Genomic DNA, 123,086 nt, shown 5'->3' on the forward strand with positions numbered 1-123,086 from the left:
TGTAGCTTCCAAAGCGACAGAGATTAAATATAACTCTTCTTTTGGTCGACCGCTTGAACTTTTCTCTGGCCAGCCAGACCCTGCCGGCACTTTGATGCCCTATCCTAGGCAGGGAGCTGGGCATGCACTGCCGGGCGTTTGGCTGTGCTGAGATGCCCGATGCGTGCAGCGCACGTCACTTGGAAACCTGTATCTGCATAAAGTTATAAACAAAGAAAACAAATTTGTCTTATCGCCCGATTCCTAATGAGATGACAACGAGACAAAATCACTCGGTCGCAACGCGTTGAAAGCGCGAGCTCATTTAAGGAGCGGACAAATACAAATGCACACATTTTAATCACTTTGCTCATTAACAGCACCTGAGTTCGGCTCGACCTGAGCGGGAGTTGCAAGAGTATTTATCAGCATTGATCGGTAGAATTCCTATTGTTCATGCTTACAACTCTTCGAACTACCCACGCCTTGAATTCGAGAGCTGCATAACTCCCAAAGTAATGTAAAAAATATGTAGATAAACCAAACTTATAAGTGACATTTTTCAAACTTACGACTTCACTAACTTAGTCTAAACAAAAGCGAATTCCAAGTAGAATAACTTTGGGGTCATACTGTGTTTCACAAATAAAAAAGTTTTTCCCAATTTTATTTTTAAGCGATTTTAAAAATTAAATTTACCGAAATGTCTTTTTTTAATTGGTTAGCATTTTTTATAAAAAGGAGGTAATCCGTGTACTTACCTGAAAATTCCCACACAGATGCACAATAAGTTTACAATACCTTCCATTAGTAGAGCGAGACGTTCCTTCAAACAAACAAATCATCTGAAAAAAAAAACAAAAGTAGGTTAGAGCGGATTAGACCAATAGCAGTGGAAAAGTTGCGGCACATCGGGAAATTAACTTGGTTAAATTCTCATACAAATACATACCCATATCCACACATATACAAGACATATACATAGTTCCCATTAGTGATCCGTCTTCGCCTCCTTCAGCTCCTAGACTACATTTTTTAGCATGTGAGCCTTGATCCAATTATCATAGAAGGGTCACATTTAGTAGTTCGTTTTTTTTTATTTCCAAAGCAGCGGGAAGTAAACGTCAGCCTAGGTGATGTATATAAAAACATACATACATGCACACTTACACACATACATGCATACGTACATACCCAAATGCACTCATATACAGGACATTTAAACATGTCCTCCTCATGCTGGTTCACCTTCGTTCCCCGCTCTACTCCTCTGCTCCACCGTTTTAGCATGCGAGCCGTACCTACATTTATGAGAATCGCAAAGAAAGGTAACATTTAGTAACACGGTATTATTTAATTTGGAGAGTAGTGATCTTAGCGTATAATAAAATAAAATGTACTTGCATTTATGCATGACTGCATATATAATTACATACATATGTACATAGATCTTCATAAATTCAACATACATGTGTACATACCCTTATCCACACAACTCATCTGGCAAATGATCGTCCTCCTTCTCCTCATACTGCTCCTCTTACTAATCGTTGAACATGCGAGACTTACTTAAATTCATGAGATTTGCATAGAAGGAAAACATTTCGCAGAGTACAGCACCGTTTAAAATAAACTTTTTGTAATTTGCAGTGTGGCGAACATCCTCCTCCTCCAGCTACTACTGATATGCCTCCTTCTGCTAGGCCGCCTCCTCCTGCTAGGCCGCCTCCTCCTGCTAGGCCGCCTCCTCCTGCTAGGCCGCCTCCTCCTGCTAGGCCGCCTCCTCCTGCTGGGCCGCCTCCTCCTGCTGGGCCGCCTCCTCCTGCTGGGTCGCCTCCTCCTGCTGGGTCGCCTCCTCCTGCTGGGTTGCCTCCTCCTGCTGGGCCGCGTCCACCTCAAAGCACGCAAGCCTTACTTAAGCATCGCATGGAAGAGCAACATTAAAAAAAACCAAGTTTTATGATACTTATATGCACACACATACATACATACATACATACATACATACATACATACATACATACATACATACATACATACATACATACATACATACATACATACCTACATACATACATACATACATACATACATACATACATACCTACATACCTACATACCTACATACCTACATACCTACATACCTACATACCTACATACCTACCTTTTCCTCCTCCTGCCCCCTGGCTCCACAGCTTCAAGAGTTGAAGCCCGCCTGCGACTAATTCATAGGTGAAGCCTGCAAGCCTTACTTAAATTTTTGAGAATCGAGGAGGAGGGCAGCATTAATAAATACGTTTTCTTATTTAAATTTGCTTCGCCACAAGACATATTGGGCTGCCATTGGTATAGAAGCCAACTTACACACATACATATATACACACATGCATACATATATACACACACACATGCACTCACACACACACACACATACATACATAAATACATACGTAATAACATACACAGATTGTAATTGTTTTTACCGTCTTTGGAAAAACTTACCTTGATCCGGAATTTTCGCGCATCAAGGGAAAATTGCCAAAACATTTTTCTGCATATATTTTACCCTGAATTTTTAAATTTTAAATTAACGGGTGTAGTTTTCCTAAAACCCTTCAACTATTTTGAACAATAAAGAACTTTAAAAGAAGAATGGAAATCAGGTTTCGTTTTAAATCAATTTGGCAAACCATTCTATGATCCTCTAGGGATTGGCAGGCGGCGGGGTGGTGAGGAGCTGGGCTGATTGTTGGCAGGCACCAAGGGCAGGCAGTTGGGTTGGCAACAATGTTGTCATATTAGTTAACGTAACTAACTTTAGTTATTGCGCGTGTTGCGATTTCGCACTTTTATGGTCCATTTAAGACTATGAGATGGAAATGTTGTGTCGGCTGTGCCAACAGATTTATCACCGGGCCCCCCCGTTGGCGGGTGGTGGCGGCGGTGAGGATCCGAGTTTCAAGCGCCAGGAAGGCAAAGGCAGCCAAGGCTGGGGGCTCGCCAGAGTCCGGGTAAAGTTCATCGATTTCAGCCAACCCAAGCGATAAAAACTGTGCGCACTGATCAACAGAGGAATTGCAAAAGATCTTTCAACATTGTTGCGAGCGCTGAGCAATTTTACTGTAAAACCCAAAGCAACAACACGCGGCAACAAACAGCACAAACACATCCTGAATGTGGCCAAGTGTCCAGCTCCAGCTTCGCCCAGCTGCGACGACGGCGATCGTAAAAATGTTTGACTGCGATTATATGGCGCTCATGAGAGCGCCACTTTGTCAGGGTCTGGGCCTCTGATGTTGATGGACTGGACTCGTTCGGCGCAGGGGCGTGCTAGGACTGGGCTGTGGCCAAAGGGGGTTGCCGCAAATCTTTATGTGAGGCCAGGCCCAGCAACAAATTGTATATCAACAAGCAGACAACAGATTGGCCTGGCCTGGTACACACACATGTGTCAGCATATATGTATAAAGCATAAATGCACGAGCACACACACACACGCGCACACACAGGTGTGCACATGTATTATTTAGGCATAATTTATGAAGCGAGAGGTGAAAATATTTTCAATAGATGGTGATTTAAATTTATTAAAGGAATGCTCACGACCAGCCCGAGCACTAAATTAGAATAAGCCAGAGTCGGAATCGGACTCGGAGTCAGAGCGAGGGGAATGGGGGTGGGCTCATAAAAACTCAAGCAAATTGAAACTGTGTGTATGTGTGTTTGTGTGCGACTGGGCGCACGCTTGCACGGATCAGATTGAGCATCCAGTACTAGTACCATCATCCGATCCGATCCAATCCAATCCAATCCGAAGACGCATCATCAGCCGTTCGCATCTAAGCATCGACAACGACGAGGCAGAGCGCTCTTATCAGATTCGAAATACGTATAAATACGAGTGCACAACATGCTCAACGCGAGGCGACTCATTTAAATCTCGGCCAGAGCCAGAACGGGCCCAAAAGAACTTAACCAAACCCAGTCGCAGGCAGCTTGTGATCCGAACGCGCCGCGTTCGCCTTTTGTTAACACCATAATTTACATTGATTTATGTGCTTAGTTGACTCTGCATTTTTAATCGGTTAGCCAGGGAAACGTCGCCGTCGCCGTCGCCAACCCAAGCCCAGCTCCAGGTGCCAGCCCTTGCCCCCGCACCGTGTCTATGTGGCCGGGCAGGGGATGTGTGTGCGCGGCTTCATTTGGTTATAATTAAAATGTCGATGTTATCAACCAGATTTGGACATATTGGCCATTACACTCGAAATTTAAGCGATTTCTATGCGCGTATTTTTCTCATATTGATTTTCGATTTCATTTACCATTTACCATCTACCATCTCTTTCCCCCTTCAATGTCCGTCCATGTCTGTTTGATTTCTGTTTATGTTTCTATTTCAGTTTCTGTCAGGCGGGCACACAATGAATATTGATTAAATTAATATTTAATAACGTTTTAAGAAGCTTTTGAGTGTTAAATGCTTATTTATGCTCATTGGCTGTGCTTTCTGTAGCTGTCATATATATCTACACCCGTTCCCCCATTTCGTTCGCGTTCGTTATTTGGCTTTGTTGGGAATTGTGCGCCTGGAACAAATAAATTTAAATTAAAATAACGATTTTTTTTCGTATATACTGAGCAATTGTATAAGCGTTTAAGTGTTTCCCAAATGTATTGACATGCTCCAATTAATTTATGTAATTTAGGAGCCTGTTTTTTGTGAATGTAAGCCGACATTCGAAGGTATTCAAAGATATTGCTTTTCTATATCATTATCTTACAATTATTTCTAAATATATATATATATATATATATATATATATATATATATTACCTTGGCTTATATCTTATCTTACCTTAAAGATTTATAGGGCTCACAACTGAAATATAGTAAAAACTGTTGCTGAAAGATTCTTATTGTAGGGCAATTCTTTAATTCTTCAAAGCTTTCACAAGCTGCCCAATTTAACGCTTAAATAATTTACTTTTTTTTAATATTTTTTAATTGTTTTGTTTAATTAATAACATTAATTTATCATTTAAATATCTCTCAAACTAAAGAAACCATTTAAATGTAATTTGCTCAACAGTTTATTATTGCGTCTCTGCCTTTTTTGAGAGACAATATATATAGTTACTTTGAGTTCAGTTAACGCTATATCGGAGTGTATCAATATCAGTTCAAAACGCAACCAAATACAAATGTACACGAAGTACATAGGTGCCTATATACAATTGTCTATATAGACATTGACAGTCACGCGGCACGGGCACACGCGTACGTATCTTTATAAATAATATACATATATATGTATATATATATATATATACATATATGTATATGTGTAGTAGTTATCTGAGCATACATGGCTAAGCTTAAGCCTAGGCTAGGGCTAAGTTACAGATAAATATTGCATACGCTATAGCCTTAAATGGTGATGAGGTAAGCCGGGCACCTGCGAGGCGACCTACGGCCGGCAATGAATAAAAAACTATATAAGTATATAAATTAAATAGTGTGCCATAAGAGAAAAAGTGAGTGAACAAAGTGGAGCAAGTGGTGCATCTAGTAGTACGTATTAGTTACAATTTGAGTTTAATTTTAGGCATGTCCACACACACACACACACACACACACACACACACGCGCACACAGGTAGCTGCCGCATGTTGCAATTACAGCTTGCCGCACAACTTAATACAGCTCGTAGCTGCAGCCCGATCCGCAGCCAAGTGGGTGAGCAGCATTTTAACTTTGGTTTTCGATTTGTTTTTATTTTTTTTTTTACGTTTTTTTTGTCGCCAGCGTCGCCCAGTCTCAAGTTACGGAGCACAACACGAATGTTACCGCCTCCGCCCTGCTGCTAAGGTGGGCGGGGACGGAGCGCGGGGCACTGTCGCTGTCAATCACAAGCGCGCACACAACTCAAGTTTTCAATTAGAATCTACCGACATATCGCTAGCTGGCCCCTACCGGTCATGCTTTAGGAGCTGCAGCGTTGTGGGTGCATCGGAGGATGACAGGCGGCCCACCTTTGCCACTGGCGACTCAATTTCAGCATCGGAGTCGTCGTGCACATTGATTTCCTCATCGGAGTCCGACGACGAATTGTCCACGTTCACCGTGGCACTAGCTGCCGCATTCGCACACTCTCCACCGACATAGTGCATCCGCGAGCGCTGCTCCTCGGCCACGGTCAGGGAGGCGGCGACGGCATACTGACGCGCCAGGCCCAAGGCAAAGGCGGCCGCTGAGGGCGAGCCCACCAGACTGCGGAACGCGCTCCGTTCTCCGCCCATCGACAGACTGGACGTTGGGCTACCACAGACGCCACCCGATGTGGGTGAATGTTGCTGTTGCTGCTGCTGCTGCTGATGGTAGTGACTGAAGAGCTGCAGGGCTGCGGGATGCGTGGGCAAGTGATGGTGGTGACCGGGCGGTCCCGGCGGTAGCGCATGCAGCGGATGCATCATGACGGAGGGCGGCGACTGCGCCGCTCCCAGCGGTGAGTCCGCGCACAGCACCGACGGATGGGCGTGCGGGGTGGTCGGCGCGGAGGCATTGCTGTGCGTGCTGGGCGTAGGGGAACTGTTGGCCGGTCCATCGTTCGACTGCTGCGAGTGTATGGGATTGGCGGGACTGGAGCGCTGCCGCTTGAGCAGATTCATGCGCTGATGGCGACGCCATTTTGCGCGTCGATTCGAGAACCAAACCTGAAGAGCAGGAACCAAAGAGAGACGCGTCCAGGGTTAGGCTTTGCCCCACAGCGGCAGCTGAAAAGTAAGTGGCACTTACCTGCACCCGCGCCTCGCTCAGGCTGGTGCGACTGGAGAGACGCTCCCGGGTGCTCACGCACGGATAGTGGCTCTTGTCGAACTCCTTCTCCAGCTCCTCCAGCTGCTCTGGACTGAAGGTGGTGCGATTGCGTCGAAACTTGGGCTCATCATCGTCATCCAGATAGTCCGAATCGATTTGCCGATTCTCATCTGCCGACTCCAAGGTTTCGTGGCTGCCCGAGCCGGGTGAGATGGCGCGATTCATGGGCGCACCGCCGCCAGCTGGACTGCCCAGCAGATTGGCGCTGCTCAAGCTCAGGCTGCCCGGCGTGGCGCTCCCCGCACTGGGCGGCAGATTGGCCAGCGTGGGCGCAGCCACTGGCCAGAGGGCGGAAGGCGGCGGCGGCACAGGCGAACCGCCGGGCACATTGCCCGGATGCCACGTAAAGCTGCCATACGGATGCGGCGGCGGCGGATACAGCCCATAGGCAGCTGTGCGCGCAAACTCGCTGGCCACACGCTCCGCGGCACGATTGCGCAGGATGCGATTGATGCTGCTCACCGATGGCGCAGTCGCGTTCGTGCAAACACCTGCAAGGCGAGAGGCGAGAGACAAGAGGGTGCAATTAGTAGACAGATGGAATGGCCAGCTTAAAAGCTGCCGCCGCTGCTGATCAATTGGAGATTAGCCAGCCTGGCTTGATTTGCAACTGCAATTACCCGCCATGGACTTACCTTCGGAGATTAAGCGCTCGCGTATCTCCCAGGCGAATATCGTTGGATTCTCGCGCTTGTACTGCTCAATTTTGGAGACGACCGTTGGCGTGGCCACTTTTGGCTTGGAGCCACCAATTAGACCAGGTGGTCGCAGCGAGCCTGTGCAAACGAGACAAAACACAATTGTCAGAGAGGGAGAGAAAATAATAATGAATTATGGGATACGGCTTATGATGGTTAGGTAATCAAGGATGCAACCCACAATCGTCAGTTCGCTTTTGGTTTTCGGTAGTTGGCTTATCGGGCTCAGTTAATAGCTTTATCAGGCAACAACATCAACAACGTGTATCCCCCACAACACGCAGCTCGAAAGAAACACCTCGGCCGGACCCTATCGCCGAACCCGTCTGTCTGGCGATTAGGGCAGCTTTTTTGATTAATGAGCCGCGGCAGCAGCCACCGTCGTTCGAGGCGTTTATGCAATTTTAAGTGCCCAAATTACGCATGGCCAGAGCAGGCCAGAGCAGACCCGAGCCAGACAGGGGCAGGATGTGCACTCGCGTGCATCGTCCAAGGATAATAACATTATAAATAATTGTGTTTATCATTGAAATTGGCAAACAAATCGAAAACAAAGTGGTTACGCGCATAACTTAAACAATTGTGCGGCAGTACGAGTCGAGGGCGCTGGGGAAAAGGGATGGGGGATCGGGGATCAGGAGCAGATTGCTCGTGCGGCTACTTACCTAACAGCTTGGAGACAGCGCCCTGCTGGGTGAGCATGTGTTGGGCTATATCGTAGCCGCGCAGGCCGCCAAAGCGGGAGAACTCCAATAGGCGATGCTGCGACATCAAAGCGCCGAGCGTGCTGCCAGTTGCCGCTGCTGCTGCTGCTGCGGCGGCAGCAGCTGTTGCCGCCGTTGGCCCACCGTTGCCAGCACCGAAACCTGGCGGTATTTGCACAGTTGTTGGCGCGGTTGTTGTCGTTGCCGCTGTTGGTGATGCCGACGCCACTGCAATTGAACGAATTGAATGATAATTGGCCATTGTTATCATTATTCCTAGTAGGCGTTGTTGTTGTTGTTGCTGCTGTTTGTTGTTGTTGCTGCTGCTTGTTGTGGTTTGCTGTTGTTGCCGATTGACACAATGGTTAATTATGATAAATTAACGGTTAATTGTGTTGACGTTGACTAAACTGAGCTAAAGCCGCCGAGTGACTGATGACAGCAGCAGCAGCAGCAGCAACAGCAGCAGCAGCAACAACATCGGCAACAACATTGGCAATGGCGTTGCTCAATTGTCACTGGCTAAAACAAATGCTTGTTTCTTTTTTTCTAGACTAATGTTTGAATGAAACGCAACTTGAACGCTCAACAGATTTAACATTTTCGGGCATAATTTAGCGCTTATAAAAAGCAAATTAAAATTAAAATATTTAATCAGCTGCAGCAGAACCTGTGTGCAGCGTGTGTTGGCTTTAAGGTACACAAAACACATTATCATCTTGGTGCCAATATTAATTGTTTTTATACTTAATGCGTTGCTCGCGTAGAACCCACAACTTTACGAATTTCTGGTAATTCCCTGCCATTGTCAATTAGCCGTAAATTCAAAAACAATTTGCTCCGTTTGTGAAGCGTTTGTTATTCATCTGGCCAAAAACCATTTATGGCATAAATTGTGCAGATCTATTGTGTTAACAAGTTCAAAATATTGGAACACGTGCGAAGTGTAAATATATGCATAAGAAATTTATAAAGACAAACATATTAAGTTTATGTTGCAATTAAATCTTCAAATTAAGAGCAGAATGAAAGTTGTTGATTTTTGAGAAACATTCTATATCCAGTATTGGAACTATGCTGAAATATTTGATAATTTTTTACCTCAAACAAGAACTGAGCACTTTGCATTAGCTATGCTTCTCAGGCTAATGATTAATGTCCTTTCACAATGAATATTTGCTTTTGCTGTCATTTTTTAAATTGCCGTCGGCAACTGCTCTAATTGCAATTGGGAAACTTACCACTGGACGCGTGCGCTGCCAGCGATGGCAATCGTTGGGGATGTGGTTCCATTTTCCAGTGTGCGGTCGCAATGCCAGAACCTGCAGCAGTTAGCGAGCCAAAATCACGGTTCAAGCTCGGCTCAATCAACATGTCAGCAGCGTTTGGTCGCCGGGCTACGAAACGATGCTTTGATGTGCTTGGAACAGTTCGAGAGTTTTCACTACACAGCACTAAGTAGCACAGTCACAGTCACAGTCACGGGCACAGTCACTGGCTCAGTCGCGGAGCAATTATTGATTGTGGAGCAAATCTGTGGGCATGGCAAACAGACAGACTCGGTGGCAAACGGAAACGCAATGCGGCCAATTAAATTCATAACGTGCTCCTCACTGCACCCGCGCACATTGCCCAAACCGAATGATGGCTTCAGAAAATTGCTTTGCTTTGTTGTTAAATCGACGTTGTTCCGTTTGAACGTTGTTCACGTGAAAGCCGCTCTCAGCACACTGAGTGCCAGCCGCAAGTGGCTTGAATTTCACCTGGAACTGGCTGCCGCTGCTGCTGCTGCTGCTGCTGCTGGCGGCGACGGCTCCACTCAGTTCGCGTTTCACTCAACGTTTGAGTGCTTTTCGCCGCGCCAACCGGTTTTTCAACTTCGGCGCACATTCATAATGGCGGCCGTTGTCAGATGAGCCGCTAGCGTGCGAGCGGGACGGCAGCATGTCGTGCACACTGGCGCACACAATCCCAGCAATTACATGCCTCTCCCCCTCACTCCAACAACGGCACGTTACACCGAACGCGCCAAGTAGGCAGTGGCCAACGCGCTCATGACTGCGTCCGAGCGTATAAACAACCAGCCTCAGGAACAGGAAGAGACCTCTGCGCGAAGGGCAAGGGGAAGTGCAATTTATTTATGATAAGGCATTGCTTATGTTCTAACTGCACTAGAATAGTGCATATTAGAATCGCCGAATATTATTACTCAAGGGAAATACACATTTGAAGGCCAAAACGCGACTTTAGTTTTATGTAAAAGGCAGAAATGTATAGTTTGTAAAAGAAGAAGAACCTAGAAGAATGTTTAATAAAATCGGTTAAGCTTGGACTGAAAAACTTACCTATCATTCAGAATGTCATCCAAATATAGCTAGAATTTTTCAGAAATTTCACCCCGGGTTTCTTCTAAATTTGTTGAAATTCTTTAACTTATATTAGAATATCAAGATAAAATATATAATCAACAAAAAGTACCCAACGCATGCACATATTTATCTGTTATCGCCCTTACGAAGGGGATTGAATAGAATTTCAAAAAATTTGACCCGTTGTTTATACTTAATCTGGAAAAAATATTTCATATAAAAGTTAATATAGAATTAACTAACGCATAGACCTAGACAAACAATATATGTCTCCATATATTTAGCACCTAATTCTGTTTATCGTCATGCTATTCATCCAAAAAAGTGGCAGCACCTACTTTGCTGTTTGATTTTTATACCCTGAGCCCATTAAAAATGGGTTTAAGGGTATATTGTATTTGTGCAAAATCGAAATGTATGTAACAGGCAGAAGGAAGCATCTCCGACCCCATAAAGTATATATTCTTGATATAGCCATGTCCGTCCGTCTGTCTGTTCGTCTGTCTGTCTGTATGCATGAACGCAAGGATCTCAGAACCTATAAGAGCTAGAGACTGAAATTTTAGATGTAGGTGCTCCTAGTTCCCGCGCAGATCGAGTTTATTTCCGATAATCGATATCTTACTCCGTTTCCAAGCAATCGATAAAAATCGATATCGATATCCTGTTTTATGGTAAATAATAAGAGCTAGTCACCAAACTTGAGATATAGCTTTTAAAATAGAATATATATGCATTTGATGTTGGAAAAGAGGGTTTAGGGTATCCTCAGTCGGGAGCTCACGACTAGAACCTTTTACTTGTTTTTTATTTGTTTATTATGTTCATTTGTCCGTAGAAAAATATGTTGTTCCTGCTGGCTGTGCAAAGCTACATCTGAAGAAATTTGCTTGTTCACAAGCAAATTTGATGTGTTGCCATAGCACAGAACTTCCGGCAAGTGAAGCCCTCATTCCAAATCGAGCAGTCACACCAGCAACGACTCGCCGGGGGAAAACCACTTCCCCTAACATAGGACTACATTCCAAAGCGTAATCACAAGCAGATCGGGATCAACACTATAAATGTAAAAAATAAATGTAAGTAAATTATTTTAGAAATTCAGAAAAGTATCTATAACTTACCCTTCTTCTGCTTTTAGATGTTGACTGTGTAAAAGTTCGTTAGAAAATGAATACACTTTAAATGTTCCCTGGTATATTTGAAATTTCAACGATTGGTAAATCATAAACAACTTTGATGTACTGCCAACTGTGGCAACAAGCACATACACACACACACACACACACGGACTGCAAGGTGCTCAGATTTGTCTCCTGGCTGGCGTTTTGTAGCTTTTGGTGTGCGTGTTGGATGATTGATGCGCTGCTCGGGCAAGGCGACTCAAAGCTGAATCGAGAGTGCAACTAAGCTACACATGGCGTGATGGGCGAGCCACACAGAATGCCTGCCGGTGGGGGCAATGGCAACCGTGGTGCCTGCACAGAAGCCAAATTGCATCGATGCCTGTGAATTGAGTAGCTGCCGGCGCAATTCGAATGGTTCGAGCTGAAAAGCAATTACCCTGCTGGTTGCCAGTTGCCTGCCAGCCGCCTGGCTTGGACAGAAGAACATGAATCTGTACAGTCCAGAGATCGGGTAGGAAGTGTGGGGAGCATGCTCCAAATGGCCAACAAGTTCTCTCACATTTTTGTAGTAAATGTGCATAAAATGTCACATACATATGCATACGTACATACATACATACAAACATGCATACATCAAATTGTGAAAGGCAAATCATGAATGAACCAACGACGACGACGATGAAAGCTGACGATGACGCTCGAGTGCTTTTATGCCAGAGATCCAGAGCAAACGCAAACAATCGAACAGGAATAATTTACTATGTAAATAAGACGTGAACTGTGGAGCCGGTGCCTGTGCCGGAGTTGGAGTCGGAGTCGGGGGCTGAGGCTGAGGCTCGAGAGTAGCGTGCGCCCTCGCGCCATCGAGTGGCACTTCAACAATCAAGCATTCACACAAGCAGATGGTTCGCAGCCGCCAGCGACCACCTAAACGAAATTTCATTTAGTTTTAGCCTGTCATCACGGCACAATCGCAATCCCGCAGACGTCGCCAGACGTTGCCACTGCCTGACTCGTCCGAATGTAGATATCTATATAGATGGATATGTATACATTATGGAGATGTATGTGTGCATATGCACAACGAACACTCGCTTTATTGAGTGTTTGTTTACCTAATTCGATTACCGATCGCGTCCGTTCGCCATAATCCCCACAAAACACTTGACCATTTGGGTGGCACACCCGTACTGGGAGATAAATATGCATATCTTTGTGCTCCTCGAGCAAGCAATCATTACGAAGTAATAAGGTTGCTGACTTAATTCGAGCGCTCGAAAGTGGAGAAGGGTGTGCTTGGATCGGGGATCGGGGATACTTCTCTGCTCTTGTATCTTAATGCAATTAAATGAATCAATTGAAACAGCTGTGCAGCTTGTTAGTTTGAAGCGCTTAAAAATACACTTTTGAACCTTAAAACCAATTACAAATCATTTCGCTTTGATTAAAAATTCTTCGTGCTTAACTTTATGCTGTATTTTAAAATTGCAAAATCAGCTGAATCAAAGTTAAGCACGTTTTTCATAGATGAAGAGCAATATTAAAAGTAATGAATAGAGAGAGAAAGAATATATAGAAAATATATTTCGATCAATTAGATTGTTGCTGGAAGACGAAAAATAACACCCCACGAGGTACCTTCCTGACTACTCTCTACTTTACACACTCTTTGAACCCCTTAAAAATGTCTACTCACAAATTCTCTTCTCCCTTTTTCCATATTAAGCACCTGTTACAAGCACCTGTTTGAATATGGTTTCAAGTACAATTCATTTTTAAATTCGTTTTGGCGCCATAACACATTTGAGTTTTCAGTTCTCTACCATCTCTAAAACTCAACGAAACTATCGTCAAAAAAACATCGATGAGGCCATGCATCGAACTTGTCGAAACAGCCCAAAATTATCGATAGTTATATATCATCAACATTAAAGTCAGGCCAGAACTGCTACAATTTTGTATTGTTAGAAAAACTAAAAAGAATATAATGCGCACCGTGCTTTTGAGCAAATCCGATGAGCTCTATCTGGAAAAGTGCGCCCAAGAGCACAGTTTCTCGTACGGCATTATCGTTGGTCACGTAAGTACAAGTATGCTCCTGCTCCGGCCACCGCCACGTAGGTTTATTTTGTTGACTGAGTACTCTTCTTTTATTTATATTCTACCACACCTTAAATTCCAGCAAGCAGATTTAACCAAAAGCATTGTGGTTCATCTGGCACGCAACAGCGAGGAGGATGCGGACTTGGAAGACTTGACCGATGTCCGGCTGGGCATAAGTGACATCAACTCGCATGCGTTGGCCTCCCAATGGCTGAGCGCCAGCAAAATGTGTCCCGGCTCCTTTGATGTCATAGGTGGGCACTGAGATAGGCATGGAACCAAACTCCAATTCACATGGCCTTACTCTATTTTAGGTATATTCGTTGCCTCTGTGCGCCCGGAGATGGCCAATGAGCAGAGCGAGCAATTCAGGAACGCCAAGAAACTCTTCTCCGATGTCTACGAGTGAGTGTCCGAGTTAAGAAGGGATGTCAAAGCAATTCTAATGTCTCACTTTTGTTGCAGCGTGTTGCTCAAGAGCAATAGCTCCTTTGGGGTATACACCACAGACATGGCACAGACAGACTATGTGTTCCTCTCCTACTCCCTGGCCGACAAAAGTTTGCTGTGCAAAAACTATACGTACGGAAAGTAAGTGAGGTCCTTTGTAGAACTAACTAACAATTGTTGAGTATTTGGGTCGGGATCAAGCCGAATCTACACCGTTGACTTATGTATCTTTTCTTTATCAATTATCTTGTTGGCCACATGCTTAAAATAGACATTGCAAAAAAACGTATTTTACGGCAAACATTAAATGCATCATATGGTAAATAACATGTTGAAAATCAAGTACTTACACCTTTGAATGTTTTACGACCATTACGGCGTATATTTTCTTATGTAAAAGTTAATTTTCGTAGCTGTTCTTACGACTTATTTATGGATTGCATTTTACGATTTATCTCTAGATACATATGTATGTTGTATTTATCAAAGCAAAATTCTTTTTGTAGAGCTTTGCCAATCGTCTCCATGAACTTTTTAATTAATATATATTTGTTTTCTTAACCCCCGACAGTGGCGGCACATTCTCCTCCATGGACTACCGCTTCGTGGAGAAGCCGTTCGAGTGGATACAATTGGAGTGCAATTACGACTTGGATGATGTCATACCCATAGTCGATACAACCAGACGCATCAACATTGAAGAACAGTTTCAAAATATTATAGTCACGATCCGTAAATACCTCATTGCCAGCGAGGTATTCCTCCAGAACGAAATGGTCGAGGACACAATGGATTTGCAGAGCTACATCAAAAAGAAAAAGCTTAAGGACGACAAGCTTAAGGAGACAACGACCAATGCCACCGCAGCTGCTGCCAGCTCGCCGACATCTGCGGCTGCCTCTACATTGCATCTACTATCCCCCATTGACAATTCCAATGGCTGCGTGATACGGGCCAGCATCGTGATGCCCGTCAAGTGCCAGCTGAACAATCCAAACGACATCAAGGTGCGCGAGTTTAGCGGCACTTTACGCATGAGCGGGATGATCTTCTCACGAATTTACTGCAACTCGCGGAACAGCTTGGCAGACGTGAAGCGCTTCTTGCGCGACGACGTGTTGCGATCGTTGATAACGCGGATCCAGGTCTACTGCGATGGTCTAACCGATCCGCACGTCACCAACGAGGCGGTCTACATAAGCGAACCTCCCCGACGTGTGTTCTTCGGCCTACCCGCGGAATGTGGCAACTGTTTGCCTTGTAGCTCGGTTCAGTTCTCCGAATATTTGTTCCGCGGCGAAGCACCCACCGTGGCCGTAGCCCAAGCCAAGCAGGTACTTGACATCGAGCTCGATCCGGAGGCGATTGACTTGGACGCCGAGGCCCTACCAGATGACGGCAACTTCAACCATTTTCACGCAGACAGAGACGCAGTTGGAGACGACAGTCGCAGGATGAGCAGCTCGATGCCCAAGCGAGAACTGTCCCGCAGTCTGTACATGATCGGCATTGCGGTGGCTCTGCTGGTGCTGCTCGCCTCGGTGGCCCTCCACTATACAATGGCCGTGTAGTAGACAGCCGGATGCTGCATGACTATTGGTTGCTTATTCGACTAACCATAACACACAATATACGCAACCCAATCCGAATACATTGATTGCATACATGTGCATACACATAAATCTTGTGATGGTTTTCTTTTTAAATTATGAACCAAGGTGTACTCTTATTGGTAGTAGAAGAAATGTAAAAAGGTCCCGTTATATAGTTGTATTATTAAAGCCTCAACGGGCAGCATTTAACACTAATGTAATAAACTTAAACATTGCAAAATTTATTTTGTGCGGGAACCCTTTTTTTGGGTCTGTTTGCATATTTATACTCGAATTTTGTGAAAGGGGTATGAGGGTATCTCATAGGGTATATATATTCTTGATCAGCATCAACAACCGACTCGATATAGTCTGTCTGTCAGTCTGCTTCTATGGAAACGAGTCTCACAGTTTTAACTACGTAGTCCATCTTTTTGGACTGGGTTTTCTTGTCTTGTCCCAGCAAAATCTTATCGAAATCGAAATACTATATCTATGTTATATAGTCGGAAATAAATCGTTTGCATTAAAACACTTAGCCTTGTCTACAAGGCAATACAATATTCGGCACGCCGAAGATAGTTTAAATTATTTAAAGCTTCCTTTTTTATATGTAACTTAAGACCCTGCTAATCAACCCGAGACTTGTTATAAATATTCCTTATTTCTTTCGAATTTCACTATTAAAATAATCCGAATATTTGTGGCAAAAGGCAAGAATGTGTAAAACTAGAAGTGTGGATAAGCAATAGCTGCAACTGTTTTTATAATTAATTTAAACGAATCCGATATTAAACAGACCTTATTCTAGAATGTATTTTCCTGTAAGCAAGCATTCGCTGCGCATGTGAAATATTTGCGAGCAGAATTTCTCTTGGTTTTTATAAATTTTAAGATAAGTTTCCGAGCAAATCAGAGCTGCAAATTCCCCCGGAACATGCAGCTCAGCTGTGCTCTCAGGTAATAAATAATTTATATTTAGCCGGCAAAGAAAGAATTCCGCGAAAGAACTCGTATGTACATAATGAGTACTTAGGCAAGTATGTGTTGTATTTACAGGATGAGTTGCCCAGATGTGGGCCTCCAGGTGATTAAAAGTAAATAAGTATCTCACAGCCTCTGAAACATAACGACTTACCAGCTACGAACTATATCTATGATACCTTAGCATTTGGCCCAGATCGCTGCCAACTGGACGCCATAAGCTGCTAGTGCAATTTGCAGTTGCCGTTGCAATTGACCACCGACCAGACCCAATCCACGTAGTTGGGCACCTTGGCATAGATGCCGAACTTATTGCGCTTGGCGCAGCCATCGCCAAACGAGGTGATGCCAAAAATGGTCCACGGATGATTGGCTTTGGTGGTGTCGCGACAAAGCAGCGGCCCGCCCGAGTCGCCGGCGCATGTATCGATGCGGCCACGGCGATGCCCAGCGCAGAACATGTTCTGCAAATAATCCAAGTTTGTAAAATGAAAGTATTTACTATTAGAAGCACGCACCTTCGTTATGGTATAATCGTGGTAGACACTGCGACAGTTCTCCATGGGTATGATGGGCACGTCTGCCTGGTGCAGGACGCTGGTGCCGACCACGTCCCGGTTGCGCCGCTTGCCCCAGCCGATGACCGTGCAGTCCATGTTCTTGGGCAGCGGCTGGTAGGGGCGCGGCAGGCACGAGTAGCCAATCCAGCTGGTGGCATTGACCGGCTTGGGTAGCCTTTAATAAAATGACAAACATTTATATACGTAAAATAGATGAAAGGTCAAGATGTGCTCACCGCAGCAACGCGACGTCGCTGTCCACGGTGCGCTTATCGAAATTGGGATGCTTGTAGCTCTTGAGCACGCGCAGCTGCACCTCGGTGCCGTCCTCATAGTCCAGATTGTGCTCCCCGAAGCGCACGTACAGAACCTTGCGCACACAGTGAGCGGCGGTCAGGACCCAGAGCGGAGCGATTAATGTGCCACCGCAAAAGGCCTCCTTGAACCGATTGAAGATGGCCACCTGCCAGGGCCACTCGCCCTTGCGGGCCGCCTTGCCGCCAATAATCTTCAGCATGTTGTACATGCTCCGGTGTCCACTGCGCGGCAGGCCGCAGTGCAGCTTCAGCGGCGAGTATTCGGGTCCCCGATAGCCCTTGCCGCTCATGATGACATTGACATCATTTCTGCTCAGCGCTCCAGCTGCAGCTGCCGGCTCCGTGTGCATGCGTCGCATGGCCGTCACCGGGCCGGGTCTGGACTCATAGGCGGGCACCTTCTGCACCTGGGTCTGCAGCCACTGCTGGCAGAAGCTGCCCTCGGTGTAGCAGTAGGCGATCTCGCGCAGCACTTCGCGACCACACTGCTCGCTGATGCGGCACTTTCTGAGGAGGGAAGAGCTTGAAGAGCATGAGAAGTTTGGAGCAAGTGGCAGCCACTTACTTGTAGCGCCGTGTGGTGCATTTCGGTGAGCACTTGCTCCAGCGGCTCCACTTGGAGTAGAGGCGTCGATGGCGGGGCAGCAGCCCGTCTGGTGTATTCCGCTCCTTAGCTGGCGGCAAGAAAGTCATGTTACGCACATCCGTATACTCCTCCGAGTCCGTGTATTGGCTATCTGGCTCGAAATCGAAATCCTCGTACTGAAAGACATCTCCTTCCAGGCCAGCATTATCAACGCTGCCCAAGGAACGCTGCCTAAGGGATTTGCGCTCGAAGTAATCCTCAAAATCATCATCAAGGTAATCGAATTTGGGCTTTTGCCTAATTCTGTACTCGGAGCTGTGCCTTGATCCTTGCCTGAAGCTGTGCTCCGAACTGTGCCTTGAGCCTTGCCTGGAGCTGTGCCGTGGTCTCTGCCTGCGTCGGTATCGTTTCAGCACAAAAAAGTCGCCCTGATCGACATGGAAGGGGGGCTCATCTTCTACAGCTTCATCCTCTTCATCATCATCCTGCTCTACACTAGATTCAATTGGGGGCCAATGTGGCGGCCTTCTGTGCACTACCTCAACAGAGTCCACGTCGGGATGGGGATGCGATTCGGTTGGATGCGGCTGAAAGGGTGGCCCACTCGCAGCAGCTGCCGCCGCGTTTATAACGATCGCCGGCAAATGGGAATTGTGGTGCGGCAAGTTGGCTGGTGGCAAGCTGCTCGTTGCATGCCACTTGACTGCCGGATGACAACTGCACGACAGCATAAATATGAGTGATATTTTTATTTCGCTTTTTATCAGCCACAATTTGGCACTCACTGCGAGCACTTGCGCTGCTCCACGTGCTTGGTGTGTCCACACTTTCGCTTGGCCTTGCAGAAGCGCTCCCGTCGCCGAATGCACTCCTCATCACAGGCCGTCCACTGTGTCCAGCGGCTGAAGGGATGCTGATGATTAATCAAGCGCCGCCGGCCGCTCCATCTCTGGTGAGCGTGCGGCATGCGCAGCCGATGCACACGTTGCCCGTGGTGCCAATGGGAGCCATAGTAGCTTGGATGGCCCAGGGCGTCGCCAAGCTCGGCGCGTAAGTGACGCTTGGCTTCCTGCACGTGGCCACTCTGAAAAGAAGAAAAGGGCGTTCAAAAGACAAATTAGCGAAAGCCTGGTAAACACAGCCAATAAATATGTCTGTCCACATGGCATCCCGAATCAAACATTAGAAACGGTCGCCAACATTTCAATGTCTGCCCAGGCGCAAAGACGCGCCAACGCAGACCCCGTCACAGCGGATAAGTCAGACCGTGGCCCGTGTCCATATATACTTGTGTGTGCATATATATGCATGTGGTGCAGGGGCTGCGTTTCATTTGAGGTGTCATTGCTCTCGTCTGCCGCTCGGCGGAGTGGTGCCTGCCTGCCTCCGCCCAGACTGATGCAGTTATGCTTCCAGTCGATGTCGAAGACTTGGCTGCCTCAATGCTAAAAATAACATAAATTTTGCTGGCATATCCCTTCTTCCTGTCTCGTTCCTATCCAAAATAGGTCTCAGCGACTTCCCACCACCAGCACCGCCTCCACCAAGACCAAGACCAAGACGATTGGCTCAGCAGCAGCTCCTTCTGCCGTAAATCGCCACTGGAACCAGCTGTTGCGTGTTTATTGCTAGCCATTATATATTATGGCACAGAACTTGGACAATTCAGAGAACCATACCAACTATCATGCTCCAAGTAGTTCCATAGAAAAGGAATGAAAATCCTGACCTGTTCATCTCACATTGACAAATCAAAACCTAGCTGCAGGAATATGCAAAAAAGGGGTTCTCGAAAGGCGAGGCATTGAGTTGAACCATGACCCACACCGCTGACCTTTTCCAGGTGTGCTTCAGTCAGGGTTAAGCCATATGCTCCCATGTTCAACAAGAGGTTCCGTCATAAGTCACGGCGGAGTTGCCCAAAGTGGCCAATTTTGGGCATTTAAGTACGGGCTAGCCGTAACATTCATGAGTGCATTCATGCGGAAATACGAACTGCTCGAAACTGATACAAAGGCATTTTTACCGTTTCGTTGCCGGGGTCATATCAAGCGCTACGGAAAAGGTCACAATGCCTGCTGACTTAATTTGGATATAGATAATTGTTGTAGTCTGCTTAAACAAATTTGTTAATTATGCACAGTCACAGCCAATCGTCAAATTGTCGAGCCAATTGTTGGCGATTGACATCATGAGCTTGTGTCAAGTGGGCGAGGCAAAGCATGTATAATTCGCACGCTCGAGCAATTGTTGAATTGTTCAACTCACCTGACTTCGGGCCAGCAGCTGTAAAAGTGCCAGCCATTTGAGAAAGCTGCAAATCAGACGCATTCTAGTATATCAGGGATATTTCCGTAGACGATGAGAGTTAGAGATTCCAGGATTCCAAGTCGAAAAGAGCTCTAGATTTTTAAGAAAAAAACCATTAACCATATAAGAAATGATTTTGACAAAAAAATTATAAGCTATATGCAAAATTCCTGAGCCGATTGCAAGGATCTTAGGCTTGTAGAAATAAATGTGAATTATAATATTATTATTAATCTCAATCTTAATTATTTATCTTAATTAATCTTAAGTCTATTTATTAGCTTGTGAGAAACTAATGACAATAAAGAAATGAATATCATAATAATAAAAAAATAATAATGACAATATATAAAATGTACTTTAATAATGGCCTAAGCCGGATTACACAATATTCGCAATGAGATATTTTGAAAAGCTTATTTGCGAATCTGGCGCAGTCACATATGAAATCGGCCAATGAATTTTAGAGGCAATTAACTTGTTTAATTTAGCCCAACTAATCGACTCGTTTGCGTCAAAGTACATCAGAAGTACATTCATTGCGGGCCATGTCTCTGCTCTACGCACAATTCAACAACAAATCCGAATCTGTTTTTTGATTTTATGCCTATTATTTTAGTATTTTTCTTTCTTTTTGTAGAGCTGACTGACGCAGTTGCGACCAGGGCTATCTTTGGCAACTACAAAGCAAATATTTGAACTTGTAAGAGACCTTAAAGCACGGCGATCAAAAGCGTGGGCAGAACGCACAAAAATACACACACAAAAAACAAAAAGGAAAAACAGAATAAAAGTGATATTAATTAGCTACATGCTCATGTACAATGTAATTACAAACAGAAGACGAGCAAAAATTAAAAACATAAAGTTAAATTATTTTTGAAATTCAGTTCATCTGTTCGGCGGGCGGCTTTGTGCGGCTGCCTTTGACGAGTCATGCTGCGTCCAGGGACCGGACCTGGGCACAAAGTTCGCCATTAAAATCAACTTTGAGTTACACTGTGGAATTTAAAGTGGCAACAGAAGCACTCGGTAGATGCCAAAAAACAATGTATATTTTTTTTTTGTTTGTTAAAATCAAGTACAATCGATCTTACGTCAATACCGAATGCTGAATGCCGGACCAAATTCAGTTGCCCATACTCAATCACACGCATGCACATGCAATCGTCTACTCGATCTTACAGACTCTCGTACAAATATGGTCACGGGTCGCTTTGGCCCTTTATGGACGCACGTGTATCTAAATGGCACTTGGGACAGACCAGCCAGCTTGGCTGGCTAAAACAATCGTGGGTTGGCTGACTGACTCGCTGGCTGGCTGGCTGGCTGGCTGGCTGCTTCACAGTTCTGGTTTTTCCCATTCCCTATAATGACCATAAAATCCATGAACGACCCATTCATATGTCAATACTCGGGCGCTAATGCAATCGATAGATAGATGGCGGCTAAATCGGCATAGTATATTTCAGTTTCAGTTGAACAATAGAAAAATGTGAGCGTGTTGTATATGAAATTCCATAAATTGGGCGTTAAGCTACTTTATCATTTATCACATTCTCCAAATGTATCTCACAGATATATTTCCTGTTTTCTGCGCTTTGTGAACTTGATTAATCAAATTTGAACTTCAACAAAAATGCAATTCTAAAGATATATGATTGTTTCAAGGATTTTGAAAGTTTCTTTAATTTAAAATCAATTCAAATGCTAGACCCTCTATAATTCCGTAATATCTATATATGGTCTATATTCATAGAAATCGTATAGAAGTGAGATATATACCCTTTATCTCTCTCTTTCTCTATCTATCTATCTATCTTTCTAATATATAGATACTATTTATCTATCTCTGCCTCTCTTTCTTTCTCTCTTTCTTTCTCTCTCTCTTTCTCTCTCTCTTTCTCTCTCTCTTTCTCTCTCTCTCTCTCTCTCTCTTTCTCTCTCTCTCTCTCCCCCTCTCTTTTTTTATTCTTTCTCTTTCCTCTCTATCCATCTATCTATCTCTCTCTGTCCATCTCTTTCTTCAACTTGACATCTCACTTATTCTGTTTATTATTAAGCTTGTAAAAAATCGCCGTTCTATGCGATTTTCATATATGCAAATAATGCCCAAAAGTCTCGATGCCCAACACTTGTATTTCCTAATTAAATTTTCAAGTATGTGCATAAATTTTCTACATGCGTTGGTGTGAAAATGTTTGCAAAATGAATGGGCAATAAATATCAGAACATACTTTACGGGTTACCCTCTGCCGGAGGCCTGAACGTGCTTATCTGTCAGTCCGCCGATCTCATATGCAACGCCAACCTAATAATTTAAGGTTGAGTAACTGCCGTGCTCTGGATTGTGCTGTGAGGAATATTTAGCATTATCAGAAAACAAACCACTAGAAACTATTCTTAAACACCTGACGACATGCGTGCGTATGTATGTGTCCATATATACATACGTGTGTGTGTGTTTGTACACATATATGTATGCACATAAAAAACGGCGCTTCTTTATTTAGAACGCAGCGCGACCGCAAATCACCCACAGCAGCAGCCACAGCAGCAGCCACAGCAGCAGCCGCAGCCGCCGCAGCAGCAGCCGCTGTCGACGCGAACGCGGATGCGTCGTGCCGTCGAGGCGTCGTGTAAACAAACCGTTCGTCATATCCAACGGCAGCCCCCACCTGCTAATACCCCACCCAGACTAAGTGGGATTAAAATGTTAGGTTTTTGCGCGATTAAACATGATAAACACATGCCAAAATTCCTTGACATGTCATCATCAGGCTTTGAATACAACATTCCGGACAGTTTGAGAGCACCTGGCTTGAGTTTTGCTTAGTTCTCTTAAAGGTGAAGGGTAGCTAGGGCTATGGCAGCTGGTAGGGGAACACTCGTAACAGTTGTTTAACTATATTCAATTGATAAGTTTGGCTTATAATTATTGTTATACTATAGTGTATATATAAAAATAGCCCTGCTTGACATTTGTTGCAACTCTAAGTAAAGCGCATCTGCTAGTCGAATACGCCCGACTAGAGCACACTAACTTGAATGGGCACTCATGAATGAAAAATTTACGCAAAAACAAAAACAAAAAACGAAAAATAAAAACAACAAAAAGCAGTAGCAACGCGTTAGTTAAACGCTCGATAGTCATCCGCCGATTGGCCGCAGCACCTGCCACTGCCAGAGGCAGCAGCCGCAGCCGCAAAGTCTGGCACGGCCGGCCAGTCGACGTTTGGCGGGGGCGCACAGCGGGGCGCCAGTTCAACGAAATGCAATTTTAATGACGCTTACGAAAAATCGGAAAATCAAAAAAAAAAGAGATAGAAAAAAACTGAATCGCCGCTACTGTGTGGCATTTGTTGTGTGGGCTTTTGTTGTTGTTTATGTCTCAAGTGGGCAGCGGCAGTGCTTGTGGGCAGTTCAAGTCTTACTAAACGTGTAAACACACACACACACACACACACACACACACACACACATACACACACACACATGTGCACATGCTACTCATGTGCAGATGGGGCAGCCGCCGCAACGGAAGTTGAAAAGTTGTCAAGTTGTGCGTCTGGACTTCGGTTTTATTTATTTATTAGCCTTGTGTTTGTGGAAATAAAATCAATTTCGACTTCGATTTGCTGTTCTTGAAAAATGCACTAGACACTGGTGACACTTTATATGCACTCACACAGCCACAGACACATATGTGTGCGTATATGTGACGGATATTGTTGGCCATAAATCATGATTCGGCGGAGATGCGCATGCCACCCCCCTAAAAGCCACCCAGGCGCCATATTTATAACACATGCGCTTAATGCATTTCATATGAATGCATGCACATGTGTGTGTTTGTGTGTGTGTGTGTGTGTATTTGCATAATGTTTTCATGAATGAAACTGTTGTTGCATTCATAACTGTCGCATTGGCGCGGCAGTCAGCTGCACTGGGAACACATGCACACATGCGCATGCATACATGCATGCATGCATGCATATATATGTATAGTTATGTACATATGTATGTATATGTATATCCGTCAACTCAATGAAATGGAATGACGACATCTATTTAAGGCCGCATCATTATAATCATTTTTGTTGCTGCGCTTTTTTTTTGTATTTTATCGCCATTCAATTGAACAATTTCGAGTGCGCGAATGTTTAATGATTTATTATTGTTGCTGTTATTTGCATGTTAACCAAATGAAAGGCACCTATCAATTAGAGGCTGAGGCTGCCGGTTACCTGGCAAATGCCTGCGTACAGGGTGCGCCAGAAGCTTGCAAACTTTTCTTCCTTCCTTTTTTTTTAACGACTAATTTTTGCTAGTTTTGGCTTACGTTTTTGAATATGTTTTGTTTCGAAAATTAGTATATTTATTTTTACATTGGGTACTGTTTTCATATATATGGAGACGGAAACGGAGACGGAGACCGAGAAACTCGCAGCTTCAGAGGCTCGCGCTGTCGACGACAAGCACCCAAAAATAAACAACCGCACAACCGATCGCGGCGCTGTCTTCTCGAGAACTGAACGCCAACGCCGAGCGCTCGATGCTGCCAGCGACTATTTTCCTCACACACACACAAGCACAGAGAAACACACACAGACACACACTAATACACATGCATTTAGCGCTCGCACAGTGGGCCGCAGACGCAGAGACATTTGGGAATACTGCGCAAAAAGTGTGAAAACCCGCGAGCGTGAAATGGCTTTGAGCGCGACCTGGTTCCGCGGCCAGTCCCTAAATATGGCCATGGTCGTAAAGCAGACTCTGCTAAGCCTGGCCAATTAAAAAGCTGAGCATATCAATTTAATATTAGGTACAAGCATTATAATCGAATGGAAAACTAGAAATTTTGGAACTATACTTGAGCTGCGGACATTGCTGAGAAATCAATCGCAGGAGGCAAGGAGTTGGTTGATGGAGCTAGTGATAGCAGTGCCAGGTGGCCACGCGCTCATTGAGTGGTGCATCCCGAAGCAGACGCATTTGCTCCATGCCCGATTCGGTGGCACTGGCATCGCCGCCGCCGACCAGCACCGTGCCCAGCACAAGTTTCTTGCCCATTTTCAGCTTGGTCGCCAGCGTAATGCGAATCACAATGTTCTCCAGCTGCTCCCGACTGCGCAACGGCACACATATGGTAGCCTCGTCGCCGCCAGCTCCATCCCATTTGGTGGATAACGATGGATAGAAAATGGGCGACTTCCAGGCGTCTACATAGATGCCATGCTCGAAGACCGTGGTCTTGACGTAGACGCCCGCGCTGGCCGTCGCCTCCAGCTCATCCTTGACCTTGTTGGAGCAGCGCATGCGCGCCGTGGTTACGCGGAGCACGAGTGTGCCGCCCAAGACATTCGTAACATTGCTGATGCCCATTTTGCGCTTCACCTCGGCTGTCATGCGTTGCCAGTTGTTCGCTCCGGCGGCGGCTGGCTCGTCCTTTGGCTCCGGCTGCGCTTCTTCAGGTGGTTCGTTCTCGCTCAGATCGCGCAGCTCCAGCGCCAGCTCGACAACACCTTTGGGCGCATTGGTGAGCTGTAAAACAAAGGGGTCAAGGGTCAAACTGTTTATTCATGCTCCGCTTTGCCTGCCGTCTGTTTATTTGTCTTGTGTTACGCAGTCTTCAAGCTTGTCGCAATTTACTTTTGGCCAACTTTCTCTAGCTCCAAATTAAATGCACATCTTAATTTCATTTTCAAGTTATGAACTTGCACTCAACACTCAAAACTCGGCTTATAACATTTGGTTAAGTCACTTTGGGCCAAATGTGGCCTGTCAAGTTGTCGTCAGTTTTGTCTGTTTTGATTGCTTACGTTGTTGCCATTAGTGTTGTTGTTGTTGTTGCTGGGCATCGTCTTGAGCACTGTGGTGGTTATATCTTTAATGGGCAGCCAGAGCTCCTCAGTCGCATAGCATCCGGTGCGAGCGTTGCGCTTAAAAAGCTTCGGCTCCAGGTAGCAGGTGACGGAGCCTGAAGAAGACACAAAACCCTTAAATTAGCAGCCTTTCGACATTCTTCTCGGCACACATGTATGTTACAAGGATCAGTCTTTCAATCAGCCTATTTTTCAGTATAATCAATCAATTCCAATCCTAACTATGAATATAAACTACATACAAATTTGTATGTGATCCCATAAAGTATATATACCCTGATAACAGCTGGGTCGATATAGCCAACTCCTTCGGTCTGTTTCTATGATAAGCCCCTTTAACCTTACCCTTGATATATGACAAAAATCTTTTCAATAACGAACCACTATATCATATAACTCTATTTAAAGAATCCATCGAATAAGGTTTTCATTTGGAAAACTTTTCTATTTTTCCAAAATATCATGTCCAAACTCTTCATTATTCTCCCAACATGTATAAAATCTTTAAATATTATTATTATATAATACCATATTATGTTTTCCAATACTTACCTATATTTCTCCGGGATTCGCTTATTGTCAATGGTGGCATGGCATCCCTTGGATTCTCTGTCGTCTTTTTATTCTTCCCATTCTTTTGTGCTGACCCATTTTCAGTCTGGGTTTCACCCGCGGAAAGCCGCTGCACAAAACTCGAGCTCTTATCTTTCAGGGAGCGATACGTCTTGTTGAATCGATTGAAACTCTAAAAGACATTATTTGTTTAACCTACTTAGATATATATTAGACAAAAGTGCACTTACTGCAGCAGGCAGCTCGAGTAAGGCATAAACGGTAAAGACCACAAATTGGCCGGCAAAAAGTTCGTCGGGCGCGGAGAAGTCGCCGGCTGTGCGGCTCTGCACCTGGCGTCTGGAGGAAAAGGCGGAGCCGTGCTTTAAGGATGGTCTATTTGAAGATGAAGTAGAATGTTACTTTGAGAATAATATTAGCTGAAGATATACCTACTTAATATCGGGCACCAAGGGAAACTTGAAGTTTTCATTAAACTTTGGCCAGGTGTTGGTCTGAATGCTGCTGTCCAAACGTTTTGTGCCCGGAAACAGTTTGACCTGTTCGAAACATATTCAATAAAATATATAAAAATGTATTTATTTAAAGATCTGTGAATTACCTTTATCAGATATCCCTGTACGATCTTGAATCCGAACAGGGAGGGCAGATGCCGCGCCGCAATGAGATGCACATTCAGCTCGGGCATGGGAGACGAGCCGTTGGCTGCCGTAAAGCTTTGTTGATTGTCCTCCTTTTGGTCGTGCATCTCGATGGTGATCTGGAAGCCAATCTCCGGCTCGAGGGTGACCGAATGGCGGGCAGAGTCTTTGGCATGTTGGCCCGGCAACCAGGTCCGCAGCTTGTTCATGTTGATCCACTTAGAGACGCTGCTCCACTACGCCTATGCACCGCTCCGCACTGAGGTTTTTCCATACGAATGTGCGAAAGAGAAAAAGGTGATAATTTATATAAATGATTTCAGAGTTCTTATCTGCGACTCGTACTCCGGTATTGATAAAACGCCGCCACTTCGACGGCTCATGCTCAATTAGCCCTCTCTCTCTCTCTCACTCCCTCTCAATTAAAACTGAAGTACACACACACACATATATATGTACATACATAGTTCCAGTGCGCTTTCCACTTAGCGCAAGCCAGTTAAAAGCTGCGTTTGGTTAAGCTCACTTACAAACAGCTGTTCGGCGCAAAGCTTTCGCCTCGCTCCAAATGCTCGCAGTCCGATTGCGCTCTCTTGGAGTAGGCTGAGAACAGCCGCTAGTGGCGTGTTAGTGCCCAGTAGCGAATTCGCTGCGCACTTGCAGTTAGCAGGTTGCTTTGCTTACATACGTACATATATACACACATGCATTCCTTTAATATATTGACAAACGAGTAAATGATGCATGCATATGAATATAATCTTTATAATCTGAGCTGATTGTCAGTGGCTGCTGTTGGCCAAAAAGTCTTTGACCCCATAAAATAAGTACAGGCACAGCTGATGACTAACAAGCCAAATATTGCGCATACTCCCCGTATGCCGGCTGAGCGCAGCGCGCGTGGCCCTTGTCGCACTTACACTTTATCGATACGAATACTAATGCAAACACAATGTGGCCGCGTGAAAGTCATGAACTGTGTCAAAGAGTTCTTCACAGTTCCAAGAAGACCTCGTTTTGTTTCTAAAGTCTGTCTATGTTCTACAATTGCTCAATGCCCGGCAGCTGATGTCGACATGTGCAAGCCCGGGCCGCAAAGCGAAACACTTAGCACGGTCACAATTAACAACTCGAGATGAGAATGCGCCACGATCAACGATCCACGATCAGCGTTCCACGATTAACGCTCCACGTTCGACGCTCGCGTTCTCCAGCTGATCCAACGCTCAACTGAAATGTAAACTTGGAAATTATTTCGTATGCGGTCATAATAATAAAGCGTACACAATCATAATGCCGACACATATTCTCGCCAGCCTGTACACATAGAAGAAGTACATTCACATACACGCACACATGTCCATAAACAAGCACACACACACATATGAACTTTACGCTTTCGTACCTCGAGCTTTGATTGTCGTCGCTTTCTTGCTCAAAAATGCAATAAGATTCTCTCAGGGACGTCGACGTCGACGTCGACGTCGTTGTTGTCGTCTTTGTCTGTGTCACCGTTATCGCGTTGCAACAACAATTATGGGCACAACAAAAGTTCTCAGCGCTTGTGATTATGCGACTCTTTAATACGCTACCACGTTATGAGTTGACTTGGAAGATTTTCTAAACTTTTTAACTCAACTCTGAAAAGCTCGGCAAAACTACATCTATTCTAATTAGAATCAATGAGAATTGTTATTGGAGTGCACATTTTACTCCGTTTAACTTCCCAAAACTTATGCTTAACTTTTGCAGTTAAGAAGCCATTAAAACTAAACCGATTTTTATTACTCTTGCCGTTATTAATTATTTTTGAAAACTAAAGTTACAATTTAAAAGAATTAAATTGAATTTAGCTTATTGAATTTTAATTTTTTTTTTATTTGCGTCACAAAAAAAGTTCAAAAATATCAAAATAATTTCCCAAATTTAGAATTTTGTTATAAAGTTTCTAGCAACAATTTTGAAGACAAGCGAACGTTTCTCAAAAACAATTTTCATGCTTATCATTTTTCTATCTAAAAACCATGAAAAATAACTAAAAAAAATATTAACTTGTAAAGCTCAAACTGTCATAACTCGGGCAAATCTAAACCGATTTCTATGATTGATCACTTTTTGAACATGATTTGTTTTCCATATAAAGCATCTAAAATTTTTAAGCTTGTATTTCGTTAGGTCTTCAAACTACAAGAAATGTTGTCAAAATTAAAACAAGTTTCAAGTTTGATGACATTTCGGTCACGATTTCTGCTATATATATGTCTGTTTAATCTAAATTGTTTTTATTTATTTATCAATGCTATTAGCGCTTTGAATATGTATAGAAAATGTATTTATTTGCATTTGTCAATAAAATGTTCTTGGAATACAAACGTGGGTACATACCTTTGTTATAGTCTGGAATCTGAAAGAAACACGAGGTCTCTATTAAAAATGTATGAAGAGAAAGAAAGCAAACAAAACGTGGAGCATTTGAACAAGAATGTATATGGTATATATATATTTAAATAGCATACATGCAACCGCGCGTGGGTCTGCATGGATGGGATATATAGCTAGAACAACTTCAACTACAACTTCAGTTTCCGGTACCTGTATCCGTGCCAAATTAGATGTTGCAGCCCGGGCCGTCAAATAATTGTAGATTTTTATAATTTAAGGTTTAAGGCAATTTTTGTGTGTGTTTGTTTGTTGTCAATTGTCTCAATGGTATTCTGACCTAGCCTAGCTTAGCCTAAAGCCCGAGCGGACACCTAGTCCACCTCCAGTTTCCTAAAGCTGCCCACAATGCCGGCATCGATGTCGCCAATGTCATTGCCCGCAAACTTGGCCGCCTCCTTGGTGATCTCGATGTGCATGTCGTCCAGGGCGAGTATTGCGGCGCGGCGCTGCTGCAGCTTGGCCTTGAACTCCCGGATCATTTCGGCAATGGGCATGGTGCCGCCGTACTCCTTGGGCAGAATGGCGGGATTTATCTTCGACTTCAGCCCATCCACGTTCTTGTGCACCTGTATATTGAAGGAGACGCTGAAGTTAACACAGTGTTTAGAGGTAGTCCTGGCAGGATTCACTTACAATGATGCGCTTCTTGAGCTTGTCGCTGAGCATGGAGACGCCCAGTTCAATGATGCGGTTGGCATAGTGGGGTATATTCACAAAGTGCGTCTCCTTGTGGCGCATGGGCGTCGAGTTCTGAATGCATTTCATAATGCTACGCAGATCCGTGAGCGACCAGAGGCTGACGAAGCCCATGTTCATGCCGCTCTCGTCGTTCACATAGACATAGCCGGACACCTGAGAGTCCTCGTCGTCCAGCAGCGATTCACAGATCAGGCTATGCACGCGCGCCATCTGCACCGAGGTGAACTTGTAGGGATCAAACTTGCCGGCCACCGAGAAAATCACCTGACGCCCGCTGGCATCGCGCTGCGGCAACGGCACCAGGTAGCCCGCCTCGAATATCTCATCGATGGCCGGATCATTGATGTCCAAATGCTGGAACCACTGCGGGAACAGCTGGCGTATGGTCAAATAGCGCTCGAGCATCTCGCAGGCGGCGGGCACCGAGAACTTCTTGGTGCGCAGAAAGCGCAGCAGGAATATCGCATCCGTGCGGCACTTCTTGATGTGCGGATGCTTGGCAATCCATTCGCGGAACTGAGCCAACGCCTGCCGCCGTATATTGTCGTCCTCGTGCAGCTCGTCCTTGGCCAGCAGCTTCATGTCCGCACTCAGCGAGCACACATACGGATCGTAGTCCTTGTCACTGGACGCCGGCCCATCGAGCTTGGGTTGTTGCCGCACCTCAGTTTCCAGCACTGCAAGCCAAAGCATAAAGGAATTCAATAAGCACACTCAACAAGTCAATTAAGCCCCGTTAGCCGTGCTAGCCATTTAATGGGTATGCAAACACTCAAAACCATTTATTACGTATACGCAACGTGTACAGAGCACAGATTTCGGCGCAGATATTGCTAATTGTGTGGTTGGCCTTCGTCCAGTGGCTGACGCTGAGGCCAAAATGTTAACATTCATCGAACTCTGGGAGTTAACTACTGTTTGCTGACCTACATTAACCAGCGCGCACACACACACACACACAGAGACATTTATTTGTACGTGTGATTAAAGCCCACCTGCAGCCAAATTTGGTTTTTGTGCATTGTGGTCTTGGGTCATTGGCTTTGAACTTAAGTTCGTGGCAGCTGGCGTTGCGTGGGTCCAGCTGCTGGCCATTAGTCAGTGTACGAATACATATAGGCGACAGTGTAAGAGTTGGCAAATTAAAGCAAAAACAAAATGAACAACAACGAAAAGAAGATTACAAATAGAGCTGACTGCATATTTGAATGTGGCCAAAATTGCCACAGCCAAGTGATTAGCTGCTGTTGGCCGCTTTTGTTAACTTACCGGTCCATTGACCATGACCCAAAATAAAGGGACAGTTTGTTTTGCATATGAACAACGACTCGGGCATATCGTACGATCGCTTTTATTTAAATTTCTACACGATCAAAAAGCCCATTTAACTCGAACTCGAAGGTCAGCCGTATATTAAAATAAAGGCAGAAGATTATATCACTGCAGACGGCGGCGGCAATGGTGGCTGCCAACTGCTGGCAGTCACTGTCAACGCTGCTTAACGTGGCCAATTGCACTCAGATATATGCCCCAAAGTGTATAATAATGGCCATATTAATTGGCTCTGCGTAGCGCGTAGAGGGAGAGAGAGAGAAGGAAAACACGAACCGTTTTTTGGTCAACAAACTGTTTATGAGCATAAACCGCCCATACCTATGGCCATAACAGCTGCCCGCTGGACGTAAAATCAAGTTTTATTTTTTTTTCACTTTCATGGCCTTCACACAGATTTCAAAGAGCGCGCTGCGAAGGGAGGGGTGGGGAAAGGAGAGGGGAACTGCTCAAAAATGAAATTCATAACATGCCCTGCTTTGACCATGCCCAGCCTACAAGCCCATGTAAGTGTGTGTGTGTGTGTGCGTGCATGTGTGTCTGTGTGAGTAATTATTGACGATTGCGTTTTTGGGTCATATGGCCATATCCAATGGCGTGCAGGAGACAGCAGCAGCAGCAGCAGCGACGGCAGCAGCAGGAGAGCAAGGAGAGCGCACTTCAAGCTGTGCTTTGCGACGTGCAATTTGTGTTTTCTTTTGCTCGCTCTTTCTCTGCATCCGCTCTGCCAATTAGCCGCTTGGTTACATCATAGCATAAGATCTGACAAAAACCAAAAGTACAGCAAACAAAGCACCAACAACAAAAACATACATATCAGAAAAGGAGAGTGAGTGCGAGAGAGTGCCAGAGCGGAAGCAGGCGCAAAGAAAACACTCGAAACAAGTTTGGGGCCCAAGCAAAGCTTTCAACTCCTGATGTTGTCACTCACTCAAAATGTAACTCAAATCTTATGTGCCGGATATTGATGTAAGACTCGATTATGCCGCCCACTTAACTGAACTATTGCGCTTAAGCTAATGACAAATATTTGTGACTCAATATTGAATGAAAACTAATAATTAAAGTTTTTTTTACAGAATCGTCCACGTGATCTTTCGGATAACATGCGCTCATCTTTAGAATGTAAGTGAATAGAGCAATATGTAATATAATTAGGAAAAGACCAGAAAGCTAAGCCGAACGGTTAATTATGGAGTCTGGGCACGTTTAGCGGAAAGTGGACAGGTGTACGAATACAAGAGTACGAATTCGTAACACTAATTGATTAACGTAGCTCTATAAAAAACCCCTAGAAACACTTATGTATGTATAATTTGATATATTTGGGGCTATATTCAAATGGTGTTCGCAGCGAGGTCACAATGGTGTGACCGTTAATGCAATTGCTAAATTGTGATCGCTTGTGAATATTAATGCTAAGCACATATGTGTGTACATATGTACATATTCATAACTGGAGATTCACAGCGACACACACACACGCACACTGATTGCACAGCACATTGTAGGTACGTTTTTTATTTACTTTGTTTTTTTTATGGCATTAGCCAACTTCGGCGGACGAGACCTTGCCGCCGGGCCTTTGGCTTAACATTCAACGTATTAACTCAACGTATAACGTATTACCTACTAGCGCATAATTTTAATTAACTCGTTGCCCAATACCAGATATACTACAGAATTTCAAAATAGATTTCCATAATTTGGTGGGGCCTTGCAGAAAGTGAAACCCAAGAACTCAAGTACACATACAGACACACACACACACACATGCATACACAGTAGCTGAGATCTTGGCTCTGCTTTATCTAATGGCTAATATGCAGCATCAATATGGCTATAAATAAATCAAATTAAGACCAGTTGCGTATCGAGAAAAGCTCAGGCCTGGCGACAAGCGGCGCTTCGGTGAAAGCGAAAGTTTTTCTTCGGCTCCAGGCAGCGACTTGAACTCGCTTTGAGTATTTTCTTCTCTTATTGCTGTGTAGGTGTTTTTTTTTTTTTTTTTGTATTTCCATATCCTTTCCCCATTATGTAATCGTTTAATATGAACTCACTTTTTTAAATCCGTTTTCTGTTTCTTTCTTATATCTCTACACACTTCAATTTCACAACTCGCAAAACTTATATAAATTGGGTTTACTTGTACGACGCGTCGTTGCAATGGGCCAGGTTAACAAATTTTTGGCTATTATTTCCGCAGCCGTTTTCAAAGCCCAGCACTGCCGACGACGACGACGAACGTTGTGAACGTGGAGACGCTTTGAGCGGAACTGACTATTTTTTGGTTACTGAAAACCTATTTAAGCCGCGCTCAACGCATTTCCACTCAATTGGCTTTTGAGCGCAGCTGCCAACGCTTTGAGTCGACTCAAGTTGAGTTTGTTTTGGTTTGGTTTTGCGGCACCGTGGGCCATGCTTGCGGCCGCATTAAAATTGTCACCTTTTTATATTCCAGATTTACGACTGGGTATATGGTCACGTGTAGTTGGGGCATTTAAAGGTCTTTCATCCGGCAATCATTTTAATTTCCAGCCAGGTTGGACATCAGAGGTCAAATTAACCATATGCCCTTACGCGCGCGAGTGCGAGCTTAAATCTAACTGGAATCTATTTACGTATGCATACATTATGTTAGGCAGCACGCACTTGAAGACTATTCTAATAAGAAATTTGACTTATTATGAGTTCATTTCAACGATAATAGCATGAGGTTAAAATAGTTAGATGGCATTTGTTTAAAATATGCATTACGCTCGTATTCCAAGCTTTTAGCTGAGTGTACATATAAACATTTTATACTTACCCAAAACTTCACATCTACGCGAACAATTAGTTTATTGTCATCTATTGGTAGGTGGAAGTGTGTTGGGTATACAAATCACTGAAAAAGCAGATGCGAAAAAAAGTAAGAGCATAACAAAAAAGCGAGAAGTAAAATTAGGGTGGAAGATAGAGGGAGAGCGATATAGAGTGAGAGGGGGAGGGAGTGAAAGAGTTTGAAGTATACGCGGTATACATATATATAGACGTACATAATCAAACATACATACATGCATAAATAAATAAATTAGATTGCACCCACTCCTCCTCATAATCGTCCTCCTCCTCCTCCTTCAGCTGCGAATCTTACTTTAAATAATGAGAATCACATAGTAAGGCGGCAATCGCATCGTAAAGTGCAATTAATAATAAGGAACTTACACACATTCACAACACACATATATACCGATTTGATAGACCTTCAAAATCAAGTTTAACCCGATGGGATGAATTACAGTAAAACTGTTTTAGAGTAAATTACCTAATGAGGCACATCAAAGGTCATCTCCATTAACCCTTCTTGCAACCTCTAACTCGGGGCGTTGAAAGCTGCATTAAAGAGCATTAATGTGAATTAGTTGCTCAACACGCCGAGGTTTAAGACTTTTTTAATCAAACCAGGGACGCCGAAGTCTTCTTCTCTTACATATTTGATTAACTAGGGATATATACATTATGGATATCTAGCAAAGGGGACTTTTTCGGTCTGGTAATAAGGAAATATAACGATTTGTATAATTATTTTAAATACTTCAAATAATCGCCAAATAATTGGTCAAATAGGTCGATTAGTGTCATTGTCTTTTTAAGTACAACATAAAAACATTTTCATGCATCATTTCGGCTCTACTGGCGCAACTAATCGATGCCACAACAAATTTATCTGATCTTTAAATTTATAATAGAACATTTTGATAAATTACTGGAGATGCAAGTGCTCCCCACTTGGTCGTACGTATTCATTACGGCTATCAAACTCTCGTTATCTTTTCCCAATCGAGAAGAATCTTTTTCAGCATCAATGAATAAGTATCAATAATTAGAGGACAAGTCTCTTAAATAACTATATATAACAAAATCGGGTATATATGGATCATAAAAAAATGATCGGATTAAAATTCTGAATTCTAGGGAAAACTTTTTAACATTACTTTGCGATCACATTTATTAAGTTTCGTATTTGAATATTTTCTCACAATTTTACATATTACACAATTCACTTGTTTTTCAGTTTGTTTTGTCGTTTTCCATCACGAGAGTAACACAAAAAATCTCTTAAACGAATTCAATAATGTTACAAGCGAAATTGAAATAAGTATAGAGTACGATATATATAATACGTTTCAAAAGTGAACAACTTAAATTAACATAATGAATTAAATCGTCCATATGCATATGCAACATATGCAACTGCAGCATATCTAATTAGGAGTATACATCTCATATATATCTATATATCATTAAACTACAACTCTTGTGCATGTACTAGAGCGCCATGGTTAAGTTAAGTTAATATATGACATAGTATATCATTCTAAATGAAATGAAAAGTAACATGCGAGAGCTGCGCTTAATTCATACATGTCGTCCGTATAACGATAATATTGTTGCATATGCATATGCCACATGTATGCATGTATGCATGTATGTATGTACGTATGTATATCCGCGGATCGATTATACAAAATTTATGTTTAAAACTAAATGAGTTTCTTTTAAAAACAATTACAGCTTTAATAAATTAGTACGTTGACATTGCGTGGGCTGGTTTCAAAACATTTCTCACAAAACAGTTTAATCCTCTAAGCTGTATGAGTTTTAAACATGTGTGTATGTGTAAGTGAGTGTGAGTGTGTGTGTGTGTGTATGTATATAATTTATATGTATATATGAAAAATATATGTTTGTATGTATGCAATATATAGTTAAACTAATCTGTAACTAGGGCTCATTTGATGAATATTTTCTCAGTTGATTTTCGTAAAGGTTTTCTTTTGTTTGAAATTAACCGTTAGACAACATCTATAACTATAATTAACTTTTTTTTGATGTTTATAATTTTCTCTATTTTGTATACATATATATATATATATATAGATATATATAGATGTATGTGTATATATAATTTGACCAAATACACGCTTCATTCTTCAACTTCTTGATAATATGTATATTAATTTTGGAAGATTGAGAGAGAAATTAAACAAAACAATTTTCAACGATTTTCGAAACATGGTTTCATCTAGCGCTTAAATGCCTTAACACACAAAAATAATAATCAATTTTTTTTTATAATCATAATAATAATAAACAGAACTTTTCTTTTTGATAATTTAGTTGAATTCATTTCGCGTTGTTGACTGATCGCTTCAACGAAATTGTTTTCTTCTTTCTTGATGTTGGTTTTCTTTGTTTTTCTTTTTGTTGTTTTTGAGTAAATTTAAGTTACGACATAATTTCATTTACTTAATTTACTAATTACTCTAATCAACGCGGCGTTCTCCTCCTTCAGGCGGTCATTGTCCGACTTGTAGGCATCAAGTTGCTGGTTTTTGTTTTTGGTTGGATGGCAGCAAATGCAGCAAAAGTAAAAGAAAATTAAATAAAATTAGTAAAAACTTACAAAACATAATGAATACAACTAGCGCAACAGCACATTGAATTATAGACTCTAATCAGATTGAGGGGATATACATATAAGTATATATATATATATGCATATATATTATAAATTGTATTTTGGAACAAAGAATTCATGCGGATTAGTTGGGTTGCGGCTCTCTGAAAGCAACTCAGCAGCATCAGCAACAACAAGAACAACAACAAACGATTAATTATAACATAATCTCTGGAGAATCTCGTATCTCTGAACTGAACACGCCCTAAAAACAGACCAAAACAACATGCACAGCCCACCAAGAAAAGAATCCGAAATAAATTGGTTTCAATTGCAAACACATGAACTCTGCGCCAAATACTTAAGATAAAAGATATATGGTTTCTTATGACACAACGGACGATAAGCGAAATATACTCGATATATGATGCTCAGTTCCTGATGCTGAATGCGAAATGTAGAACTCAGATCCACAAGGATATCGAGAACAACAAAAAAATGGACAACAAACAGCTTGAAAAGGAAATACAATGGGTAAACTTTTATTAGATAACTCAGATAAAACTGATATATAGATATAGATAAGGGTGAGAAAAACACACAAGAGTATAAATTTGGGCCAAAAAACTTGTAACAATATTAACAACACGAGGAAACAGTTTGGCAAATATGGTACATATAGTTATAGATTTTACAGATTATACATTAAATAGATATATACAGTCAAGTGTTTCAAAAAAGTGAATAAAATTTTAACTTCGTTTTCTTTTTCTAATTCAAAGTTGATTTCAACAACTTTTACGGGCACAAAATTAATTGAAACACTCGCACATAAAACAATTATAACTAAGTTTGCTTAGAAGATTTAGTTTGTTTTTTTTTTTTTAATATATATATATATATAGATTATTATTGGTATTGTGCAACAACAAAACAACAGCCAGCTCATATATGATGCAGGTTCTTCGCATTTGGTGGGGAACATTTACCGTAAAGCTCACTGCATATAAGAAACAAGTTAATAGATCTGTGCTGATGATGATCTTGGTGCTCGTGCCACGACCGAGTTGCTGCAATTGTTGTTGTTGTTGTTGTTGTTGTAGTGGGTGGGCAGCATAGTTGAGCATTTGGGCATATCCTTATGTTGCGTTGAGTTACGATTTACGATTTTTGATGTAGTTTTTGATTTTGATTAAACGTATGTATACGATATTTATGTGTATGTATATATAGTTGTTGCCTTATGTTGTGCTATATCTTGTAACGTTATATTCTGTATTATTTCGTATAACTCCAATACAATATGTGTGTATGTGTTATATAATTTTGCTCTGGGCTAATAGTACAGCGGTGCAAAAATAGAAATTTGCCTGCTAAGTGCTCGTTGCCCCCAAAAGTTATAAACTTAATTTAACTACGATACATTTAATTATTGTTACACGTTGCGCTCAATATAATAATGCAAATTGTTATTGTTGTTGTTTGTCTCATAATAATAATAATGATAATGATAATAAACAATATCGATAATAGAAGAATCTTTAAAGTTGTTCATCAAAATGGTGTCTGAATATCTCTAGGCTAGACGATGGGTGTACGATATCTAAGAATTTAACTAGGTATGCGTGTACGTATGTAAATATATGTATGCAGCTCGAGTATTTAAAGAAACGATAACGATAACGATTACGATAGCGGTTTGCGTTTGCGATTACGATTACGATATTCGATTATGCTGTTTTTTCAATATTTTTAGATATTCTATTTTTTTTTGCTTGTTTGTTTATTTCTTTTGCTTGTTAAATTGTTGCCTATTTGCTTTTGGCCAGCTGACTCTGTGCCGAGGTGGTCAACTTAGAGACGACACGCGTGAGGGCTCGATTCTCGGCACGCAGGCGGTCGTTCTCAGTCTTTAGCTTCTGCAATAGCTAAAACGACACAACAACACAGCGATAAAGAAGAAAATACAAAACAAAGCGTATGTTGCGATACATATGCATAGCATTTGTTGTATGTTGTATATATATGTTTTGGTATTTGTTTGGTTTTTCAATACATTTCGTTTCGTTTCGATTCGAGTCGATTCGATGGATGAGGCGCGCGTGGGAAGAGAGAGAGAAAAGAAAAACAAAATTTAAGTGAGCTTTTTTTGTTTGTTTTTTGTTTGAAATGAGCGCAATGCGTTAAGATTAAAGAGAACGGCGCACCAAAGTGCAGGCCAAATGAATAACGTAAAACGTATAACGGTAAACGTGTAACGCATGGGTAGTGTGACCAAATCATAACAACAAATGACTGACAATGTGATTGACGAAGGCGATTGAGAATAAGACGATGGACAAATGGACAATGAGACAGACAAGTAGATGAAGATGATTCGTTTGATTGAAGATGATTGTTCTATGTGTGACAATGTTTATACAGATGACAGTTTTTGGATATCGGTTGGGTTCACGAAAAAAAGAATCAATCAAAGCAGCAGCTTATGTGCAGCTATCGCAAGTAAAAATATAAGTTTAATCAATAATAAGCAATCGCAACTGTGCCGTAAAACGCATACACAGAGCAATTGATAAAGTGGCCAAAAAGATAAAGCGAGGCAATGAAAATATAATGAATATACGATATACGATATACGATCTGTAACAGCTGTACGTGGCGCTTTAACTGGGTGCGAGGCTGTGGAAATCGGAACGGAGTGCATCTATAAAAGATTTGCTATAAAACTATGTTAAGGTGGGAAGTTAAACAATAGGGTTAGGATAATATGTAAAGGAAACAAAGCAGAGGTATTATAGTAAGAGGTGCCGGCGGTCCAGCTAACTCCTCCAGCATGCGGCAGGTATTCATAACAAAAGTTTAATATCGTAAATGAACAAATCTCGGCCAAATTATAAAACAAAAAGCAAAAATCAGAAATCATACGGGCTCGAAGTACTGATGGCATCTAACGAATTGGGTTGCGATACCTGGGACCCATTAACAAAAAGGTAGAAAAATAAGTGAAATAAAAAAACACAAACAGCATACAGGCAGGAGACGTTCACCGTTATGGAAAACGGGGCGTTGGGGGTAGGGTGTTGGTGTTGGGAACACATTTGTAATTACCTTGAGCTCTTCTTCCAATTCGGAAAGCTTGCGTTCCATAGCTCTTCTTTCACGTTTCTCAATCTCAGAGAGTGAATTTTTAGTGGTCTGCGAATGTGAAATGGAACAAATTTTGGCGTTTGCTTTGCATTTCTATATATAGTATGTGGGATAACGGTATCGTGTCATACTGTTACTGTTGTTCAGTTGTAGTGTTGTATTTTTATTTTTTGGGTACAGAAACAGAGAGCGAGAGCGAAAGGTTACAGAGCGCGGGCGGCAAGCGGGCATAAATTTTGATTAGAGCCATGTTAAATATGAGCTCAGGAGTGTTTTTTTTTTCTTATTTGTTTGTTTTCGTGTCTATTTGTTGGGTTTGGAGGCGGTGTTTACGGTATTCTTTGAGTTGTGCAAGTATGCGTGAAATGGCGAAAGAGAGCATGGCCTGGCCACAACAGACGCTGATAGAGTTAAAGCGAGACAGAGAGAGAGAGGGAGAAATTGAACTGTGGTTTTTGTTTGTGCGTTGTTGTTTTTTTGTTTTGTTACTGCTGAGAGAGTTTTGCTTTTGGTTGGTATTTTTTTTTAATACAGTTTTGGTATTTTTTTAGTATTAGTGGGCGTGGCATGTTAGTAACTGTCTACTTACGGCATTGGCGAAGCGCTCGAGCGTCGCACGCGTCTGCACAGCTTCGTCGTCCTTCTGCTTGAGCATTTGCTTGAGCTTATCGTTCTCCAGTCTAAGTGAGAGACAAGAGAGTTTTTATATAGAAGAACAAAGAGTTTTATCATGCAGAAAGTTGGATTACAAATTACTAATAGGATGGCTAATGACTAATTGGATGGCTAATGACTACATGAAGCTTGGTTTTACTCATCATTTTATTAACTTTTTCATTACTCATGCTTAGTATCATTAAGCCTCTCTCTGCTAATTCTCCAGTTACCTTTCCTAAGAATCCTGTTTAATTTTGGATGTACTCTCTAGACAAAACAATTGTCACTTGGCCATATGGAACTGGACTAGGACTTCCACTCTACTCCATTATCTGTTGAGTTACTCAACGCTAACTAATAAAGTATTCTATCTGATTAACCTCCTAACTGGCTTTTGACCTGACCCATTCTAACTTCGGGTACACTCACTGGGCATTCCACTTTCTGCACTCGGGTAATCCTCCCGTGATTTGCCATATAATTAACCTTTGCTGCACTTTCTACTTACTTGGCCGCTTCCCAGAGCGCCTTGTAGTCGATGCCATCGCCGTTTTCCGCTTTGTCGTTGCTGCTGGAACTCTTTGAATCGCTGCCGGTGCTCGCTGTCGCTGTGCTCGCGGTGCGAGAGCGGGAGGTGCGTTCACTGCCGCTCTGTAAAGGAGAATTCAATGGATTAAACCACAAGCTAAATATGCAGACATACACTCCAAATCTATATCAATCTTAAATCGGACTTATTTTGCTGCCTACAACAACATAGCAGCACATTTTAACCAATTGCTTACTTCGTAGCCCTCGCTCTTCTCCGAGGAGGCACTGATCGAACGCTGAGCAGCGCTGCGGGAACGTGTGCGATTGCGCGATTTGCGCTCCTGTTCCCGCAGCGAGTTGCTGCGCGTGGCCGCAATGGCCGCCACGGTGGCGCCGGCGCTGGTTGGCGCATTGAGGCTGCTGTTGGATGTGGACAAGGACTTGGTCTTGAGCAGGCGCGCACTGGCCGAGCCCTTAAACGAATTGGAGACGCTCAGACCCGGCGACTTGAAGCTGAGCGAGGCGGTGGTCACACCGTTGTCATAGCTGCTGGAGTAGGGACTGACATAGCGATGGTCGCTGCCGTAGCTGGACGTCGAGGTGCTCGGATAGCCGTAGCGAGAACTGTCATAGCCGCCAGCGGCTGTGTGGGCATTGGATGAGTTGGTGGTGGCGGTGGTGGTGCAAGTGGAGTTGGAAAGAGCAGATGCTTTAGATTGGCCATAACTATTGCTGCCGTGATGCTGATGCTGCTTGCTAACAACGATGCGGTAGTGATTCTGATGATTGCCTGAGGAAGCCTGCAACTGGTGCAGTTGGTAGTAGCTGCCGTTTCTATGATTGCTTTTAGTGCTGGAGGCGGCGGAGGCGCTGCCTCCAGATGAGCATGTGGAAGCGGATGAGCAGCTGCCAGCTGGCTGCTGATAATGCTGATAAGGCTGATGCTGATGATATTTGCTGTAGTCATAGCGATTGCTTGCATTACCATTCGAATAGTACGACCCTGCCGAGCCACGCCCACCAACACTGGTGCTCCCCCCGCCTCCATATAGGCTCTCCCTGGAGCTGTAGATGCTGGTGTAGGGGCTCTGATAGCCGCCATTTCCACTGCCAGCGCCCCCGCTGCTGCTGCTGCTGCTCGGATAGTAGCCCGTGCTCAGGGGCCTGGCATTGTAGCTGCTACTGCCGCCGTTGTAGTTGTAGCCGCCAGCGGAGGCGGAGCTGCTGCCTCCAGCTCCTGTGGCGCCCATGCGCGAGCTGGAGGAGAGCGAACGCCGTCGACTGGCGAGCGGCGCCTGTGTGCGCGGTCTTGAGCGAAAGGACATGATACGATCTCCCTCTCTCTCTTACGCTCTTTCCCTGTCTATTACTCCACAAAGGCTATAAAGAAATCGATCTTTAGTATACATTTTGGGGGCCATATATCAATCGATGCCGCCAAATTGCAATTACACTTGAAACAACTTGCCAGGTCAGAGAAATCGAACAGAACTTTTGCCATTTGCCATTTTTGAAATGTTTGTGAATTTATATGTGGTTTTTCTTCTTCTTCGGCATAAACAAAAGTGGAAAAACAAACAAATTTTCTGTACAAAGTGAAACGTTGTTTAAATGTGAAAAGGAAAACGCAATATTGACATGTGGCTCTCAGCCGTGGTCCCCCACACACGCTCCCTCTCCACGGAATCAAGCAATCGAGCCACAAAATGACGTCAAGACATAAATTTTGACATTCTGTTCTAAATTTTCCGCAATGCGGTAGAAAAGCGTTTCCCTAGGTGCGTTTGAATGTGTGATATGTATGTGTGCGGGCGCGTTTGGGGAGGTCTTTTTGTTCTACATATGTTTAATAATAATATTGAAAACACATGCAAGAAGCACTACTAATCTATGTTTGGGACGACTCCATGGCGTGTTCTATTTATTTATTTACTGTGCGGTGTTAATGTCTTAAGTTGATGCTTCACCCACGCGAGAGTCAAGCAGCAGACATGAACAGGCAGAACAACAGGCTAATTTAATGCATGCTAAGCACTGAACGACTAAGACATACCCTTCAATAAAAGATGTAAACAAAATAGCAGTCGATTCTGGTGCTATAATTGAGTATATTGTATATTGATAAATTACTTAATCAATTTATTTATCTAAGGATCTATCCAACATATTCCAAAACTTTTATAACTTTTCAATGTTGTCAATATACCCTACCATCTGCTGGCACAGGGCACAAAAACGTTTCATTGTCGAGTGCATTTAATTTATGACTCGTCCATTTCTCATCTAATGAGCTATCTATATCTATAAAGATCTTGCCCATGAATGAAGCCTCTATGCCAGACACTAAAAAAAGTTTTACTGTTTCGGCTATTGCAACAATATATTTCATTTTCCACAATTTAACTTGGCTAATTTCAGATAAAACATTTAAAAAATCAGCTTGTTTCTTATTGCTGTTGTGCCATGACAGCAACAAATTGATGCCAAGATCAGGGAGCAAGTTTTATGGGATTATGAAATGGTAGATAAAAGTGAATTTATAAATACATAAAGAAAATGTTTAGACGAAAATTAAATTGCTCAATTGAAATCAAGATCAACAGATAATAATTAGAAAATCAATTCAAGTAGTCGGCAGACAAAAAGTGCTGATGGAAAGGATTTTGCACATTTATTAAATGTTTGCTTCAATGCAATTTGTTGAACTTTAACCTTACACACGCGCACGAACGAAATCAAATTAAAAACTGATCAAAATATTTGACCATATAAAGAGCCCCAAAGCCAAAAAAAAAAAAAAAAACAAAAACTTGAAATGCCCAAAAAAAAAAAAAGTAATAATAATAAAACAAAATTGTGCGCAATACTCTAAATATGGCAACGGCACGTTCAATACAAAACCAACACACGAGCACACATCCAAGTTTTCCCCCCTTGTGGAGACTCTCAAGAGTCTTGAATCGCAGATCTCGGATCTCTGGTAAACTGATAGCGAAAATTGCAAATTTTTGACACGTTTGACAGCTGTTGTGGTTTTTGTCAATGCACTATTCGATTGTGATTTACTTGGAAATAATAAAATGAATTTGAATTTGATTTGCGTTAGTTGCTGCCTCTTGTGGTTGTTGCTTGATCTGCGGAATCTGTTGATCCGTTGCGTTAGCCGTATAAAACTCAACTGTGCGATCCAAGCAAAGTATCCAAATGTTTTATTCGAACAAACGAAAAACTTGGCGCACGATCAGAAATAGTCATCAAACACAAGAGAGAGAGCAAAAAGACGCCAGAGTTAAGAGAGAAAAGCAGTTGTCTTAAGAGAAGCAAACGCGTATGAAATGAAAAGCCGGAAAAACGCGCTGGCAAAACTGAAGAAGAATCTGATTATTATAAACTGCGTCTATAAAATATGAAAACAAAGAGTTGCAGCTGCTGGGAGGGGGGGTAAAAGCCTTGGCAGCAATGGACTTTTTCACTTGAATTGCGCACACAAAAGGTGTGTGTGTGTGTGAGTGTGTGTTTATATATATATTTCACCTGTGTGTTGCCAGCTAAATTTAGTAATTCGCACACTTATTTGGCCCAATGTCCGAGACGCAAATGTGCAAACTATGCTGGGGTCAGCTGAGGCAGCCCCTGGCAGCAACTGGGCCAAAAGGCGAAACAGTCAACGACACGTGACACATGTCAGAGAGCAAGAGCAAGGGGGAGACAGAGAGGGACAGAATGAGAGAATGGAATCAAGTGGAGAGTGGAGCACTTGCAGCTAAATTTACATATGAAGTTGCAACCGTTTGCTACCCTAAAAGTACACAATCATAACTAGGCCAAAAAGTTTAGTATAGTCTCTGTCTAAATATAGCACATGACGGAGGCAGCATCAGAACATCATTGCCCCCAGCTGCTGCTACCTCCTCCCCGAGCAAAGTGCAGCCGGCAGGGAATGAGGAAACAAATGCTTAAACGCAAAACTACAAAATGCAAAAATTACAAAATGTATAAATTTAGCGACAAATGCGGCGCAAATGTTGTACATTTCTATGCTCTGCCTCTGTGGCAGGGGCAGCAGCAAGGCAAGGGATGCGGCATGACACGGGAAAACAAAGTTCAATGTACGTGTGAGCGATCTGTATAAATTGTTGCTGTTCTTGTTGTTGTTGTTGTTCTTTGGGGCGTGCGGCACTTCTAAGTGGGCAATTTGTTGTGTGAAAAGCGCATTGTGAAAGTGTTTAATAGCTTTAGCCGCAACTCGTACTGTATCGTATTTATGTGCACACATATGCCGAAAAGCACAAACACTTGACACAGTCAATCAGCCCCAAATGGTTGACACGATTAGACGCAAGCATATATAGCAAAGACTAGGGTTGCATTCAAACATAATGCCTAAAACATAGTATCTTGCAATTCATATTATCCTCAAATTTTGGATAAAGAAGCGTACTCTGCACAAGTATTGAGGCTCCAAATCGCAGGTCCCTATATTAACAATTTCGTTTCTTATCAGAACGTTAAGAATAAGGTAACATGATCTTTTTTAATCTGATAGCAGCTTTATGCCCGCTTTTAACGTTTCAGCATGACTGATATCGATACAGTTGCTAATGACATAGTTTTTGATTTGCACATAAGCAAAATAGACGATTGTCAAAAAACTTGCTTTTCAGACAACTATATTTTAGCAGTTTATATAGATTAGATAATAGTATATATATAGAATGAATAATATATATATTTTTGATCTGAAGAGTATACTAACTGATAATTTTTATTTGAAACAAAGTGGTCTTTCAACATTATTTTGCTTCTATTAAAGAAGGATATGAATTGAATTTTGTACGTAAAAGTATTAGAAACATCTTTAAGAGTCAGTTTCATAAGAACATGTGAATATATAGATGATATTGGAAAGTAAGTATACTGTATCATACCATTTATAGAGTTGCCTTTCATCACCACATCTTTTATATCAAAACATTTTTTAGATAATACGAATTGATTTGTGTGCTTATAATTTTTGACTTTTAAATCTTGTTTATAATATACATATATATAAAACTGTTTGCGCTGACTGACTGACTAAGAGACAACGCACAACCTTAACCGTAAGAGATAAGAAGCAGCAATTTTCACTGTTGTTACCTTATGTGATGATGCTGCACGTTAAGACGGGGATTCCGGCAATTCCACCCGCATGAGTTTCGCACTTTTTGGTACATACATGTATGCATGTTTGTTTTGGATATATGCAAGCATGCATGCATGCATGAGCGGATGCATGCATGCATGCATGCATGCATGCATGCATACATACATACATACATACATACATACATACATACATACATACATACATACATACATACATACATACATACATACATACATACATACATACATACATACATACATACATACATACATACATACATACATACATACATACATACATACATACATACATACATACATACAAAAATATATGTACACACAAAAAAAAATTACACAAAAAAACACCAAAAGAAAAACACTGCACTACTAGCTTAGCATGGAAAACTGCAGAGCCTACTAGAATTCTTGAGAATCGAGGAGTAGAGCACTTGGCAGAAATTCGTTTTATTTAAATTTGCAGCAAAGCGAAAAATAAGCTTGGCCGGCGTTTGGTTTTACAAAAGAAACATTTATGCATACATATGTATATTCATAAATACATATATTCAGTGACACACACTCGCCCTCACACACGCACACATATATACTCACACACACACACATATATATATATATATAATGCTTAGATGCCTCATAAATCGATGCCTCATTTGATGCTTATCCAGAATGTATATAGGTTATGGGTTCGGGAATGCTTCCTTCTGCCTGTTACATACATTTGCACAAAACCAACATACCCTACTTTTAATTTTCAATGGATACAGGGTATAATAAGTTTGGCTGTTGCTTTTTCTTAATAAGTAAGTAATCGAATATTAGCAAAATATACGAAATTGAATCAACTTTCTATATTTTGCCACATCTATTTCGCGAACGAAAATCAGAATGACTTAAAGACAGATGAGCAGACAAACTGTCTACTGAATTATATAGTTTTATATATAGTCGAGTCGTGTACGTAGCGAAAATGCCAAAAATGCATTTAGAAAATGTGACAGTTTTATAAATGGCCAACAACAGCAACTGGTCAAATGCTTGAATAAATTGTTAACAGGTTCGTTGAAAGTCAAAATTCTAAAATATTGTCACAAATTGGATGCGCACTAATAGTTTTGACCTCGGCCATGAAAGGATTTGCAATGCAGCTTGCAATGTGAATATGCCCCAATACACTTATTATCATTCACAATTGGAGCAATGGCATTCACAATGCCACGTGCATGCACGTTCAGCTTCTTCTTGCGCATCTTCTAATGGCAATCATAATTTCTGTTTTCGCACAAATGGGTCGCTCACTAATTGGAACAGACAAGAGTCCCCCCTCCGGGCGGACCAGCAGCTACTTTGAAGGACGCACGGGACTGTCTAAAGTATGACAAGGTGTGACAGGTGTGCAGAGGGTTGTGCAAGTATGTGTGTGTATGAGTGTGCGTGTCAGGTGCAGTATTGACTACGCAATTAGACGGAAGACAGGCAGCTGTTGAAGCAAACGAAAGCAACCGCCGGGCCAGCTACATTTTGAGCCCAATTTTTGCGCCAAGGTGTGAAAATATTTATGTACTAAATATACGATTGTTGCTTGTTGTTGTAGGTATAGCAAAATAATTAAAAATATATATTATTAGCCGTGTTCCGAATTGCGATTTCGTTTGAAAATGCTTGAAAACGAATTGAAAAGTTTTTAACGTATTCTGAGAATTGTTCAAATTGTTTAAGGTTTTCAATTTTTTCAATTTTCGACATATGTAGACTATTTTTAAAATGATTTTACTTTTAATTTAATTACTTTAAAAGTTCCTCAAGAGCATTTTGTTTCAAATGTGAATAAAGTTAAATTTCGCTCTAGAAAACTAGTTTCTATTTGAACTTTTACAAAATTCAAAACTTATTCGGAACAGGCTTTTAAAATATGTGTATATTACAATTATAGTTATAGTTCAGCTCACCTCCTTATCCTTATCCTCATTGTCATTGTTAGCCGTTTCGTGTTGACGCTCCGGATCAATTTCCTAGATAAGCAAAGAAATTAAGACACATTAGTTAAACTAATTAGCATTTGGTCTTAATATTAATTTTTATATCTAGAGCTAGAGATCCACTTACATCCATATCGATGTGCACCACACCCGTGGATCTGCGCTTGGGCTTGCGACGGCGCTGTATAACAGTCTGTGTACGATTATCGTTCTCCTTGTCGTTATCTGTGAATGGATTGGACAATAGCTGGACGTTGAGTATGTGCATGGGCCATGTTAGACGGTTCGAATTACCCTTATCATCATGGCCGGGCGTGGAGCTAGTCGCCGTTCCATGGTTGGCACTGGATGCAGACGCGGAGTTGGTGGCTGTCGTGGCAGTTGTTGTGGCTGTTGTCGATGCAGCTGTCCCCAGCGTGGATGTCTCATATCTACGCGCCGGCGGCGTCATATATGCGCTGTTATTGATGCTCTCGCTGGGCGCTGAGACAGGACGACCCACTGAGTTGAGCGATTGATTGGAAGCGTTAACTGCAAGCAATTTTCAATTGTAAACAAAGGTTTTCCTTAACTGTTTCGAGTGAACTTACGCGCATTGGGTCCACTGCTGATGCGACGCGGGTTGCCCGTTGTGCTGGCCAAATTAACCGCGGCCATCACGGCCGGTGCGCTGGGTATGATGGTGCTCTGATTGGGCGGGTAGGTGCCACCGCTGGTGATGTCCTCCAGCTTGAACTGCGCAAGAAAAACATATTAATTGTGGCTCCTTCAGGTTAGTCTCTATATAGTTTCTTTTTGAATATGTAGCCCCTCTTAGAAATCTTCTTGTTTTTATTGTTTGTGTGCATGTGTTTGTTTTTTTGGTATTGTAAAAAGCTATGCTGGTAATGTATTGTTTTATTTGTTGTACATTAATTCAATATATTGTTTTTAGTCAAGGCGCATTTACTGGAATTAGCAACGATTTTATGTTGTTTTTAGTAAATATTTTTAGTAGACAATACGCCAGACATCATTAAATTTTTTATAGGATATTACCAAGACTTGAACCCTTTTAGCCTAAAACTTTTTGTTAACATTCTAAAATAGTATTTTTTGTAAATTAATAAGACAAATCAGCTTCGTTCTGTTAAGTTTGTTTAAATACCATAATATTATTTTCCCTTTAAACCTTATAGCTATCAAAGAAGTTTTAATACGTTGAAAAGAACATGGAAGATATAGAGCTTCGATTCCAAATAATTAAGTTCATTACAAATTTTATACATTTTCTATGTAATTCGCTGCTAATTTAGCTCAGAAACCCCGTATTTGTTAATAAATATATATATTATAATAGATTTTAATCCTCCCTTTCAGTTACTAGATCGTTGTCTGTATATAGCATCATTAAATATTAATAAGAAATAAAATATAATATATAAATACTTAGTCAAACAATAAGCAAGCCAGACATAGCAAAAAGTTAATAAGCGTTAATTAATGAATAATATGCATATGTATATGTATACTATATACAATAATGTTCATGTGCGATATCATGTTTCCGAGAATATAAGTATACGTAATGGCATATTGTTTAGAGTGTACTACAATTAAACAAATACATAAATACATACATATATATATATTTATACATAGGATAGTTATTAACATCTAAATGCAGATGCAGAGCAATTTGAGACAGGCGTTCAAAATGAGCAAAAACATTTAAAAAAGAAGAAGAAAAATATAGTACTTAAGAAAAATAAAAATAAAACAATGTTTAAGAGCTACAATTAAAATATGCTTTACAAATTCATTCAATGCGATACCCTTGCAAATTTGTTAAAGTTTATTCCCAGAAATTGCCTTAATGAATGGCATGTCTTCATTGTATGAGATCCTTTTGTAAGGGTATACGCACGCAACTTCGGCGCACCGAAGCTAGTTGAATTTGCACGCTTTAAACATTTAAATACTCTAAAGCTGAGAAAAAAAGAACATGCTACACTTAAAGTTTAACAAAAACTGTTTTTGAAAGCCAGTCGAAATAGTTTTCGCACCAAACGTTTGTTGTTCAGGTCATGGTTCGATTAAAGGTCAGTTGAGTAGTTGAGTTGTTTGTTGTTGTTGGTTGTTTTTTTGTTGGTTGTTGTTGTTGTTTGCATACCTTTGAGCCCGCATCAAACTTGAGACGCCAAGACGGACGCCGCTCGGCTGCTGATGTGGATGTGCTTGAAGACGACGACGTCGATGGCGCAACATTTGCGCCTCCAGCGCCAGCAGCAGCAGCAACAACTGCACCACCCACACCACCGCTCTCCAGAGTACGACGTGCATACAAGCTGAGCAAAGAGTCGCGCGCATTGAAATCCGCGTGTGCGCCCACCGGCGAGGCCGTATCCGACTTGGTATCCGTTTCTTGAGAAGATCCTCCTCCTCCTACACCTCCCCCAGTAGCATTACTGCTCAGGCTGCGCTTGTCCCGCAGTCTTACCGGACTCTCCAGCGCGCTGGGCGTTGTGGCAGGTGTCGTCGTCGATGCTGGTTTGCTTTCGGCTGGCGCTGTTGCTGCCAGCGCCAGTTCTGTGGGTCTGGCTTGCATTGCCTTGGACTCGCCGCCAGTTTCGGGGTCCAACATGTGCGCTTGCTTGGCAACTGGATCAGTCTTTAGTTGTTTGTGGCTGCTCGACTCCGCCGCCGACTCGACGGGCTTCTCTCGCCTCGAGACTATCGTGTAGCTGGCGCTGACCGCCGTCTGCTGTTCATCCTCAGCATCGCTTTCAGGAACATCAACAAATTCAGCATGGTCGCCATTGCCACCATGTGATATGCGTGTGGCTGGTGCTGCCAGCGTGAAGCTAGCGGTGGTATCCGCATTATCCTCAACCGCCGCTGGCGCCAGTGTGGCAACCACAGCCTCAACTATCTCCAAATCATCCGCTGTGGTCGTTGTCCTCGGTATTATGGCTGGTGGCGGACTTGTTGGCGGTGGCGGTGGCTGCGCTTCCTGTTGTTGCAGGCTGCTGCTGCTGCTCTCAATGTTGCTGTCGTCGCTGCTGCTGCTGATTGCTGTTGCAGTTGCAGTTGTTGTGCTTGGAGTTTCTGTTGCTGTTGCTGTAGTTGATGTTGTTGTTGTTGTTGTGGTGCTTGATGTGGAGCTTGTTTCATTCTGTTAATAATATTAGTTGTGGAACAAATAATAAAAAACAGTTGACCTGAGCGTGTCTCCAAAAACAAAAATCAAATGGCGTTTCTGGATGAGTTTTAGGGAGGGTGGATAAAGAGAGAGGTAAGGGGCCCCCCGTTAACGTTTAAAATAAGTATAGTAACGATATACGGCATACGATAAAAAAAAAACATATAAATACGACATACGTAGAGTGCCCCGGCACTTTGATATACTTGTAGAGAAACTCTAGACGCATGCAAATTCGCACATGCACAAATACATAAATATGGTTTATATATAGTAGAATTTTAAAATCGGAGCAATCAGTTCTATACATATATAAAATAAAATTAACTTAAAATACATACAATTAATTACGCTATTCTCGCTTTGTTGCGCTGATGAAATCATAAAATAAATCTTATAGAACAAAAATACTCCACATGAATGAAAATTTTGATATTATGAGAACCGTTGCGAGTTTCGAACGCGGCATTGGCGGCTGCGGCGGGCGGCGGTGAGGCGGGGCACTTGCTTTCGATTTGATCAGTGGCGCAATAATAAAAATAATTTTAAAAGAAAGAAAAAACTCGGATGCAGACGAAATCTCAAACGCAATCGCAGTAAAACTCAATTTGATTGGCGCTCGGTTGTGATTGTTAAAAATTGCAGCTGAACACGCAGGCTAAATGAGTGCGCTGATTGATTGATCGACTGATTTGATTGATGGGCACGCTGATTGAATACATGATCAACTAGACTACATTTTGGGATTTGACTGTGTTCCGCACACACTATGCAACCAGGCAAGGTACTTGGTGAATTACTCTGGAGACGTTTGTTATTAAATAAATAATGTTGGCTTATAGTTCTTTAATGGGAAGGGGAGTTTATGACTGACAATATTATTATTAATCCAAGAAACGAGCTACTTTATAAAGTGGCTCAAAAATTAAAGCTTTTGAAACGTTGAATTCTGTTTAGAAACAAATTTAGGCTAAGAATCAAATTTTAATCTAAAGCATATCTTAAACCTGGTTTAGATTCAACGTTTTTCTTTAAAATATTTTCCCATATTTTAAGCAAACTTTCCTTTTGTTGCATAGTGTCTGGGTAAACGAATTGGAGTTAACTAAGTGCTACCATAAAGCTTACTTTGTTAAAAACTAGGCTTAACAAACGTGCTTACACACACACGCACACACACACACACGCATTTGATGTGGGAGAGATACATATAGAAATGAGAACGACAAACACCAAACACCAACAAAAAACGACTGCAATGGCATGAGAGAGAGAGAGAGACAGATTTGGACAAGATAAAGGTGCGTAACGTTTGCAGGGTTGCAATCGCGGCACATACACATACGTACACATGGGCGTTGTTTTAAGGGGGGAGGAGGGAGAACGACACAACAGATACATTAATGGGAATACCATAACCATAAGCAGTTGTTGTTGTTGTTGCTGTAGTTGTTGTTGTTGTTGGTGTACATGTGTTGTGAACTCTTCTCACTACAAATCACAATACTATATATATAACGTCTAGTAGATATATATATATATATCGATATGCTGGATGATGATGTGCGTATGGCTGATCTGGCTGATCTACGATTCGCTAACGAACTCTTTTTACTGATTTTAATGTGTGTGGAATTGTTGGATGGATTCTGTTTCTCTAGATGTTTCATTTGGTTTAGCGCTTGAGCTTGGCCACACAAACTACTTACGCTGCTGCTGTTGTTGTTGTTATTGTTGTTGTTGTTGTTCATGCCCAAGTTCTTCTTCTTGACCAGCTCCTCGGCACTCTTGATCTCCTCGAGCGTAACGCCCTGTGTGGAGCGACGCGTCTCACGGACTCGCTTCGCGTGCGCCTTGCGCTGCGTTTCGCTCTCCTCGTCACGCACTGGCGGCACAAAGGATCTACAGATGGGGTAGATGGATACTAATTAGTAAGCTTGCAACATATTGGGGCACAAAAGAAACAAAGAGAGAGCGCGGCACATGCTATACAATAAAATAAAGGTGACTTTATTTTTGTCTTGGGCGGGGCTGTGGAGTGTTAGCAGCTAGCACAGTTTTAACGGCCTTCGGGTTAGCGCATAACAACAGTTAGCCAATTAACAATTACGATTCACAATCATGATTACTTGAAAAAGTTCTTGAATATATTGCCCGCCGATTGCTTGGGTTTTGGTTGGGTCTCCACGTCAATTGCACTGGCGCTCGCCGTAGAGCTGGCATTGTTGTTGTTGTTGTTGTTGTTGGCAGGATTGCTAACGGGCGTACATAGGCATATATACATATATATAATAAACCGATGATATAACTCAAAAATAAGTTATTTAATTTAATTGATCGATTTAAATTAATCGATGGATTGAAAGTAACTAACAAAAGGTTTGCGTCTTCTAATCAAGCAACATTATTTTTGGTCAAAATTCATGTCAAAATGGTACCCTCAAATATCCTATATAGACATGGGCCAATATTTCCCACCCCCATAACTCGGTCAAAACTCAACCGATTTTCAAAAGGTTTGGCTTTTTGTTCATGGTTTGGCCTCTATATCAATTCTGCATCCAAATCTGGCAACATTATTTTTGGTCAAAATTCATGTCAAAATGGTACCCTCAAATATCCTATATAGACATGGGTCAATATTTCCCACCCCCATAACTCGGTCAAAACTCAACCAATTTTCAAAAGGTTTGGCTTTTTGTTCATGATTTGGCCTCTTTATCAATTCTGCATCCAAATCTGGCAACATTATTTTTGGTCATAATTCATGTCAAAATTATGCCCTTAAATATCCTATATAGACATGGGTCAATATTTCCCACCTCCATAACTCGGTCAAAACTCAACCGAATTTCAAAAGGTTTGGCTTTTTGTTCATGGTTTGGCCTCTATATCAATTCTGCATCCAAATCTGGCAACATTATTTTTGGTCAAAATTCATGTCAAAATGGTACCCTCAAATATCCTATATAGACATGGATCAATATTTCCCACCCCCATAACTCAGTCAAAACTCAACCGATTTTCAAAAGGATTGGCTTTTTGTTCATGGTTTGGCCTCTATATCAATTCTGCATCCAAATCTGGCAACATTATTTTTGGTCAAAATTCATGTCAAAATGGTACCCTCAAATATCCTATATAGACATGGGTCAATATTTCCCACCCCCATAACTCGGTCAAAACTCAATCGATTGTCAAAAGGTTTGGCTTCCTGTTCATGGTTTGGCCTCTATATCAATTCTGCATCCAAATCTGGCAACATTATTTTTGGTCAAAATTTATGTCAAAATGGTACCCTCAAATATCCTATACAGACATGGGTCAATATTTCCCACCCCCATAACTCGGTCAAAACTAAACCGATTTTCAAAAGGTTTGGCTTTTTGTTCATGGTTTGGCCTCTATATCAATTCTGCATCCAAATCTGGCAACATTATTTTTGGTCATAATTCATGTCAAAATGATGCCCTTAAATATCCTATATAGACATGGGTCAATATTTCCCACCCCCATAACTCGGATTGGCTTTTTGTTCATGGTTTGGCCTCTATATCAATTCTGCATCCAAATCTGGCAACATTATTTTTGGTCAAAATTCATGTCAAAATGGTACCCTCAAATATCCTATATAGACATGGGTCAATATTTCCCACCCCCATAACTCGGTCAAAACTCAATCGATTGTCAAAAGGTTTGGCTTCCTGTTCATGGTTTGGCCTCTATATCAATTCTGCATCCAAATCTGGCAACATTATTTTTGGTCAAAATTTATGTCAAAATGGTACCCTCAAATATCCTATACAGACATGGGTCAATATTTCCCACCCCCATAACTCGGTCAAAACTAAACCGATTTTCAAAAGGTTTGGCTTTTTGTTCATGGTTTGGCCTCTATATCAATTCTGTATCAAAATCTGGCAACATTATTTTTGGCCAAAATTCATGTCAAAATGGTACCCTCAAATATCCTATATAGACATGGGTCAATATTTCCCACCCCCATAACTCGGTCAAAACTCAACCGATTTTCAAAAGGTTTGGCTTTTTGTTCATGGTTTGGCCTCTATATCAATTCTGTATCAAAATCTGGCAACATTATTTTTGGCCAAAATTCATGTCAAAATGGTACCCTCAAATATCCTATATAGACATGGGTCAATATTTCCCACCCCCATAACTCGGTCAAAACTCAACCGAATTTCAAAAGGTTTGGCTTTTTGTTCATGGTTTGGCCTCTATACCAATTCTGCATCCAAATCTGGCAACATTATTTTTGGTCATAATTCATGTCAAAATGATATCCTATATAGACATGGGTCAATATTTCCCACCCCCATAACTCGGTCAAAACTCAACCAATTTTCAAAAGGTTTGGCTTTTTGTTCATGATTTGGCCTCTTTATCAATTCTGCATCCAAATCTGGCAACATTATTTTGGGTCATAATTCATGTCAAAATGATGCCCTTAAATATCCTATATAGACATGGGTCAATATTTCCCACCCCCATAACTCGGTCAAAACTCAACCGATTTTCAAAAGGTTTGGCTTTCTGTTCATGGTTTGGCCTCTATATCAATTCTGCATCAAAATCTGGCAACATTATTTTTGGTCATAATTCATGTCAAAATGATGCCCTCAAATATCCTATATAGACATGGGTCAATATTTCCCACCCCCATAACTCGGTCAAAACTCAACCAATTTTCAAAAGGTTTGGCTTTTTGTTCATGATTTGGCCTCTTTATCAATTCTGTACCAAATCTGGCAACATTATTTTTGGTCATAATTCATGTCAAAATGATGCCCTCAAATATCCTATATAGACATGGGTCAATATTTCCCACCCCCATAACTCGGTCAAAACTCAACCGATTTTCAAAAGGTTTGGCTTTTTGTTCATGGTTTGGCCTCTATATCAATTCTGCATCCAAATCTGGCAACATTATTTTTGGTCATAATTCATGTCAAAATGATGCCCTCAAATATCCTATATAGACATGGGTCAATATTTCCCACCCCCATAACTCGGTCAAAACTCAACCAATTTTCAAAAGGTTTGGCTTTTTGTTCATGATTTGGCCTCTTTATCAATTCTGCATCCAAATCTGGCAACATTATTTTTGGTCATAATTCATGTCAAAATGATGCCCTTAAATATCCTATATAGACATGGGTCAATATTTCCCACCCCCATAACTCGGTCAAAACTCAACCGAATTTCAAAAGAATTGGCTTTTTGTTCATGGTTTGGCCTCTATATCAATTCTGCATCCAAATCTGGCAACATTATTTTTGGTCAAAATTCATGTCAAAATGGTACCCTCAAATATCCTATATAGACATGGGTCAATATTTCCCACCCCCATAACTCGGTCAAAACTCAACCGATTTTCAAAAGGTTTGGCTTTTTGTTCATGGTTTGGCCTCTATATCAATTCTGCATCCAAATCTGGCAACATTATTTTTGGTCATAATTCATGTCAAAATGATGCCCTCAAATATCCTATATAGACATGGGTCAATATTTCCCACCCCCATAACTCGGTCAAAACTCAACCGAATTTCAAAAGAATTGGCTTTTTGTTCATGGTTTGGCCTCTATATCAATTCTGCATCCAAATCTGGCAACATTATTTTTGGTCAAAATTCATGTCAAAATGGTACCCTCAAATATCCTATATAGACATGGGTCAATATTTCCCACCCCCATAACTCAGTCAAAACTCAACCGATTTTCAAAAGGTTTGGCTTTTTGTCCATGGTTTGGCCTCTATATCAATTCTGCATCCAAATCTGGCAACATTATTTTTGGTCAAAATTCATGTCAAAATGGTACCCTCAAATATCCTATATAGACATGGATCAATATTTCCCACCCCCATAACTCGGTCAAAACTCAACCGATTTTCAAAAGGATTGGCTTTTTGTTCATGGTTTGGCCTCTATATCAATTCTGCATCCAAATCTGGCAACATTATTTTTGGTCAAAATTCATGTCAAAATGGTACCCTCAAATATCCTATATAGACATGGGTCAATATTTCCCACCCCCATAACTCGGTCAAAACTCAACCGAATTTCAAAAGAATTGGCTTTTTGTTCATGGTTTGGCCTCTATATCAATTCTGCATCCAAATCTGGCAACATTATTTTTGGTCAAAATTCATGTCAAAATGGTACCCTCAAATATCCTATATAGACATGGGTCAATATTTCCCACCCCCATAACTCAGTCAAAACTCAACCGATTTTCAAAAGGTTTGGCTTTTTGTCCATGGTTTGGCCTCTATATCAATTCTGCATCCAAATCTGGCAACATTATTTTTGGTCAAAATTCATGTCAAAATGGTACCCTCAAATATCCTATATAGACATGGATCAATATTTCCCACCCCCATAACTCGGTCAAAACTCAACCGATTTTCAAAAGGATTGGCTTTTTGTTCATGGTTTGGCCTCTATATCAATTCTGCATCCAAATCTGGCAACATTATTTTTGGTCAAAATTCATGTCAAAATGGTACCCTCAAATATCCTATATAGACATGGGTCAATATTTCCCACCCCCATAACTCGGTCAAAACTAAACCGATTTTCAAAAGGTTTGGCTTTTTGTTCATGGTTTGGCCTCTATTTCAATTCTGCATCCAAATCTGGCAACATTATTTTTGGTCATAATTCATGTCAAAATGATGCCCTTAAATATCCTATATAGACATGGGTCAATATTTCCCACCCCCATAACTCGGTCAAAACTCAACCGATTTTCAAAAGGTTTGGCTTTTTGTTCATGGTTTGGCCTCTATATCAATTCTGTATCAAAATCTGGCAACATTATTTTTGGCCAAAATTCATGTCAAAATGGTACCCTCAAATATCCTATATAGACATGGGTCAATATTTCCCACCCCCATAACTCGGTCAAAACTCAACCGAATTTCAAAAGGTTTGGCTTTTTGTTCATGGTTTGGCCTCTATACCAATTCTGCATCCAAATCTGGCAACATTATTTTTGGTCATAATTCATGTCAAAATGATGCCCTCAAATATCCTATATAGACATGGGTCAATATTTCCCACCCCCATAACTCGGTCAAAACTCAACCAATTTTCAAAAGGTTTGGCTTTTTGTTCATGATTTGGCCTCTTTATCAATTCTGCATCCAAATCTGGCAACATTATTTTGGGTCATAATTCATGTCAAAATGATGCCCTTAAATATCCTATATAGACATGGGTCAATATTTCCCACCCCCATAACTCGGTCAAAACTCAACAGATTTTCAAAAGGTTTGGCTTTTTGTTCATGGTTTGGCCTCTATATCAATTCTGTATCAAAATCTGGCAACATTATTTTTGGCCAAAATTCATGTCAAAATGGTACCCTCAAATATCCTATATAGACATGGGTCAATATTTCCCACCCCCATAACTCGGTCAAAACTCAACCGAATTTCAAAAGGTTTGGCTTTTTGTTCATGGTTTGGCTTCTATACCAATTCTGCATCCAAATCTGGCAACATTATTTTTGGTCATAATTCATGTCAAAATGATGCCCTCAAATATCCTATATAGACATGGGTCAATATTTCCCACCCCCATAACTCGGTCAAAACTCAACCAATTTTCAAAAGGTTTGGCTTTTTGTTCATGATTTGGCCTCTTTATCAATTCTGCATCCAAATCTGGCAACATTATTTTGGGTCATAATTCATGTCAAAATGATGCCCTTAAATATCCTATATAGACATGGGTCAATATTTCCCACCCCCATAACTCGGTCAAAACTCAACCGATTTTCAAAAGGTTTGGCTTTCTGTTCATGGTTTGGCCTCTATATCAATTCTGCATCCAAATCTGGCAACATTATTTTTGGTCATAATTCATGTCAAAATGATGCCCTCAAATATCCTATATAGACATGGGTCAATATTTCCCACCCCCATAACTCGGTCAAAACTCAACCAATTTTCAAAAGGTTTGGCTTTTTGTTCATGATTTGGCCTCTTTATCAATTCTGCATCCAAATCTGGCAACATTATTTTTGGTCATAATTCATGTCAAAATGATGCCCTTAAATATCCTATATAGACATGGGTCAATATTTCCCACCCCCATAACTCGGTCAAAACTCAACCGAATTTCAAAAGAATTGGCTTTTTGTTCATGGTTTGGCCTCTATATCAATTCTGCATCCAAATCTGGCAACATTATTTTTGGTCAAAATTCATGTCAAAATGGTACCCTCAAATATCCTATATAGACATGGGTCAATATTTCCCACCCCCATAACTCGGTCAAAACTCAACCGATTTTCAAAAGGTTTGGCTTTTTGTTCATGGTTTGGCCTCTATATCAATTCTGCATCCAAATCTGGCAACATTATTTTTGGTCATAATTCATGTCAAAATGATGCCCTTAAATATCCTATATAGACATGGGTCAATATTTCCCACCCCCATAACTCGGTCAAAACTCAACCAATTTTCAAAAGGTTTGGCTTTTTGTTCATGATTTGGCCTCTTTATCAATTCTGCATCCAAATCTGGCAACATTATTTTTGGTCATAATTCATGTCAAAATGATGCCCTTAAATATCCTATATAGACATGGGTCAATATTTCCCACCCCCATAACTCGGTCAAAACTCAACCGAATTTCAAAAGAATTGGCTTTTTGTTCATGGTTTGGCCTCTATATCAATTCTGCATCCAAATCTGGCAACATTATTTTTGGTCAAAATTCATGTCAAAATGGTACCCTCAAATATCCTATATAGACATGGGTCAATATTTCCCACCCCCATAACTCGGTCAAAACTCAACCGATTTTCAAAAGGTTTGGCTTTTTGTTCATGGTTTGGCCTCTATATCAATTCTGCATCCAAATCTGGCAACATTATTTTTGGTCATAATTCATGTCAAAATGATGCCCTCAAATATCCTATATAGACATGGGTCAATATTTCCCACCCCCATAACTCGGTCAAAACTCAACCAATTTTCAAAAGGTTTGGCTTTTTGTTCATGATTTGGCCTCTTTATCAATTCTGCATCCAAATCTGGCAACATTATTTTTGGTCATAATTCATGTCAAAATGATGCCCTTAAATATCCTATATAGACATGGGTCAATATTTCCCACCCCCATAACTCGGTCAAAACTCAACCGAATTTCAAAAGAATTGGCTTTTTGTTCATGGTTTGGCCTCTATATCAATTCTGCATCCAAATCTGGCAACATTATTTTTGGTCAAAATTCATGTCAAAATGGTACCCTCAAATATCCTATATAGACATGGGTCAATATTTCCCACCCCCATAACTCGGTCAAAACTCAACCGAATTTCAAAAGAATTGGCTTTTTGTTCATGGTTTGGCCTCTATATCAATTCTGCATCCAAATCTGGCAACATTATTTTTGGTCAAAATTCATGTCAAAATGGTACCCTCAAATATCCTATATAGACATGGGTCAATATTTCCCACCCCCATAACTCGGTCAAAACTCAACCGATTTTCAAAAGGTTTGGCTTTTTGTTCATGGTTTGGCCTCTATATCAATTCTGCATCCAAATCTGGCAACATTATTTTTGGTCATAATTCATGTCAAAATGATGCCCTCAAATATCCTATATAGACATGGGTCAATATTTCCCACCCCCATAACTCGGTCAAAACTCAACCAATTTTCAAAAGGTTTGGCTTTTTGTTCATGATTTGGCCTCTTTATCAATTCTGCATCCAAATCTGGCAACATTATTTTTGGTCATAATTCATGTCAAAATGATGCCCTTAAATATCCTATATAGACATGGGTCAATATTTCCCACCCCCATAACTCGGTCAAAACTCAACCGAATTTCAAAAGAATTGGCTTTTTGTTCATGGTTTGGCCTCTATATCAATTCTGCATCCAAATCTGGCAACATTATTTTTGGTCAAAATTCATGTCAAAATGGTACCCTCAAATATCCTATATAGACATGGGTCAATATTTCCCACCCCCATAACTCGGTCAAAACTCAACCGATTTTCAAAAGGTTTGGCTTTCTGTTCATGGTTTGGCCTCTATATCAATTCTGCATCCAAATCTGGCAACATTATTTTTGGTCATAATTCATGTCAAAATGATGCCCTCAAATATCCTATATAGACATGGGTCAATATTTCCCACCCCCATAACTCGGTCAAAACTCAACCGAATTTCAAAAGGTTTGGCTCTCTGTTCATGGTTTGGCCTCTATATCAATTCTGCATCCAAATCTGGCAACATTATTTTTGGTCAAAATTCATGTCAAAATGGTACCCTCAAATATCCTATATAGACATGGGTCAGTATTTCCCACCCCCATAACTCGGTCAAAACTCAACCGATTTTCAAAAGGTTTGGCTTTTTGTTCATGGTTTGGCCTCTATATCAATTCTGCATCCAAATCTGGCAACATTATTTTTGGTCATAATTCATGTCAAAATGATGCCCTCAAATATCCTATATAGACATGGGTCAATATTTCCCACCCCCATAACTCGGTCAAAACTCAACCAATTTTCAAAAGGTTTGGCTTTTTGTTCATGATTTGGCCTCTTTATCAATTCTGCATCCAAATCTGGCAACATTATTTTTGGTCATAATTCATGTCAAAATGATGCCCTTAAATATCCTATATAGACATGGGTCAATATTTCCCACCCCCATAACTCGGTCAAAACTCAACCGAATTACAAAAGAATTGGCTTTTTGTTCATGGTTTGGCCTCTATATCAATTCTGCATCCAAATCTGGCAACATTATTTTTGGTCAAAATTCATGTCAAAATGGTACCCTCAAATATCCTATATAGACATAGGTCAATATTTCCCACCCCCATAACTCGGTCAAAACTCAACCGAATTTCAAAAGAATTGGCTTTTTGTTCATGGTTTGGCCTCTATATCAATTCTGCATCCAAATCTGGCAACATTATTTTTGGTCATAATTCATGTCAAAATGATGCCCTCAAATATCCTATATATTTCCCACCCCCATAACTCGGTCAAAACTCAACCAATTTTCAAAAGGTTTGGCTTTTTGTTCATGATTTGGCCTCTTTATCAATTCTGCATCCAAATCTGGCAACATTATTTTTGGTCATAATTCATGTCAAAATGATGCCCTTAAATATCCTATATAGACATGGGTCAATATTTCCCACCCCCACAACTCGGTCAAAACTCAACCGAATTTCAAAAGGTTTGGCTTTTTGTTCATGGTTTGGCCTCTTTATCAATTCTGCATCCAAATCTGGCAACATTATTTTTGGTCATAATTCATGTCAAAATGATGCCCTTAAATATTCTATATAGACATGGGTCAATATTTCCCACCCCCATAACTCGGTCAAAACTCAACCGATTTTCAAAAGGTTTGGCTTTTTGTTCATGGTTTGGCCTCTATATCAATTCTGCATCCAAATCTGGCAACATTATTTTTTTTTATATATTATTAATTAGCGTTGACATATTTTTCCTTTTAACTGAATACCCTTTATAAAAATTGTAAATAATAATCGATATTCAATCACCAAAAGCTATTTCTATAACAATCGATTCGTTTCTTTAGGTTTATCGTAAATCACATGAATATCGTAATACTGAATACCGTAAGTAAAGAATTCAAAAAGAATCGCTCATACGCCCCATAATCCATACAAAACAACTATCAATAAATTTTCAAAGCCTCAGCCTTTAACTTGTAAGTTCCTTGCTTTTCATTTTTGATAACAAACTGCCATTTCTTATCCCCAAGTTTAAAACTACTTAAGTACTACCAAATATTAACTTATAACGAGAGAAAACTAATCTTTAAATAAACTTTCTTTCTACTCTGTGGTTGAAACTCACCTGCGTATAGGTGGGGTGAGCACAGTTGTTGATGGTGAGCTGAGCGTCGTTGATGTTGTTGTAGTCGTTGTTGTCGCTGCTGTCAGCATCGTAGCTGGAGCGATTGGTTTCCTGTGTGAGCAGCAGACGAAGATTGAGAGAGCGAGAGAGAGAGTGGAAGAGATAAAAGAGAGAGAGAGAGAGAGAGAGCAAAACATTAAAGAGAGTCGCTACATTAGATTAAACAGCACATCTAAGAGAGGTAGACGACATTGTGCGCACTGCCTAAATAAATGTTAAGAAGACTTTGTTGTTGGTGCAATGAGAATTTGTCGGGGATATAGATACACGATATAGATACACTATATATATGTATGCATAGAGAAGCTAAGCAAAAGCAATAATTATAAAGTTACAGTTTAGAATTAACAGTTTACAGTTCTATTAATTGTTATCAATTACTTGCTAGTTAGTTACAGTTAGTTAGGTGTTATGACTAGGAGTTGCGAGTTTTTCTATTGGCACAAAACAAACCTGAAATATACTGAGTTATCTTTGAGGGAGGCCGATCTTTGTACGCTATAAATTTGACTTGGATTTGCTGTAGTAGCTGCTGCTGTTGCAGTTGTTGTTGTTGTGTTGTTGGTGTATGTGTTGAATGTTGTTGTTGTTGTTGTGGTGGTTGTTGTGTTGTTGTAGTTGTTGCTGCTGCACCCGCTGCTGCTGCTGACGCTGGTTGTGCTCACAGTTTTTCCCAACAGCAGCGCGCTCTTATTGTTATTGTTGTTGTTGTTATTGTTATTATTGTTGTTATTGCTACTTTGGTTATTGTTGTTATTTGCATTGCCGGGCAGAGCATTTGCCGTCGTCGCTGGCAGTATGGGACATGAGTTCGCCTTTATGCGTGCCCGCAGCTCATTGTACTTTTGATAGAATCTGCACGGATCAGGGCGGGCAGATGGGCATATAGGCAGTTGGGCGGATGGGCAGAGCACAGGCAGGCGGGGCGAACGGGTTGTGGCAGGCGGGCGGGCGGGTTAGAATTGGATTTTTGATAAGCGTTTGATGAATTGGTGCGATTTGGTGAATTGTTGTTGTTGTTGTAGTAGTTGTTGTTGCACATAAGAAAAAGAACACACAAAAAAAATAGCAAAACAAAACAAATTTTAAATAAAATGTAAAAAACGTTCGTAAGGTTTTTCTTTTGTTTACAGTTTGTGCTTCACAATTTGCCGCTGCGCCGCAGCTGAGACCCGAATACTCTCTATAGAATTTGAACACTAAGCGCTGCCCCTTTATACAAATATATATACTTCTTGAAATTTTTATCTGATTCATTAGCTCTTTCGAGTGGAGACAACAGTTGAACAGTTGAGAGTGTGGCTAATTTTAAAAGTTCGATAATGGCCAATTCAATGAGTACGTTTGTCTGTGTCTGTATAATGAGGTGTTGGGGTGTAGTGGTGTGTGTGTATGTGTGTAAGCTGCGTGAGGTGTTTATTGATAAGCGGCGCGCAATCAGCAAAAGTGAAACACAAACGGCAAATTTAACCGAAAATGTTGTGCGATTCGTGACACATTAAATATACAATTTGTTAAAATATTAAATGCGGGTTAATTTGTGTGTTTGTCGTGGAGTGAACATGTGTGTGTGTGTGTGTGGCACGCATTTGTGTCTAGTTAAGCTAGGTGTGCGCCTGTGTGTGTGTGTGTGTGTGTGCGGCTCAACTTACTTTTGATCATTCTCAAAGCTTTGCGTGCGCCGCAGGATGACATCGTTGGCGCTCTCATTGGCACTTTTGCCGCTCAGCTCTTTATCAGGAACTTCTGCAAAGGAATATAAAGATCAAATTATTAACTGTTTAGCATTAGGGGATATATTGCTTACGATTCTTAGTGGGACTGTCGTTGGGCGTGCGCAGGGTTTTGCGTCGCCAGGGCGCCTCCTCCTCAGCAGAATGCTCGCCAGCGTGTATATGCTGATTGGGTTTAACATTTTCAGCTGTAAAAGCAAAATATAGACACATATTAGATAATGACATACAGAATGAGTTTCGGTTTAAATCGGTTAGTCTTGGCTTAATGCAGGCTTTAAGCACATTGAGGGGTGGGCGAATAACTGAGGATCTCAACAAATTAGCGACTACCTTCGCTCTCGGATAGACTTGTGCTGTGTGAGCTCTCTGTCGAATCGCTCAGCTCTGAATCGCTTTCAACATCAACATCAACATCATCATTATCATCAACATCATTATGATCCTGGGCAGCAGTAACAACTGTGGCAGCAACATCATCATCATTGAGCGCAACTTGATCGCTGGCGTTAAGCGAACCGCTCGCAGCTGCAGTGTGCGGTGTGGACAAAGACAAGACACAAATAGAGCAGAGAGAAAGAGAACAAGAGGATAATGGTAGCAGGCAGAGAAAGTGGGGAGGGATAGAGATAGATTGAGAGAGAGAATTACACAAACTGTTGACTGGACGTTGAGTTTGATGGCATTGATGATAATAAAGATGAGACGCAAAACATGAAAAGTGGCAGCTGGAGATGAGGTGAGACGTGGACATGGGCGTGAACAAGGCTGTGGCAAAGTTTGTTTTGTAATAAATGCTTGAAACTGCGTTTTAACGCGCATGTGAGCCTAATTGAGTGGCACGAGTGTACAAAAACAAAGACACGCACAAAGTTTGGCATAGAAATTAAAGAAAACTTTTTTTTTATAAAAAATATGCAAATAAGCAGCTGCGCTCGGAAAGGCATTGAGGGAAGGTCTTTGAAAGTTATCTGGAATTGGTTGTACGCACCATCCTTAGCGGCATCAGTTCTCACTTCGACGCGTACGAGTTTCATTCGTGCTTTGTCCACATGATTTTCAATCGCATCTGAGATTCTGCTGCAAATAAAATGATTTGTAATTAATCTTGTGATTCGATTCTGATGGCCACTCACCTGATTTGACTAGATGGACGCCGTTTGTTGCGCTTGTTGGCGCGCAGCTCTTCAAGGAATTTGACCATTTTGCGATCGGCCACATCGATGCAGGTTTGGCCAGCATAATTGGGTATATCCATATCGGCCAGGGCCTCCACCAGCATTTCAGCTGTCTCCTTTTGGCCCCAGTGTGCGGCAGCATGCAATGGTGTCCAGCCATCGTTATCCTGCCTATCAACATTGCAGTCACGGGCCAGCAATAGACGTAGCACTTTCGTATAGCCCTTGGCGGCGGCCACATGCAACGCCGTTGCACCAGTTTTTGGATGCGGCTGATCCACTTCGGCCGCATCGCTGCGCTTGGCATCTTTCAGCATGGCCTGCTCCTCGGCCCTACGTGCCTGATCCACATCAATATTCAGCTCCTGCACCACCTTTTCCATATAGTTAATCATGGGCATGTGCTGCACATCGATAGCCAAGTCCAGCGCCAGATCGCCATCGCTATTCACGGCAGCCACATCGGCGTTGTGCTCCACCAGATAGCATGCTATGCTGACAAAGCTGTAAGTGAGACTGCGATAAAAAGCTGTGGAGGATAGGAGGCAGTATGTGTTTACTTACCCGCAGGAGGCGGTTGCATGCAGCGGCGTCCAGCCCTCGTTGTCTTGCCGATTGATATCGGCGCCGTGCTCTATTAAAAACTCAACCATGTCGAGTTTGTCATCGATGCAGGCCTGTAAGACAATGTTGAGGCTTAGATTAATCAAACTTAACAAGAGTGTATAAGAGTATAAAATGGCTTTAAGCTGTGACACCCGTTTAAGTAGCATTAACAAATATTTAAAGTTAAGGTGTTACGATCCGAAAACTGTGCTACATAAAAATGATAAGAAATTCATTTGTACACGCGTTTGATAAAGTGCATTCATTTAAATGTCTAGAAGGAATTGGGCTACTAAACTTCTCATTTCAAATCAATTCATTTCGAGGAAAGGCACTTGAATAACTTAACAATTGACTGAAGGCTTTTTTAAACCAATTTGCACTTTTTGTTCACAGTTGATAAATTGATGCCCTTGTTTACTGTTTGCCAATTGCTTGTTTTATAGATTTACTAAATACATTGCAATATAAATCTATTGTGGGAATTTTCTTTTCATCTTCGGGTTCAACTGCCGTTCATAGACTCTTATACTCGCTTGCTTGTTTTTGTATAAGTAACTGTGCCATGTTTTAATAGCTCTGCTACATTTTCTGTTTATCTTGCTAAAAACGCTAAAGTAAACAGACGCACACAGATATACAGACATATATTCGCTGCGACTGGAACTGAGCGCGGCACATGGACAACATTGTTTATGCGGATTTCCGTTGAAGCGAAGACATCGCCGTTCGCTCGTATGCACAATGAAGACGACAACAACAACAACAATAACAACGACGACGACGACAACCGATGATGGCGATGATATCATCATGAGCAACTCCGGCGACAGCGGCTTCTATGCGCCGCTATCTAGCGACAAAACCCGCCCAATGGCAACAACGACAACAATGCGACGCTTAGCAGGCAGTGAAATGGCGATAAGAATTCTTAACAATAAGAAATAAAGAACACAGAAGTGCTTCATTCTGTAGAGTCCGACTCAGAGATACTCTGAACTGCCTTTACAAACATTCTAGCTTTCTTCTATACAAGAAGGAAGGAAGGAAGGAAGGAAGTTTTTGGGAGCTTAAATATGACAGACAAATGTCTGTATAAAGTGAGATACTTTTAATCCTTATATGCTACACATACTATAAGAGAACTTAAATACCAAGTCTAGTTTCTATATCGATCGAGTTATGTTTAAAGAAACATGTCTCGGAATGGAAAGACAGGCTCAGCTCAACATTTTGACCATTATGCTCTTAGATATAGCTGCTTTTAGCTGTTACACACATTTGGCTGGAGCCAATATACCCTCTCACCCATTTTCGATGGGTATAAAGCACAAAAGAGCAACAACTTCAGGCCTCAATACCAATACCAATACCAATGCGAATGCCCAGTCGACCAATTGTTGCTTTTGATAAGCATGTGGAGTATTTAAATTCAAATGTTCTTTAGTTCTTTGTATGTTTTTTGATTGTTTTATAGTCGCCACATGTTAATTTAGTTGTTTTTTTTTTTTTTGTTTTAATTTAAAAGGGTCTGCTGGTTTGGAAATGCAAAAGCAAATTCCATTTCGCAGTAAAAACGCATAAAAGGCGCGCGGAGCACAAGGCACGGGCGGAGGCAATACAAAAACCAAACGGTGGCAGCGACTGTGAGCAATTTGTAAATCTGGAACGCAGCCAATTAATTAATTATGAGCAATTTTGATAAACTGACCAACTGACGACGACGACGACGACGATGGGCGGACCGCCCACGCGTGACCATCCCGACAACAACAACAATTGTGGCATGCAAAATTTGACATGAGCTATTTGGCTGACAATTTGTGACTTTTGATTTCTGGTCTGGTGTTAATGTCAGCCACATCTACATGCACAGCAACAGCAGCACAGCAGCAATAGCCACAGCGAATTCTGTGCTATTTTCATTGCATTGAAAGCGAATTTTTTCTTGGCCAGCGAGAAAGGCGCTCTACGAATTGCATGCTAAGTTTAGCCTTTTGTTTTTGGCACGCCATTGAGCGGCATTTTGCCCGCTGCCTCTCCTTCTATCTCTATCTCTATGCCTCCCTCTCTGCCTTTGTGCGAAATGTTATTCACCCCGCCGCATTACGTATACGCCGCATATTGCTGCAATCAGCAGCAACTTGTTGAGACGGCTTTGCGGCAGCAACAAGCCGCTTAGCTACAAAACCCAGCGCCCACTTTGTACACTAAGCTGCATATCAACTTGGGCAGCATCCTTTCCAACTCTCTTCTGTTGGGAGTGTGGTTCAGAAGAGCATACTCTACGCTACAGTGTGCTAATAACCTTTCGAGGCGCCTTTCATTACGCAATTCCTCTTTGCATCTATTCCTTAATTGTTGCTCTAGAAGCTGACATTTACAAGACTATTAATATTATGTTATATTACTATTAAGAAATTTGTTAATTCATTTCATTATCATATGATTTCGCTATTCCTCTTTGCGCCTCATTCTTAATCGTTGGACCAGACCAATTGGTAACTCCTCTTTGCATATCATCCTTAATCGTTGCACTAGAAGTTGACATTTACTTGGCTATTGATATAAGGTTATACTACTATTAAATATATTTAGTTTGAAAACCAACAAATTAATCTACATTAGTCTGACTTTTCAATGCAAATGGGTTATATTTATTAGATTCGAATGCCTACAGAAATTGATTTATCTATAATACTAATTAATTGCTTAAGCAAATGCTCATTACCAGTTGAGCAATAGCTGGCAAAGCGAACCATTCGCTTGTATAGATTTTTGAAAACAATTTGAATTAGCAGCGGAAGCCTCAAGGCACTTGTCCAATATTCAATGCGACTCGACTATATATAATATATACAAAAAGATTCGCATTTTGGATACACAATGGCCGGGCACATGGCAAAATGTTCTTATGTCTTATGGCAAGTCTTCATAATTTCAAATAATTTTAGTTTCTTTTTTTTTTTTTTTTGAGGGAAAGTTCTCGTGTATTTTATGCCACTTGAATGCCTCGCCCTCGCCTAGCTGCCAAAAAAAAATCTATTAAAGAGAATGAAAGAAAAAAGGCGGCGCCAACTGCGAAGCGGCTTCTATTAATTTCGCTCGGTTCGTTTTTTGCTCAGCCGCGCTATTTCTGTTACGTGTACTAAAAGATTTTTGGCCGTGGCCAAATCAAAAGACTGGAGCAGAGCCACCTGTGCCTAGAGATTCAAAAGGAACACAGTAAATGCCTAGACATGATTAACAAGCGAGGTATGCATAAAATGGGCAATATAAACAGAATTGTTATATTATAAAAAAAAATAATCAAACAATATATGCATGGCAAATTCTCGTAGCATTTGTTTATGATAATTCTGATTATGTAGATTATGCAAAATGTTTGGAATGTGCGAGTGGGCCACATTACTCAGCACAAATCGGCCAGATTTATGTATATATAATGTTATCAATATATATGCGAATCATTAATTTCTACAAGATAAATATAGTACAGACAATTTCAAACCTGGCTTAAATGTGCTCAAAATACAGCTTCTTAGCTTTTGGCATTTATAATATCTCAAACAAGCTCTGCTATTACGAAGTTCTAGAGTTAATTGACAAGTATATAATATAATATAACAAACGGCTGGCATCGCAATTTTATGATAAGAAAATTACTACGAATTCAAACAGAAGTGCTTTTGACCTGTTTTTCGTATGAACTTTATTGATTTCAACTGAACTTTGGCCAAAACCTTTAAAAATTCGCTTTAGGATTTTTGGACTCGCACATTTCCGCATTTAGTTGCGACATATAAATAAAATATTCACAAAAATACGCTGCCGGTCGATCCACCCACCCTTAATATACAGATCATATACATGAAAAACTATTTTTGTGCATATTTCGTCATAGATTTTGCAAAGAAAAACAAGTCGGCGGGATGTGCCAGGCTAGGAGATACCCTGAATGGAAACTCTAGCTTGTTGGAAAGGGTTTTTTTTCGCAGGTGCTGTTCTCGCTTCTTCTTGCATTCTTCATAAAAATCGATGCCTGTAGTCCGATCTTAAACATACAAGTTTCTAGCTTCTGTTGTCTACGATATCTCGTCATGTTGACCAGGCCTATATATACTAGCTGTACTAGGACATATTGCCTCTCTGTCCGTGCATAACCAATATACCCTGCCTTACCCCTTTTCAATGGGTTCGGGCTATACAAATTTCATTCTGTGTTATAAATCTGTGTATTTATTCGCCTTAAAAGCAACAACAATTTTCCATTTTTTTCTTCTTGTTTTTCAAAAGTTTTCCCCAGCCTCACAGCCATGTTTGTGTGTGTGAGTGTGTGTGTGAGCTATAAAATCAGCTCAAATAATACAATCAGATAGAGAACTGGGAGCCAGCGGCAGTTGTAAAATGTACAACAATTTAATGGCAATATGTGCATTTTGCAGTTGTTGTTGTTGTTATTTTCGATTTTGCTCGAAATGGTATTATGCAATGCACTCTTTACACACACACACACACACTCGAACACGCTGCAGACACATTAGATCGCATCGCATAGAATGATTTTTCAGTTAGCTCAATTCGCAAGATTTTCAGCATCGTTTGTTATTTTGGGTGTAAAACACCAAACGAGAAATAAATCAAATCAAATGTAGCCACAGCCGCAGCAGCCATTTATATGCCCCAAACATATATATAAGCACATCAATATACAGATAGATATATACATATTTATACATACGCATGCAACACGCGCTGTGAATTCTTGAGGATGTTTGATTTGTATCTGTTGCTGTTGCTGTTGTGTATATCGCATATCTGTGTCTGTGCGTTTTGGATCCGTGCGTCTGTCCGTCTGCCCCGCTGCTGAGAGCGCAGAGATAGAACCGGGCCAAGGTTACAAAACACGTCAGTAAAGCGCGTTAACAATAACAACAGCAACAAAACAATATTGTTTTATTATTATTGTTGCTTTTGGAAAAACTCACGCAACGCAACGCAACGCAACTGAAAAACTGCTCCGCGATTTCCGAGACAGGACTTTGGCGAGAGATCAGATCAGATTGGAGCAGAGCAGAGCAGAGCACACATCGAATATCGATTTGGGGTCACGTCGTCTAAACGATCACGATTCATGACTTGCTGCCATTATTCTGTTAATATATTATGCATTCGTGTGGAGATATCGCTCAATTTGCAAAACTTGACAAAATAATTAGCTAATTTATGCGACAATTTAACCGGGGCCTCTGTCTGGGCCAATTGTCAATTGCAAATTGAAGCCCAAACTAATTGGCCAGCATTTAAGATAAGCACGCATTCAAATTATGATAAATTATATTCAAGGCTTTTATTCTTAATACGTAATACGCGCACATGTCACTCAAATCTTAAAGACATCTTAATTATAATGTGTCCAAAAACTGTTTCAAGTGTTGTTCAAACGCGTGTTCTTATAATCCCACAATCAAAATGAGCAGCGAAAAAAACAACCAGAAAGAAATTCTATACGCAGTCTGAATACCCTTGCAGACATAAGGCTTTATAGTCGACATTATATCATTAAGTAGAACGATTTTAGATCGTTTTGCAGATGTTCTTGTCAAGATATCTGAAGAAACTCAGACTTTGTTCGATAAGCTGCATAGGTAAAACTTTTGTTAAGCTAAAGCTTTTTCTTACAAGAACTTAGTTTTAATATCTGATAAAACTAGATCTAGGCAAACAGCTGGACATAGCTATATAGACTTCTGTTTTAAGTCTAGATATGCTTTATAGGCTCGGGAAGACTTCTCCTTCTATACATTACAATCTACATGACAAACTGAGAATACCTGTAAAGCTGCTTCAGCGGAAGACAAAATGGAATTAAGAGATTATGTTTAGAGGATATGAATCAAGCTTTAAAGCTGAAAACAAGGTTTCGAGCAGCGGCAACAAAAACTGCTGTCAATATTATAAATGCAGATAATTAAAAAGTGTTTGCATTTAGCCTAAGCCAAGTTGATTAGCTGAAAACACAATTAGATATTTAAAGCTGAGCCTAGAATGTACTTGCAAAGAATTGGTTTATTTAAGATTTGTATTTTGGCGTATTGCGTATTTGTTTTGCAGCTAAGTTTAATTATAGCACTCAGAGATATAATAAATGTAGATGGCCATGCGGCATATTTATAAAAATCGCATTATCCTTGAACTATGCACGAAATAACATTGAAATATGGAACATATAGTATATATAGAAAATATACCAACTGTATGTGAAACATGTGTAAACAACACAAACATTTGTAATTTATTGCAATTTGCTTAAAACATTTTGCAGTCGTCGTAACACGAAGACCCCACCCCACCTCTCCGGCCTCCCTGGCGAGTTGAATGTCAACGCACTGCGACGGACGCAGCTCCGACCTCCAACAAAACACCCCCTGCCCAAAGACTGTGCCTCGTCATCATCATCATCATCATGATCATGATCATGATCATCATTCATAGCCGAAGGTGGCAGCCGTTTTGGTTTGCCATTGAATACGGCCGAGGCAGGTGTTTTGGCTTCAGGTGTTTGTTGTTGTTTATGAATGAAAGCCGAAACAAACAATTTTCACTTGTAAAAAGAAAGCAGCAGAAAAAAAACCAACACACACGCACACACACACAAGCGGAGCCTTCGCGTTAAGACTTTGATCATCAAAATCAGCGATGAATTAATTAATTATAATACTTACAGCATATAAGAAAATGCAATAGAAATTCAGTTTGCGGTTTAACAACAACAACAACAACAACAGCCGCAGGTAATTCAAGACTTTGCACAGTTCCCCCCATTGTTATTTGTTTGCTGTAATTATAGTTGCCCCCACCCCGCTCCCTCCCCTTCCCACTCATCCGGCACCACCTGTCAGACAGGCTGCTCCATATCTGATGATTATGTAGATATTAGCATCTGGTTAACAAGTGCGCCGCGGCTAAACGGTGAAAATCTCTTGGCTCTTAGCGGGCGCAGCATAATTCAAATCAATTAACTGCATTCAAAAGACAGTTGCTGCTAAAAGTCGACACACATATTGAATTTAACTGTGACTGTGATATAGGAATGCAAATTGACTGCAAAATATAGGCTGACATATAGGAATTATTACCATTTGTGGGCCTGAACAATGTAAATCTTCAAGTTATGCTTGAAAAAGCATGTCTCAAAATTGCAATTGATAGTTATTTTGATTATTGTATTTAGCCTTTTTTATACCCTTGCAGAGGGTATTATAATTTTGTTGTGAATTGTGTAACGCATAGAAGGAGACAGCTCTCTGATCAATAACAACAGCCAAGTCGCTCAGTATTAAAGCTATCTTAATACAACTTTGCAGAAGTCCCACTTTCCACCTGGATCGGACCACTATATCATATACGTAGCTATCATAGTGATCGGTCGAAAAGTAGATATCTTGACCGAACTCTCAACATTTATCAATTTTACTCATTTCCTCATGTATATGCAAATTCCTATCAACATCGGGCCAATATATCATATAGCTTCCATATGAACTATCAGTCGAAAATTAAGTTGTTGTATGGAAAACTTTTTGGCCTTTCAAGATATTTTGATCAAACACGGCATTTAGAGACTTCACTATGCTCCTTTAATTTTTGCAAAATCCTATTTACATCCGACCACTATAACATATAGCTGCCATAGGAACTATCGGTCGAAAAGTAAGTTCTTGTATAAGAAACTTTTTAAGACATTAACCATTTTCGCTGTGCTTCTTAGATACGGGCATTATGAAGAGGTTGCCTCTGCAAGGGTATTAAATCTTCGGCGTGGCGAAGATAGCCTTTGTTTCTCGTTTTCCAATAAATTCAGTTATCGACTATCTTTTGATATTTTCACTAACTTGCCATGAGGAATTGTATACATTTTTAGCTGAAACACATGATAATTGTCCTTCTTTGCAGCTTTTGTGTTTGCATTGAAAAGCGCCACATGAAATAAATTTCTACACAGATTTTCAATTTGGTTTTTCCTATTTTTTTTTTTTCTTTTTTAAGTATACTATATTTTTCATGCGAAGGCTTAAAGAACAAACGAACGAAATCGAAAGAAAAATGAAAATGATTTTGCGAAAATCTTTTCTATATACAAAACGAGCATTTGTCTATGTGTGTGTGTGTGCGAGTGTGTGTGTGCATTGTATATTTTTCTTGGCATTTAAAAATAGAAAATTTTTTGTATTTTTCTTATTTAATGCTCGCGCCGTTTTGCCGTTTGTTGCTATTGTTGTTGTTGTTGTTTGTTGTTTGTTGTTTGTTGTTTTTGTTTTTGTTGTTGTTGTTGTTGTTGCTTCGGGCATTCGACTTGTAAATCGTCGGCTTGCATTAGAAATGTATTTGTTAATGTTTTAGTGGTTTTTGCGGTGCTTTGGAAACCGCAGCGAGAGCACGAAATACGCCGTAACGAAATAAACCGCAAAGTTACCGACGAAGACATACTCTGTAAACAGTTGAAGGCGTGAGAATATACCCAAAACTTTTAGAACTTGGGCGGGAGAAAACACGATTTCTGATTCTGTACTAGAAACAACATATATACGAGATTCATATACGATGTACGATATACGATATTCGTTTTATGATTATCATTTATCTAAGCTGGTTATCGATATTCGTCAATATCGTAAGAACTATTAAAGTTATAGATAGTTTTAAGTGAACCTGATATATATATATATATACAAAATTTAAAGAGGTGAATCTGAGACAGGTGTCACTCTACATGGAGACCTACATATCCAGGTGAACTCGACTCTTATTGACCAACAAGAACATACGATATGCGATGGTATATGCCTCTCTGCTGCTTACATACATTTGCATAAAAACCCATTAAACCCCTTTGCAATAGATGCAGGGTATACAAATATGTAGCATGAGTCGACGCCAACGGCGACGTCGACGCCAGCTGCGACGCTGACATCGCTGCTCGGTTGGGCGCAATAGTTTCGAAATTGCCCCCACCCCCTTCTTTCCGCCTGCTGCTAGCACTCCTGCCTGGGTCGCGTGTTCGCAATCTCTCACGTAATGTGCTCCATTTATACATTTCACAGCTTATCGATACACATGCGAGTGCGGTGGGGGTGGTGAGGGGGGGGGGGGGGGGGGGGGGGGGGGGGGGAGTTAGTAAGCGGGTCAGGTAGTTAGTATACGCACCTGATGCAAAGCGGTGAGGCCATCCACATTGGCCGTGTTAATGTCGGCGCCCTGATTGAGCAGCTGGACGACCTCCTCCTTGTCGCCGGAGAGGCAGGCGGCGAGAAAAACGCAGCCGGAGCTAAACTTGATGCTGCGGCAGTCCTCGCGACGGGGCGTGGGGGCGGCGCGATTTGTGTCCGACTCCTCCCAGCGCTTCAGCTGCTCGGCACGCTTCATCATGGCCGAGTTGTTGCGCACCTCCATTGTTGACATTTTGACGGATTTGCGGTATTAAATAACGGCGCTTGAGGCGCCAACAGTTGCAGTTTGAAAATCTAATGTGCGATTTGTTATTGTTGTTGCTTTTGTTATTGTATTTGTAGTTGTTTTTGCATTTGTTTTTGTTGCTGTGTGTGATCGATACAAATTTGGCCGCTGCACCGAGAATTTTGATTTGCACTATTTATGGGAAAAGTTGCACGATTTGATATTTTAATTTTTCATTTACGTTTTTTTTTTCTTTTTTTTTTTAGCACTGATCACTTACAAATCGCCTGTGTGAATGCTGCTGCTGCTTCTTCTAGCTAATTATTAATTTTCTATTTTCACTCGTTTCGTGCCTACTGCTTTGTGTGTGTTGTTGTTGTTGTACTTTTTTTCTATACGCTTTATCAGCTAAAACGGGCGCAACTGCTTGGCGTGTTGTTTTTTTTTTTATCGTGTTTCTTTTGCACTTCACTGCACACATACACACACACACTTACACGCTCCCGGGAGCACAGCCACAGCCAGACAAGCACAAGCACAAGAACACGAACACGCACACGCACACACACACACAGAGGCGCGCATGCAGGCTGACGCGTTCTCTCTGCCGTTTTTCTTAGACGCTTGCAAAACAATTTTCGTGTTAGCATTTATCACACTTCTTTTTTGATTCTTAGTTTTCGCTTAGCATTAAAAACAAACATTGTATCCATTTGAGCGCTGCTGCTGCTGCTGCTGCTGCTTCTGCTGCTACTGACTGCAAAGAAAAGATTAAGGCAAAAGTTGCGCGTAAATTATTTTGACATAAAACACAACACTGCCGCCTGGGCTCTGCCGATGTTGACGCCGACAGCGACGCTAGGGCGCTGCTGGCATTTTGAATGCAGTTTAAGCACAGGGTTGTCGCACTGCGTTTTTATTTTAGCACACAATACACGCACAGTGTCATAGAAGAACGTATTATTGTGAGCATTAAATAGAAAAGAAAGAAGAAACATTTGTTGCTGCTGTTTTTTACACTTTGTTTATCATTGCAAGTATGTTCGCGCGCTCGCTTATTCTCTCTGCCTTAGCCAAGCGCGCGCTCTCTCTCGCTTACTCGCTCTTCAACACACACATACGCAATATGCAACACTGTGTGTGTGTGTGTGTGTGTTACCAATTTGACATAAATTCAACAGCCGCGACGCTGACGTCGGTACGCGGGTAAATAGAACGAAGAACGCAACTAAAGATGGAAACCGATATTTTTCACTCAATCTTTTCGCCTTTTTTTATATAATGGGATATGTAGTCGAATTGTAATGCCTAGATATACAGCGCGTAATTATGTAAAGGCATTTAACACGCACACACACTTGCAAACGCGCAGCACACAAACACGCATATGCAAACGTAGAGAAAAATGTATAAATTGCAGTAAAAACTTTTTCACAGCACAACGGCATCGAAACCGAAACGCACACAGACGCACGCACTTACTTTGCTTCTCGGCACGCGCAAATTGTGGGCACTGTTTCGGGCTCAGTCGCTTAGATAGTGCAATGCACAATAATTCAATTTATTGTGCATATTTCGGATAAAATTGATATTTAATTTCGTTCACCAATCCGTGCCATTCCGTGCGGCCACGACAAAGGTTAAAATGAAACTGATGAAAGAGAGGGACAGAGCAAACAGAGAGAAGAGAGCGACCCTGTCAGTGTGACATGTTGCTGCATTTGGTGAATGCTGGCAGCTGTCAACGTAAACTGTGACTGTCGCCACATGTTGCCTCAACATGTTCGCTCGATAGTCTTTCGGTGCGACGTTGCTATGCAACAGTGTGTACACATGGCAGAAAGTAAACAGCTTGGGCAACACTGCACCAGGGCTGCATGTCATCAATTCAAAAATATCGCTTTGCCGCCCTACTCCAACTTCGTAACGGTTTTGTACTTTCACAATTCAACCAATGAGTAAGAGAAATCTTGTAGAACTTTCGACTGCACCCCTGTTAGATCTGCTCTCGCCCGCTCTGGCCAGCTACCCCTTGCAGCGCACACTCCCCAAACCCACCACCGCCCAAAAATATTGCGCAGTTCTCTGGCCACAACTGTAGCTCGTTCCATCCCGCTGCGTCCATAGAAAGCAAAACAAAACTATGCAATAACAACACCTTTGGGCACGGGGCATGGAAAATGGGCTAGGCTAGCCGCACAATTTATAGCGCTAGTCGCATCGTGACACTCAGACCCAACGGTCGCAAAAACATTTTGCTGCATTACAAATTTCTAATTAACAAATTGTTCACTTATCAAGTGCCAAAAAAAAGAATAACAAATTTTTTAGATAAGCGAAAGCTTTGTGAGCTTGCGTAATTTTTCCAAAATAATTTTCCCTGATAAGATGCTATCATATCAGCCAGAATGAAGTCGGTGAGTGCGTAGTATAAGCTGTGCGTGTGTGTGTGTGTCTGTGTGTGTGTGTGTGTGTAGGAGTGGGTGCCATTTAAGAGGATATTCGCATTTGGGGGGTGGTTCGCCTCTTCATTCATGCAGGCCAAAAACGCACGCAAAACCGTATTTCTCAATTTCATGCAATCTCCCACCCCAACCTCCCTCTCCCTCCCCCTCTCCCTCTCTCCCTTCTCTCTCTTGCTCTCTGTCTATTGCCATCCCGCTTTGTCACATCTATTTGCGTAATATTATCTTGCATTACATTGCATTTACATGACGAAACGCTCTGCGAGATGCTGAGCTCATTTCATTCATGCCGCCTCGCCAGCACCTGCCCCCCGCCCTCTGGCCCTGCCCCTGGCCCTGCCCACGCCATGGTGCTTGACTGACAGCAGCCCACCCCAAGCGCCCCCCCCCCCCTGTCATCCCTTGCAGCTGCCGTGCACGCAAAGTATTTTCTGGTTTCGTTTAGAATTTTCCAATTTTTAATTACCGCCCAATGTCACATTGATTTGTAAGTTTATTGTTGTTTTTGTTGTTATTGTTGTTGTTGTTGCTGTAACACAGGTTTCTAATGGCAATTCCATCTGTTTGTTTTAGTCGTATAATCAGCTGTTAGCTCATGCTTTTAGTTAAAAGTCTATTTACTATCTTGTCTAAAAAGCTTACACAAGCTATCTGGGCGGAATTCCTACACAATGAGAAAAACTTTGGCATGTTAATAAATAAATTGGAATTCAATAAATTTCGATTGCAAAATATTTGTTTGTTTCTTTCGACATTTATATAGAATGTAGCTTTTATGGCCTGCTTATTTAGCGCATTTGCTGCAAGCAGCTTGTTTTTTATCTTATCAACAATATGAGATAAGATGTGAATCATAATATATATTATTCCAGCTGCTTTGGCAAGCATTTAAGCTGATAAATTATGCTAAAATGACACTGGGTGCCAAAAGTGCCAGCAAATACAGCTGTACATTAATAATACTGCATAAGCATGTGCATAGTTGGTATTAAATACAGCAGCTGGTATTAAGACAAGCAATGCAAGCAGTTGCTTAAGCAGTGACTCAAGCAGTTGGGCAAGCAGTGTCACGATCGCAAGTGGGTGCTTACGTGCATTGTTTTTGTTTGTTTGTGTTGACGTGTGAGTGCGAGCGTGTGTGTGTATCTGTGTGAGTTGTTTCTTTGTGTGCGTGAGCATTGATCGTCAGCCTGATGCCAAAGGAGCCTGCATCCTGCGCAGCCAGTCGGCAGCTGGCGAACGTCTTATGCCCCGTTCCTGGAACGCGCACACAATAAGCATATTTCCGAATAGGCAACAGAAACCGGGCCTGGCAACAGCTGCGCCGGCTGCGCACCTTTTGATCCTTTTTGTGACAGCGGACAGCTGCTGGCACACGTCCTTAGGTCCTGCTCTGATTGAGGCAGGTAATTACTCAAGCTGCATAAAGGGAGCACAGCAGATGTTGTAATAAAGGCAATCTAATCAAGTCTTATCGTTGTTGTTGTTGTTGTTGTTTCGCAATGAGCAAATGCAAAAATAAAGAGAAATAATAAAATACAAAACTGGTTTCGCTACATTTGGTTGTCAATTAAAAATAATAAAAAAAAATTTACAAAATTACTAAACACACCTGAGCGCATGCGCGCTGCGTTTGTATTTGTTGGTGACTAACAACAACAACAACTGCAGCAACAACAACAAAAGCGAGTGCAACAACTTTAAAAGGCCTTGCAAGGCCGTTTTTATAGTAACATTTACCACAAGTTGCCACAAGCTCGACTGTTGCGATTTCTGTGCTCTCTGTGCTTGAATCCAATCTGCAAATTATGAAAATTGAAGCTGTTTCCAGTCCACAAATAGAATATATGTATGTGCATACATATATAAAATTTACAAGGCTTGTCAAAAGGCGTCTAGACGCTGCCTCTCGTTTTGTTTTTGGAAAATGCGTCGCGACGTCTCGCCTGATAATTTTAGATGTATTTATTTATAAAGAGTTCAAATACACAAACGATGTCGATGCAGCTGAATGCTAAGCACACATATCTACACACACATATATACAACTTTTATCAGCATACATGTATATATATATATATATTAAATTGCAATCGTCTATCAAGCACTACGTGCTGGTATTTCCTTTCATTGACGTACACATGTTTATACTTAGAAAAACCCGCAATTTTTAATTATTTTTGATAAGATTTTACGCAGAAAGATTATTGGTAAGAGTTCTTATCAACATTTTAACAACCGTTTCCGCTTTTACCTGTAGTAAGCTTGTTCATAACTTTTTTACTGTGAAAATTTACTAGAAACAAATATACAAATGATTTAACGTTTTACACTGCTTCATTCAAAAGATTACGTTAAATTGTGACGTAACGTATATCGATAAAAGTAATCGTAATCGATTTGCGCGCTTTATGTTATGTTTACATGTGTATGTACACACATATACATATGTATGTTATATATGTATGTACTTAGTTTCCATCCTAAACATACATATGTATGTACATCTCTATCTCTTCTCTATCAGCTGCTGATATCGAAATTAAAATAAAAATGGGCCTGGAATGCCTTCGGCCAGGTTGATTCGTGCCTAACTTCTATCGCGTTATTGATAGTATTTGCAGCTGCCAATGTACAAAACAGAAATGTACACAATTTAAGCCAGGCCCAGACAGGTAAGCGAGCGCAGTGGAGCATATGTGCATACATAACGCATATGTACATAAATACATACATACATACATACATACATATACAAAAAAGCAGCTGCTGTCGACGCGCTGCCAGCGTCGGCGTCGGCGTCGGCATCGGCTTTGGCGTCTGCGTCTGGAAGGTGTGCGCGTCAATTATGGGCTGCAACGACGTGTCGTGACGGTGCATTGACACGCGCCAGAAGTCAAAAGTGGACGAGCCTGATGAATTTGCCAGGCGCATGCTCTGGCCGTGGCAAAAATCAATGATCCTGCGACTGTTGCAGCTGCAGCCGAGGCACCTAGCGCACGGCGCTGCTGGTTGGAAAAGGATAACCGTAGTGCAGAGTTTCCGTGTACGGTTGTACGATACGCCATCTTGCGTACTAATACTGGCCGTAGTAGAAGTTGTACGTGGTGTATTGGGGGCGTCATTGTGATGCCAGCTCGTCGTGGGCAAAGCGAGCCTGGCTGGCAACCCGCTAATTGCATGTATGCAATACATAACATACATATGTATGCATGTATGCATGTACATCTGTTTTTATGTTTATACACTCTGATGCCAGCCACATAATGGGCAGCAATAGTTTTTACTGAAATATCACTTAAATGTTTTTGCTCTTTTACAAATTAACAAAATTGCAAGTTCCAAGAAGTGCAACCAAAAACATGCATACAAAAAATTCCAAGTACCATCTGTACGTATGTGCGTGTGTATGAACATATGTATGCTTCCTCGCTCTCTCTATCCCTGGCGCGACGTATGCTCGCTCCGGGTTGCTCCCGACGCTGCTCGCTCGTATCGTCTGGCTGGCTTGTGTGTGTGTGTGTGTGGGCTTGTGTATGCGCTCGTTCGGCTGTCGCCGCTTCGTCGTTTTCAGTTCGCTCACGAAGCTCGAATAGTAAAGAAGCCATGGATACGCAAGCGCTACAATTTTAAGCACTTAATTTATGCATTTAAAAAACTACAAAAAGAAAAGTGTTTTGATTTCGGTATTGCGGTCTCCAAACTAAATTGTGATATTGGTAGTATTTTAAAAGCAACAACAACAATAAAAGCAACAAATTTAAAATAAATACAGAAACATCTGCTTCTCTGTGTTTGTGTGTTTTCCGTCAACGTCAACTCGTCGCTCGGAAAAGAAAAATCAATACTGTGAAAAGAAATATACATTTGTCTCGAATCCAAATAGAACTTAATAGATCAAAAACACAAAGAAGTGTCAGGGGAACTTGAGTTTTTCAACAAAAAGAGAAAAATTGTCAAGGTGAGCAGAAGTTGTGTTTATAAGGCATAATATTAAATCAACTTGAATTTAGATATAACCCCAAAAATATAACGAAAACGTGACATCACAAAGCTAAAGCTGTTTTTTTTTTCATCTATGTATGTATGTATGTTGTTTGCCTGCACAATGTACATTAATTAAAGCTACAGCTTACAAACACACACACACATATAAAACCCCACTCGCGCACACACAGTCAAGCGAATGTTGTCGAGTATTTTGTTGTGCACATGACAAAACTTACAAAATCATTTTGCCCAATAGATCAAAATTGATTATATAATCTTTTTAGGCCTGCAATTAATAATGTCTATATATATGCAATGTTATATAATTTAAGTGTTAAAATCATAAAAATTATATGCCAAAGAAAATTTGCAGTATGTGTATGCAGCGCAAACCGCTTTCGACAATTTTGCCGGCTGTGCTCTGCTGTTCCCGTTTTGGGTCTCTCGCTCTCGCACATTCGTTCAACAGCCAAGAGGCAAGAGGTCGTATTCGTAAAAAGATGGCGGCTGCAGAGTTGCTAAATACTGCTGCTGTTGATTATTTAAAAGTTTGTTTACTAAATTTCTGTTTTTATTATTACGAATTGCTCTTTGTGCAATTTGTTTACCATTAAAATTAACCAAAACATGACACACATTGTTTACGTTGGCTTTTGAGTTGCTTCAAGCAAACATTTTTAAACTATGACAACCCTAGCAAGCTCTCATTGTGAATGATATCAGCGCTGCTGGCGGCGCTTAAATCAACATATTCGCAGTACTATGGAAGAGAGTGTGTGAGTAATTGAGAGAGGGGCTGGGTGCGGGTTCTGAAATATACACAATGTCAGACTTATTTGTTTTCGTCGGAATTTTCGACTACGCCATTTTTGGTGTTGTTATCTATATATTTATATATTTAACCGATGACTATAGTATGCAAAACAATGTTGCCCAATTTTTTTTTGCAGGCTAGAAGGTCAACTTGTATGACACACACGCTCGCTCAGCTGTAAATCTTGTTCTAATTAAATTAATTGTGCTGCGTATTTATACTGCTGCCTGTGTAGTAGTTTTTGTCTATATCTCTCTTTCTGCTAGCTTAGATCATCATTCATCATAATAAACAAAGTTTGTGAGTTGATGACGCGTTGTTTCTGCTGGCTCCACTATTTACTACATCCGATGAGTGCGCATACATACATATGTATACATATGCATACATACATATGTATACATATGCATACATACATACTTCCTTTACGCATACACATAATCCCTATGGCCAGACCGAGCATATGTATTTGAGTAATTTTTTGTTTGCTTTGTTTGTAATTTCCGCTCGGAACGGAAGTGGTGCACTCATGCGTACGCCGCGTTTCACTCTGCAGCAACACACATAAGCCATGGCCAAGGCGGCCAGTCTGCCTCTCGCTGCATTGTTGCCACTTTTCACAAAAGACTTTTGCAGTTTTATGCTTCATTGCTTTGAACTCTTGCGCTCGATTCGCAGAAAGAAGCAGAAGAAGCAAAATACAGCAACAAAGAGAAAGTATCAACTCGAGCTTTTTCAGCTCAACTTGAGCAACTCTTGATTGTTATTGTTATTGCTGCAACAACAACAAAAGCAACAACAACAATAAGAAAAACACCCGCACCCAGTCGACAGCGACGCCTACACACAGAGCACCGTAGGAGGAGGAGGAGGGGAGGGGCCTACTCTGGTGGTCGTCCTCGTGGTGGTGGTGGTGGCTGGTAGAACAACGCCTACGTTTATTTATCCAACTGAATGCTGAGTAGATTTTCCACGCTTTTCACCAATAAAACGATAGATAACTCGCTTAATAAACAGTTCTCACGCAGAGCCCAAAACTCGAAAAGAAATCTTCTCTAAAGTAGGTTTTTTTTTTTCTTTCTAAAGATTTCGTATTGTCTTTTGTTGTCCCTTTGCTATCGCCAAGAGACGTGACGGCAATCAGCATGAATGGACCTGGACCGAGGCGCGGCGGCCCTTGAAAGAGATATAAATGAGAGGAAGAAGAAGAAGCAGCAGCAGATGAAGTTTAAGAACAAATGGCAGCAGAGATGTAGGAAAATTACTTTGGAATTCCCGGAATTTTCTGGGCTGAATCATCTCGAATGCGAGACGACCTTTGAGTCTTGGCCGCGTGAAAAACGACCTTTCATCCATTCCACACACTAACGAGGCGCATTTAATGCGTGTGTGTGTGTGTGTGTGCTTGTGTTTTCCATGAGAGCGTACCCGCATTCCAAGTCTCATAGATGCTGGCAGCCAGATAGGAGTAGAGATGCCACAGTACACAGCACGACTTGACTTTGGGTTTAAGAACAATTTTCTTTCTTTGGAAACGGCGAAGGGTCTTTGAACTGAGCCGCCGTTACGATTTTGGGCAATCGATCAATGTGCGAGAGGGAGAGCGATAGAGAGAGATAGAGAGGGAGAGAGCGGGTGCCAAGCTGCGCTTTAATGCATTCCTCAGCGGCTTGCAGTCGGCTCAATCGCATTTATTATGATTACGGATGATATTGCCCTTTGTTGGGCATTCTTTAAGTACACGGCCAACCAGGCAGCCAGCCAGTCAGCCAGCATCTTGTGTATTTTATTATTATTATCGACGGCGTCGTCGGCGGTCGCTTCGTTCTTGTTCTTGTTTTTGTTTTAGTTGTTGTTGTTGTTATTGTTGGCTGCTGCATTTCTTGGAAGGACACCGCACATACACGCACACATCATATTCTTTGTGAGCGTGTGTGTGTGTGTGTGTGCGTGTTGGCGTCGGTCTCTGCATCATCTCCCCCCATGTCCTCCACTTCGCTACTTCAAGTTCTGCGTGACGACGACTCATGCTTGTGTGTCCCCCTCCCCCACCTCCTTCCTCTCTCTCTCCTTCGCTCGCTCTTTTGCCTGCTGCTGCTGGTGCTCATGTTGCTCCACTCGTTCGTATCTGGTATCACCGCATTCCAATCTCAGTTTAGAAGACAACAACAACAAGAGCCAAGAAAAAAGAATGGTAGTGTTTATAATAGTTTCCCACAGTCTGAGGTTACACTCACACACACTCGCACACAAACATACACGCAAGCATTCACACATACAGAGTAGAGACCTTTGCTGGCTGGCTGGCGGTTACCTTCACTTACAAGACAGCATTGAAACTCCAATCCAAAGCCCAGCTTTATAGTGTTTAGCTTGGTTTCCAATCAGAAAACCAGCCGCGGCAGCCCAACTCCAGTTGTTTTTGTTGTTGTTTTGCGCAGAGTTTGTAGAAAAGTTGTTCGACTGCATTCCAATGCGCGCGCCTCGTTGGGTTCTCGTTCGGTTTGCTTGTTGCATGGGGCGCACTGGTCCTCTCTCTATGTGTGTGTGTGTGTGTGTGTGTATTTCTCTGTTTGTTGCCTTGCCTCCTGGGCTGTTGCTGTCTGGCCTTTGATTATGATTTTTCTTTGCTTTACACTCTTTCCATGTGTGCGTGTGTGTGTGTGTGTCATTCCACTTTGGTATTTTCTGGGTTCTCATGTCATTCATGCGCCCGGGAGGCCCTTTTCCTATAGCTGCTTCTACGTTGTCAGTTCTCATTTGTTGCTCTGCTCAGGCGCATTCACGGCATATGCTTAGTTATTTTAGATTATTTTTTAACTTCGCTTATATAAACTTAATACTTGCAAGTTTTCAATTGTGTTGTTTCGTTGAGTTTCGTTAAAATAGAGTGCACACTAATGCAGCCCTGGTAAGTGTTTTCATATGTGACAAATGCAAATGCTTGACATATTGCAACACTATCGAGCTGATTGCATTGAACTTTTCCTTGAATTTCCTGCTAAAAGCAATGCATTTCAAAAAAGAAAGAAACAAAATGCCAAAGCGTTTACATTACAATTGTTAATGGGCATGCATTCCGCAGCAATAAAAGCAACAGCAACAACAACAAACAGCTATAATTGCAAGCTTCTGCACTTTGTACTTGGCAAAAAGAATCATCAACAGCAGCAACAACAACGGTGCATTTGCAATTGAAGCAGCAACACACACAACAACAACTGCAGCATACAGCCAGCAGCATCTCGAAGCTAACATCTTTGTCTGCGTGTGTGTGTGTGTGTGTTGCTCAAGCTGATGCTGCTGCGCTGCTGCTGCTGCTGCTGCCCGTCGTTGTTCCACTTCAAAAACAATGCGCAATCTCTGCCGAGCGCGCAGCAACCCTAGCAGCAGCGCAGCGTCGGGCATTTGTAATTTACAATTGTGCTTTTGTTTTTGTTTTATGCTTTTATTTATTTTGCATTTGGTGTGTGCGCATTTGTTTCTTTTTTTTGCACTCTTTCTTTGCACCCAAGCGGTGCATTCGTGTGGAGCCTGCTTGTGTGTGTGTGTGTGTGTGCGCGTGCGTGTGTGTACGTGCATAGTTGTTTTTCCATTGATGGTTTTGGGTGCCTATTGCTATCCCAGTCTCGCACGCTGCTCGCCAATGCAGCGCACTCGTCACTGCATTTATGCTGCACTGCTTTTTTTATGCTGTGGGGCGCTGCTTGCGGCTGCCGCCATCGAGTCGTTTGACTGCATTCCATTAAAACTTTCTCACAGTCGGCTACGGCTACGGCTACGAGAGCTGCTTGCTGCACGACGAGTGCTTGGCACTGCCAGCCCCAGCTCCAGCTTCAGTCTCAGCTCCAACCCAACCGAGCAACCACCCAGTCGTCCCTCTCCGCTTCCCCCCTTTGCCTCAGCAGCAGTCGTTGCCCCGTCGTGCTGCAATTGTTTGGCGTGTTTGGCTGGTTTGCGGCTTGGCTTGGCGTGGCTTGGCTTTAAATTTGGACTTTGTACAAAGTCCCGACACGGCGTTCGTGCTTGCTGCTGGGCCTCCTCCCCGCCTTGCCCGCTTTCCCCTTCGCCATGCCTCCTGGCTGAATCGCCTGCCGTGAAGTAAATGTCGAAAAACGGCTTACAATCTCTTTAACTACATGAAAAAAGACCACCAAAACAGTTCAACGCCGATGGCATAAGTAAAGCTATCGTTTATACATATCTATATATGTATTTATATGCATACGTATGTGTGTGTAAATACGTGTGCACACACTTGCATTAATCGATTGAATCGCACGCGTTATCGTTCGAATGCGCCTCACAACACTGAACTGATTATTATTTTTAATTGCTTTCAAAAGTCCAAAGGTGAAATTTTAGAAATTGAAATATACGAATTTCAATTGAAATTCTTCAATTAGATTAAATAAATAAAAAAAAAAAAAGTTGTATTATATTTATGAAGTATAGCATATTCTCTTTAAGTACTTGAATAATAGGGCATATATTACAAATTGCAATTTCCGAGAAATAAGTAAGCATTTTCTTCAATAATGCAATACTCTTTAGATTATGACTATTGTACAATGCTTCATACAATTGCCATATAATATATATATCAATTTCTATTATATTGCTGTGGCACTTGATCTTCTGTTCTGTTCGCTTTGTTTCAAGCTAACGCTTTTCATTATCAGCTTGTTGTGTTGACAATTATTTTAACTATTATTTATTTACGATGTTCGTATATCGTATTCTTTGGCATTTTGCTGCCTTTGTTGTCGCCGGCTCTTCATACACTCAGCACACATTTAGTCCAAAGTACTATCTATCTTTTAAACGACCCGACCAGCTGTGGATGATGCCCATCGCCCATCGCCCATCCATTGCAGATTCGCATCGGCGCAGTTGCAGCAACAACTCGCGGTTGTAAGATTGCGTACGATACGCTACGTTCGCGAGGATTTCAGGATACAAACCCAGAAACCACCCTTGTCAATGACTCGTCACAGGTGCGAGCGAGAGAACGATATGCTACACAGTGCTTAGGGGTGCGTTAAAGTTAAAGTTCGTTGATGTGGCCTCAGCCTCAGCCTCAGTCTCAGTCTCAGTTGCTTGAACTGCGTTTCAGTTTTTCAACTTTGTCAGTGCAAAGTACTTTTAGACGTGGCCAAATTTAATGAAAGGTATTCATGATAAATGAATATATAGCGATTTTAAAGCCTAAAGATAGAGCTTTCTTATCAAGAAAGTTTCTGGCACATTCGCGTGGCTGTTTTAACCTGCGGTTGACATTATTGCATAGTATATTTTACAATCGAGCGAGTTGTACACAGTTTTTTATTATATACACCTCGAAGTTGTTTGTGTGCTTCAGTTATGATATCGCGCTGGTGGCGTTAAGCTCGCTTGGCGAGAGAAGAGAAAACGAGCTGGCGCAGAGCCAAGGAGAGGGGAACTCAAGTAATTAACACGCGAGACGCACCTGATTTGCAGAGAGACTTCTCGCCTCTGCTCCTATCCGACCGATAGCATTATCTAGCTTTGAGTCTATACTAATGTGGCGTTTGTTTTCTGTTCTTTGCAGTGGGAATTAAATCAACAAAGCATAGCTACAGTAACCAGCACATCAAGATGGCAAATGTAGCAAGTCCGCCAAGGTTCATACCTTATGGATCCGTGACAACGGCAACAACAACAACGACAGCAACAGCAACAACATTGGATCAGGTGGACAACAGCACGACAGCCACGCAGCTGTTGAAGGCGTTCGTTAACAGAATGAATGACAAATACAATCGGGAGGACGAGCGCTTGAGGACATTCGATAACTGGCCCTTGTCCTGGCTGGATAAGCACGCATTGGCACAGACGGGCATGTTCTTCACCAACGAGGACGACAAGGTCAAGTGCTTTTTCTGTGAGGTGGAAATCGGTCGCTGGGAGCGCGAAGATCATCCCGTTCAGGAGCATCTGCGCTGGTCGCCCAACTGCCCGCTGCTGCGACGCCGCAACACCAACAATGTGCCCATCAATGCGGATGCACTGGACCGCATACTGCCGCCCGTCAGCTATGATGTGTGCGGATCCAACGATACAGCCGGCCTGGATGTGCGCGAGAACGCCTACTCCGAGGGCCGTCAGTCGATACAGTCGACGGGCGTGAATACCTCGCCGCCGTTGCGACTCGGCGGTGTCGGCTCGCCCATGGGCATGCAGGAGCCATGCAGCCGGCCAGCAGGCAACGGCAATGGTGGCAATTATTTTCCCGAGTATCCAGAATATGCCATCGAGTCGGCGCGTCTGCGCAGCTTCGAGGATTGGCCGCGCAACATGAAGCAGAAGCCACAGCAGCTCGCCGAGGCGGGTTTCTTTTACACTGGCGTCGGGGATCGCGTGCGCTGCTTCAGCTGCGGCGGCGGGCTCAAGGACTGGGACGACAACGACGAGCCCTGGGAGCAGCATGCGCTCTGGCTGAGCCAGTGCCGTTTCGTCAAGCTCATCAAGGGTCGTCTGTACATCGATGCGGTTGCCGCGGCAGCGCAGGCCGCCAAGCCAGCAGCCGGACAAGCAGCAGACGACGAGAAGCAGCAGCAGCCAGCGTCGTCGCCGTCGCCGCCGGCGAGCCAGCACAGTTCAAGTCCAAGCGTCGATTCCCTGAGCAGTGCTCCGGTTCCAGATGCTCTGGCTGCACCCTCTGCAAGTACAGCAACAGTTGTCGCTGCTGCCGCAGCCGCCTCAGGTGGCGACGATGTGGCGCCCACGTGTGCTGCACGCATCTACGACAAAATACTGGCACAGGGGTGCCCAGAAGGTGCCGCCCTGGCCAGTGCAGCCGGCGGCGTGACCGTGCCCGAAGAGAAGCTCTGCAAGATCTGCTATGCGGCCGAGTACAATACGGCATTTCTGCCCTGCGGCCATGTGGTGGCATGCGCCAAGTGCGCCTCATCCGTAACCAAGTGCCCGCTCTGCCGAAAACCCTTCACCGATGTCATGCGTGTATATTTTTCTTAAATGGCATTGACTCCATCCTAACCACTGTGCGTCTGCAACACACCACCAACACCACCACCAGCGCGGCCCAACCCGGCCGCTGTAATATACGAACACACAAGCCCAAAAGTGGGTAACGGCCAGCTGGATTGTCAGCTCCAATTTAGCTGGCCGTTGCACAACAAACACAACAAACACACACACGACACGCGCATATAAAATGTAAAGAATAGAATATAAATAAATATAAAATATATATATATATAACTAATAAAGTTGGATATCCATTATGCTTTAAGTAACAACAACGCGTTCACATGTATCGTTGTACATTGGAGTATATAAAATTAAATTTTATAATATAACACAAATAAAAATACATTGAAAAAATGCACACTGTACGTTTGCTTGTTCTCTATACCCCTATTAATATTATAAATTCTATGATATAATACAGTATTTATGTGTAAACAATTAACATATTATAGAGCTCTTTACTTCAGATGGAAACAAAACAAAACCCGTTGTTTTTATTAACGTTCCGCTCGCGTATCCAATTAAAGAAACAGGGAAAAAAAACCCAACAAAGGGGCCGACGCGTCGCCCACATGGCCAAAAGCCTGGGCAAGACTGGCTGGGAACGCGTGGAGGCGTCTAACAGGCCCCGTCTGCCCGCAAGCCAACATGTAGATCAGATTCGTATTAAGCGAGAATTGATTGGCATAGAGGTCTGGATCTGAGGAACGTTAGCTGTGAGTTGCCCAGATACTAGAACCTAGGCGTTCGATCTCTACCTATTACAATCGACTGCCGTAGAAGTCTAGAACCGAGAAGAGATTCAATACATGCATTGCCTAACACATTCGATAGCCATTCCCAGCGGTTCGAGTATTACTTGAGTATTGGCAGAAATCTAGATCTGAGCATAGATAGTTGTGCGTTGTTCAGCTTCAAGATTTAATAGTTGCATTGGGTAAGCTATTCGATAGGCCCCTCGCGGGTTCAACCCCTGCGGCTTGTCTACGTATAAAACGATGCTTAGCCACACATAAACCTTGTTTTATACGATCAAGTCTATAAATGGTTTATTATTTAAAAAAAAGTCGTTATGTTTACCACTGGATATTGACTCAGTAAGACCACAAAATTGTTACTCATACGGTAGATGCTCAGGTTTCTCCTATAATGTATCTAAGGTATTATGACTAGAAGGCATAATAGTTCAACTTAACTATCAGAGCTCAGAATTCCAATTAATTTTTTTTACTAGAAACATTAGAGCCAAGCATTTGCCTTAAAAGCAGCCGAAACCAAACCCGAAACTAAGCGAAAATGTTCATATTTGAACCAGTTGCAAAGTTCAACAAATATGTAGCCCAATTGTTGCACGTGTCTAACAATATTTGCTAGATGCACAATTTTGGCTAACTTTCTAATCTAGCCCGCATTTTATATGTGAAAATATTGAAAGCTTGCAATATTCTCAGAACAACGGGCAGTTGTGCAAAAAAACTTTAAAAAGAAATGACAAGCCAGGGTTTGAACCAGAGCCGCAGCCGGAAAGTTGCTGGTTCGAACCGTGCAGCGAACAAGCAAATCGTTTATTTCCTTTCTTCACCAATTACCAGCAAAGTGAGTAACATTTAAAGCGAGTTGTAACTGGCTTGTTGCGTTTATTCAGTTAACAAAGCAACTGACGTTTCTCAATTAGCAGACGTTTCTCTGTGTAAGCTGTTATCAGCTGGCCGTGTTTAATCGCTGCACTCGCCCCAAATGCAAAGTTCATTCAACTGCAGCAACAAGCCAAGCCAGGCGAGTGCATTGCAGTTGAATGTTGTGGGGCGAAAAGTGTTTTGGCATTTCAAGAAAGAATCTCGACATTTTCCACATCATAGACATAAGTTTGCGGCGCATTTCAATTAGTTGGCTGCATTCATATTTAGCCAGATCCGGTTGCGGCTCTTGGCCAAGTTAGTTGGCCTACCAGTCTGTTGCCAACCCAACTGTTGCGCTACAACAGCTGGGCACTTGAGCAATCGCAGCCCGTTTGTCATCCTAGCAGTTGCATCATGGCACATTGCGCGTGGGCTGTATCAGCAATTAATAATGGAATCAGAAGCGGATGACTCAAATGCTTTTAAATGGATTTGGTGACTAGTTCTATTATTTGCCTGTGGCCATGTTTAAAGAGAATGAAGCCCAAAGCAGGTGAAACGCAATCAATCGATGCGGCACCTTGGACATATGCATTGACTATATGTTAATCAATGCTCCACTTTTGCTTTACTTATATAAACACAATGTTGACCTTAGTCTGTGTGCGACTTTTAATTAACCATTAAACGAGTATCTGGGAGCTGCACATGCCAAGCTGAAGGTCTTGAAGGAGCCGGATGGCATTTAAGAAATATGTACAAATAAATTTAAAGAAATTTCCAGACAGTTTTTATCAGTGTAAAATTATAGGCCAAGTTCTATCAAAACTTTGTCTATATGTGCTCCAAACTAAATCTATCTTTTATTGTTTTCGTTTTTCGTGATCGTATATTAATGCCCTCTCGAATGCATTCGCTATATTTAGCTCGTTTTTTTTATTGTCACGCAAATGAGATTCGGGTGACGAATTACGTATACGTGAAAATATTTGTATAAACAGCTGTAGCTACTTTATTATGAAAATATATTTAAATACATATATTTTCTGCGCTCCAGTGATGCCCTTTTAGCATTATTGGCAACAGATGGGCAGCACTTTTGAGCGGCTGCAGCAAATGTCCTATTTTAGGGCTATTTTAATATCTTTCGCATTTATTTATGTTTTTCTTGAGCAATCTCTTAAAATAATACGTTGTGGCATTTTCCTATTGAGTGGCGCCTTTATGCGCTTCTTATGAAATATAATGAAATACATATATTTTCTGCGGTCCAGTGATGCCCTTTTAGCATTATTTGCAACAGATGGGCAGCACTTTTGAGTGGCTGCAGCAAATGTCCTATTTTAGGGCTATTTTTAATATCATTCGCATTTATTTATGTTTTTCTTGAGCAATCTCTTAAAATAAAACGCTGTGACATTTTCCTATTTAAAGGCGCCTTTACGTGTTTCTTATGAAATGTAATGAAGCATGGTTATAATCAATTTTAAGTAGAAAATAGTTTAGAATTCACTTTATTTTCTGCGAATTTGGTATCTAGCGTTGTTGCTATGTCTATTGTTAGCTCATTGAGTAAACAGAAATTGCACAATCGAAAGCTCGCTGCGAAATAGCTTAATTGCATAGCTTTACAGTGCATACCTTTGAGATGATTTCATGGAGTTCAATTTATTTAAAAACTTTTGAGATGTGCAATTCTCTTTTTAACAAGTGGGAGTGCACCAGTCGGCAGTGCCCGACTAGGTGATACCCTGAACCTACTGCGACCAACACCAAATGCAGCTTGCGCTAGGAGGAATTAAATATACTTGATAAATCTAAAAAAGCAGGATTTCGATATCTAGTTTTATCGATTGCTTGGGGAATAGGACATTTTCGATCATCACCTTAAACTATGCAGGCACCTTGGAGGACCTGTGTTCAAAATTTCCTTCTGTAGCTTTTATAGGTTCTGAGAACGACGCGTTCATACATACGACAGTCGCACAAACGGACGGACAGACAGACGGACAGACAGACGGACAAACAGACGGAGAGATAGACGGACGGGCAAACTAATCAAGGACATATATATATACTTAATGGGGTCGCAGATGCTTACTTCACAAAACAATATACCTTATTTACCAATTTCCATTGGGCTTAGGGTATGCATGGTTCCTGGTATTTGTATTTATCACGTTTTTTACTAATGTTGGAAAACTATCAAAATCATCCACTTATATTTGTGTGCACTTTTTTCCACAATGCGTGAACTGCTTTATTCGAATACTATTAAACTGCTTGCGGGTACACTGCTCGTCCAACTGCTTGGTGTGTGCACTGGCTAAGCGCAACGCGTTGCCAGCTATATGTAAATTTGTGAGCTATATTTGTTGCCGCCGCTACGAATGTTTTAAAAAATGGTCTGTTAATATTAAAGGGATTTCTATATATATATATATATATATATATATATGTATATCGCTCTACCGTGGAGTGAGTATTTGCATATTGACAAATCTGTCGTTGGCCGCCAAGAAGGCCTTGTGTGTATTCACTTGGATGGCCACATCGACCAGGTTGGTATTGCTGAAGTAGTCCATGGCCACGACATTGGCATTGAGGCCCCACGGGCCGTTTAGCCATTGATTTACCTTTGGATTGATGAGTGCGGCGCGCTCCTTGGCCGTTTGCAGCTTGTGCGCATTGAGCGCCTGCTCGATGCTCTTCACAGCATGAAAGATCCAGCCGTCGTCTTGCACGGGCGACTCCGGCTTCCGGCTGAACAACAGACGCATGTAGTCCAGTGTCTGGGAGATGTTCATGTAGCTGGTGCTGAAGCGCTGCCAGGGTGTGCACAGCAGCACCGATTCTGCAAAGAAACTAGGATAACTATCTGTAAGATATATTAAAAGTCTCTCCTTACCATTCTCCGGATGCGGCAGCTCCTGTGTGGGAAACAGCAGCAACACCTGCCGCCCCCCGTTTCGCATATCATCAAAGCTGCGATCCGCACAGTGCTCATTGATGCTGACATTCCGCTCGTAGACCACTTCGCCCAGCTCCTGGCGTATGAGATGGTAGAGGCTGCTGTAGATCTCCGGATGCTTGTAGAAGCCAATGGGAAACGAGCTAAAGTCCAGCACGACCACCTCGTTCGAGAGCTGGACAAAGCGGCGCACGTCGCGAATGACATCGATTAAGGGATTTATGAACATGTTCTCATTAACCACCCAGAAGTTGTCCGCTTCTCTGCTGCTGTCCACGTTGCGATAGCTGCAATTGCAGTTCCATTGAGTTTCACATACTGGGAGCACATCTCAAAGCTTACCCCACGCTCAGATCCAAGTAGCGTATGCCAAAGACCAGCTGCGACCAGACATCGAAATGCTGTGCCACAAGATAATCCTTGACCAGCAGCGACTTGGTCTTGCTGTAGTTGGTTATGTAGGCGCCGGAGGCGTGTGTGCCCGGCAGAAAGAGACGCTTGAGCGGCATGCTGGCCGCATCCTTCAGATGGGCCAGCCAATTGGGCTGAATCTTGAGGCAGTCGATGGTCAGCAGCTCGGTGCCATTGTAGCTGGCCACATAGTACGGCAGGCACTTGCCCTTTGGATACCTGGTCGCCGTCTTCTGCTCGTCGACGGGCCGATCCCAGCCGCCCGGAAAGTGCAGCTTGCCCAGCTTAATGGGCGTCAGGCGCTTGCCCGTCCGATTGCGTATGCCGTCGATGCGCAGCTCCGGCTGAAAGTTCGACACGGACGGATCCTGCCGATAGATGCCCACCCATTCGGGCGGCGCAAAGCAGTCGGGTCCCCAGTTGACCTCCAGGCAGGCCTCGGTCAGCGTTTTGCCCGCCAGCGAAATGGTCAAGAATATGGGACAGCTGGCTGTGCAGCTGGATTAGCATACCGATCAGCATACCTGGATGCCCCAGGCCGGGCACTGGCCCACTCACCTGCGAGCGGTGCCACCAGCAGGTGGCATTGCAGCAAAAATAAACCAATTTTCCACATTCCTCCCATCAAGCTGACACTTAATTTTCTACTCTCGACGTTGGCGTGCTGATTGCTCGACTTCTGGCGCTCAATTGAAACGAGCCACAAATTTGTTGCTGCCTTTGTGGCTCAATTTGCACCGCCGCACCACACGAATTGCGCCCCCCATGCCCCAGGCGGAGCGAATTCTCGGAATCTCGACTTTCGTGAGCTTAGCCCGTGGCTGTGGCACTTGCCGCATTCAATTAAGTCCAATGAATCAAGAGCTGCTCGGCGAGAGCTTTTCGAATGTCAAGATGGGCAAATGTTCTCTAATAATTAAACTAAACTTGAATTTACGTTCGGTTCATGAACTAGTTCGCGTTAAGTTTCGGTTTATTTTCTAAAGTAATTTCGAATGCGAACTAATTTCAAAATATAAAAATCAAGAACATTTTAAAATCGAATTTATGTTTGGTTCATGAACTAGTTTACGTTCAGGATTCAGTTCATGCTCAAAAATACTTTCGTATTTCGAATGCGAACTATTTAAAATTGACTTTGTGCCGTTCATGATCGAGTTTGTGTTAAGATTCGGCTGAATTCGGAACGGAATTCAAAATATTAAAAACCAAAATTTTTAAAATATGTTTTTACGTTCGGCTTATGAACTAGTTTTGGTTCATGTTCAATTCGAAACACAATTTAATTGCTAAGAAAAAATTAAATAAAAATATTTTCGTATTTATTTGTTGTTGGTTTTGATTTTTTCCAATTGGTTTTTCTTGATTTTTCTTGGTTTTCCTTCTCTTGCTGGAAATTGTAACAATGTAATTTTCGCTCTTGACTTTTCTTCTTCTTTTCCTCTGTTTTTTTTTTTGTTTTTGTTTGTTTTTAAAATCGAACTTAGGCATATTTTAAGCACAACAATCCTTAGACTAAACTTTAACCGGTTCTGTACAGGCTAATTAATAATATTTGATTACATTTATTCAACTAAAGCTTAAATAATAATAATAATAATAATAATAATATTCGAGTTGTTCGGTTTGCCAGTAAATTGCGTAAATTGCAATTGAATTGAATTTGTTGCATTTTTTTTAAGTACAATTATTATTTTGAACGGAATGCGTGCATTTAGCATAACTACAACAACAACAAAAATTGTTGCTAATTTACATAAATAAATAATGTTAAGTATTTGATATTTGATTTATATTTGCACAGGTACAAAATGCAATACGCTATTCAAGGCAGCTGTCTAATAATTTCTCATCGTTTTGCTTGAGGTAGGTAATTTGTAATTTGTAATTTGTAATTTGTAATTTGTTAATAATAATTTATATATTTGCATAAAAAAAAAAACAGACAAACATCAAACTTGGCATTCGGGCAATTGAAAAAGTCTAGACGCTCTGCAAAACAGCTCCTGTCTTAAGCTTAACGAGCTAATTATAAATAAATTATGTATTTTAAGTATTTAATTAATTACAAAAAAAATATATTTATATATATAAACTATATATGTATATAGAAAACATAAAAAACAGTCTTGTGGTTGCATTTGTGTTAGTTTCTCGTTGCGCAGAAATGAATGCGAATGAATAAATACGAATACGAATACGAATACGAATACGAGTATGTGTGTATGCGTATGAGTGTGTTGTGTGTGCGTGTGTGTGCGTGTGTGTGCGTGTGTTTATATATATAAATAAATTCTGCTTAATAACTGGGTACTATGCGCATGTCTTTTGCTTGATTTAGGAATTGGAATAGCTCCGATAATATATATATAAATTTGTATATATATATATGTGTGTGTGTGTTTATATGCATGTATGTACAATGTGAGGGTCGGCTATACAGTCTATGGCTATATCTATATACAGGCCAACTATTTACAGTATTTCAGCTCTACCGTTTCAGCTCACCTGCTGCGTCAGCAGGTTGACCAGCTCGGTGCGCTCCATGTTGTTCAGCGTGTGCATATCGACGCCGAGTGCGGCGGCGACGGCCTCGATGTCCAGGCCGAAGGAGGTGAGCAGCTCGAGAAAGCGCATCTCCTCGCCGGTCAGCGGATTGGTCAGCGTCGGGCACGAGTGGTTGCACTGCGGCCAGCTGCAACGCTCCAGCAGACGCAGGCCGCACTTTTCCGGCACGCGCGGCACACGCTGCCGCAGCGGATTCGGATTCGGCTTCGGCTTCGGCTTCGGCTTGGAGGCGCTGTTCGAGGCGCGACGCTTTTGCGGCTCGCTCGGCTGTTGCTCCTGCTGCAGCTCCGGTTGCTGCTGCTGCTGCTGCTGCAGCTTGCGTCGCTGCTGGCGTTGCTGCTTGCGCTGCAGCTGCTGCTCTGCGCTTAGTTGTTGGCGGCGTCGCTGCTTTCGCTGCTCGTTGTTGTTGTTGTTGTTGTTGCTCTTGCTGCTGTTGGCGTCCGCCTGGCTTTCGCGCTTGCGCTGCAGCTGCTGCTGCTGTTGGCGGCGTCGCTGCTTGCGCCGCTGTCGCTCCTGACGGCGACGCTTGCGCTCCTCGCGCTGCTCCTTGCTGAGATGATTGCGCTTGCGCTGCGGCTGCGCCACATTGTTCAGCTTCTGTGCCCGCTGGCGATGTCGCTGATGTCTTTGGCTGTTGGCATTAGGGTGTGGCAGCAGCTGCTGCTCCTGCAGCGCCATCGTCGTCGCCTCCGTGGAGCGCTTCAGCTTGTCGTGGCGCTTGCGTCGCGGCCGCGTCGAGTGCTCCCAGCAGCGCAGCGCCGCAGGCAGCGAGATGTCGTCGATCTTGATGTTCACCCAGTCGCGCTTGGAGAGCACCGCATGCCCAATGCAGCTGGGCGCAAACACGGCGCTCACATTGTCCAGCGAGGAGCGCAGCGCGCCGCCCATTTCGTGTATATAATTCCATTGCTGGGGCGTAACGGGCGCGCCCACATTGTCGGCGCGCATTTGGGCCTCATCGAAGAGCCACTGGAACACAAACAGTGGAGCTGGAGGGGATCGGTTAGTTAGCACCGGCACAAAGGGAAAATTCACTTTCACAACTCACTTTTTAGCGTGGGATACAGTCGATAGCCGAAGTAGCAGCGCCAGGGCTCGGTGGGATGCGCCTTGACGCAGTCCTCGGGCAGCAGGCCCTGCCACAGCTTCCAGCCTTGACGCACCGCCTCGCTGGATGCCACTGCGGATGGGGTGTAAGGCTCGCGGTCCAGAAACCAACCCGAGTCGCTGACGCCACGCACCGTCACCTGCAGCTTGCGTTCGTTGACCAGGAAGTCGCGCACACGATCCAAGTTGAGCATGACACCCAGGCCTCCGGCGGAGGAGCCCACCAGCAGCAGCTCGCCGCCGGCTACGCGACCCAGACCCAGCGGTATCAGATCGGCAATCACCTGACGCAGTATCAGGGCGCCCATGAAGCGCCAGTTGTTCTCGCGATCGCGTGTGTCCGGCTCGGTGCGTGTGCCCGACCAGGAGTCGCTGCTGCAGTAGGGCACCAGCACATGATTGGCATTGTGCCAGTAGGGATTCTCCTCGGCGTGCGGCGACAGTATGCCACCAACTGTAGGCGAGTGGGCAGAGGCATTAGCTTGGGCTGTAAGCAACAGGGATTCGTTGCGGAAACTCACCATCTCGTGTCTCTGGCCACTGCGAGGAGGTCATCAGGTGGCGCAGTCGCAGCCAACGCGCCCGGCACGACCGATTGTCAAAGCAGTGCCAGCCGCCCTCGAGGAACACAATCCATTTCTTCGAGTTGGGCTGCTTGCGCAGGTAGAAGCCCGCGTGGGTGCCATCGTTGCAGGTGATGCTCGTGTTGGTCAGCGAGGCGCGCTTCAGCGAGCGGCTGTGATCGCTGTGGTCGCTGTGCTCGCCAGCAGCGCTGCCTGCGGCCGCTGCACCCGCCGGATGCATGACCATATAGTTGCGCTGTATCATGTTCAGCGAATTGCCATGCCCATCCGCCTGCTCCTGCTCCAGTTCCAGTGGCGCTTTGGCCACGCCAAATGTCTGCATGTTGTCGTTGTTGTTGCTGCTGCTGTTAATGCTGCTGTTAATGCTGTTGCAGCTGGCGTGCGGCAAGACGCTGAGCGCAATCAGCGGCAACAACAGCGTCAGCTGGCAACGCAATTGCGTTGTCGTCGACGTCGTCGTTGTCTGCAAGAGATCAAATCCAAAATTGAACTTACAAATCTTCAAACACATTATTTGCCAGCCACACAGAGTAGAGGTTACGCTCACGCAATCACAAAGAGGTTTATGCTAGAACTTGAGCTTGCTCAGCCTAGCTTCAATAAAGCTTTCGATGATTCTTAACTTGCACACCCACATAAAACGCACTTCACATGGAGTAGCAATTGCTCTCAAGCGCTCCTCTGACTTAAGCTCGCTGTGCCTAGCTTTCTATTTATTACTCAATCCGTTATTGATACGCCTCCAAACACATTCATTAAATGCTTGCCACATAGAGTATCAATTGCTCTCACACTGCCACATTTAGGTTTATCCTCCAACTTAAGCTCGCTCAGCTAAAGCTTTCGTTAATGCTCAATTGTCTTATAAACAAACACTGGCAATAGCTTTTACGCCAGCACGTAACGTGCTGTGCTGAGAGCGTGCTTTAAAGCTGCACTTGCACACCGCGCCACTCACTACCCACCGCCCACCGCTCCCACTCTCTCTCTCTCTCTCTCTCTCTCTCTCTCTCTCTCTCTCTCTCGCTGTTTGCGTGTGTCAACTCACAACTCATTCACAACTTTTTGTTATTGTCGTCGTAATAACCGCGTGCGCGCACTCTCTCGCTCTCGCTCTCCCTCTCTCTGTCCTTGTCTACCTTGCTGTGGCTCTCTCAGTTTTGCCATGCTGCGGCCGCCTGTTGCTCTTATGGTTTTCTGTTGTTGTTGTTGCCTTTGTATTTTGGCGGAAAAATTGCTTTGATCAAAATGCGAGCAAGAAGCTTTGCGATAAGATCAAAGATATTTTTGCCGCGCATTTCGTTACGTTTTTGTTGTTATTGTTTTACGTTGTGCACTGTTTGTTGTTGTTTGCTCTTCGCATTAGCTACATGGCAGAGCAGAGCAGAGAGTGCGCGCGAGAGGGAGAATGAGAGCGGGAGGGTGGGGATCGGAGAGAGACAGTTACGTCTAGTATTTAGTCAAACATAGAGAACTTTTCTGTTATTACATACACAAATAATTTATATTGTTCATACGCCTCGTGGGCTCTGGCTCACACACACAGACACACGGATTTCACATTGTCATGGCCGCTGACGCGTGGTAATCAGCGTCGTTGGCGTCGACGTCGACGTCGACGGCGACTTCGACGTCTGTTTCTGTTTCAGTTTCGGCTTTTTGCTGTTGTTGTTGTTGCTGTTCTTGGCTTTGAACTTAAGGTCGGTTGTGCACATCAATCAAATGAGCAGCGGCGATTTGTGGCTGCTGTTATTGTTGTTTTGATTTTACGCTATTTTCCAGCAATTTGTAAATGATACAAAAACAACTAAATGCCAACAACAAAACGCGTGCCGCCAACAACAGAACAACAACAACAAGTCAAAGGCAACGATTTTAGTGTCTCAGTGTGTCAGTCTGTCAATTGTGTCCGCCTGTCTGCGCCGCTGTCTCTGCATAAATAACCATTCAGAAATCGTAAAGAAATCTTCAATCAATGTTTATTTTGGCTTTGAAGTTGTGCCGCTGCGCGCCGCAGTCGCTGCCTCTAGCAACGACAATTTGCAGACAAAATGCAAATGACACGGACAATTTGAGCGGAGGCCTACAAACGGCCAGAACAATTATGGGCACACACACATCAGACTTGGCCAGTTGTTCAAGAAGTTCGAACTTGACCAGCGGCAGTGCGAGTAACGGTAACGAATTGAGCTTTAAGCTAGAAGCCAAAGCTTTAAGTCGATAATTTTGAGCTTTAAAGTAGACGCGAAAGCTGATCTCTCTGCTCCTGTGCTCCTGCTGTTACCGTTACACACAAATTGAGCGACTTTTCTTCAATCAGTTTTCCGTTTTCAGTTTTGCTATCGCTGCCGTTTTGATTGCTGCCTGTCAAAGCGCGTCTGTTATGGGGCCTTCCCCCGCTGCCAACAAAACTCAAGAAACCGAAAAAAGACGAAAAACAAAAAAAAAACTCTCTGATGTTTGCCGCTTAACAAATTGACAAGAATTCTAACGCTAGCAGCGAACTCTGCGAGAGCTGTTCAATAAGTTAGCAGTTGTTTGAGAAGGTTGAATAATCGAATAGAAATCAATAACTGATTTAAACAGTTAAACTAATTTCTGGAAGTTTATAATAGACCCATAAATGCGATGAATATATTTGGAATTATTTTCATGCTGGCTTTGATGACCTTTCCTTTTTTGTATTTATTGGGAAATTAATTTATAATTTTTCTAACTAATAGTCTTTAGGCAAGAGCACAAGCTCAAGTTGAATATTGTGCATCAATTTAGGTTAATATGAACACAATTTGAAAAAAAAAAATAAATAATTTTATAAATTTTTTTGTGTCTTTTACCAAGAATCAGCGAGCTATTTTGGCTTTAACAAGACAGATATGCTTTATAGAGTGGAATTTTATGTTGGAGTTGTTTGTTTTTGACTTGCCAGCTATTTGGCTTACTTTACAAGCGACCCTCGTTTATAGCAATGCTTGACGATTTGGCTTGGGGGCTGCGCCTACGATCTTCTAATGTTAACCACGACCCACAAAATAAAATTAAAAAAAAAAAGAAGTAACAAAATTACGTGTGTGCGCGGATTTACGCTTGAGTAAACAAAGCGCGTGCCCACATTGACAAACACACGCACGCACACACACTCGTAAGCAACACACAGATACAAATGTAGGCACTGAGATAGAGATACTTAGTTTCGAGCGTACGTTGCACTTGTTGTTTACCTGTTAAGAGAAAAAACGGCAGCGCCGACAGCGCGACAACAACAGCAACAACAACAAGAGCAGCGGCAGCTGCTCTGTCGCCGTCGTCGTCGTCGTCGTCGTCGTCGGCTCCGGCAAAGGAAAAAATGTTCACAAGCGCCGCTTAATTACCCTATATAGCGTCTTAAGTTGCGCTATTAATTGCGGGCACTGCTTATTAATATTTTGCTTTTGGCTTGTAGCGACTCTTTTCTGCTTTTTGTTGTTGTTGTTGTCTTTCTTTCCAGTTGCCCGTATTCCGATTTCTTGCGGCCAGCAACGCCGACAAAGGCGCCTAGCCCCGCCCCAGCCCCTCTATCTGCCTCTAGTCGGGCAGTTTGAGTTTAGGCGGCAGCTCTGTCTGGGGGCTGGCTGGCAGCCAACTACTTGTCGCGGCGATTAAATTGTCAGTTTTTATTAATTGCTGCAAATAGTCAAGTGGCGCTGTCTCCCTCTCTCTTCCCCTCTCTCGCTCTCTCTCTCTCTGCCTACGCGTCTCTGGCTCAGTCGCTGCTAATAGTCATTCGCGCTGGCGCTAAGCGTTTAGTTTTTCTTATTTATTCATTTTTTATTCAACATTAAGCATACGCCCCGTGCTGACTTGAATAAATTTGATTTGCTTGTGACTACAGCGGCTGCTACTGTGTGTGAGTGTGCGAGTGTGTGTAAGTGTGTGTGTGTGTGTGTTAATTTCAATGCAATTAGGCCTTTACAGGTTATACTACTATTAAATGTCATATGCTAAGTGAATTAAACTATTTACAATTTGAAAATTTGCCAACTTTTTCTGGCATATGATTATTTATAATCTTTAGCTTTTTCATAAATATATACATATGTTGATTTATATATAAAAATATGGTTTAGATAGATAGATAGACAGATATTCGATACAAGATTGGTCAGTAAAGGGGAGAGTATAAATATATAATATATATATATATCATGATGAAGATAGTCCTAATCGTTTGCAGCATGACTTATAATTTGCTTAGCGTATTCAAAATGTTTGGCTTTTGCTTTGCTGCACTAGTTTTCCCTCGCCATTTACAAATTACACACACATACCAGCACACACACTCACACACGCACGTGCGAGCAGTAAAAAATGCAACATAATCAATAACGACCTTGTCAAATCAAAGGAGCCGAGCGGCGCGCGCACTCGGCCTGTAACTGCGCCGCCGACGGGCGAAGGGGAGGGAAGTGAAGTGTTGCGGTGCGGCATTTATTTTTTTTTATTTTTATTTATGATTTGCCTTTGCGGCTGCTTTTGCTCCTTATGCAGCCCCTTCTACCTCTCGCGCGCTGCATCAACTCATTAGCAAGAGCACTTGCTGCTACAGCAGCAACAACTAAACAATTCTCTCGCTCTCTCTCGCTCTCTCTCTCTCTGTCTCCCGCTCACGCACACACGCTCTTTTATCTCTGTCACACGCGGCTTATCGCATACGCTTAAATAAATAGCGGGCCAGGCATAAATAAACTTCCGTTGCCGTTGTTTTTGGTTGTTGTTTATTGTTTGTCATATTGTTGTTGCCAGTTTGTTTGAGTTGCGTGCGTCGACGGCGACGTCGCTGCCAGCAAAAAAAAAAAAAGCAGAAGACAACAAGAAAAACGCGCGCAAAATGCAAAAACCAGTCGAAGCAGCCGTTGAATTTGAAGGGAAGCTGCGCAGGCTCAGTGTATTATCAGCTAAGGGGTTGGCATTTCTTCTAAGTAGATCGTCAAATGGTTATCAAAAGCAGTTCAACCTGTTCATAAATACCTTTTGCTGCCAGTTTAATTGACACACGTTTGGAAATTGTGAGCAAAGGTTCGAGGGGATGGAAACGCTTACAAACTAAAGCAAAGGCTAGAGGAGAGGGGAAAACTATTTAGAAATGCTTGTAAACTATAAGCAAAAGCTAGAGAAGATGGGTAAACTATCTGCAGGTGGTTTTTATACCAAGTCAAAGCTTAGGTATACTGTAGGTATCTTTAATAGGCAATTAAAAAACTGTTAACAAGCTTTAGTTATTAAATTAAGCTTTTGCTGAGATAAACTAGACACTCGTCAATTTTATAACCATATGATATTTTAAATAACACTCTATACTATCCTTTCCGTCTGGGTCAGACAACTCATCTACTGCATCATATAGATTTATAACACCTTTCTAGCTAAATAGAAAATACCCTTTTCTCTAGCGGAAAATCCCAAATTCGGCTCGCATCTGAACTGACCTCAACGTCTTTTTGGGCTTAGAATTTGCACCTTTAGCATACGGCGGCTAGGCAACATAATTGCAACTGCGCGCCGCACCGTGATCAACAACTGACCTCCCTGCCCTGCCCTGCCCTGCTCTGCCTACAGCTGGCTGTCTACATGAAGCCTGTGGCCAAGTGCCTGATGCGGAGGCATTCATAAAATACACCTGTTTGCAGCAATTTAATACTTTTTATGGCATGGAAATAACGCAACGGCTGCTGCTGCCTCTGCCGCTGCCGCTGTCGCTGCTGTGGCAACTGCACTGCCACGCAGGTAATTCGGAAGCAGCCTCAAATGAAGCCGCAAGCAGCGACAGCGGCAACAACAACAACAACAACAAAAGCCAAAGCCGCGGCCTAAAACATGTAGCCAAGTGCCAGGCAGCGTTATTAGACCGGCCCCGGCTACAGCCGTGTGTGTGTGTGTGCGTGCGTGTGTGTGTGTGTGCTTGTATCTTTGTATCTGTGGGATGTGCGCACGTCTGCCGAGCGGCAACGCTGATCGCTTTTTACTCTGAGCGCGCTAAACCCGTGCCGTTTTCGGCTTTGTACTTTGCCGCCCCGATGGCCCGATGGCCCGATGGCCAATGCCGCTTTGCGGCATGTTGCAAAGCAGATCTCCAACCAGTTCGGGCCAGGCCTACGAATAACGTACGAACAACGTACGAGCGAGCGAGCGTCTACCCAAAGGCAGTCGTCGCACTCATTGATCTTAACTCTGAAAACAGTAGCCAACTACTCTATACGCTATATGGAGGCTATATATGTATATGGGGGACCGCGAGCTGAAAGCTGCGGCTCTTCGCGAGCTGGGGATGTGGTTGTTGTGGCTTCAAGCGAACTGGAGTGCACGAAAGCGGCCTGCACTTTGTTGTTGTTGTTGTTGTTGTTGTTGTTGCCGTTGTTGTTGTTGTTGTTGTTGCTGATGAGGGTTTTTGGTTAGCTATACTTAAAAGGTGCCTGGCAGTGAGCTGCGTTCTGTCGGCCTTTTGGCTTTTGTTTTATTTTTGGTAAATTTTATTTTTTTTATTTTTGGCTTTTTGCGCACGCAGGCAAATTTTTTAAGCTCATTTTTAATGCCCTTGCAAAGGATTTTCAAATTGATTTCGTTTTCTGCGTTATGCTAATGTCGTAAATAAAGCTGTAGAGGGTTTCCCTTGCTGTTCTTGTTGTTGTTGTTGTTGTTGTTGTTGCAGTTGTGGTTTTTGTCGGTCAACTCGATTGGGGCGGCTTAAGTCGGAAGCTATTAATTTTAATTGACGTGCTACTGTTTTTTCGTGTCTGATTTTTGTTGTTTTTGGCCTGTTTTTTTTTTCTGTCTTTTTCGAGCGGCTACTTTTGATATTTGCGGCCCTCTTTCATAAGTTGCTGCTCTCGTTGTTGTTGTTGTTGTTGTTGCGGAGGCTACCGTATGGCTTAGCCAATAAATTCAGTGGTTAAACTCACCTGCTTATGTGTGTTGTTGTTGTTGCTGTTGCTGTTGCTGCTGCTGCTGCTGCTGCTATTGTATTTAATCCATTTATTTGCGGCGACTGGCATATTTTGTAGCCGAACAACTGCCATGGCTCATATAGGATGATAATGATAAACGATTATGATTGTGGCCTTTAATTAGTTGCGGCAAATGCTTTGCTCAGTTAACAAGTTGTTCAGCACTGTTTAAGATCAATGCACATTTTGTAGCACTGCATGTTTATTGCTGCACATTCTGACAAAAATAAAATATTTAACAATATTTTGCAATTTATGCACTCGATAAGAGCCTTTCATTCGATACACATGTATTTGTGATTATTTGAATTATTTTTTTCAAACACTTTTAACGCCCGTTTCACGACTGCGTGAGCGAGTTGAGACTGGGAAGACACTTGATGGTACACGTCCGCACACGTCGAATGCTCGAAACGGAATGAAATTTTTACCTTGCCTGGTTGTCGCTCTTTGCTAGCGTCGCAGTCGCCGTCGCCGTCACCGTTGCCGTCGGCGTCGTCGTCGTTGCCGGCGGCGGCAGTCAACGTTTGCGTCGCTGCCAACTGCGACTCACGTGTGCGCTCTCTTGCGCTATCGTACGCTGGCGCACTCTCTCGCTCTCTCGCTCACCCGACCGCCCGCGTGCTCGGCGTGGTCTTCGTTTTTGTTTAGAATACGCAAAATAATAACAAAACTAATAATAAACTGCAAGGCAATGCAATTTGAAAGAATTATGCGCGTCGCGTCGCCCAGCGCAGCGCAGCGCAACGCTCTCTCGCTCGCTCGCCGTCGACGTCGGCGCTGGCGTGGGCAGCGACGCTGCCGTTGACGTCGGCTACTTGTTAATAATCGACTTACGATTATGGTCGCTTTTATCAGCGCCTTTGATCTGCTTAATCGAAAGCCGAAATGGCTTCTGGTTTTCGTTTCGGTTTTGGTTTTTTTCTGTTATTTTTTTTCGGATTTCAGTTTTTGGTTTTCGATTTGCCATCTTTTTCGCTGGACGAGTTCGTTGCCTAAGTCTTTTGTTTTATTGCCTTTTTTTTGTCGCACTTTAATGCATATTTAATGCTAATTTAGTGTAATTGCAATTTTGAATGCAGTTACGTTTTATGCTGCGCTCGGGATCGTGTCGCCTGCAGATCGCCGCCAGCTCAAATAATTCGCTCATCGCATATATTTTCTTTTTATGTTTTTTAATGCGCCGCATTTTTGTGTTTTATGATCGCGCGGCATTTCTTGGAAATAGCCCGGCTCAGCGTGGCCCTGGGACATATTGTGGAATATGTGGGACGGCGGCTTAAACACATAAAATCTCAATAAAGTAGTCAGTCGAGCGACTTTATCTAATTGTAAATCTACAAAAATACGTTTAATTCCCATACGAAATTGCTGCCGAAATGCGGGAGAAATCATTTTTTTTTCGACAGGGACTCCGCGGCCCTTTGCCACGCATTTTCATTTCCATTTCTATACGAAATTCAATTAATGACCGATCATTAAAAACAAAAATATCTTTGGCTTTGATATAGCGCCGTTGCCGTTGCCGAAATCGAAATCGAAATATTTCAATCTTTTACGATCTTTCAACGCCGCATACTTGATTTTAACTGCCCATGGAATTGGTAGCCATAAAATTGTATTTTGCAAATGTTTTTTCTTCTTCTTAATTTATTTTTTTATCGCAGACAGAAATAATTTTATTTGCCAGCGTGGATCGTTTGTTTAATAGAGAAATTTGTAGGCCTAAGGAGAAAAATAAAATAAAACAGAAATAAAAAAAAAACAACTTGTCGGCAACTTGAAAGTGAGAATTGGAAAGGCGCTGCAATAATTTTGCATTAAGTACGAGTCCGCGTACGCAATTATTATGCGGCGACATCTCTGGAGATTATTGGATGCTCGCATTGCTCATACGCACCGTGTGGCACTTGCTGCTGCTGCTGCTGTTGCGGCTGCTGCTGCATTGGGGGCAATTAAAACGCCGCCGAACAGCACGCGATGAATGCCCATAAACATTTAACGCGCAATCAGCAGGGAGCCCGGCACTGAGCAGAGCAACAGGAAGGCAAGAGGGTGGAGCGGGGCATGGGCTGTAACTCGGCTGCAACAATTACAAGAGTCGCACACGACTTGCACACAATTTGAAAGCGGAGCATAATGATGTCTTCTGCTCGAGAGGATGATCATGATGAAGACGAGTGCTACTTTTGCTCAACAGCAACAACAACAGCAACAGCAGGAGAAACAGATGATCGTTGCCGTTGCGTTGCGTTGGCCCCTCGCTGATGCGGGACATGGACATTCATTTCGCTTAAGCGCACTAACCGGTCGGTGTCTTTGATCCTGGCATTCTATTGTTCCGTTTCAAAGGCCACTATTATGTAAACAATCGGCAGCTTTGATCTTGGCCGCATCAAAGTGTTGCCGCCACCTTTCATCTTTTGCCGCGCTGCCCAGCGACGCCAGCATCAGCAGCGGCAGCGGCAGCAGCAGCAGCAGCGGCAGCGACAGCAGCTGATGATGATCATCAACATGCTGCTGCTCATGATGTGCTTGAAGAAGCAGCCACTGCGTAGTTAAAGCTGCTGCTGCTGCTGCCGCTGCTGCCACTGAGCCATATAATTTCGCATGCTAGGCCAGAACACCTGGAGCCGTGTAGTTGCCGCTGCCGCTGCTGCTGTTGCTGCCACTTCTGCTGCTGCTGCCGCTGCTGCTGCTATCATCATAACTTTCGGCATAATCTTCAAAGTCGCAGTTGCCGCAGTCGCAGCGCTTGACATCAATCGTGGCACAAACTGAGCACAGTCAGATTTATCCCGCTCCGCTCCCCTCCCCTTCCTCCCTCCCTCTCTCTCACTGGCTGTTTCTATTTCGTCTTCGATCCCTTTCTCTAGCCTCTCAACAGATGTGCACAGGTCGCGCTCGATAAGCAATTAAAATTTCAGTTAATACGCACAACTTTATTAACGGATCATACTCAGATTGGGAGTTACGGTAACTGCCTTTGATCCTTTGCTGCTTGCAACAGTTGCTGCCGCTGTTGCTGTTGCTGTTGCAGCTGCCGATTTGCAAACTGCAACAATGTGTGGGAAAAGCAACAGGTGCTACACACAACGACCACAGACGTACCTACAGCAGTCAGCTATGCAGCCATGCAGCCATGCAGCTCTTCAGCTCTAATTTAAACAGATTATCATCATAATTGCATTGCTCTCGACTACATTTTGAGCTGTTGCCACATGCAACTGAGAATAGGAGCGTTTATTTAAAGGAGAGTCAAAGAGAATGAACCATCTGGGAATATTTCTTGATGTCCACAATTTATGAAAGATTAAAGTCAAAAAAGGGGTTGGATTTATGAATAGATGGAGAAATAATTGCGGGGAAAAACCGGTCCCAATATGTACAGAAGCATGGAAATATGTTTGGTTATGAAATAGTCTGACAGTTCAGAATGGAAGGGCTTCGAAAATACATTTTGATGGAGTAAAAAGAGGAAAGAGTATTAAAATACTAATTCTTTCATCCAATTTGTGACTCTATACGTTAAGAGAATTCTTAATATAAAATGCAGAACTTATCTAGAGAACAACAAAGAGAGAGTGAGAGAGAAAGAGAGAGAGAGTGAGAAAAGAAATAGGAAAAGGGTCACCAAGCATAAAAATTTGTAAAATTTTCACAAATTTTGTATGATCAATACTTATAAAAGAAACTTACTAAGAATACCTCGAAAATGTGCAAGGGTTAAGTATTATAACTAAAAATAGAAAATTTTGAAGCAAGCTGGTGAAAAAATCATAGGCAAAATAAAAATCGATTCAATTTTGACAAACTTATGAAAGTTTGGCGAATCGATGCCAAATAAAATCTAGCAGGGATTTCGGCACTTGCAAGTTTTTCTTTCCGTGCCAAAATGAGTTTTTTACCTGGTCAAATAACGTGAAATAAGTAACGGCAAAATTGAGCAGAATCTGGCCTGGGAACTGGGATTATTTGGAAGTTGAGTGGATTTCATTCTCCCTCTCCCTCTCGCTCTCTCTGCCACTTTGTCTCTCTTGCGAATGCTCTCCACGCTCCACGCTCGCTGCGGCTCACTTGGCGGCAAATTGCTGTTGCATGCCCGACGAACGACGACGACGACGACGACGTCGCTGGCGTCGGCAAAACAACAAAGCGGAATCTCTGCATTGGGCACACGCCATTCCCAACATCAAAGCGCGCCGACAGAGGCACAGATTTCTGAGGCTGCCGCCACCGTTGGGGCAACAACAACAACAACAACAACAGTTGCTGCTGCTGCTGCTGCTGCTGCTGCTCATTTGTGTTTTGAGGCGCATTGTGCGACGCGCGTGTTAAGTGGACTGTGAATATGAAAGGAAAGTTCGAAGAGAAAAAAAAAACAACTTTTGCCGCCAAATAAATGCAGACGAGCAGACAAGGCAGCTCCTGCAGCCTTCTACTTACTGTCCAGTGTGTATGTGTGTGTGTCAGCTCTCCTCCTGCGTCTCTGGTTCTTAATCAAGAAACGCATCGGCGGCGTATCACAGTAGCACTTTAAACGTAAATTGCTTTTAACATGGTTATTACAATCTTAACGTTTGTCTGGCCACGAAGCACTTCAGGCAGCAGCAACCTGTTGTTGTAGGTTGTTGTTGCTGCCTGTTGCTGCTGCCTGTTGCTGCTGCTTGCAGTTGCCCCGACAGCAATAGAAGTCAATGTTGGCTGGCTGGCTCTGTAGGTTGCGTTTGTGCCCGTTAGGTTGGCCACAGTTGGCCAGTCGCCAGCCGCTTCGAATATCATCGGTCTTTGTCTTGGTCTCGGTCTTGGTCTGAGGCTGCGTTTCATTTGGTAGATTGTTGTAATTATGATTGCGCGATTATGATTGGATTAGTTGTCGGTAGCTTTTTGCTTTAAGTTTGCCTTAATCGAAATTGTTTTGTGGCGGAAATGAGCCGAATGCCAGTCCAGCTGCTAATTAGTTAACGCTCCAAACCAGGCCCCGGGCTGACCAGCCTGCAGAAGCAGATCAAAAGGGCAGGCCGCAGGATTAAGTCAGCGAGCCTTTTGTTGCCAACAGTTGCCGCTGTTGCCGCTGCTGCCTGCTGCCGTTTGCCTGTTGGCCGATAATCTTGCATTTAAATATTTCGCAGGAAAACACGCAAATCCGCTGACTTGTCACACCTTGTGGCCAGGTAAGTTCCCACAACAACTGCAACTGCAACTGAAACTGAAACTGCGGCAACAAGCGGCGGCCTTGTGTGTGTGTGTATGTGTGTCTCAGGTGATCAAAGTGCGTGCCGCTGATTAAAAAGGGGGAATTTGTCGCCCTTTTGTTGCCCTGTAAACATAATATGCACAAACTGGGTATGTGCAACTAAGGGAAATGTGCTCGACAGACAGCTAAAGGCCCACTTCCAGTTCCGGGTAATAGGGTACTTATGAGAGGTTATTATGAGAGTTAAAGATACGTGTCTAGAGCGTCTGCATGTTAAGCTATCCGTCATAAGCAATTACCTCCCTTTTTTACTCACTCCTCTGCCATTTGCAGGGTATCAACCTGGGTGGCAATGCCGACTGTGACTTGTAGCTGCAGCGTAAGTATTTAATTTCAGGTAAATTTGTAAGATAAATAATTGTCGCTTACCTGACGCGCCGCGCTTCAAAGAACTTCATTGTGTTTTGCATATGCAGCGCATCAAGCATTGCGGGTGTGTGTGCGAGTTCGAGAACTTTGGCCAAAAGGACCTTCAAAAGGACCGACTCCGGCCAAGTGTGTGTGTGCGTGTGTAGATTATGGACAACTGCAGCGGCGACAACGAGCGGCATTGTTACCATCACTGGGCCTTTTGTAATGTCTCACGCTGGGAGCGGATCACAACAGCGGGACATGGACGATCAATAACGCTCAGCCGCACACTTTTGAAGTTGACTGTGATCGTCGTCGTCGCCTGGGCTTGTGCTGCATCAAATTTAGGTGGAACTGGCAACTGCATGCGTGTGTGCGTGTGTGCCGTATGTGTGTCATGCTGTCAAAACACTCAGAATGCGCCACACACGGCGCACATCAGTGTTCTTTTATTTTATATTTTAGTTTTTTATATATATTTCGGAGCAGATTGAAACTTCACTCGTCGCATGATGACGAATCGGAAATGGTCCCCGGCGCGGCACCAGCATTGATAATCAATAAGCCGAGAAATGTAAGACCTCTTACACGAGCCGCAGACTGAGACAGAGACAGGGACGGAGACAGGGACAGGGATGGCGGGGAGGACACTGCAGACGGGTCTCCCACAGAGCGCTCATCAAATTGTGCCAAGATTTACGAGCCCCTTGATTGAGTTTTCTTATGCTTTGAATACGGCAAACATCAGACAGGACCACCGTACGAACCGGGCACAGCGGGCCAGAGCTGCCAAGAGCTGCGACATGCTCGATGCAAGATGTGAGACTTCGGTTAACAATGTCTCGGGCTCTGTGTGGCAGCCACGGCGCGGCAAGCGCACTCCGTGCGCTCTTCCTTATAGGATGACAAATTGTGCTGATATCGCAACATGTTGATTGAGTGCTGCAACATTGCCACATTGCCACATCGCCTGCTGCCAACTCTGCCGACTCTGTGGCAGCTTTGGCATGCTGATGAATTTGCATCGCCTGATTGACGGCGGGCGGAGCTTACCGCATAAATCTATTAATTAATATGCAATTTTCCTCGGAAAGGTAAACTGGAGAAAAACCTTAAGGTTTGATAAACAATTTGAATGCTTATCTGGTTATTGAATGGGAATTAATCCCAAATAAATAAGAGACCTCTTATTTAGATTACAAGTACACAGAATTCACAGACAATATTGATTCAACCAACTATTTCGTGCTTCGCGTTTTTGGTGCTCGAAAAAAAAACACCTGAAACACCTGAGTCCATAAGGTAACAGCTTTTACATCACAAACATTACATGGCCAAGCCACACAGCCAGACGATTTACTATATAAAGCCCCGGGCATTAGCTGAGTTACAAGAAGCTTCAATATGCGTTTCGCTTTGGCATTTCTCGTAATTTGCTGCCTAGTTTGTTGCCTGACTCAGGTCCAGGCTCAGACGGGGTCAACAACAGTTGCTGGAGCAGCAGCAACAGCCGCGCCTACAACAGCTGCGGCGGCAACAACGACAAGTTCAGCAACAACAACTGCGGCAACAACAACAACAACTACAACGGCAGCAGCAAGCACATCCAATGCAGCCGCCCGGCTACGCGCCCTGCGTCGCAAGCTGAAGCGCCGCCGGCGCCAGCAGCAAAAGCAGCAGAAGAAGCAAAAGCAGCGGAAGCAGCGGAAGCAGCGTAGGCGCAGACAGCAGCGACGCAGGCGTCAGCAGCAGCAGCGCAGGCGCAGGGTCTGAGCCAAATGCGAAACGAAACTTTGTAATTGTAAAATAATTCAAATGTTTTCATAATAAAATAAATAATAAATAAAACATAAATCGAAATTTAATTCTTATCTTTAATCTCTAATTGGAATTACCTAAAGATACTTGTATGAAATGGAAAGGGTAAATTAATAAGAGAAAATCAATGTAACTAGTTACATTTTGATTACTTAACTATTTGAGGAATAAAGTTGTCTATGTACCTTTTAATCTATATCTTTAAGGTTTTGCCGCTTATTCCTTTGTCCTCTTTCGGAGAAAGTTGCCACATACATATATAATAGGTAGTACCTAATTTTGTGTGTAGCTTTCATATGTCTGTAGTTACATATGAATATCATTTCAAGTTTACGCTCTAATACATCTAAGTATTGTTTGTCATGTCAATAACTCTATCGAATACATCTAAATATTGTATTAGACGGAGAATTTAACATGATGTTCATGTCTACTTTCAAGGAGAGAAATATTATTATATTCGAAAAATACCAACCAAACCCGAATAGTTGTTCGCCTGACCTTAATCTACTGAGAACTAGATTTAAAATATACACTTCGATAAAATAGTTTCTAATTGTTCATGATGTTGGATTGAAAGAGCAAAGATTAACGTTCATTTGCAAAGAAATACAAAAGTATTTACTTTCAAAATCACATTAAAATGGTTTAAAGATTAAATAAATAATAGAAAATCAACTAAGAACTTAGAAGGCAATGTCAAGGAATGATGAAATCCTTATTTGGTTTTAGTACACATAACATTATATGCCTTTATAATTCCCTGCATGAGGGACTAGAAAGTGATACTTTCTTATTTATATATGTATGAATTGGTTTCAATTCACAGCATATATATTGCATTATAATTCCCATTATTTTAATAAATATACAAAAATATTGTCTGGGTTTTGCTTTACCGGAAGCAAAACCTCCATCACAAATAGTTCGGCTAACAAATATTGACATAGTATCAACTTGTGAACTTGATGTTGGATCGGAAGTACCTTCCTTCCGCTGCAAACAGAAGCCGAAACGAAAAACACCTGAGTACAGTAAATACCACAAACAGCAGCTGTTTTTTCTAGTTATTATATAAGTTGTCTGGCTAACTTGGGCTTAGTTAGCTTTAGCACTCGATTGTCACAATGCGTTCGACTTTTGCACTCCTTTGTGTACTGCTCAGCTGCCTGTTACTGGCACAGCGGGTCGGCAGTCAAGCCTCTCCTTCGGGTCCTTCTTACTCTGATCCGGGTACATCGCCATCAGCAACAGGCACAGGCACAGATACAGGCACAGGCACAGGCACAAGCGCCGGAACCACAAACTCCACCATATCGCCGACATATTTGCGTAACACGCTACGCCTTTTAAAAATCAAGCTTCAGCTCAAGAAACAGAAGCTCCGGCGTCAGCAGCGCAAGCGTCAGCAGCGTAAACGCCAGCAGCGCAAGCGTCAGCAGTCACAGAAACGACGCGGCTGAGGAGGGCTTTAATTACTTAGTTAATAACTAGTCGTAAGGTATTTCTTAAATATGCCAAGAAAAGCATAAAGTTAATTAAATATTACCAAAGAACAGACCAAAGAAAATTATAAAAGATAAAGAATCATCAAAAATATTTCAATAAAAATGATACTAATTAACCCACGACCATTAGAAAATTAATTAAATATAGAGGAACTTCATAAATATCCCAGGAAAATATAAAATTAATTATAAATAGAAAATTTTGAAAACCTCCCAGGAAACTCCAAGAGTTTTTTAGAGGAACTTCTTAAATATCATAAAAAAATTAATTAACTATAGAGGACTTCCCAGGAAAATTAGAAAATGAATTACGTGTAGAGGAACTTTATAAATATCGCAAGAAAATTAGAAAATATAAAGGAAATTCAAAAATGATTAATATAGAGGAATTTAAAAAGTATCCCAAGAAAATTATAAGAAATATCACAGGAATAAAAGATTTATTAAATTTAGAGAAACTTCATAAATATCCCAAGGAAATATAAATTATAGAGGAACTTCAAAATTTTCTCATGCAAATTATAAAATAAGCTGAATATATTTATATAGAGGATAAAAATAATAGCTGAGTAAAAAACTAATGAAGATTTTGGTTATTCAAACAAACAAATTGTGCTTACCCGACTTGTGTGAAAGAGTTTCAATGTACCTGGTTGAGGTAGGTCTTCCCTTTGTTCGTTGAACATCGTATCCAGGCATAAGTATAGTCTTTCTGCAACCGATTATTTGCCCGCCTGGCTTATGATATAGGTGGCAGGGAGGGGGCCCATTTAGCCAAGTTGCATTGTTGTTTATGGGATGACAAATTGCACTGATATCACAACATGTTGATTGAACGCACACGCGGAAACATTGTAAACAAGCATAGGGCATGGTTGTGGGGAGGGCAGGGGCGGGTGTTCGGCATTTGGTGTAGTGCTTGTGCTTTTGGACTCAATCCCATTCCTGTTGGCGTTCCTGTTCTGTGCGCGTGCTCACCGGTCGCGGCTTCAGGCTGGAGCTCGGCTCGAGATTCGAGAGCCGCAACGGGCGCGTTTCTTACACAATGCAGCGCAGCCGCCGCATGAAAACCCAAAGAAATAAAGAAATAAATAAAACAGGCAACAGCATTAAAAAGAATAAAAAACACAAAAACACAAAGAAGACTCGAGATGCCGACAAAGTAATAAACCAATTAGGACATCAAAGTGTTCAACCGACAGCACCAGCAGCAGCAGAGGCAGCAGCAGAGGCAGCGGCAGAGGCAGCGGCAGAGCCTTAACCAGAGCCGCCAGAGATCACAGAGATTTGCGCTGATCCGCCTTTGATTCTAAGCTACAAAACGCAACCTACATATGTCGCCAGCTCACCTCGGCCAGCCAAGAGGCCTCTAGGCTTCTCATCCATGGCCACGCTCTCCTTACACGCTTCAGCTGGGCTTTTCTTACCAATTTCTGTTGTTGTTGTTGTTTTCTTGTTAAGGGCACGCGGAAATAGTTGGGGAGTCCAAAAATTAACGGCAAATGGATTGATTTGATTAGAGCTGATGTTTGGTACTATAATGCAGGATATTATTGATTAATATAATCAGATCAGCTCCAAGTAGAGTATTTTAAATGAACAAAAATACATTTGACATCAACATGAGATACGGCTGCTACTCTTCCTGCTGCGTATCCTTGTACTCCTTATCCTCTTACGTATACTCCCGCGCAATATAATTCACCGCATCTTCCTACTCCTCCTTCGAATCCTCCTGAGCCGTATCCTCCTGCTCCGTGTTCTCCTGCTCCGTATCCTCCTGCTCCGTGTCCTCCTGCTCCGTGTCCTCCTAATCCAGCCACGCCTCCTGCTCCGCCCCCTTGTGCTCCTCCTTCTCCGCCGCCCTGCAAATCCACATCCGGCTCCTCCTGCTCCACAGCTTACATCAATGAAGCTGCCGCCGCCTTTTACATTGTTGAAGCCTACAAGACTTACTTAAACTTATGAGAATCAAGGAGGAGGGCAGCATTAACAAATTTAAATGTGCCGCGCATAAACAACTTTGCTGCTATTCTTATAGAAGACGATTTACATGCATACATATATACATACATTCATTTTTCATACATTCATACATACATTCATACATGCATACATGCATTCATACATTCATACATTCATACATTCAAACATTGATACATTCATACTTTCATACATTCATACATTCATATATTCATACATTCATACATTCATACATTCAAATATTCATACTTTCATACATTCATACATTCATACATTCAAACATTCAAACATTCATACTTTCATACATTCACACATTCATATATTTTTATACATTCATACATTCACACATTTATACATACATTCATTCATACATTCCTACATATATACATATATACCAACATACAAACATACATACACACACCCATGTATACATAGAATATAAAAATGTACTTAAGTCGATAAATTTGAAGGGTGTTTGGCATTAGAGACCATAGATAGAAGGCAATAGAACTCTGTAACGGTTGCTTAAAGTGTTGTTGGTTAATTCCAGACAGAAGTGTAGTTTATTTTTAGCTACCTAATTGATTCCATGAATGAGGCTTGTTTTCGCTTGGCTTCGTTTCATTTTGGATTCCCTTTCATATAAACTTTCCATGATGCCAAAATAGTGCCTCCTACATTATGCAGATGGGTTCGTTATCGTTTAAATCATTATCGCATGTCAGCCAACTATTGGGGAATAGCAGTAGCTAAAACTATAGCTAAAGCTGAAGCCGATGCCGAAGCCGACGGCGTTGCCCAAGAGCCGACACCCCCGCTGATCGCCAAATGGGGCATTCATTAAGAATTTAAAACGCACATAATTAAGGCACAACAAATGGGGCTCAGGCTGTTCGGGCAGCAGCTTCGATAGGGGCATATAAATGCGACTAATAACTGAAGGAAGCAACAACAACAACAACATTAATAATAAGCTTAGCAGTAGCTACTAAATGAAGGCTTAATTAAATCATAAAATGCTGAGCACCTCATTAAAATCGCTGAAATTGCTACTCGACTTGAGAGCGGCAACAACAATGCGAGGCGAATTTGTTTTTTGCCCGAACATTAAAATGCATATTTATTAATAATACTTTAAAGCAAACAATTTGTGTATATGTTGATAAACATATTTGTTTATTAATTCAAATGGCGCTTTGTTGCTGATTTGATTGGATCATTGGATCAGCGGCATCGCCGGCATCGGCATATTTTGTAACTGGCTTCCTACTCCGTCTCCTCCTGCGGCTGCTGACGCAAAAGCCCAGTCGGAAGCGCTGCCAGGGGCGCAGTCGGCGTCTGAGTGGGGCACGGCACGTGGTAAACGAGATGCACGCTTCAAAGGCGCCGGCCACGGCCCACCTAAAAGTTTAAATTGAATACGAAAACAGCAACAGAAACGGCTTCAGCCTAAACTGGTTGCAAACGCACATAAACCATTTAAGCCGAAAAGAAATCGGTGCGCCGGCATCTCTAACGATCCAAAGATACGGCCAGCACCCCAACCACCAGCCCAGCCAAAAAAGCCACTCTTAATGATATTTTAAATATCAAAGATACCCTAACACAAGCACTACTAACAGGAGATATAGATATAGATATAGATATAGATATAGATATAGATATAGATATAGATATAGATATAGATATAGATATAGATATAGATATAGATATAGATATAGATATAGATATAGATATAGATATAGATATAGATATAGATATAGATATAGATATAGATATAGATATAGATATATGATATAGATATAGATATAGATATAGATATAGATATAGATATAGATATAGATATAGATATAGATATAGATATAGATATAGATATAGATATAGATATAGATATAGATAGATATAGATATAGATATAGATATAGATATAGATATAGATATAGATATAGATATAGATATAGATATAGATATAGATATAGATATAGATATAGATATAGATATAGATATAGATATAGATATAGATATAGATATAGATATAGGTGTAGATATAGATACACTATATCTATAATATTGTAGGGCATCTCATAGTCAAGATACCCGTGGAATTCTTAGCTGTTTTTTTTTGTGTTGGTCACCCACTGCTCTTGGGGCTGCTGCAAGAGATCGATTCGAATTGGAATTTCAAAGAGGCCGCATTTCATTTCACAAAGTCAAAACAGTTAATTTATATCATGTCGCGACTACTGGTCTTACTGATTTTGCATTTTGTTGGACTATTCGAGTGGCTGTTGTCGCGGCGCGTCGTTTCGAAATTGAAATATGAAAATGGAATCAATTTGGCTAAAGAAAACCTGATTAGCAGCCAACACAGTCTATGCAGGCGGACTTGGTTCAGCTTTATTTCATTTCGTTCGATACGAATCCTAAAATAAGTCAGATTATAAACGTACATGCAGATGTGTGCGGTCATAAATTCTGCTTTTGATTTTACGTTTTTGAATCGGTAACGAATTAATTTGAAACATGCAAATTGATGTTGAAAACTGAATGAAGTCGCCAAGCGAGTGAGAAGTAAGCTGCGTACACTTCCAACTAAGCATCAATAACTATATATATATATCAATATATATGTATGCATAGCGAAAGGATCTGAAGGGTCTGATGCGTAACTGAGTAGCCGAGCACAAGGACACGCTGCCAGCAGGTGCACACAAAGGTGCCGCTGAGCTGAGCTAATTTCAAATTACACACTTCATTCGTCTAGGATAAGTAAGGGCAAAGTAAGGGCTGGGGTGCGGGTGCGGCCTGCAGGGTGACGGATGCGGGGTGCGGCAGAATCGTCAACAGCGTAACTAAGCCGCTTTCCAAGCCAACCACAATTGACAGCGCGCCCATTGCCGGTCGCTCTGATCCTGCACATCAAAGCAACCGCCCGCCCGCGCCCCCCATCCCATCGACGACGACGTCGTCATCTACGCAGGTTTCTCGTAATGTGCGTGCAAGATGAATTTTCGGCACCGTGGGTGTGGCTTATTTTAAAGCAATTAAACCATAGTGAAGCGTGTCTTCTTGGATAGAGGCCGAGTACTCGGCGGCACGGTGATCTACGAGGACACTTTTAACCATTGTGCCTTGTCTGGCTTTCATCTGTGCCGCCAACTGAGGGCGTAGCTAACAGTTCGTTTTGTGCTCGGAGTTGATTAGTTGCTGCGCAAAAGAGATTTCAAATCTATTATAATTACCGAGAAGAAAGAGTTTGACAAGGCTAGATTTGATGTGGCAAGGTGTGGCATAATATCTAAAGATGCTCCTCATGCTCAGGAATATGCATTTGATCAAATATTCCATCATAGTTTTCCTTATAAAGTCATTTACTCGAATTGTTATCAATTTTTGCCTTATTTGAATATAACCGCCGAATGTTAAATTTAATAGGAAATGTAAGTCCTTCGAATAGTTAATTCCTAAATGTAAATTAACAGCGGGTAATAAATGGCAGGTGGGTAATTTTATTTTTTTTTACAGCTAAACCATTTCAAATTGCCCTTAGCAAAGGTTTGTGCATTGGCTATATAACATGCCATATTTTTTATACAAATATAACAGTTGCCAGCCCAAAAGTGTGCAACAATTTAACGTAAATGTAACTAAACAAGTTCGTTAACTGAGCTAAATTCGTTAGGCAGCTGACTGTCGTTAAGTGCGTTTCATTGAGTCTTGCTGTAAGGCTAACAAAGTTTCAAGCCGAAGTTAACAGAGTTTGTACCCTGGCTATATAACAGTTAGTCCTTTGCAAATTAGGTCTAAATAAAGTACCGAAATTTTGTTCTTAAGGGAAATGGGCAAAGGAAATATTTTAATTAAAAGTAAAGTACTTATAATGCTTACATGTACTTATACTTAATGTATATAATTTCCCGTGAAGATGATTTATAAATAGTTTAACAGCGGTTAACAGCAGAAATGTTAAAATGTTAAAGTTCATAGTTTTTTTGTGTTAAGCGAACTGAACTCAACTGAACCGAATTAATGGAGCATTTGGGTTTCCTGGAACCTGTTCGTTGTGCGTAACGCCGTAGATTAAAATCAGTTTCCATTGTAGAGATACTTAGCGCTAAGTGCAGTGGATGCCTGCCGTCTAACGTCTGCTGTCGGCGAGCAAATACGTTGTAAGTACCCAGTTCAAGGCACATCATAGTTCATATGTCAGATGGGCGGGCTTTCAGGCTTTATTTGGGGGGGCGGGGCGCACTGTGCGCGACTAAGCCGTATCATTTATCATGCCTGGCATCGCATCGTATCGCCTCGCATCGCATATCTTTATAGCGCTCGACCATGCATTATGCTTCAGTGACAACAATAACCACTTGAGAGCCAAACAAACCCAAGTCA

At 42.2% G+C, this 123,086-nt stretch overlaps 10 protein-coding genes across 35 annotated transcripts; 3 read left to right on the forward strand and 7 right to left on the reverse strand.

Moving 5' to 3' along the window:
• Positions 1-5,026: 5,026 nt before the first annotated feature.
• On the reverse strand, positions 5,027-10,183 carry LOC115769829 (paired box protein Pax-6). The gene is made up of 5 exons (XM_030714803.1): positions 9,500-10,183; positions 8,220-8,486; positions 7,492-7,632; positions 6,776-7,347; positions 5,027-6,693 (listed from the first exon to the last, which is right to left on the reverse strand). The coding sequence occupies exons 1-5, from the start codon at positions 9,630-9,632 to the stop codon at positions 5,950-5,952; spliced, it is 1,857 nt and encodes a 618-aa protein (XP_030570663.1). The 5' UTR covers positions 9,633-10,183; the 3' UTR covers positions 5,027-5,949.
• Positions 10,184-13,658: 3,475 nt separating this feature from the next.
• LOC115769379 (protein odr-4 homolog) lies at positions 13,659-16,115 on the forward strand. The gene is made up of 5 exons (XM_030714174.1): positions 13,659-13,834; positions 13,937-14,111; positions 14,172-14,262; positions 14,323-14,448; positions 14,879-16,115. The coding sequence occupies exons 1-5, from the start codon at positions 13,742-13,744 to the stop codon at positions 15,876-15,878; spliced, it is 1,485 nt and encodes a 494-aa protein (XP_030570034.1). The 5' UTR covers positions 13,659-13,741; the 3' UTR covers positions 15,879-16,115.
• Positions 16,116-16,636: 521 nt separating this feature from the next.
• On the reverse strand, positions 16,637-25,370 carry LOC115769378. Of its 4 annotated transcripts, none has more exons than XM_030714173.1 (7): positions 25,045-25,370; positions 20,615-20,748; positions 19,132-19,430; positions 18,326-19,063; positions 17,680-18,267; positions 17,402-17,618; positions 16,637-17,347 (listed from the first exon to the last, which is right to left on the reverse strand). In XM_030714173.1, exons 2-7 carry the CDS (start codon positions 20,675-20,677, stop codon positions 17,108-17,110), a joined length of 2,145 nt encoding a protein of 714 aa, XP_030570033.1. In that variant the 5' UTR covers positions 20,678-20,748; positions 25,045-25,370; the 3' UTR covers positions 16,637-17,107. The 4 variants fall into 4 exon arrangements, with proteins under 4 accessions (XP_030570033.1, XP_030570030.1, XP_030570031.1 ...); XM_030714170.1 differs by having other exon boundaries at positions 24,999-25,370; XM_030714171.1 differs by lacking the exon at positions 25,045-25,370 and adding an exon at positions 24,904-24,990.
• Positions 25,371-25,474: 104 nt separating this feature from the next.
• Positions 25,475-30,430, reverse strand: LOC115769380. Of its 2 annotated transcripts, XM_030714175.1 has the most exons (8): positions 30,351-30,430; positions 30,144-30,162; positions 27,719-28,017; positions 27,553-27,656; positions 27,348-27,492; positions 27,097-27,289; positions 26,482-26,639; positions 25,475-26,203 (listed from the first exon to the last, which is right to left on the reverse strand). In XM_030714175.1, exons 3-8 carry the CDS (start codon positions 27,965-27,967, stop codon positions 25,592-25,594), a joined length of 1,461 nt encoding a protein of 486 aa, XP_030570035.1. In that variant the 5' UTR covers positions 27,968-28,017; positions 30,144-30,162; positions 30,351-30,430; the 3' UTR covers positions 25,475-25,591. The 2 variants fall into 2 exon arrangements, with proteins under 2 accessions (XP_030570035.1, XP_030570036.1); XM_030714176.1 differs by lacking the exons at positions 30,144-30,162; positions 30,351-30,430 and adding an exon at positions 28,679-28,977.
• Positions 30,431-30,488: 58 nt separating this feature from the next.
• On the reverse strand, positions 30,489-34,485 carry LOC115769382 (clavesin-1). Its single transcript, XM_030714177.1, has 3 exons — positions 34,292-34,485; positions 30,834-31,576; positions 30,489-30,766 (listed from the first exon to the last, which is right to left on the reverse strand). Coding segments are annotated over exons 1-3 (999 nt in total). The 5' UTR covers positions 34,293-34,485; the 3' UTR covers positions 30,489-30,511.
• A 1,719-nt stretch (positions 34,486-36,204) lies between these two features.
• LOC115769376 (protein phosphatase 1 regulatory subunit 12A) lies at positions 36,205-77,747 on the reverse strand. Of its 18 annotated transcripts, none has more exons than XM_030714163.1 (19): positions 77,007-77,747; positions 67,758-67,870; positions 67,152-67,697; positions 67,007-67,092; positions 66,090-66,203; positions 65,935-66,028; positions 64,736-65,137; positions 64,223-64,333; positions 54,465-54,590; positions 54,059-54,237; positions 51,307-52,289; positions 49,745-49,889; positions 49,449-49,685; positions 49,282-49,379; positions 49,125-49,187; positions 41,987-42,129; positions 41,411-41,501; positions 40,783-40,869; positions 36,205-37,602 (listed from the first exon to the last, which is right to left on the reverse strand). In XM_030714163.1, exons 1-19 carry the CDS (start codon positions 77,259-77,261, stop codon positions 37,516-37,518), a joined length of 3,960 nt encoding a protein of 1,319 aa, XP_030570023.1. In that variant the 5' UTR covers positions 77,262-77,747; the 3' UTR covers positions 36,205-37,515. The 18 variants fall into 18 exon arrangements, 9 of the variants coding, with proteins under 9 accessions (XP_030570023.1, XP_030570027.1, XP_030570025.1 ...); XR_004018737.1 differs by lacking the exon at positions 51,307-52,289 and adding an exon at positions 38,664-39,602 and having other exon boundaries at positions 37,527-37,602; positions 54,045-54,237; XR_004018736.1 differs by lacking the exon at positions 51,307-52,289 and adding an exon at positions 38,664-39,602 and having other exon boundaries at positions 37,527-37,602; positions 54,045-54,237; positions 67,007-67,095.
• Positions 77,748-79,532: 1,785 nt separating this feature from the next.
• LOC115769439 (death-associated inhibitor of apoptosis 1) lies at positions 79,533-91,599 on the forward strand. 5 transcript variants are annotated; one of them, XM_030714250.1, is made up of 2 exons: positions 79,533-79,672; positions 90,097-91,599. In XM_030714250.1, the coding sequence occupies exon 2, from the start codon at positions 90,144-90,146 to the stop codon at positions 91,521-91,523; it is 1,380 nt and encodes a 459-aa protein (XP_030570110.1). In that variant the 5' UTR covers positions 79,533-79,672; positions 90,097-90,143; the 3' UTR covers positions 91,524-91,599. The 5 variants fall into 5 exon arrangements, 4 of the variants coding, with proteins under 4 accessions (XP_030570110.1, XP_030570109.1, XP_030570108.1 ...); XR_004018747.1 differs by lacking the exons at positions 79,533-79,672; positions 90,097-91,599 and adding exons at positions 82,881-83,681; positions 83,734-84,208; XM_030714249.1 differs by lacking the exon at positions 79,533-79,672 and adding an exon at positions 82,964-83,681.
• Positions 91,600-95,177: 3,578 nt separating this feature from the next.
• Positions 95,178-97,471, reverse strand: LOC115769879. Its single transcript, XM_030714883.1, has 5 exons — positions 97,098-97,471; positions 96,471-97,029; positions 96,066-96,415; positions 95,630-96,011; positions 95,178-95,541 (listed from the first exon to the last, which is right to left on the reverse strand). The coding sequence occupies exons 1-5, from the start codon at positions 97,162-97,164 to the stop codon at positions 95,505-95,507; spliced, it is 1,395 nt and encodes a 464-aa protein (XP_030570743.1). The 5' UTR covers positions 97,165-97,471; the 3' UTR covers positions 95,178-95,504.
• Positions 97,472-99,038: 1,567 nt separating this feature from the next.
• On the reverse strand, positions 99,039-101,120 carry LOC115769494 (palmitoleoyl-protein carboxylesterase NOTUM). The gene is made up of 3 exons (XM_030714313.1): positions 100,736-101,120; positions 100,156-100,668; positions 99,039-100,096 (listed from the first exon to the last, which is right to left on the reverse strand). Exons 1-3 carry the CDS (start codon positions 101,118-101,120, stop codon positions 99,039-99,041), a joined length of 1,956 nt encoding a protein of 651 aa, XP_030570173.1.
• Positions 101,121-116,331: 15,211 nt separating this feature from the next.
• LOC115769495 lies at positions 116,332-116,667 on the forward strand. The gene has a single exon (XM_030714314.1). The coding sequence runs from the start codon at positions 116,332-116,334 to the stop codon at positions 116,665-116,667; it is 336 nt and encodes a 111-aa protein (XP_030570174.1).
• Positions 116,668-123,086: the final 6,419 nt, after the last annotated feature.

Source organism: Drosophila novamexicana, unplaced genomic scaffold (genome assembly GCF_003285875.2).
Source record: "Drosophila novamexicana strain 15010-1031.04,08,12 unplaced genomic scaffold, DnovRS2.1 tig00004554-arrow-pilon, whole genome shotgun sequence".
Taxonomy (NCBI): domain Eukaryota; kingdom Metazoa; phylum Arthropoda; class Insecta; order Diptera; family Drosophilidae; genus Drosophila; species Drosophila novamexicana.

Excerpts from the sequence above, each read along its gene's own strand:
- LOC115769829 (XM_030714803.1), bottom strand. The coding sequence starts at position 9,632 with ATGTTGATTGAGCCGAGCTTGAACCGTGATTTTGGCTCGCTAACTGCT. Across the intron at positions 8,487-9,499 it reads GGCAGCGCACGCGTCCAGTG|TGGCGTCGGCATCACCAACA; the intron begins GTAAGTTTCCCA and ends GTTCAATTGCAG. Across the intron at positions 7,633-8,219 it reads CGCTGTCTCCAAGCTGTTAG|GCTCGCTGCGACCACCTGGT; the intron begins GTAAGTAGCCGC and ends TCGTTTGCACAG.
- LOC115769379 (XM_030714174.1), top strand. The coding sequence starts at position 13,742 with ATGCGCACCGTGCTTTTGAGCAAATCCGATGAGCTCTATCTGGAAAAG. Across the intron at positions 14,112-14,171 it reads CGGCTCCTTTGATGTCATAG|GTATATTCGTTGCCTCTGTG; the intron begins GTGGGCACTGAG and ends ACTCTATTTTAG. Across the intron at positions 14,449-14,878 it reads AAAAACTATACGTACGGAAA|TGGCGGCACATTCTCCTCCA; the intron begins GTAAGTGAGGTC and ends AACCCCCGACAG.
- LOC115769378 (XM_030714173.1), bottom strand. The coding sequence starts at position 20,677 with ATGCGTCTGATTTGCAGCTTTCTCAAATGGCTGGCACTTTTACAGCTG. Across the intron at positions 19,064-19,131 it reads GAGCAGCGCAAGTGCTCGCA|TTGTCATCCGGCAGTCAAGT; the intron begins GTGAGTGCCAAA and ends GCTGTCGTGCAG. Across the intron at positions 17,619-17,679 it reads AGCGACGTCGCGTTGCTGCG|GCTACCCAAGCCGGTCAATG; the intron begins GTGAGCACATCT and ends ATTTTATTAAAG.
- LOC115769380 (XM_030714175.1), bottom strand. The coding sequence starts at position 27,967 with ATGAACAAGCTGCGGACCTGGTTGCCGGGCCAACATGCCAAAGACTCT. Across the intron at positions 27,493-27,552 it reads CCCTTGGTGCCCGATATTAA|ACCATCCTTAAAGCACGGCT; the intron begins GTAGGTATATCT and ends ATCTTCAAATAG. Across the intron at positions 26,204-26,481 it reads ACAACACTAATGGCAACAAC|CTCACCAATGCGCCCAAAGG; the intron begins GTAAGCAATCAA and ends TTTGTTTTACAG.
- LOC115769382 (XM_030714177.1), bottom strand. Across the intron at positions 30,767-30,833 it reads AGCTCAAGAAGCGCATCATT|GTGCACAAGAACGTGGATGG; the intron begins GTAAGTGAATCC and ends TTCAATATACAG.
- LOC115769376 (XM_030714163.1), bottom strand. The coding sequence starts at position 77,261 with ATGTCAACAATGGAGGTGCGCAACAACTCGGCCATGATGAAGCGTGCC. Across the intron at positions 52,290-54,058 it reads CAACAACAACAATAACAACA|CAAGCACCACAACAACAACA; the intron begins ACAACAGCAGCA and ends CAAGCTCCACAT. Across the intron at positions 40,870-41,410 it reads TCGAGCGCTTCGCCAATGCC|ACCACTAAAAATTCACTCTC; the intron begins GTAAGTAGACAG and ends TCACATTCGCAG.
- LOC115769439 (XM_030714248.1), top strand. The coding sequence starts at position 85,674 with ATGGACCTGGACCGAGGCGCGGCGGCCCTTGAAAGAGATATAAATGAG. Across the intron at positions 85,777-90,096 it reads GAACAAATGGCAGCAGAGAT|TGGGAATTAAATCAACAAAG; the intron begins GTAGGAAAATTA and ends TGTTCTTTGCAG.
- LOC115769879 (XM_030714883.1), bottom strand. The coding sequence starts at position 97,164 with ATGGGAGGAATGTGGAAAATTGGTTTATTTTTGCTGCAATGCCACCTG. Across the intron at positions 96,416-96,470 it reads TACTTGGATCTGAGCGTGGG|CTATCGCAACGTGGACAGCA; the intron begins GTAAGCTTTGAG and ends CTGCAATTGCAG. Across the intron at positions 96,012-96,065 it reads GCTGCCGCATCCGGAGAATG|AATCGGTGCTGCTGTGCACA; the intron begins GTAAGGAGAGAC and ends GTTTCTTTGCAG.
- LOC115769494 (XM_030714313.1), bottom strand. The coding sequence starts at position 101,120 with ATGCAGACATTTGGCGTGGCCAAAGCGCCACTGGAACTGGAGCAGGAG. Across the intron at positions 100,669-100,735 it reads GTGGCCAGAGACACGAGATG|TTGGTGGCATACTGTCGCCG; the intron begins GTGAGTTTCCGC and ends ACTCGCCTACAG. Across the intron at positions 100,097-100,155 it reads ACTGTATCCCACGCTAAAAA|CTCCACTGTTTGTGTTCCAG; the intron begins GTGAGTTGTGAA and ends GATCCCCTCCAG.
- LOC115769495 (XM_030714314.1), top strand. The coding sequence starts at position 116,332 with ATGCGTTCGACTTTTGCACTCCTTTGTGTACTGCTCAGCTGCCTGTTA.